The 133,036-nt window shown below is 50.7% G+C and overlaps 17 protein-coding genes and 1 pseudogene across 17 annotated transcripts; 8 read left to right on the top strand and 10 right to left on the bottom strand.

Moving 5' to 3' along the window:
* Window positions 1-3,212: 3,212 nt before the first annotated feature.
* LOC34620441 lies at window positions 3,213-9,036 on the bottom strand. The gene is made up of 12 exons (XM_026334376.1): window positions 8,541-9,036; window positions 8,047-8,480; window positions 7,594-7,974; window positions 6,687-7,359; window positions 6,362-6,450; window positions 5,971-6,080; window positions 5,164-5,263; window positions 4,654-4,820; window positions 4,160-4,280; window positions 3,680-4,022; window positions 3,517-3,643; window positions 3,213-3,261 (listed from the first exon to the last, which is right to left on the bottom strand). The coding sequence occupies exons 1-12, from the start codon at window positions 9,034-9,036 to the stop codon at window positions 3,213-3,215; spliced, it is 3,090 nt and encodes a 1,029-aa protein (XP_026190161.1).
* Window positions 9,037-15,622: 6,586 nt separating this feature from the next.
* LOC34620442 (long chain acyl-CoA synthetase 7, peroxisomal) lies at window positions 15,623-23,340 on the bottom strand. The gene is made up of 16 exons (XM_026334374.1): window positions 23,271-23,340; window positions 22,824-22,905; window positions 22,175-22,289; window positions 21,739-21,895; window positions 20,907-21,199; window positions 20,592-20,670; window positions 20,264-20,341; window positions 19,895-20,028; window positions 19,299-19,354; window positions 18,852-18,940; window positions 18,299-18,363; window positions 17,977-18,102; window positions 17,391-17,729; window positions 16,954-17,043; window positions 16,239-16,526; window positions 15,623-15,685 (listed from the first exon to the last, which is right to left on the bottom strand). The coding sequence occupies exons 1-16, from the start codon at window positions 23,338-23,340 to the stop codon at window positions 15,623-15,625; spliced, it is 2,124 nt and encodes a 707-aa protein (XP_026190159.1).
* A 9,867-nt stretch (window positions 23,341-33,207) lies between these two features.
* On the bottom strand, window positions 33,208-34,530 carry LOC34620443. The gene is made up of 3 exons (XM_022733694.2): window positions 34,275-34,530; window positions 33,870-33,935; window positions 33,208-33,608 (listed from the first exon to the last, which is right to left on the bottom strand). The coding sequence occupies exons 1-3, from the start codon at window positions 34,528-34,530 to the stop codon at window positions 33,208-33,210; spliced, it is 723 nt and encodes a 240-aa protein (XP_022588245.2).
* A 984-nt stretch (window positions 34,531-35,514) lies between these two features.
* Window positions 35,515-38,971, top strand: LOC34620444 (protein gar2). The gene is made up of 5 exons (XM_026334373.1): window positions 35,515-35,857; window positions 36,430-37,616; window positions 37,939-38,275; window positions 38,434-38,673; window positions 38,850-38,971. Exons 1-5 carry the CDS (start codon window positions 35,515-35,517, stop codon window positions 38,969-38,971), a joined length of 2,229 nt encoding a protein of 742 aa, XP_026190158.1.
* A 794-nt stretch (window positions 38,972-39,765) lies between these two features.
* LOC34620445 lies at window positions 39,766-41,679 on the bottom strand. Its single transcript, XM_022733696.1, has one exon. The coding sequence runs from the start codon at window positions 41,677-41,679 to the stop codon at window positions 39,766-39,768; it is 1,914 nt and encodes a 637-aa protein (XP_022588247.1).
* A 10,242-nt stretch (window positions 41,680-51,921) lies between these two features.
* LOC34623806 (BUD13 homolog) lies at window positions 51,922-55,228 on the bottom strand. The gene is made up of 7 exons (XM_026334372.1): window positions 54,096-55,228; window positions 53,677-53,770; window positions 53,255-53,299; window positions 52,986-53,077; window positions 52,583-52,728; window positions 52,209-52,318; window positions 51,922-51,984 (listed from the first exon to the last, which is right to left on the bottom strand). Exons 1-7 carry the CDS (start codon window positions 55,226-55,228, stop codon window positions 51,922-51,924), a joined length of 1,683 nt encoding a protein of 560 aa, XP_026190157.1.
* Window positions 55,229-55,884: 656 nt separating this feature from the next.
* Window positions 55,885-57,597, top strand: LOC34623807 (ATP-dependent zinc metalloprotease FtsH 3). Its single transcript, XM_026334371.1, has 3 exons — window positions 55,885-56,101; window positions 56,206-56,361; window positions 56,471-57,597. The coding sequence occupies exons 1-3, from the start codon at window positions 55,885-55,887 to the stop codon at window positions 57,595-57,597; spliced, it is 1,500 nt and encodes a 499-aa protein (XP_026190156.1).
* A 1,612-nt stretch (window positions 57,598-59,209) lies between these two features.
* On the bottom strand, window positions 59,210-60,484 carry LOC113146581 (annotated as a pseudogene).
* Window positions 60,485-67,938: 7,454 nt separating this feature from the next.
* Window positions 67,939-75,722, bottom strand: LOC34623928. Its single transcript, XM_022737031.2, has 17 exons — window positions 75,545-75,722; window positions 74,913-75,317; window positions 74,406-74,519; window positions 73,568-74,002; window positions 73,137-73,444; window positions 72,769-72,861; window positions 72,511-72,589; window positions 72,229-72,347; window positions 71,659-71,731; window positions 71,093-71,187; window positions 69,731-70,228; window positions 69,489-69,613; window positions 69,004-69,110; window positions 68,753-68,822; window positions 68,496-68,574; window positions 68,334-68,408; window positions 67,939-68,094 (listed from the first exon to the last, which is right to left on the bottom strand). The coding sequence occupies exons 1-17, from the start codon at window positions 75,720-75,722 to the stop codon at window positions 67,939-67,941; spliced, it is 3,009 nt and encodes a 1,002-aa protein (XP_022588816.2).
* A 147-nt stretch (window positions 75,723-75,869) lies between these two features.
* Window positions 75,870-78,975, top strand: LOC34623926 (nitric oxide synthase-interacting protein). The gene is made up of 9 exons (XM_026334382.1): window positions 75,870-75,939; window positions 76,093-76,202; window positions 76,691-76,822; window positions 76,971-77,033; window positions 77,219-77,271; window positions 77,612-77,710; window positions 78,208-78,289; window positions 78,682-78,778; window positions 78,920-78,975. Exons 1-9 carry the CDS (start codon window positions 75,870-75,872, stop codon window positions 78,973-78,975), a joined length of 762 nt encoding a protein of 253 aa, XP_026190167.1.
* Window positions 78,976-79,369: 394 nt separating this feature from the next.
* Window positions 79,370-85,037, bottom strand: LOC34623925. Its single transcript, XM_026334370.1, has 15 exons — window positions 84,908-85,037; window positions 84,504-84,739; window positions 83,729-84,038; window positions 83,348-83,486; window positions 82,900-83,047; window positions 82,563-82,769; window positions 82,298-82,402; window positions 81,911-82,138; window positions 81,513-81,788; window positions 81,157-81,255; window positions 80,966-81,039; window positions 80,591-80,780; window positions 80,210-80,347; window positions 79,595-80,000; window positions 79,370-79,434 (listed from the first exon to the last, which is right to left on the bottom strand). Exons 1-15 carry the CDS (start codon window positions 85,035-85,037, stop codon window positions 79,370-79,372), a joined length of 2,751 nt encoding a protein of 916 aa, XP_026190155.1.
* An 8,149-nt stretch (window positions 85,038-93,186) lies between these two features.
* Window positions 93,187-102,797, top strand: LOC34623924. Its single transcript, XM_026334369.1, has 18 exons — window positions 93,187-93,392; window positions 93,561-93,714; window positions 93,906-94,119; window positions 94,423-94,643; window positions 94,879-95,085; window positions 95,527-95,691; window positions 95,958-96,034; window positions 96,573-96,665; window positions 96,882-96,977; window positions 97,211-97,404; window positions 98,075-98,100; window positions 98,427-98,724; window positions 99,145-99,237; window positions 99,745-100,229; window positions 100,326-100,577; window positions 101,044-101,462; window positions 101,974-102,215; window positions 102,610-102,797. Exons 1-18 carry the CDS (start codon window positions 93,187-93,189, stop codon window positions 102,795-102,797), a joined length of 3,630 nt encoding a protein of 1,209 aa, XP_026190154.1.
* A 563-nt stretch (window positions 102,798-103,360) lies between these two features.
* Window positions 103,361-104,446, bottom strand: LOC34623923 (glutathione peroxidase homolog BsaA). Its single transcript, XM_026334381.1, has 3 exons — window positions 104,219-104,446; window positions 103,705-103,875; window positions 103,361-103,549 (listed from the first exon to the last, which is right to left on the bottom strand). Exons 1-3 carry the CDS (start codon window positions 104,444-104,446, stop codon window positions 103,361-103,363), a joined length of 588 nt encoding a protein of 195 aa, XP_026190166.1.
* A 493-nt stretch (window positions 104,447-104,939) lies between these two features.
* On the top strand, window positions 104,940-105,866 carry LOC34623922 (ADP,ATP carrier protein). The gene has a single exon (XM_022737025.1). It carries the CDS (start codon window positions 104,940-104,942, stop codon window positions 105,864-105,866), a length of 927 nt encoding a protein of 308 aa, XP_022588810.1.
* Window positions 105,867-110,724: 4,858 nt separating this feature from the next.
* LOC34623605 (origin recognition complex subunit 1) lies at window positions 110,725-114,271 on the top strand. The gene is made up of 14 exons (XM_026334367.1): window positions 110,725-110,737; window positions 110,782-110,848; window positions 111,087-111,160; window positions 111,600-111,682; window positions 111,780-112,018; window positions 112,183-112,352; window positions 112,634-112,727; window positions 112,858-112,932; window positions 113,025-113,064; window positions 113,153-113,194; window positions 113,309-113,382; window positions 113,452-113,641; window positions 113,818-114,003; window positions 114,212-114,271. The coding sequence occupies exons 1-14, from the start codon at window positions 110,725-110,727 to the stop codon at window positions 114,269-114,271; spliced, it is 1,407 nt and encodes a 468-aa protein (XP_026190152.1).
* Window positions 114,272-119,513: 5,242 nt separating this feature from the next.
* LOC113146580 (polyglutamine-repeat protein pqn-41-like) lies at window positions 119,514-124,229 on the top strand. The gene is made up of 6 exons (XM_026334366.1): window positions 119,514-119,676; window positions 120,772-120,875; window positions 121,248-121,843; window positions 122,444-123,098; window positions 123,156-123,845; window positions 124,050-124,229. The coding sequence occupies exons 1-6, from the start codon at window positions 119,514-119,516 to the stop codon at window positions 124,227-124,229; spliced, it is 2,388 nt and encodes a 795-aa protein (XP_026190151.1).
* A 2,208-nt stretch (window positions 124,230-126,437) lies between these two features.
* On the top strand, window positions 126,438-130,590 carry LOC34623606. The gene is made up of 6 exons (XM_026334365.1): window positions 126,438-127,494; window positions 128,372-128,631; window positions 128,897-129,071; window positions 129,256-129,360; window positions 129,529-129,692; window positions 129,913-130,590. Exons 1-6 carry the CDS (start codon window positions 126,438-126,440, stop codon window positions 130,588-130,590), a joined length of 2,439 nt encoding a protein of 812 aa, XP_026190150.1.
* Window positions 130,591-131,499: 909 nt separating this feature from the next.
* On the bottom strand, window positions 131,500-132,374 carry LOC34623607 (acetyl-coenzyme A transporter 1). Its single transcript, XM_026334364.1, has 4 exons — window positions 132,283-132,374; window positions 132,095-132,165; window positions 131,818-131,892; window positions 131,500-131,669 (listed from the first exon to the last, which is right to left on the bottom strand). The coding sequence occupies exons 1-4, from the start codon at window positions 132,372-132,374 to the stop codon at window positions 131,500-131,502; spliced, it is 408 nt and encodes a 135-aa protein (XP_026190149.1).
* Window positions 132,375-133,036: the final 662 nt, after the last annotated feature.

Here is a 133,036-nt window from a genome sequence, read left to right as displayed (position 1 = left end):
GCACAGAACCTTTTAAGGGCATGGAGTAGAGTAGACATGCATGACCAGAGGGATCAGTCGAAGTGAACTCGGTCCAGTAGGGTTCTAGATGTCAGCAACTCTCTAGGGTCTACAGCACTTCGTTCCCGTCAGTCAATTATAGAGCTGTTGCTATCGAAACTACTACTATGCAGCTGCAATGGGCTGCAGATTAAATAAGTGGGCCGTGCCGCATGTTAGCAATGGTGGCGTTCGGGGGGTAGTTTCCCACCAGTAGGGAGAGCTCAAATCAGGAGAGCCTCTATTATTTCTAGCTGCGAATACTGATACATGGAGTAGTACTAGCAGTAGATTAGATGCTATGCGTGGAAGCAGGTAATCTGACGGTGCCTTCTCGGAATGCCCCAGGGCTGTACCAAATATACTTTTCACTCATCGCTGTCTCTCTTTAAAACCAGGTGGTATAACAAGTATTCATGTAAGGGGCTATACAATACGAAACTGTGGTTTTTTAGCGTCCATAATGAGTCAGGTGGAGCTCTCGATAGCTGCTATTTTCGCACCCTGTGGCTCCCGTTCTCATTGTGGTGGCAACGTTGGCACACTTGATCCACGTGGCGAGAGTTTATTTCAAGCTTGCATTTTATTTAGCTCTTGTGGATGGAATTTCGGGCCCGAATTTCGGGCTTGAAGTGAATAAATCGGCAGCGACCAGTTCTAGTGTCAGTTGAGGCAATATTTTAGAATCAAAAGGGGGAGCACATCGATCATGCATCCTTAGGCCCTGTAAGTTTCACAGTGCTACCATGTCGAATTTAAAAAGCAATAAATCAATGTATTTTGCGAGTTGAAAGATATAAGCAAACTGTTTGGCAATGTTGGCTTCGTGCAATTGTTGTAACGTGCTGCCAACTGCAGGGAAACCATGGTGACTCCAACTGAGCAAGTTTCCGGCTGTTTGAAGGCCCTGATTATGCCGTAGGAATCAAAATTTTCAGAAATAATGTTTTGCACACTTCAAGAAAGGGCGAAGAAAGCAACAGCTACTCAAGCGCTGTTATCAGGCAGGAGACTGTCAGTGAACTAACTACAGGCGAACCACTGGTCCACCAGGGTCTCCGTGCACAGATGCATATCCACCCAACTAACGAGCAATCCTGCTTAACAGCCTACTATACATTGAAATACTTTATCCAGCGTACATATATACGGGATATATAGCCTAAAAGGGGCTTAGTGGCTATAAAGCTGGCAAGAAATTCTTCACCGAGCGCTGGACTGGATGGGCTAGCGGCTCCCTGGTAGACATGCTAGTATTTTTAGCCTTTAAAGCGCAGCCCTAAACACCATCTTTTGCAAAATTTAGTCCAAGCTTCTGCTTAATCCACTTTTGTGAAATGGGAGTGGTAATGCAGTGTTTCAGGATGCTGAAAGCGCCATTTAGTACGCAGTGCACAGACTTGCAGTAGATTCTACCAGAATTGGTGAATGCACTACGCAGATGAAAGAATTTTTTCTCCTTCGTGCTAATGGGCTGAGGCTGTAAGCGGTGCTCGTGGATAGGCACATGCAACGCTTCTTGCACAGTCTGTCGACCCTTTCTTGAAGGGTTGGGTGAGAAGCAAGTGACTATTGGTGTAAGGAGCAGCTTGAGTTAGTTGATGGGAAATTTAGAGAGATCTCTAACATAGCAGATCCAACTGGCCTCAATCCACTGTGCTCTACACATGCATAGGAAGGGGGACAGGAAGGGTGGGACTAGCATGCACTGTCGAGCCAAGGCACGCCATGCAGCTGCACTCAGTTAGCTAACTCACATGTATGCGCCAAAGATATGTTTTGTATATAGCTAGGGGTGATTCCAAATGAATAGAACGTGCCAACATCAGGATCGTGTGCTGAGCTGCTTTTGCGGGACAAGCCATGTGCTTTCCTTTATGCGTGAGCCAGGTTACTCAGTAACCATTGTCGATAGTGAATCGTGGCTTGAATTCTAATATCACAGTTGCCAAAGTAACAACATTACTTGCATAATTAATTTAGTTGCATAAAGAAAAAAACGATTAACATTTTAGCTCATGGACCAGAGTTATATTTTGGACGGACAAAAAACCCTCTGCTGTTGACATTAGATGTCGAACCTTTTCCCTTTTAAACGCTCCTATGTTGCCACGAGCATCTCTGATAGATGCAGTAAGTACCTCTGCACCTATGTGCTTACTCGAGCATATGTATCTACGTGATCGCGTTCCGTACCTCCATCCGTTACATTCGCTAGCCTTCCCTTCTACAGAAGAGGCAAACGGGCTTCTCTTGTGGAAGCATCGCCTGTTTATTTGGCTTTTACATTTTTACCACTTCCCTGCAGTAGATCATATCAATAAGCTGCCTACGTTACCTGAAATTGTTCTTCCAAGAATCAGGGCAGCGCTGCCCTCTAACAGGGACACGAGGCGCTTGACAAGCGAAATAACTACAACTCTGCTCCCGCAGATATTTCTGCCGTCGTTCCTCCAAATAAAATAAGCCACAGCCCGAACGGTACCGGTGCGGACTGCGGGCGCACCACCACAGGCGTACAGCACCGCGGTGGCCCCGTAGGTCCGGGGCAAGAAATAAATTGAACAGACCCACAAAGCCGATACGACAGAACTGCATTCCAGCAGCTCCTCCAACGTCATGCCTACACTAGCAAACAGGCATTGGGGGGATATCAGGGGTGATACGGTGGTGAAATTGTTGCATTTTGGGACTTCGATGATAAGAGAGCCACGCAGTCGCCACACTGTTTCTTCGCACCATCACATCTGCATATCCTTGCCAGCATAGGTCCACTGAACAAAGCGGAACTCTATGCCCCTTTGCGGTACCATAGTTGAGGAGGTGTGGAAACTGCAGTTAGCCTCTGCGGGGCAACATGCAGCACGGCTACTTTTGTGGGAAGCCGTAGCATCAGTGTGCTCTGCAGGGCTTCACGCGTTTTGTGTGGGTGCCGCTGTTTCCAGTACGGGAATCGTACACCCGGCCCACACAACGTGTCAACCAATATCTTTAACGTTCCTGCTCTTCTCATTCCCTTCAAGCAGCAGGGAAGTAGTGTAACTTAGACTAGGGACGATGGATCCTCCTCGTTGACCGACCCTAAAGCACGGGGGAAACCGAAAAACAGGCCCTCAGAGGGTCCATGTCTATCCAACATACAAGCTACTACCAGAAAGGTATGCAATACTGGACTAGAAGTTGTAGGGGTCGTCTGGAGATGCTGCTGCTTTGCCCCAGGTCCTGAGAGGGCACACATAAACGAGCAAATAGCGACATATCGGGCAAAGCTGGGAGCACTCAAGGCAGAGGGATTCACCAAGTAGCACCTAAATCCACCCACGTCCCTCTGCGTTTTGTATCTCGGCATCCCACTAGCGGCATCTTAACTTTATCTCTTTAGTTGCGCCGTAGTAACACAGAAAAGGATACAGAGATCAGGAAGATTAGACTCTGTAATTGACGAAAGTGCTATAAGTAAAACACCGTTCAACTTACCCCTGGAAGCGCTCGTCATATGTGAAACCTAGAAACAGTCCTTCTCCCTCATCGAGATCTGTGGGGTTGGAGCTACAGGGAGAATCGGGCCTCTCTTCGTCTGGAGGATCCACGGAATCTGCGAACTCTGCAGGCTTTGACGGGGCTGCCTTTGTAGCAGTACCAGTGGTAGTACCTTGTCCATCGGACGCAGGCTTCGCTCCTCTGTTACTGGTGTTACTGCTGCTGCTGCTGCTGCTACTGCTGCTGCTACTGCTGCTACTGCCACTGCTGTCGTGTGCGTTGGGTGTTCTTGAGTGCTGAGATCTGGAGGCATTGCCTTCCGCAGTTGCGGTTCCAAAGGCAGCGTCCGGTCCCTCCTCTTCCTCCGATAGCACTGGTTCCTTCTTGAGCTCCGGCGGAAAATATTTAGAGTCCTCATGCGAATGGAGACGCGGCTTGAAGGGAGGCTTCACCTTTTTGGCGTAGAGATCCTCCCAGTTGACAGACCGAAAGAATGGATGCATCTGCAAGAGGCAAACACGACAAACTCGAACGTATACCCGAGAAGAACGCTAAAGAAGAGCTCTCCTACCGTCATATCTGTTACATCCTTTAGTATCAGCTGCACGAATTGAGTAGGCTGAGGCTGTTGGACCCTCACCTTAATCTCCTCTGCATCTAACGGCCCGGCCCCCAATCGGTTGTTGGCGTCACGGTGCAGCAAACTTCTTAAGAGGTCCACCGCAACTGGAGACAGGTAAGCAGGGAAGTCCAATCCACCCCTGAAGCAGGACACAACACAACGCACTTCAGCTGGTTCTGCAAAATCTCAATGCCGCTTATTTATACAAACCAGTATTTCCTCTGACAGCCCCAGGGTTCCATGAAGCCCGGAGGGAGGATCCAGGGATCCTAGGGTAAAGTGATACACCCATTTTTGGCTGTCCCTCACTCTGAAACAGGATAAAAAGGGTCACTCATACTGCATGGAAAAGCCTGTATGCCATGTTCTTGCAGGAGGGACAGAAAAGTGTAAATAAGGCAAATCAAAGTGTCGAACTGCCAGGTGGCAGTAACCCAGCAGGCTTTGGAGCTACGATTTGTGTTGTACCCTAAGATACTGCTCAGGAAAAAGCACGAAAAAAAGAATCTCACCAAAGGATGTTGCTGAAGAGGGCCTGGCGGTCAGACGTATAGAACGGCGGGAGGCCAGTAAGCATCTCGTACAGCAGTGCCCCGAGGCTCCACCAGTCCGCCGCTTTCCCGTGGCCAACTTGACACAAAATTTCGGGAGCGATGTACTCGGGGGTCCCGCAGATGGACTGTAGCAGCATGCAAGCAAGTACTGCTACCAGCAAGGTGTATGAGGACACGCAAAGAACTATGGTGCAACATTACAGAGGGTTCAATCAACCCATGCGCAACTGATCGCTCGCATTGCAAGCAACTTACGTGTTGCACACCGAAAGCCACGGAAAAGAACAAAGACGCTGATCCCATGCAGCTTGCGCCTAGGTCTATCTAGCTGCTCCCCCCATGGTCCACAAGTTCATAGTGCACTAAACCAAAAACCCCGCCACTCTACCACCAGCCGTAACTACGCCAGTACGCCTTGACGCAGTAGCATTCCGCAAAAGGCTTGCAACAACGAGATCCATGTCGTACCCTAGCGCTATTGTTGTCGGCGATTCCGCTTTTGGAGAGGCCAAAGTCTGTGAGCCTCACATGGCCCTCGGCGTCAAGGAGGACGTTTTCTGGCTTTAGACTACAACACAAGAGAAAACAAGCGCACAGAATGCAAATACCACAACGATCGTACACTCTGAATGCACCTTTTAACAGGCTAAAGATGAAGCTGCTGTCCGCTGAGACAGGATTGCTATAGCAGGTCAAAAGGCGAGACCACTCTGAAGAAAACTGCACGAAAAGGCCGCAAAATGGACTTAAGCTGTAACCCCACAGTCTCTGCATGGACTTTAGCCTCGGGTCTTGAGCTACGATGGCATGCGCAAGGGACCGGGGGCGCAAGCCAGCTGCCTGGCATTTTGGGGGTCGGTAAAGAATCAGTGGGACTGTACTCTCTGTATATCACATTGTGCTTATGCAGGTGCTCGAGGGCCAACAGCAGTTCAGCCGTGTAGAAGCGGGCACGAGATTCCGAGAATTTTCTGTCTTTTTGCAAGTGGAAGAAGAGCTCGCCCCCCGGGCAGTATCTGTGCGGACGCCACATAGTAGTATAGTGAAGAAAATGAGACAGGAGAACAAATACACGAGGCAAGTTCGCATCTTGCAGACCCATGCTGGCGCATTAAGCAGAGGCGCCAACAGCAGTAGCCGAGAAGCAGTTAAGACAACTGTAGCGTTCTAGTACTATCAGGGGCCCTGCTGATGCTCGGCGGTGCACAGGAAATGCAGCAGAGACCAGGATAAGAAAGGCAAGGGAACGGCACGGATCGGGTCATATCAGCTGACTCCAAAACAAAGTATAGCTTCTTGGGTGTTTGAAAGGCAAAGTGCATCTGCACAATGAAAGGATGCGAGATGACCTCCAACACCGCCCGCTCCGTGCGCGTATGCTGCACCTGCAGTCGCAGTCACGCAACCGTGCAGACCCTAACCAGCTGTTTTCCGGAGAAGCAAAAGCAGCAGCGAAATCTCCCGCAGCAGCGAAATACGTTTGAGCATCTGAATCAGCAGATGCGGGAGCAGCAACCAGTTTTGAGGTCGGCTAGATGTGTAACTGCTGGTTACCCAGGTTCCACGCCAGTCAACCTATGCCAATAGAGGGTACCGACACTCTAAGTACCACACATGCTTCAACTGAAACTTGGATTCTTCTAAGGCTCTTTATGTCGGACCCCACCTGACTGCGGCGTAACAAGGAGCTCTTTAGGAGGACCTTAAGGGCATAAAGCTGGTGGTCTTGCTCGAACTTAACCAGCATTACCTTCCCTACGAAGCAAAAAGCACAAACCCTTGGCCCTAGAGGCTACAAACTCATACCTGCACGGCGACGTGCTCGTGAGACAACAAACGAAGTTCGCCACTGCTGCACAAACTGTGCTGCCCATCGCGAATTCCCTAAATATCCCATCCACTTGGTACCCTTCACCCTACCCCGCCGACCTCGGTGACTACAACGATCATGTTGCCCAAAACATTCGAGTTCAATCAAGGGGCAGATGTACCATAGGATCCCTTCCCAATGACGTGCAGCAGCAGGAAATCCTCGGGACCAACTTTTTTTCTCTCAACAAGGGGGGCCAAATAGGCCATATTCTTCGTGTACACGTAGCCCTCCTCTGGGAGCATGTGGCTGTTGGGGCTGCTCGTACTACGACTGCTGCTGCTCGCTTTGAGGCTCCTGCTTATCCTGCTTGAGTTGCCATCGCTACCACTGACACCACGCTTCCCCCTCTCGTCGCTGTTCCCCGCATTTGCAGCTTGAGTTGGGAATGCTGGTGCCGCTGATTCTCCGACATCCGACAACGCCCCCGGTCCTCCCTCACTGCTAACAAGTCCATGGCCGCTGGCGTGCGCGACAGAAGTCGCCAAAGCAGGCAAAGCCGTAGCAGCAGCAGGATCGCTCGTTGCGACTTCACCCCGTCCAGATGTAGAGCCATCCCCCGGCACCTGGTAGCGTGCTACAAGGGACTGCTGTTCCTCCTGAAGAGATCGGGGGCGGTGAGGCGGTCTTTGCAAGTTCCAACTGTTTGTGCCCCTTCGACGAGGCACTGCTCCTCCAACCTTTCGATGGCGTTGCTGCTGCTGAGCCGGCTGCGGCGATACCTCACACGAGGCGCTGTGCGCAGCAGTGGAGTCGCCACAGATAGTCACCGGGGTCACCTGTTCTGCTGTCAGCTCAGCATTCGGCGTGCCTGACTGAGCAAGCAGCGTTGCCTCGAACCCTGCCCCCGCTGCTGCATCGCATGGAGAAGCAGCAGCAGCAGGAGCAGACACGAAGGCATCTGATGGTGGCACTGGGATTGACTGCTCCTGCCACAGAGGTGAGGGGTCCTTGTGAGGGCCCACAGCACTGCCTCCCTGCGGCTCCAGCTGCGACAACTGTGGCTGCGGCTGCTGCTGACTGCGCTTAGGCTCCCGCTGATGGATTCTGCTTCGTCCAGTTGCCCTCTGTCTTCCCCTTTCCTGCCGCTGCTGCGGCAGCCCACCCGAACACTGCTGCTGGTCCTGCACCTGTCCCTGCTGCTGCTGGTGCTCCTGCAAATGCCTGTGTTGCTGCTGCTGCAGCGCATGATGCTGCTGCAGATGCTGGGGCTGCTGATGCAGATGCTGCACAGGCATGTAGGAATAAATGGGCATGTCTACAGAGGGGACTACAGCACAGTGCATTTGGTGTTGCCAGTGTAACCAGTGCGCGTGTTGCCACTGCCGCCACTGCTGTTGATGCTGCTGCTGTTGCCAGTGCTGACTTTGTTGCCACTGGTGCTGCCGCTGCAGTTCATGCTGCTTCTCCTGTTGCCAGGAATCCGAATACTGCGGTTGCCACTGAGACCACGTCTGCGGATGTGGCTGTCCTCCCCCTACGAATCCACAACGACTGCTGTGAGACGCTGGGGCGTCGAGTGCACCAACGTTGGCGGCGGCATTTAAGGCTGGCTGTGCAGCAGCAGGAGCTGCTGCTGTAGGGGGGAACCATTTTCCTTCCACATTTGTGTGGCTGTCTGCTACATGCCATGGTACTCTGTTGCAGTGACTACGGTCACTACTTGCAGGATCAGCAGCAACGGCGGCTCCTCCTGGATCAGCCACTGCATCCTTAGCACCAGCCGATTGTTGCGTGGGGCACTCCCTGGAGTTGCTGGCACTGGCTGCAGGCTTCTTCGGCTTCCCAGAGGCCCCAAGGGTATCGGCTGCCCCTCCATGCAGGCTTCCTTGTGCGCATGAAACCAAAGGGACCCCCATCATGGTGAGGTAGGGGTAGTCCAACGCCTGCTGCGCATAGTGGGGAGGCGAAGGGGCTATTAAAGCCTGGTGCAGCAGCTGTTGCTGTACCTGCTGTTGCTGCTGCTGAAACTCGCTTGCATGCGCATAATAAAGCTGCCGCATGGGCAGCAGTGACGCGGCCACTGGTCCCGTTGCATGCGTCGCAGCGAAGGGCGCTGAGGCTCCCCGAACTTGCAGGTAACAGCCAGGGGTTGCCTGGTAGGGGTACCCCACAAGGGGAGGCTGTAACTGCAGTGGCACTACGGGAGCTTCGGAAGGCCCAGGAGAAGACAGTGTCTGCGTGCGACCACTGCCACCCCCGCTAGCACCGTCCTGCGGGAAGGAATAGCCCTGGTATGAACGGTTGGGAAGGCCTTCTTCAAGAACGCCTGACAGCCCGTTCCCTCTGTTGGATCCAAGGTGCTGTGAGCTTGAATACGCAGGGTTACGCTGAGCTGACTGGGTGTATCGCCCCCCTAAGGTTTCAGACGCAGAGTGGGAAGCCTCTGGAGTCACTCCTGCTTCCTCTTGTTTAGGATTCCGTGGCGGGGGCTTTGAGGGACCTCCTCCAGAACGGGAGTCTGCTGGCATTGCAGAACTGGAGGGTGCAGCACTGAGCTGTTGCTGCTGGTTGCATCGCTGTTGGTACCGCGGCGGAGGGATTGGCGGATTCCTCGCTCTAGGATTCTGAGGCCGTTGATGCTGTTGATGCCTCGGATATTGCGCCTGAGGCTGCAGTTGGTGCCGGCAGCGATGCTCATGCTGTCCCAGTTGTCGCTGTTGGGGGAGGTTTCGCTGACCACGACGTCCACATCGAGCTTGCTGCGTTTTCACGTGCGGCTGCTGCTGAAACTCAGATTGCAGCAGCTGCTGTTGCGGCGGTGATTGTGGCTGCTGCTGCTGCAGCTGCTGAGGCGCTTCCTGTCTCTCTGCCCTCATCGCGGTTCTACGACTGGGATGGTGGTGCTGCAGCCTCGAGGGCCCCAAGGCCGCGGCTTAACACAGCACGTGTCGAATTCTTCCGTTAATGGATTGTTCCTGGTGCTTTTACTTTTGCATGGAGCTTTTTGGCCCGGAACAAGGAGACTGACCCTCTGAGAAGCCTGCAACAAGCCCTGGAGGTCTGCAGCCGGTACTTTGAAAAGCGTGGCGGCAGCAAGGCCCCCCAGCTGCAGCGATAGACTCGAAGACGCCAGGACCGTAGGGGTATGAAATTAGAGCATTCAGGAGGCCCCCCTGAAGGCTGGACGAGACAGCAGATACGGCGTTTGTCCCACCAGGCACGCGGGCCCACGCGGTTTAGTCTTCTGTTGGAACAGACAGGGCATGCCAAGAAGAAGTTGTGCAAGGAGAGAAATAACGGAAGGAAGAGAGAAAATGGAGTCGCCCAGAGGAGAGAGGCCCCAACCAGGAGCTCTGGCTAAACCGATCAGCGGAGCTGGTCGGCCGCGAGCCCACAGAGCTAACGGGGGCACATAAGAAAAAATTGAGTACACTGAAAAGAATTTGAAAGAAAGGGCGTAAATAATATAAGCAAGCTAAATAAGATATGAGGATCTATATTGCAAAATACGAGACAGTAACCGATGAGTGCGGGGCCCTCGCGTGAACGGCTCGCCTCATGCCTTCTGATGTATATCAGTAGAATGATCCGTTTATTTCTTCTCCTTCATTGTAAAACTCCAAGTGGAACAATATGCTCATTGTTAGTCCTCCTACGACTCTTCTCAGGCGAGCAGCGGAAGACAGTATCAGGTACAGCCCCCCCTCTGCTCTCCTCTCCGACCCCCAGGGCCTTAGGCCTATAGAAAGGCGCTTGAATGTAATCTGGTATATTTTAAAAGCTGCGTGAGCCTAAGAGCGTCTTATATCCGGGCAAAACACAGAATAGGGGTAAGAGCCTTTCTTGCCATTATCCCAACTAGTTCAGCCCTAGGGACCTCAGGCAGAAAGTACGAATACATGCGTTCACAGAAATATCGAAGGGCTTGTGCTCTCGTTCACAAAAGAAGCCGCAGAACCCCATCTTCATTCGTCACAACAACCATTAAAGAGGAACATAGATGGATTACCGAGTGTTTTATTTCTGTGTTGCTCGCTTCCCTTTTCTCACATGGCACGGTGTGCAGGTGGCTAGATTTTGTGACCCGTATAGAGACTGGTGCACTGTTTTCAAGAGTGTCGTAGCCACATACCGTGCGCCCTTGCCATGCTTCTAGCAACACAGGCGCAAAAAGAAGCGTGCGTCAGCAGTGTTCCAAGTAGGAATACATATCCTGGTTCTTTACTACTCAGTCTCTTTAGCGGTTTTTGTTTCCTCCTACCCCTGTTTAGATGCTCTGGCGATTTTCGTCACTCTTCTTTCCCTTTTTGCATTTATCCTTTGTGCTGCGCCTCATAGGAGGAGGAGGAGGGGGATGGCCAGAAAGTGGCAAGCGAGGCTACACATTAGCACTTTCTACAACACCAGTTATATTTAGCTGCAAGTCAGTAGAAAACTCACCAATCGGGTTGCCTGTATATCTTACCTATTTCAGAAATACTGTCAGTTTGATGCAAGAAAGTACAATGTCTGCGTGTTCCCTATATGCTGTGTGAAGCTAGCGGTGAACGCTTAGGGTTACTAGAGGGTTCAACAACGCGCACCCTAGCTGTCCCTCTTTACTCATGCCGAGAAATCTGAAGGGCGCAGGAAGGGTAAGGCCAAAATTCTTTCAAGAAGCACTCAGTAACTCCTTACTATGTTAGTAGTGAGTCTGCATTCAAATGTCTTCCGATGGCGACTTTACATGGAGCGTTATAGCTAAAAGCACCGCACGGTTCAAAATCACTTGTTCCCCCCTCACTCACTGGCTGTTGATGCAGTGCAGCATCAGGCGTTCTAGGTCTTCCTGCAACCGCTGTACATACTTGGCAATTTAAGGATTTGAAGTTTCTGAATGCCAGGGTGAACAATCTGTCTGCCGATGGAAGCTAATAGCGACAACTCTTGTTGAGTTGCCAGATGACGTCTTGCAAGCCAATGCGAAAGCAGCAACACCACAGCTTGTAAAGATGCATGAATTTTGGCCAGTGAAACTTTCATGGATGCCTTGATGAGGTTACACGGATCCGAAACAGATGGCGGCCGTATAAATGGTTAAATACTCAAGGAATTTGTGAGCAGGCTAAATGGGCACCACCTTTTTGCCTCGATATTGGCAAAAGAGATTGCTGCTTGCGGCGTGTTTATTGCAAAGAAATGTAGTTTTATCGTGTCGATATTCGTGTTAACGAACAATCTGCCTGCATGTATAACATCAGTTCCTGCCTTAATAAATGTCCTTGCTCATCGGTTAATGCCGAGATCAGCTGGAAAGCAAGCTCTGGTAGTAGTACGATGAGTTTAGCAGGGGGCTCTATCATTAAATGATTCACTGAGAAGTACAAGACTTTGGTCAGCAAAAATCACGATGCAAACAAGCAGGTGCTTCATCAGCAATTTATCTTAGGTGTACCGGAAATGTAATGTCAGGTAGCCGCAGGCAGGGCAGCGACTCAGCGATTAAAGAACCAACAAGCAACGATTCCACAAGTGCCGTGCAAGCTAGGAATTTTAGATTGTATAAGCACAAGCTCGGTGTTCTAGCCACAAGAAAGCGCCAAAGTGGGATGTGTGGCCAGTGTATGTTGGTCTGTGTCAACTGGCCCTAGCCTACAGTTTAATGATATTGAGGACGGCCTATTGCGGCTGCAGATACAGCGAGGAATTCATAATAATTGTACATTTCGATTTTGTTCCGTGTTGCTGTTTCGGGCAAATCACTCCATGTTCTTCGGGCCATTGTGATTTTCACACAATAGTGGAAAGCACTTACACTTCGTTTGGCGACCAGGAATGAGCCCCGCGGCAGAAAAGCATGCTCTTTCATGCCTAGATTGTCAGTAACTGAAGCCTCGTAGGTCCATTAACTGGCCTTTTGCAAATCCTTCCAGTTTTTGAAGAAGTTTGGACTAATTTGACCATGAACCTACTTGTTGGACTGCCTGAGGTCAATGGTCAGGATATCACTTACGTCTTTTTTAACAAACCCAAAATATATGTCATTTTTATCCCTCGCCCCAGCTCTGTCACGGCTCACGAAGTTGTTCAATTTTTCTTAGATCGTAGCTGGAAGCCTTACTGATTCCCCTGGAATATCATCACGCATGACAGTCTGAATTTTGTGATTGCGTTCTGGCGTGCCTTTATGGCCCTTCCACACGTTAATAACATTATCGCCATTGCGACGCACGCTGAAGCAGATGTAAACAGCGTACCACTCGCACTTTTCAGTAGTATTTGTCAATCTCTGGTCACAAAAACCGCATTGTTTGGCTAGTGTATGCTCTTTTGCTGAGTGTGTTTATAATACGGCAATGCAACTCTTCACCCCTTGCACTCCTGCCTCCCGGATCTTGGCTGAGGAGGCCCTCTCTGTTTCAGATATGGACCTATTGAGCCGGGGAGAGCAGCCACCTCCAGAAGTGGAGGGATTCAGAGGGTAGCTGTTCAACGCAGGCGAATCTACGCAAAAAGCTTAAAAGACACAAGCACGGAAATATGATTAGCGGGAGTCAGCTGCGTATCTCAGGGCTGACATTTTGGTTATGTTAAATAGCCAAAGTCTATGAGCGATACTAGAAGACGACCACTTCAAGAGGCTTGCGACCAGGTTGCTACAGTGACTCGCCATTCGCGTACGAATAAATGCCCCTCCATAATGTATCGATTTTTCTTAAACCGTAAATGCCAAGGCACTCTCAGTATTGGCTTCCTCATGAGCTTCAACTTAACTTGCCTATTCGCGAACTAAGCTGCGCCTGCAGGTGGCCCATGGGGAGGCGAGGGATCCACAGGGGGCCGCAATACTATCGGGTTCGTAGGAGTTTTGAGCGCTGATGAGATCCTAGACGGGAGCTTCTCATGAATTGAGGCAGGGAAATCTCAGTGGTTGAAAGAGGAGCACTTGTAGGCTACGTAGGCCGCATGAAAATGGGGGTCTGTCAGGTGCATTATTTCAGTCTCCATGAAAGGCATTTTTCGCGTCACTTAGTAAATGGACTGTTCCAGCTGATGTTCTGCCTCAAATAGCTACATCCATTTTTGGAAACTGCTTAATGCACTCCCGGTCAATACTGTGAAGGTCTCTGGATTAAGGTTCGATCTCATTCACTCCTAGGTGTGTTGCCTCCCCATTCGCCTTAGGCCTTTTCTTCAGGCTTTGGAGTGGACTGTGTGCATGCACCGGCTGTACTACCACGCAACAATTGATCTAAGAGATGCGCAGGCACTGGTGAGCTAGTTCTATTAGGATTTACTGTACGTCTTTTATTCGCTGTTTGTTTGTCGTAGCAGGAGGCTTACAAACTTCAGCGCATCGATGACAGCAAGCCATTGCAATGTTTTGGTCTTGTCGGCTAAGTCCCTCACTCGTTGTCGGCTACTGCGTCTGGCTGCCTTCCTGTCTTTTTCACTCTGGGCGGCAATGCACCCATGTTTTCGCCAAGTTTCATTATTTTTGCCTTTCTACTGGCCTGGCGAGTTGCAATTGTTCAGCAACTCTTCGGCCGTCCTCCACGCAGTTTGCCTCGACGGGCAGGAGCGGAACATGCGGCCGTGTGCCTTAAAATGAGGGAGATGTAGCACGCAAAGCTCATTCAAGCACTGTCTGCTACAGCAGTTCTAGTTGACTTGGAATTTGCGAAGATTTGATTAACTGTGTTGTCTGCTGTATCTTCTTTACCCCAGTGTGTTGGGGGGCTCGATAGAAGAAGACGCAATATTATGTGCATGTGCGCTAGATGCTCCGTGCTTCTAGCTGTCAATGCTCAGAGTGCTTGGCAGCTGAAGCTACGCACACCCAAGCTGGCCCGCTGCCCTCGTATCGGAAGGGCATAGGGGCGTGGCCACGGACCGGCGGTAGCCTTTTCGGTAAACACTCAATAACCTAGTAGGCCTGTTCTGTGTCAGGACTCAAGTGTCCCTATAACTTGACTTCGGTGCAGCGCTATACCTCCGATGCTTGTGCCGCACTATAGCAAGCTCACACCGGAGCAAAGAGGCTTAATTCATTTTTTGCAGTCCCACGGTCTGTTCCTCCGTATCCCGAGTATCAGGCCGTCCCTTCCCCCAGCGCAACAACGCATTCCAGAAATGGACTGCCGTGGATTTCCCTGTATGCGCCATACCAATAACCATTAAGTCACTGCAGCAGCGCCCAGACCGATCTTTCGTTCATCGCTCCGTTTTCAGTACTGGTGTACGTGCGTCATTGTCCATTGGCTTTCTTAGCTCTTAATGTATGCATTTCTACATGCTTCATAGGAATAGTACTTACAACCGCATTAAAATACCTACTTTTGCCCCTACTGCTGCGGGTTCAACGCCGCGTCCTATTGCAATGGCGTCAGTAGCTCCCTTTACTCTTGTTATTTTTTTAGCCCATGTCAAAAACCCTGGTCTACCCTGGCGCCATAGCCCTCTACACAACAGCTGTAGTGGCAAAACCTCATCGACGAGCATAGCTTGTGTGACAAGCATGCCTGTTCCTTCGTCCCTCCATCTAACTATCTACTGCCCGAGAATCGAGGGGCAGCGCCGCCACAGCGAACTGCACAAGTAGGCGGTGGCTTGCTTGTTTGCTAACGTCTTACCATGTACCAATGAGAAGCAATGGCCTTTTAGAACAACGCGCGCCAGGCAGCCAGTATTCACGCAGAAAATTGAAAATCAGCACAGGCAGAAACTGTTACAAAACGGACAGGCAAGGGCAGAGAGCCGTGTAAAAGGATTGCCACAGAAGGAGAAGCCGTAGACGAAAAAGCAGAAATTAAGGGGACTTACAGGATATCGCCTATTTAGGCATTAAAGGGAGAAGGGGTCAACAGCATTAGAGAAAGATAGATACTTTCATGAGGGACACAAAATTACCAAAACAGGGGGCCACGCGAGCTTGTTGATCTCTCAGCCACTTTCCCCTTGTTCCGCTTACTCCTTTAAGCCCCTCCCTCATTGCCTCCCTCTGTCCCTTCTACATGTAGGCATCTGTATGTCGTTCGCTCTCCCTTGCTACCGTTTTGTGTCTCATTCCGTCCTCGTTGCAGGCAAAGCTCTTCCTCTGTGCCCTCATTTCCACCAAATGCCTGCTACGCTTGTTTAAGACGACGGGTGTTCTTCATGGATCTTTGCGTACATTGCGGCGATTTCATCAGCAAATACCTACGACAAGGCAGCAAAGACACGAACATCAATCCGTTGAGACCACCCTCAGCCCAACAACGGGTTTGTGCGCAGTCCTATACACATGAACTCTATATATATGCAGCTTCTGAGACCACGCCATGCAGCAAGACCCGTTCGACAGACGAAAGCACATCAGGTGTGCTTGTACATGCGGATGAGTACTATGCATACAGCACGCATTCTCACAGCAGCTACTAACAACAGACGGGCAGCGCTGTTGTTAATCTGCGTGGAGGTCCCTACGCCATGTCAGGAAGTACAGAGGAAAACTGACACAACATCCTTAAAGCCCCCAGGGTCCCCATATGGAAAAATCATACGTTTGCTGAATTTTATGGAAGCACTAGGAAGGGGATTTCAGAGGATGAACCCAACTAACTCTGCGTATTCCCTGTCTGGCGCCCTGTGCTACCCCAGCAAATCTTAGTGGCAGGATAAACAAGAATGCAATAAAACAAGTCTTATGGTTAACGACGTTTATGCTGCACGAAGCAAGTTGTTGCAATCCGTGAATCCCCTGGGGTCGTACCTCCTTGGCATAGTGCCGTTTGAGCTTGAAGGTTGGCGTGAGGAGTCCATTCTCCACAGTGAACTGCTCCGCCCGTAGGTGGATTTTCCTGGCGAGCTCAAATCCCTTGAGACCCTGTTTCTTTCCCACCTGTTGCATGTCCTCATATATAGCCTGCTGCAGCTGGGAGTCCTGAATCAGCTCAGCGAAAGGCTGACAACCAGTGGATGCGGAGGAAGACCCCCGGGTTTCTGCCAGCCACTTCAGCGTCTGCCCCTGGTCCGGCACAACAATGGCTACAAGCGAGTTCTGCAGCGAAAACAGAGGTAACGAGAGAGTAGAGATGGCGAAACACGCAAGGGAACGTGAAACCCGTTGTCGAACCACTAAGGGGCTAGATATGACGAGAAGCGACATTTCTAAACTCTGAATACGGATAAGTACACATGAGAATTTTAACCTTCAGCATAATCAGAGTCGAAAGCAACAAACGTGCACGGAAGGAAACAAAAGGGAGGGAGCTTGGTGGCGCACAAAGCAAAGATACAATAACAGCCGTCTCGTAACCACTTAATGTCCTAGTTATATATTTATTTTGCTGTCCAGATGAACGGTCACAGCCAAGATACAGCATGAGCCTATATATATTGTATAAACATATGCACAAATACAGCCAAACGTGCTGTCGGGATGGGGTGACTAGAGGACCCGTTAGATTGGGGGCAGCGCTACGTACCTCTGAGGAGAACCCAAAAACAAAACACTGCTCAACAAATCGACTCTGCATGTACACCGCCTCTATTTTCTCAGGCGCCACGTACTCGCCCTACACCGAAATTCAGAAAAGCACAGATGGAATACACCCGCTGTTCACACACCCGACTACAGATGAAACCTGCAACCTCATCATGGACACGTAAAAATTAGTGTTTTTGCCTCCAAATGGAGAGAAGCGAAAAAGGCCAAAATCCATCAAAGGAGGTTGAAGAGAGAGATACAGCACAAAAAATACCAAGAGTCATCAGCCCCCAGAATTCTTCAGCTGTATATCTAGCGATCCCGAGCGTCCAGCCCGAGGGCTCTATGTGGTCATTGCTACACAGAGACCAACAAAACGCAACAAAACTTGATTGTACGCCGATGCACCATGTGGCCCTGAACTGTGAAACGTACCTGTGCAAGCTTGAATATGTTTTTCTTCCTATCGATTATCTGAATGCCACCATTTGGGAGTAGCGCGACAATGTCTCCAGTATGCAGCCACCCATCTTGGTCGATTGCTGCTGCTGTTTCTGTGGGATTTCGGAAGTATCCACTAGAGACAGTAGGACCCCTTACACAAAGCTCGCCCTTGGGGATAGGGTCCTTGATAGAATATTTCCCCATAGATTCGCTGACGTCAAGCAGGCAGAACTCCAAACATGGCAACACGCCACCTACTTGCCCAGGGTGCCTATCGTACACATTCCACGTCAAGAAGGATGCGCCCATCGTCTCTGTCATCCCATAACCCTGAAAAAAAGTTCGCACCCCATATACCCACCCTAAGTCAAAATTTTAAGGAACTCCACAGAATCAAATACATGTACATCGCTATGAAGCTACAACAGTGCCACTGCGCCCACGCAACCAGTCATATCTGCACCTATCTAAACAGACAGGCAGCAATTCATACACACATATACCAGCCAAATGACACAGAATGGCCTTCTCTGATTGCATTTACAGGTAGTGTAAGTGGAAAACTCCAGGCCCTAACCTCAACAATCCAGCAGCAGAAGAAGGCGCGCATCCTCTCCAGAATGTAGGGATCTAATGGGGCCGACCCCGTCAACATAATTCGGACTCTGCCCCCCATCAAGCCACGGAACTTGTCAAATACTATCTACAGGAAGAGAGACACAGCAGCTAGCAAAAGAAATGAAGTGCCATGAGACCAGAAGGGCGGACGCAGAGAAACAAGCCTCAACAGGACAAAAGGGGAAGCGGCAGCCACAAGTGGCAGCGAAGCGGAGGTGCGAGTGCTACCCTCAAGGCTCTACAAATGCCAAAAAATAGTCCCATTCGCTTGCACACCGTACCCTGTCCCATAATGCATGCTGAGGAACACCAGAAGAACGAAGCCGCCGGATCTTCGCTCCCAATGCTGCAGTGCAGACAATGCACATTCAGAGCCTTCGCTTTCAACAGGCAAATGGAAATACACGGATTCAGCTAATAGCAAAACCACGGGAAAGACGCACAGGTTGGTGGAAACACACGTAGAACGCATTAACAAGAAGGTTTAAATATACCCAGAGGAAAAGCGGAGTGACAGCAAGAGAAAGCAACACAGATGAGACGAGTCGCCAGAGTATTACAAGCAGAGCAAGGCGAAACAAAAGCACGCCACAGGGGGTAGAGACTTGCTCTCCGCTGCCTACAGGAAGGTGCACGATAGTAGGAGAAACAAGCTGAACGCCACCTAACGGTGCAAATGCACCACAAGTATGCCTTCAGGAAATCATGGTGGGCTGTGGGGGGCCTTGAGTGCAGAGGTGGCAGCCTAGGATGCATGCCGTGTGAAGATAAGGAAGATAAAGGGAAGCATGGGGGAAACAATAGAGTCAGATGAGCCACATCTATGAAAAGTACCCTGCTGGAAGAGCGAACGAGCAAGGAAGGATTTGCCCTGGAGACTGCTGATGACTCGGTCCTCGATGCGTTGAAACAGACGTGGGACGCTGCGAGGCAGCAGCGGGAAGAAGGAAAACCGATTGTCAACGTTATTCACATTAAGCCCCTGGACCGCGTGGCAGGGAGGGAAGGAGGCGGGTTGTCGTTATCACATGAAAAGCGTGAGAAGACAGAGGCGCATGCACCAAAATGAAGCCGTGAGACACGTTATGGGTCCAGCAGACGGATACGTCTTAAGCTCACAGATCAGCTTCAAAGGATGCAGAAATTCCTACCATCAGAGGTACAGCCAGTAATGAAACATGCTGCTCGTGGCTGTAAGAATGAGACGAGGCATGTACGCAGCAGGACCCCCAGAAACTAATGGAGACCACGTGGAAGCGGCACGCAGGCATGGAACCTCACCTGCAGAAGACTGTCGGCTTCAACACTTGCACGTCCTCCAGCAGTTTGTGGGTGTCCTGGAGAGCGCAGCAACAAGGATATCAGCGTTCGTACGGTTGATGCGGCGCCACTGTAGAGCTCTCATGCTGGCTGGAATGCAGTTACTGATCGGTCCAAAGCATCACTATGAGTAAAGCAATGCGGCCCCCGAAGCCCTCTGCTGTGTCTAGCCGTTAGCTTCGCCAAAGCCAGCCTCCTCTTAAAACAAGGCATCTTGTGAAAGAAGGAAGACTTCCGCGTCGCTAAATACTCAGCACCCAAGAAAGCCTATATCAGGCCTGAGAAGCACTGGAATGCAGGAAGGACGCCACGCGACGGCGACAGGCGAGGAATGAGGGAAAGGGGCAGACGCAGAGTCAGAGGACGTGCAGGTTGACCAGTAGATACACACGCAGACTCACAGGACAGAAAGCGAGCATACGGAGCGACAGCGGGCTAAGCTCACAGAGAAGTATACAAAAGGAAAAGAAGATGAACAGGCAGACAACCTACTCTTAGACTGACAAGCGTCGAGGCAGCAATCGATGCAAAGAAAGTGGGTTTGTAAGATAGCTTACTCCTGAGTAGAATCCGACTCTGCCTCCGTAGCTGAAAAAGAGATTTTCGCAGAATCGCTCGTAGACGTGGGCCAACGGCAAATATGAGATTAGGCAATCACTCGAGTCAAGGTAGAGGTTGCGCTCGCTCAGAGCTGCAGCATACAATACAAGCGACAGCACAGCACAAAAGAACAGAGCCAAAAGATGGGAAAGGGCTGTAAGGGGAAGGTAATCCCACCTCATTTTGCCGAGTTGTTTTTCCTGAAATAAAGTAAGCTGAATAGGCAGGGAATAGAGAATTCGAAAAGGATGGTGGAAGCGCGAAGGAATTCAGTTGACATCGAAAACGCAAAAGCAAAAAACTTGTGAGGAAACAGATAAACGCACGGCCTTCCACAGCAGTGGACACTGCAGCCACAAAGTTCCCGTGAGTCATCATGACGCCCTTGGGGTTGCCAGTAGTCCCTAGAGAAGAAGGCAAGCAAGGCAGCACAAAAAAACACATACCAACAAAACAAACGTGCGAGGAATCAAGTAAATGGGCGGGCAACGGCAATGGGACTTTCATGCAGCCACATCCAGGTAAGGGAACTGAAAATAAAGACAGGCTTTTGTGAAAACTACGGTGGTACAATTAAGTGCAGCAGAGATTCCTGAACTGTATGGTGCGCTGCGTTAAGAGCAAAGCTGTCAACAGGGCCTCAAGCACCGATACCTGAAGTGTAGCATATGGTGTGCAGCGACTCCATCGTGGGCTGCACGTCATCTGTCAGGGGAATCATGTTTTCCCTCCCCTAAACAAAGAAAAATAGAGAGTGGTACACAGAAGGACAGACAGGCACACTGAGAAGGGAGACATGGGTGGGCAGAGAGAGATACGCACAGGTCGATCGAGATTTACACAGAAACAGAGAAATAAGGACACGGAGTCCACGATGACAATAAATTACCATTCACATCCATGATTTTTTTGTAAGGCACATAAGCCGGAAACGGGTAGGAGATAGCGTGGAACATGCTGGGTACGTACCATTTCTAGAAGTTTATTCCATGGTAGCAATTGCAAATGGAGCGAGTTGGCGGTTTCTTTCTCAGTATCTGAGATGTCGTCTAGCGTGATGACGACCTTCACCGGAAGGGGTTCACGGGATCCGTCTTTGTTTGTTTCTTGTGATTGATGCTGCTGCAAGGCATCAAGCAACTTTGGAAGACAATTCCCGTCGCTGACAACGGTCTTCATTTGTGTCTCTGAAAGAATAAATTGCGTGCTGTGAGAGCCCAATGTGTCATACAAGGGCACCGCGGTGATGCCAAATGCATTGCCTACGAACATGAGCACGCAGATGTCACTCGGAAGAACGCAAAAGATAGTAGCGCAGTGGAGAGAACCAAAGAAAGTTTAGCTGCAAATATACATATAGATATGCATGTGCGCATGTGGCTTATGTGCGGTGATTGGGCTATCAAGTTAAGATACATTCACACAGCACCAGAAAAGCAGTCTAAGAGGATATAAGTGTGGCATCCCCACAAGCCCTGAGGCGGTAGAGAAAGACCCCGAGAACGTAGGCGAAAAGTGAGTGGTCTTTCATGCGTCTCAGTAGCTATAGGAATAGAGATTTGTAAAAGACATGTATCGGCTATACGATGAGGCGCATGCTTCTTCTCATGGATAAAAGCTGACACATGCGCACTTGTGATTGGGTGAAAGCACACCCGATATTGGACTATACGCAAAAGACGGCCGAGCCATACGGAAACAAAAAGAGAATTCGGAAAGGGGGAAGTTCGGAAGAATGAGGGCAAACAAGCACAAGGGGTGTAGCGTATGCAATAGAAGCAAGAAACAAGATACGGCTTACAGGCATGCTCCGTAATAATCCACTCTTCCCTGTTCTTGGCGAAGATGCCAATACATCGCAAACTTAAGGGGCTATCCGAGCCGCTATCGAAGCAACAAAGAGGCACCAGATCGCCGTTCAATAGGCCGCTACCAGCTTCCAAAGCCAGGCGTTCCACCTGAAGATACATTCCATGCAAAATGGGGTGCAAACCACAAACCCTTAAGCGAAAAGAGGTTGCAAAAGGCCTATAACTCGAAGCGCTAAGGGCACAATGAGCGGATACACGGACAGTACAGCTTCCGGGGAGGCTGCAGAGATAACGGCAAACTCCCAACTGCCATAGCGGCACGGAGCAGAGGCAATCAGAATAGCACAGAAGCGACAAAGCACATAGAGGGCAACCCAGGATAAACAGAAAGGAAAGAGCCTGGCTAAGGGAGCCAGAGAGACGAACCTCTCTATACGTCTTCCACACGTAAGCTCCCCTCTTCCCATCTGGTAGTCTCTGCCGAGTGCCCAAACATGGGCCTTCTGGCGCCTTTCCAACTCCCATCTGGAACAACTCCCACCTGCATTCACAAACAACTCAAAGGCTCAAGTGTAGAAACGTAGCAATGCGAGATGCGCGTCAAGTATTGAGGAGATGCAAAAATATTGCAGCTCCGAACTCATAGCCAGTAGTACCAAAGGCAAGCCTGGAAGCCCCCTCGACTACTCATTACTGCTGGATCTAATATGCTCTTGAACAGCAAACGCTAGCATATATCGGTCCCTAGGTCCTATAGGTAGACCGCGCCAACCAGCGTCCTCCTCGATAGAGAACAACAATTCAACGGCACCTATCCAAAGCTAGAAGCCCTGGCCTCGAAGCCGCGCTAAGGGCATTAGGATGAAAGAGAGAGTAGCAGCAGCAGTCCCTGATTTATGTTTCTGGTAGGTTATGATGCTCATTTACATGCAAGCCCGAGGTCTCTTATTTGGCAAGTGTACAGTAACAAGTGACGCTAATCCGTGAACAGGACAAGGATAGCTGTTTCTGCTGCTCCTCCGTGTTCTGCCTGTGCATGATGCTACAGATACCCCGGTATTTGTTCGTCACTTACGCATTTTTGACGGGATTGGACGAAAAATTGTCTGCCAAGCGGTCCGTACAAGAATAGTGGCGTCGCACTGCGGTGCGGTCAGCTGTACGAGCAACTCAATGCAACGGCAGTAACCGAAGATAGCAACACCTAAACCGACGAGGAGCCAATCTTGGCGGGCAATATAAAATGATGAGATGGGCAAACAGTAAACGTAGAGCTAGCTGGCTGAGGGCCGCTTTGTGAGCCCATGGGTGCGTAGGGGCCGAATACTCGCAAGGCCCGAAAGAAGCACCGCACATGCGATTCCCCAAGAGATCGAAACAACGCATAGACGGAAAGCTGCGATAGGGAGCCATGAAAAGAGGGGGAAGTAGAGGGTCTCAGAAACGTCGTGGTGATGGCATGCACAGACGAGTGCCCTCAAGACTCCTGTACATCCTCCCAAGCTTTTAAACTTGATCCTACCCGTTGCCTCTGATCCTGGGACAACAACAGAATACTGTATGTCATCAAAAGAAGAGACGGTAGCCCCCATCTCCGTCGCGCTTGCTTGTTCGGGATTCTGAGTGTCCTGCGGCGATATGTGAAGCTCAGAATACAACAGGTGCGACTCCTAAGGAGCTTAGTCAGAACGTATCCAGCTTTGGCGCGCGTTTTCCCTAGAGTTTCGTAGGGGGAAGACCAATGCCAACAATACCAGGCCCTTCTACGTTGTGCGTGCACAGCCGTTCCCCTGGGTGACTGTGCTGCTGAGCATCGAAAAGCAGCGCAAAGCAGGGGAAAGCAGGGGAAAGCAGGGGATACACAGGCGTATAAGAGACGGCGGAATTGCAAGTCAAGGGAAAAGCAGAAGAAACGGGGAAAAAGCTATGCCTGCACTAGCGTATAGCGGGCGGCCTATCTGAATTTACACCAGAAACAAAAGAGTGGTCCCACGCAAAGCAAGAGTGAGAGGAAGCATATGAAGACAAACCTGCATCATTCATAAGCCATAACTAGCAAATATCCCAAAGAAGGAATACTAGACAGACTGCACTCGCCCTCTATTTGGGGCTCCCTGTTCAAACACAGGTTGGGACTGTTTATTTCCGCTCTTCAGCTGTGTGTAGTCCCTCACACACTGTGTGTTACTCCATAATGCAAATGAACAGTGTTCAACTAATTTTATGCTTCCAACTTCTCCTTACCTGTGCAGCAGAAGCCAGCACATTCAGGGCGGGGGGGCCTTCCAGGGATGTGCTCGCTTCGTGGGCATGAGGAGCACGACAGACTGATGTAGCACATTTTGATCAACAGCATATTGCTACCCATTCGAATGAGAACAAATCATAACAATGGAGATGCTCTTGTTCGTGCATGAATCCGTGGGGGCGAGGCGTGCAGATTAACATGCAGTACCGACAAGAAAAATGCGGAAGGAAACGAGGCACAAATGCACCACCACGAAATTTGCTCACTTACAGCGAACTAGGTGTGTACGGTACAAGACAGATTTTAGGTGTGATGCCAACAGACACCCGACTGTACTACCAGAGTGCACCTTTCTTGGGTTTGGGGACTTCGGCTTCTGGCGTAGAGTTTTGTATGAGGAGTTCGTGGTTTTGTAGGCGTGGCTTTAACGGTAGCGCCCGCAGGCTGGTGCTGCATTTTAGCTTGTCACCCCTGTTCAAATTAGTGCGGGTAGCAGTTTGGCTCACTCCAAATTCATTACAAACTTGATACAAAGGTGGTGAGTCTGTGAGGAAATTAACGGCCTTTCCTTTCCCGCGTCCTTCAAGTTTCGCGACACGAACGAAGAGGGACAGCTAGGGTGCGCGCAGCTGCACCCCCTTAAAACTCACAGCTAGTTGAACATAGCAACTAATGCCAGGGCAGACAAAAATGCGTCTTAAATCTACTGAGCTAACAGTACTCTACATTAGGTAAGATATACGAACAGGCAAACCAATTGGTGAATTTTTCACTATTTCTCACCTGGGCACAACTAGTGTAGTGGAAAATGTTCAGGACTAGCTTAGTCCGCTACAGCCTCCGCTTCTGTTACAAGCACATACCCATGTGGTCTGCACCTGTGCGTCGATACCAAAACAATACACGACAAAGGGATATTCTTGCGTCACCGCCACCTCACATCGAGGCAGAAAAGCGAATAGCAGTGCGACTGCCAAAAATTCGGCATCAACTGATGAAGAGTAATCAGAGGGGGGAAACGTACAAATACTGGCCAGGAACTAATGAGGGACCGAGCAAACATAACCAAAATGATGCCTTGGCTCACTACCGTTAAAAATAGGGAGCCAGCAACGTTACACTTTGGACACCTTTCGCACACAAGCTTTATTCCACAAATTAAGTTAAAAAATGACCAATTGGTTTGCCTCTTCGTATATCTTATTCATTGCAGAGTACTGTTAGCTTAATAGAAGAAGGCGAAATGTGTGCGTGCGCCTTACTTTCTCTGTGCAGCTAGCTCTGACTGCAATGACGGTACAGCCAAGACCACCCTAGCTGTCCGCCTCCCCTGATGTCAGGAACTCTAAGGGGCGCAGGTAGGGAATAGCAGGAGTGCTTTTCGAGATATATAAATTACTCTTCATTAGGTTTGTACTGAGTCTGGAGTGATGTTTCTCCTTACAGAGACCTAAGATGGAGCTTTTCAGCCAACAGCACCGTATGGCTCGATGCAGTTTTTCCCCTCTCATCCACTGACTGAGGATGTAGCACATGTCAGGTTAACCTGGAACAGCTGTCTGGTTTTAACCGATTGACCCGGTGATTTAGTATTCTGCTTTTTCTTGGCAACATTCTGAAAGGGAAAAAGCACTTTGACGATGGAAGTTGACGATGAAGCCACACCTACTAGAGCGGCAGATGCCGGGCTGCAAAGCTGATGCAAGCGCAACAGTCGCATAGCTGGAAGAAGGGCACGACTTTCCATCCGGTAAAATGTTACGGACGCATCGCTGATGTCATGCAGACCAGAATAATCTGGCGGCCGTAAGGATGGGCAAGTACTTGAGGTACTCATCTGCGGGTTGGACACGTTCGTGGCTTTGTGCCCCTAGAACGAGGACTATTGATGAGTGCGGCATGCTTACTGAGGGAGAAGTACTTCACTGGAGGCTACCTTCGCATTAAAGTGGCCATTTACCTGCAGAAATCACTACAATAAGCCGAAATCACTACAGTTCAAGCCTTCAAAAACCAATGAGTCGTCGGTTGATGAGGAATTCAGGAGTTTAGCAGTGGAATCTCTGAATAGATGGATGTAACAAAAACTACGAAGCCTTGGGTTCTCAAGGCTGAATTTATAGCGTCAACAAACACCTGCTCGATCAGGTTTTTGTATTAGGTCTACCGGAAGTGTCACGTCAGGTGGCTGCAGGCAGGGCAGCCACTCAGCATTCAAAGAGCCAACCAGTGAGGCGTTCCCACATGTATTACTCGAGTATACAGAAGAAAGCAAATGCAACTCTTGCCTCCCTTGCAGACAAGAAAGAACCAACTATAGATTTAGAACCGTTTGCACGTCGGAGATCAGCCGATCGTCTCTAGCCTATAGTCTAATGTGAGCCAGAAGTGAAAGCTGAAGGGAAGCGTGGTCTTGAGCATCCTCAGACAGCTTCCCACGCAAGCACTTGATTGTGGGAAATAAGCCATGTAATCCAGAACTGCAAGCTCATGCAAAATACCGCAGAGCTTGTCCATTCGGACAGGGTCCAGCAGAAGCAGGCTGGTTGGTGAACACAGAATCTTCATCAGGGAACCACAAGCTCCTACGGAAACTACGACGCAATGAAGTGGGCTACAGAATAACGAAACGCAGTTAAATACCCACCACAGGAAAATCCCGTATTTTTCGAAGCTCACATTGTTGGTCAAGGACTACTGAAGCCACTTGACATTGGGTGCGGAGTGGATATGCTATCCGAGGAGACGATGCAGAAGCGCAGTCTACCCTTAAACTCGTTAGTGCAGTCCCCAAGATGCACGTTTACTGGCGGCCGGCAGAACGCAGGGAATGACAAGGCTTTGTCAGTATTTGTCCCTCTAAGTCAGAAATGGGCTGTATTAGCATGGTCCGTGACTTCTAGGTTGGAGCCGTGCACCAAGATGTAATGCAAGGTGTACCATAGATGACCCTAAAAAGCATGCATGTGGCCACAGCTGCAAGTTGTGGAGGTTGGTGTATCATGCAGCGCAAAAGTGAATCAGTGCCTGGACACCTCAAATACGCTGAGTTCTTCTATGGTAGCGGGCTTAAGTGGTCCTCAATCTAGGAGGGGCCGAATCTCTAGGCAAGCAGCCAACCATGCAGGAAGAGAGGGCGATTCCAATCATCCACGGCGCCTTAATGGCTCTGAAACTGTCTCGCTACTGAATGATTATACTAAGCACTTAGTCAAGGAACAGTAGGAATAAACAAAAATTAGTGAAGCGTCCGCGGAGGCGCTGAATAATGACAAGCTGCCAGGAGGCTGGCCACCTTCTGGTCGCTCAGCGCGGCGTATCGAGCTAATGCTTCTGAGCCCCCAACGTTCCGCGCTTTCGCAGGTCCAACAGCATGAAGACAAAATTGTTCAACAAGCAAGAACCCTGATAAAGCAGGAAAAAAATACAGGAATCAACCACTGACTTTGGGCAAAACTAGTGTTGGTGCTGACAAACAACGGAAGGTGGCGCATGTGCGTCAGTTTTACGCCCGTTGACAAGATCACTGTAAAGCATAATCTCGCGATGTCTAATATTGCAGAAATAGCTCACAAAGTGCACGGATGAATACTCTACTCGAAATGACGAAAGTTCGCATGTAGTCTTAAGAATCCTCATTCGCCCTGATGGCAGGCACAAAACGACTTTCCACATTTACACTCGCGAACTCCAGTCTACGTGGATGCTCTTTGGACTTGTTTGAGCTCCACTGCAACGGCGAGTTGCTCGGGACATTTGTGAGCGTATGAAGGATAAACGGATGGCTGCCATCATGGACGATGCCGTAGCCTTCACCCAAAATGTTCAAGGGCACCTAAAGCGTGGTCTTCCAGTATTGCAAGGCAAGCAGTAGTATATGAGGACACGCAAGTGTTTGTTTATGGTGAGCGCAGCTATGGGTTGAAGGCTACGGGTTTCAAGCGCAGAACTTCAATGAAATCGGGGGAAAAAATCACACCACTCACTGCGTTGTCTCTAGCTTCCCACCCATGCACAAGCGTTGCAAAGTTCTGTGGCCTTGCTTCTTGATAACAAAATTTTACCCCTCAAATCGCTATCATCTCTGCTCCTAATCTACCGGAAAACGCACATTCAATGATCCCCACAGATGGTACTGCTGCCCCACAAAGCGCATTAAGCGGCCACCTCATCGCTCCTCCCCTTTTCGCGTTGCCCGACTATGAGTCATTTCTTCCTAACAAGAAATGCTAGGGGCTCATAGTATTTTCTCCGAACAGGCTACAGCTTCTTCAAAACATCGAAAGATTGCTTGCGATACCAGAATCAAGCAACGGCATCCTAGCACGTCGAAGGAATTTTGCTGTGTTCCAAGGCGTGCACAATGCCGGCACCACTTACATCGCATCATTCTCTTGTCGAGGTCGACTATGAGTCTTTACTGGAGCTTATGAAGAGCACTCAAGACTTTAAAAATCCCCGAGTTGTACGCTGGCTTAAGTGCATCCTACAAACGACTTTACAGTGAATTATTATAGGTCGTCACAAGTGATAGCCCACGCGCTGTCGCAACTCCCCAGAGGTTCACTATCATGCAGTGCAACCGCCCTTGTCTACAAGGACTGAAAATGTCCACCAATACTGTTTAAATCTTATGCTTTAAATACCCACGCATCCGCTACCGTTGCTAGAATCGAGAATGGCAAAAGGACGAAGCGCTACCATGGTGAGAGTGGCCAGCGAGCACTTCGTTGCGTAGATCTTCCAGCTTCACTCCGCACCGCAGTTTCGCGGAAAACAGACGACCGTGTTTTTCCGGGTCATCGTGTGACTCACACCATTGTTGATTGCTCTTCAGTTCTTATGGGCGTCCGGGAACAATGTCCCACGGCAGTAAAAGGTTTCGATGTCGTACCCAAATTGACAGCAGCAGAAACCCCCCATTTCTCGTAAGCCCAGCTATTTGCAACTCCTTCCGCTCCCTGAAAAAATCTGGACTGATTTGACAATGGACATTACTGTTGGACTACCGGAGGCAAAGGGTCAGGATAGCATCCGCGGCGTTTTCCACAGGCTAGGAGAACATATCCATCTTCATCGTTTGCTCCAGCGTTGTTACGGCTAGCGAAGTCGCTCAGCTGTTTTTAGCATCACAGCCAAAAAATTTTCGGATTATTTCAGACCATTATTGCGGATAGGGGTCCGAAATCTGTAAATGCTTTCTGGCGTGCCTTTCTGGCCAGTCTACACGTTGACAACAGTATAATCGTTTTAAATTCTGAGGAAGAGGGATACAGCACACCACCCACATTTTTCTGCAGTATTTGTGACCGTTTGCTCACAAAAATCCAAATGCTGAAAAAGAGTTTATTCCTTCTACTAAGTGGGCTATCAATACAAAAAAACACTGGTAGACACGTTTCTTTCCCTGAAATCCTAGCATGGAGACCGCCTCTAACTCAAGCCTGGACCTCGTGGCCTAGGCTCAGCAGCGACCTGTAGCAGCGGAGTAATTCAGAGGGCAGCTGGATCGCGCACACAAAACATGCTCACAGCTCAAAATAGACAGGCATGGAATCATGATAAGCGGCAGTTGACCCTGTTTTTAGAGCCTGAATATTTGGCCTTTGTAGATGGACAGGCTATGCGAGATGCACTGGAAGGCATCTACACGAAGCTGTTCGAGGCCAGGTGGCCTGAGCCACTAGCCCTCCGCTCAAAAATCAATGTTCTTTCTTACTATGGAGGTACCACAGCACTATCAACATTGGTATCATAAATAACCTTCGACCACCTCAAGTTATTCGCCTAATAAGGCGCGCCTGCAATCGGCCCACGGGGGGACCGTACAGTGCTGGATTTTTAGACTTTTGAACGCGGGGGGAAATAGAAGACGGAGGGTTTTGGCAAAATAAAGTAGAGAAAATTAATCTCAGTGGCTGAGGTAGTAGCATTTGCGAGTTCCATAGACTGAAGGAAAAAATGGTGGGTCTGTTTGACGCACAACGCTACTCACCATGTAAGATATTATTAGCGTTACTTGGTGTTTGTCCTTTCCCAGCTCTTGCTCTGCCTGAAATATCTGCATACATCTATTGGTATTGCTTAGAGCGTTCTCAGTCAATACGTATTCTCTACATCCAGATTTATTCGCATTTATTCTCAGGTACGTTGTCTCTACCTTGGTTTTTATGCCTCTTTCAAGCTTTGGGCTTTGGAGTGGACTATGCTGCACGCACTGGCTGTTCTCCCACCCCACAATTGCTATAAGAGGTGCGGAGGCACTGGTGAACTAGTTTGTATTTTGGTATGCTCTCCGTGTTTTACTTGATTTTTTTTACTGTGGCAGGATGTCACATATTTCTAATTTTGCGCTTCATCTAAGGCCTCTGTATGGAATCACCTCACAGCAGACTCGACAAACTTAAAACTTTCTTGAGTGCCTTATAAAAAGAACTTCCAGTGTGTCCTGTCCGCGCCTCCCATAGTTTGCGACGGGTGGGAAAGGGGCAGCTAGTGCGCACGTAGTTGCACCCTTCAAGCACTCCCAGCATTCTCAGCTAGTTGACCATAGCAACTAGGGCATAAAGTATACGAATAAACCAGCCAAACAGCCAACTCCTCACTAATTTTACATTGAACTGGAATGATGGAGCAGAAGGTAATTATTGTAGCTTACCATGAAGATATACACCTAGGTGTTCAGTACCTGTCCGTCGAGACCAATTGCATGCAGAATAGCGGAGGATCTTCGCCATAACGCCACCCCCCAGGCAGGAAGCAAGACGAAACCAAACCAAAGCAACTGAACAAGCCCATGCCTGCATCAACGCCTAGAGTGAAATAGATGATGGGGAAGAGACGCGCAGTAGCCAACAACGAACGAGAGACCAAGCCAAGACGACAACGGTGGCGCATCAGCTCGCCATAATCGACATGCTGAAGTTTGTCTGTAGGTGATCTTGAACTTTTCGGGTGAAGGCTAAGGCGTCGTCCATGCTGGCAGCCATCCATTTATCCTTTCTACGCTCATTAAAGTCCCGAGCAACTTGCCGTTGCAGTGGAGCTCAAACATGTTTGAACAGCATTCAGGTCGACTGGAGTTCGCGAGTGCGAATGTGGAACCTCGTTTTGTGCCTGCCATCAGGACGAATGAGGGTTCCTGAGAGTGCATTCGAAACCTCGTCATGTCAAGACTATCGAGAATTTCTGTTTCGCAGCGACCTTGTCCATGGGCGTGAAGCTGATGCACGTGCGCCACCTTCCGTTCTTTTTCGGCATCAACACCAGTTTATGCCCGAAGTGGCTGATTGCTGTGATTTTCCTGCTTTGAAAGAGCACCTGATTGCAAATCAATTTGGTCTTCATGCTTTTTAACCTGCGAACGCGCGGATTATTGCTGGAAGCTCAAAAGAAAGTAGTTCAATACAGTGAACTGAAGAACAAACAGCTGTCCAGCTTGCTGCTAGTTGGTCGTCTTTTATGCAGCACTGCGTCTAAGGTCATTGCAAGGAAGCGTTTGAATTCAGACTAAATATGAACGGACGAGCTACGGTTTTGCCCTGCCTGCATCCTTTCTTAGAGTGCTTGTAGAGGACTGGGTTCAGCAAGGGTGCGCCTTTCTGACCCCACTGCACATTCATAACTATTTGCGCAAAAAATCTAGTGCACATCCATAACAACATTGATCCTTCTTGTATGGATTCAGCGCTACTCTGCAAAAAGCGGTATACGGACAGCAAAAGCAACCAGTCAAGTTTTCACCAGACCTTAAACGTATTTCACCAGTGTGATCGTAAGTGCCCACGTGCAGTTATCTCGTTGCAACTTTGGGCTAGCTGTGTGGTACTGCTCCTAGGTGTGGAGATCCACTACGAAAGGACTTGTAAAATACTTGATGTAACGCTTTATTTGCTCTTCACAGTAGTCTGGCCAGGATCCACTGCCCCCTTTCCCCAATCCTTCGTTCTTGTCTTCAACGTAGAAATACCTTGGTCAGGGCAGGAAAGGGACAATCGTGAGGGAGGCACCTTCTAAATGGGACAAGCCCATGCATGCGTGTGCAGCCGCAAACAATAGAACGCAGGAACATAGCCCAGCAGCCGTAAGTGATAGTGCGATATAATTTAGCAAAATAAACAACAGTCTGAGGTTAAGTAACACTCGGATTTGGGTGTATCGTTTTGATTGCATCATAATCAGTTGCCAGTACTGACAGCAGCTGTACGAACACCGTAACCAATTGCAATTTTATGTGCACAATGCAAGCAATGAACCTGCATAACAAAGGGGCTTCCAAATCAATTCAATTTTTGGGCACTTCGATGCCTATTGGCAACGTGTGGCCTTGCAGGAGAAGTCACTCTGCAACCCTCTGAGCGTGCATGTACTAAGCGATGTGGCATGGAATGCTTCAGATAACTGGGTGCTTTGCAGTTATCTTTCCAACTCCTCGAGCTCTCCACCATCTGTAGCTCAAACTGCAAGTAGACGAAGTACCCTTTAATCGCTACAAACAAATCCTCCCTAGCACGATTTCAACACGAGGGCTATTAAAGTAAACCTCCGCAACTCACTTCAGCCGTACGGTTTGATATTCCAAACCCTAACAGTGAGGCCCCAATTATGGTGAACTGGAAGTGAGCAAGGAGGACGAGGTAACCTCAGCGTGCTGCCAAGAAACGATGTGCGGACCTCCACCAGTACAGTTGTGAGACAAGACACCTTGGACCTTTACTGGCCAGACACTTTACTGGGTTTTGTCCTTACTTTATTATTTGTCAACCATCGTTGCATTCTCAGACGCAATACCAGCTACTTGAATCTCCACGCGATTGCTTGTTGGGCAGGTTGCACAGCACAGGTAGGACTACCGATTCACCGTTAAAAGCAAGCCTTTAACAAACGCCCTCACAAATTCGGGGCACTTGGTTGGCAGTTTTCGGTTACAGCAGTGTCGATGAGGCAAGCCCAACGGAGTGTAAGTATAAGTTTTGGCCCTTATGACCACAGGGTTTGACACTACACTGCACTACGCCACCAAGCGCCGGCGCTTAGCTGACTTGATGAGCCCACCTGGAGCCCGTATTAGCTTGGTTTACTCCCAAACTGCCTCAATCCCTATCTACCCGTTGAAGCATTATTAGCAGTCACAGTACACGCGGGAGAGGGGAGGTGCAATATATAAAACAAAAAACCGACCGAGACTATCAGGGGTAAAACAGGTCCTTCTTCACTCATCAACCTTCTTCTCGTGCTTCTTCTTGGGTGGAATCAGTATTAGTGATTCATCTGGCCCGAGCACGTTCTCATCGGAGGGTTTAAGCCCAGTCCTCGCTTCGAACTGCATGCGCGCTAGTCTAGCATTGTGCAGCTTCTGCTTCTTTTTGTTCTGGCGGCGCATAAGCCAAGAGATTAGGGCCAGGGACCCGCCTAGCAGAGCCGTTGTCCCTGCATGCTTCACCAGCTGAGCTGATGAAGGGTCTCGCACAACTCCGCCCATGTTTTCGTGTGCCTTGCCGTAGGCAGCGAGGCCGGCACTAGCAGCCGCACCCACAGCAGCCACAATGCCTAACCTTTCCCAACGTTCCTTGTGCTCCCCTGCGTTTATGAAATTTTCATACTCTTTCCGCCCTGTAAAGGCCAAGGGCAAAATACACATAACACACTGGGGTAATTCTTAAAGCGGGATTAGTATATGGCGAGATGTGAGGTGACTCAAAAGGTTTTCTGAGATCATCTTGTGGCTACGGCACTAGCTGACCGAGACAAATGGAGGGAAGCTGAGTGAAAACAGTTCAAAAAAGCTACCGTGAACCACTGTGGGTGGAAAGATACGCAGAAGTAGAGCTGCTACTAAGCGTCAACATAAGCCTGTGGCGTCAGGAAACGTACATAAAGCTGTGTCTTCAAGCTCTTGGGGAGTGAATTCTCGAGCCTCCTCTTCCTGTTGCTTCCTAACTGCAAGACAGGAAGCGGGACAAGGGATGATGGTCAAGGTATAGGCGATACAAAAAAGGGGGAGGGAGGCGTGGGACGACTAAGGAAACCTCGAATATATGGCCCGACATACAGATCAAACCGGCGAGCATAAAAGAATGTAGGTATGCGGTGCAACCCCCAACAGAAATACTCTCAGTTAAACTGCCTGATAGAAGGTACATTGCCGACGATGGAAAGAATGCCCTGCTTCATATAGGTGCAGATAGCGCTAAGCTGCATAAGCAGAACCTTCGATACTCCATAGTGTTCGGGAGATATACCACAGCCTAATATTGACAGGAGAAGTGGGTTCCTCACGCAGTGCTTTCTTATAATCCTTGCTGTCTTGCAACAGGTTTTCGATTTCACGGGTTAGCTTTTCGAACCGTTCCTTTTCCTTCTGAAGCTCCTCGGCACTCTTGGCTTGGTCTCGTTTAGCGGCTGCCTCATCCTTCGCTGCTATTGTTGCTGCTAGTCGTGCTGACTCCACTGCATGGTGCCCCAATTCCAAGCCGACGAGGCAGAAGCATCCACAAAGAACAAGCCAAGTCCATAGCCTCACGTAGGAACCCATTTTTTGTACTAAGACATGCAAGGAGCCAGTGCTTACGCGCGCAATGCCGCTGGATCGAGTCAACGTAGCCAGCTACCGTTAAGATGCAAAGCAGAGAGCCGTGCTTGCAAGCTTGCAAGCCACGCTCCCAGCTATTTCGTAGCACTTCTACGAAGGAGATGACGGAAAATGAGTCTCTGAGCTCCTATGAAGCAAAAATACAGCTCTCGAGAGCCCCATTCAACGAGACGGCTCGATTTGGTGCCTGCAGCAGCCAGGGAGAGCGTGCTCGAGAGCCTTAGTGAAAACGATCGGGGAAAAATGACAGTACAATCTGAGATCGAAAATGTATTATGAAGGAGAAAGTGATAGAAGATAATGTTATTTAGATCAGAAGTGGATCATTATAGAGATACTAATCTTAATGTAGAAAATTTTCTAGTGGATCCTTAATGCATAGCTGAGGCCAGCCCTCACGACGGATGGCCCACCCACCAGGAGGCAGCAAAGCACTGCTCCTTGGGTGCATACGAGCTACTGGGCTTGGCTTTGCTGTGCTGTGCCAAGCTCTAGTACCCCACAAGAAGGTATTCATTATTTGTTCGAGGATTCTTTGCTGGGCCTTCTCCTTCTTGTAATTTTGGGGCATCTGAATCTATTTGACGGATTCCGCACGCCTGCAAGGGCACCTTTGACGCAGTGCCCCACTTCGAAGACCTTCGGCGTATCTTCCCTTGAAACCAACCACAATGGCAGTGAGCCTTTTCCCTTAGAAACGACGCTCTGCTTCTAATTGTGTTTCTTCGGTAGCATGTAGGCTGTGGAGTGTATCGATGGAAGCATTAATGCGAGTGCTATGGTAGTGTGGGGCACGCGGGGGCACTCGTACGATTTCACATGCAGTCCAAAGAGAGAATGGCCTGTCAAGCGATCCGACGAGTTCGCTGTTATCGTAGGCCACAGAGGACGAACGGTATCGCCAACTAGCTGCGGAGCACTGCTCTTATGAAGGTTCCTTTTTGGTCTGTGGGTTTTCGTCCGTTGTGGAAATTGTTTCAGAAAGGAAAAGTCGCACAACCCGTTGTAAGTGACGATTCGCTTTCAAGCGAAGAGGAAGTTCAGCCGCGGAAGGCCTTTACACCAAAGAAGGCAGCTGTACAAAGCAAGAAACCAGGACCGGGAGCCGTGGAGTCGTCGGATGACAGCTCCGATGAAGACCAGCCAAGTGCCGCCGTTGTGAAGAAAGCAGTGGCAGCGAAAACAGGAAGTGCGGGGAAAAACGGAACAACGAAAGGGCAGTCAAGAACGCAGGAATCGTCAGACTCGAGCTCTTCTGAAGAGGAAATTCGTAAGTTGTTGCATTGCGTCACTTTGGTTCATGGCCAGTATCTTTTGTGTCTATATTGGTTGCAGCTATCCATTGTTAGGAGATTGATGCTTCTGGGGGAGTGCAAATAGCAAAGTATTTTGCATTACACGTGTACTACACGAATAATGTTTATAGAAGTGCCGAGGTGGCTTCACGATATCTGAAGGGCACTTTGACGTGTTTGTTATGATCGTGCTCATGCTCTATTTGTATGGTCTACCTTCATTGACAGCCGGGGCCCATTATCCTGCTTTGATGATTAAGTTTTTGCTACTATTGACCCTTACGGGGCTGACATTTATCCACCAAGATCTCTGAGCACCAGCGGTTCTTTTTCTTGAAAATCAGTGGTTTGCGCGTTTCATTGTCAAGTGGAAGGCAAGCATGTGCAGACGGAATATTATGACTCTCAGTCGTTAATTCTGAATGCCGTTCAGCATGGATGTTCTCGAGTGCTTCGATTGCGTTGCTGGGAACATGTTTCGATTGTTGCTTCCCCCCCCCCCCCCCATGACTTTGCAAGGTAGCTGCGATATCATTTTGACATGCAGCAGCCATGAAGAAGAAGGTTGGGACAGCAGCGAAGCCTTCTACGCCAGTGAAGACACAATCAGCTATTAGAAAGGATTCGGACTCTGAATCTTCGGAAGATGATGTGCCTACGAAAAAGGTTGTTGCTCGAGCGAAGATAGCCCCTGCTCAGAAGAAACCCGTTCCTCAAGATTCGAGCTCGGATGAGTCTTCAGACGAGGATGAACCCTCCAGGAAGCCGACACCTAAGGCAAAGGCTGCTCCTGCTAAAAAGAAGCCTGTTGCTCAAGACTCTTCTTCTGAGGAGTCCTCAGAAGACGAGCCTCCCGCCAAGGTTTCAGCAAAAGCTAAAGCTACACTGGCGCAGAAAAAGCCTGTCAAGCCTGAAGAGTCTTCTGAGTCTGACGATGACTCTTCCGACGATGCACCTCCACCTAGAAAGGCTCTGCCTGGAGCTAAGCCGGCTCCCCAAAAAAGGCCAGCGCCTCAGGATTCGGACTCTGATGAATCCTCTTCCGAAGCGGAGACTTCACACAAAAAGCCAATGCTCAAGGCAAAGGCAGCACCGCAGAGGAAAGGGGTGGCTCAAGACTCGGATACTGACGACTCTTCAGACGACGGTCCCCCGGCGAAGAAGGCTACGGCTAAGGCAAAGGCCGCACCTGCTCAGAAGAAATGCGCGCCTCAGGACTCTGATTCTGACGACTCATTAAGGGATCTTCCATCAAAAAAACCAGTGCCGAAGGCAAAGGCGACTCCCCAGAAAAAAGCCTCCAAGCCACAGGACTCCGACTCCGACGAGTCGTCGGAAGACGAGCCCCCAGCTAAGAAGGTGGCGGCGAAAGATAAGGCAACACCTCAGAAAAAGGTCATGACTCAAAACTCCGATTCCGATGAGTCGTCCTCTGAAGAGGAGGTGCTGGCTAAGAAAAGTGCAGCGAAGACGAAGGCAGCACCAACGAAGAAGCCTGTTGAGGACTCGGACTCCGACGAGTCCTCTGAAGAGGAAAAGCCAGCCAAGAAGCCGACCCAGAAGGCAAAAGTGCAGGCAGCAGCAATGGATATCGATGCGCCAGCTACTAAACGCAAACAGGATAGCCAGCTCCAGCAAGGCCCTAAGAAGAAACTACAGCTTAGCGACCAGTCCTCAGCAGCTCGCATGCGATGCGAGGTTTTTTGTGGGGGCCTCCCGTTCTCCGTAACCGAGGTCAGTGTGGAGCCGAAGCTTAGGCATGTGTATGCGTATCATTGCGTCGACTTTAGCAGGTTCCAGCGGGTCGCGCATCGTTGCACCCTGGGCAGCACACTGCGTCAACCCTCCTATACACCTGCTATATCGAATGGAGTCTGTTTGACCCTTGCTAGCCTAATAATGTGTTGGTAGGGGATAGGAGGCTTCTAAAGCTTTTTGGCTGGAGGCGTTGGACAGCTCTTGCACTCTACTGTGTATTCTTGCTCTTCGCACTTCTGCAGTGCTCTAACGTTCGATGAAAAGTGCATGCTGTTACGGTTTGATTCATTGGTCGCAGGATCAACTGAAGGAGCTGTTCGAGGCAGATTGTGGCCCGACCACACGCATAAAAATTCTGGAGGATAGAGGCATTGCATTTATCACTTTTGAGACTGAAGAAGGCGCGGCAAAGGCAGTGGAGTTCAACCAGACAGAGTACGAGGGACGTAACCTTCGCATTAATCTCTCAGCAGACAGACAACAGCAGGGCGATCGGAACCGCAATGAAGGAGGAAAGGGTGCCGCCACCCCCAGGGATGACCGCCCTAAGGCAGAGCCTTCAAACCAAATCGTCTTGAGAAATCTGAGCTTTGACACCACAGAGGAGACTATCCGCGAGGCGTTTGGCGAATGTGGTAAGGTGGAAAGTACACACATAGGCCCAACCATGAAGTCGTTACGAGACCAATGAGCCAGAGTGACGTGGTGCTGTGTCAGCATTGTTTTGCCCCCTTTGGATGCCATACATGCTGTGTGTCAGGCTATGGCAGTTGTTTTGTCTGTATGTCTTCAGGTGATATACATGCAGTGCGCATCCCTGTGTTTGAGGACAGCGGCAAGCCGCGTGGCCAGGCCTTCTTAGAGTTCGATTCAGTGGATTCCGCCACAAAGGCGCTAGAGTACAACAACACAGAGCTTGACGGCAGGACGATTTGGGTTGCATATGCATTGCCAAGAGGAGCTGGCGGAGACCGGGGTGGCAGAGGTGGACGTGGGGGCAGGGGTGGTGGTGGTGGAAGAGGCGGAGGGCGTGGTAAGCAGCCCTTTTAATTAGCTCTACTCCATTGAACATCTCGTCGAGTTTTAACTCATTTACGCGACTTAGCTCTCCCGCATTGTGCCGACTAGAACATTGGTGGATGTTCAATCTTCTCCGTTTCTTTCCGTGGAGGACCGATTGGTTCGTTTTTGTATGCAATGTTGTACTAGGTGGCGGCCGTGGTGGATTTCGCGGACGGGGAGGCGGTCCGCCCTCTTCTGCCAAGGCGGCGAACGCTGGCAATGTGCAGGAATTTCAAGGCAGGAAGACCACCTTCGAGGACAGCGACTGATTTGGACAGAGAAATTGACTAACACACACACACACAGTCACCAGATACATGTCTAAAGATTGCGTGTACTTCCTATCGATGTGCACGTGCTGCTTCCTCGTTAGCCCATGGCAGGCGGATGCTTCAGTTACTTCATCAGCTGTCTTGGGTGTTTACTTCGCCCATTGTCAGGGCTGATGCAAGTGACCGTGCAGCCAAACCTGGAAATTAACGGCACGGTTTCTTTTCCCGGTGCGTATTGCCAGCAAGCTGGAAGGCGTGCTGTCTCTGGAAAAGCATTGGTTTTCCCAATAATCGTGAACTGGTTAGGGGCTTCGTAGTGGTCATGTGTGCCCTTTGCCCCTCCCTGCCGCAGGCAGGTTATTGTATATTGTATTTCCCCCCCCCGACACCTTCGCCTTGCCACCGGCATAGTGATTCTTCAGGCACATTGCAGATTTTGTAAGCAACGGATTCACTTATGCTGTGCCCTCTCACATGCCATATGCAATTCTTGCAGCAGTACGAGGGACTACTCTAGGGAAGTGCCTGGGCCTAAAGCTGCGACGAAAAATTTTGGGGTCTTCTGGTTAGCTTCCGCGCCTCTTTATAGATTGCGTCTTTCGGTGCAACAGAGCTAACACGCTTTTGCAAGTGGTAAAGCGATGAAGTAAATCACTTTGAAGGCCCCTAGGATCAGACTTCGGCTGAGTCCTTTGAGTTCCTTCGTGTAGGGAGTGGTGCGTGCACATGGTGGGGCACGGCTGTAAAAAAAGTGATTCGATAAAGCTGCATCCTTCCATACCTTCTAGGCATCATCGCTTAATAGCCCCCCATTTAGGAGGTAGCGAGTCAACGCTTGGTGCAGCAACGAGAACCCCTGTTCTAAGCATTGGCCTGCAGTACTCCTTGTGAAAAAGAATGGCGCTGACGAGAAGTATAAACAGATGAAGGAAGGCAAGCAACGCCACAAAGAGCCAAACAAACATGAATTGAGGCTTGAAGGTGCAGAAGAAGGCAGCTTCCGCAAGTGCTCTGCTTGTCTGAGTCATCGGGTATAAGGAGTAGTTGCAAACCACCTGGAGCGTGGTGAACTGGAACATCATGGCGAAGAAGGACACTGCATTTACGAAGAAGAATACGAAATTCAGCACCATATTAGTGCAGGAAAGAAGGTTGGAGCGTAGGTATGCCATCCATACAGTGAACGCGCCGCACGCCATATTGCCAAACGCAAGGATGAAGCCCCCCCATTTTAAGGAAGCAAAGAACAACCCCTGTTGAATTATCATGGGAGCCTGGAGACCCTCGTCGTCCCCTGTGTCGTCCATCACCTCTAGCATCATCTGGTTGCTTTGGCCGCCAAACATGACTGTGAAACAAAGCAGGAAACCTCCGAACATGAACTTTATCGATCCCAGTGCCAGGAGAGTTGCCCAGAGTCGCGAGTAACGTTGAAACTGCAGTAACGCGGTGCTGCAAGCGCACAGGAGGGCCACTGCAATGCATGCCTGCGACATTCCCGTCTGGCGGCACATGTTACTGGAGACAGCCTCAACGGTGAAGCTATCTGATCTCAAGGCGGCGTTCACATCAAAGCTCGAGGTGTTGCAGAACTGTTGCGTAAAGAAGGCGGGGGGAATGAAAACCCCCACACACGCACTAACCCACACAGCGCAGCAGGTGGTAACCCGCACTTCCTCGAGATATGCTTTCCGTGTACCCTTAAGAAGGGCTTGACACGTGTAGTAGCAGTTGCCCGCCATGGGCACCAGCACAAGCACCAACCCCGCAACCAGGGAGCCCGTGATAGCCTCGTATGCCACAATCCCGGCACCGAAGCTTGGAAGTGCCCGCAACAAAATAGGGAAGGCCATGATGCCCCCACCCCCCACACAGTTGGACATATCGACGCAAGATACTGCCCGTCCCATCTGCCCGAGCGTGGTAAGCACTACCACTAGCAGCGCCAGCGAGCTGCCGATCCTTAGGGCCAGCACACAGAGAAAGAACCGCCACAAGACCGAACCAGGAGCGAGCCAAAGACGGCCCCTAGATCCAATTACGTCTTCCCCCATAATACTTTGTTCGGTCCACTTCTCCGTTCTCCTCTTCAAAATCCCCTCGCATGGTTGACCCCCCGTCGATTGCCTGCCGGGAGGCACCGTTGAGACTGATACTCTGAAGCTGCCTTTAGCAGCCGGTACCGGGGACTGTCCGCTCACTGGGTTGCCCTCAGGAGCCGATAGAGAGGAAGATGAGGGATTCCACAGTTTTTTCTCTTGCCGCTGCTCCTGTTGCTTCACGGAACAGACGGAGTTCCTTGGCTCGAAGGCCTCCCTCCCGTAATGCGACGCTTTAGATGACGGAGCATACTCCGCGTCCAGCTGCGATGAGCTAGCATCGGGAGCCCATTCAAGCTGAGGCTGAGGGTCGCGTTGCAGGGAAGATGTTGCAGGATTCACTGGAAAGACAGTAAGCTCAGCACTGTGACCAACTGAGGCCGAATTAGCTGTCCTGGGAGTTAAGCCAGGGGGCGTACCTGCCTCTTCGCCTCGATCAGTAACGGCCTGCCATTCAGGTGGTTGAGAGGCCTGGCTAGGCACAAGAGCAGAAGGCTCCGAAGGAGTCAAATCAAACTCCTGACTGGTGCTGCTGGAATCGCTGGTTAAATCCCCACTCCGGGGAACGGCATCATCTGATATTTCAATAGAAAACGAGCTGCTCATCTTCTAGCCAAACATGCCGACCTACCAATATTGCTGCGTTTGCTATGGTTCGTGGTGCTGCCGGTGACAGTCTTTCTCGCTGGTTATGCGCGCCAACACTACACTGCCAACGGGCCGATGCACGATCTGCTTCACTTCCACGAAACAAGCACTAAAAGTGCTATCACTTTTCGTAAGGTCTCCCAAATCAGAGCCACTGATGTGTTTTCTTTGCTTAGACCTTCCATGGGAGACTCTCCTGCTCAGTCTTGGAATGCAGCGGTCGTCGTCTCATTCCAGCACCGATTGCCCGAGGACGCCGAGCTTTCAAGTAGGGCAGCTAGCGTTACGCCTGTCTTGGACGAAAAGATAATGGAGGAACGGGGGAGGGGACCGAGGGAAGCGCAAAGCCTGCCCGTTATGCAAGCGTCAAAAATGGCCTTTCCGTGGATCGCTCAACGCTTCGGGAGGAAGTATGCGGCTAGGATGCGGAGGCTGCCAGAAGAAAGACCCCATTACTGGGGGGCAAGCACGAAGGATTCAAAGAGGCGTAGTGAGTAACACTCCGGGTTTGCTATTGCTGCAAAGGTACCATGGGAGGGTTTGCCTGAATACGCAGTGCTGCTCTTCAGGCGTACCGCGATGCCTCAGGCGTCACATAGGATTTTGCTTGTAATATGAGTAGCAAAACCCTGTAAGAAATGTAAGCAGAAGGGCTAAAGAGGTCTCCATTCGCATGTGTCCAGTTTCATCGAGGGCTACCCCGAGCGTGCGGCGGGAAAATAAACAGGGTGGGCAGTCTTGCAGCTCAGTTCGTCGTCCAAATGCGCAAAAAGCCCGCAAAAGTAATGTGATGAGTGGATTCACATTTCCACAGAAGGCCGGAACAAAGAGTAGTAGGCAGTATAGTTCCGTCGCTCGACTCAAAGTAATGAAGCGCGGGACGCCCCCTGTTGCTGCGCGTCTAGGTGTGCTCATGGGCCCTTTCCGGCCTCATGATGCATCTTGATAGTAATACCTTTTTGGCATATTATTCCTGTCATTGAACCCTTAGCTCATACAGCCAGACAATTGACGCCGGTGCCCGCATCCAACAGCTTTGGGACAGTTTCTGGCAAGCTGCTTGCCGCCAAACTCATCAACATTTTAATACTTTTTATTAACAACAACACTGATGCGCTTTACTTATATCATAGCCCCTGTACGATCCTGGTGAGCTTCCTCTTGTTTCACTTATTCGCAACTTGTTCATACGAACATACCTTGGGTGAACAACGATGCAGCTCGCGTTCCGGTTTCAAGTGTGCACCGTGCCGCACTACGTGTGCAGCTTAGGGCTATTAGCATTGTGTACTGTGCAGTTTCACAGTACAGAGTAGCGGCATTGTATAGAATTGCTGCCAGTTTGTTTCCACTTACAAAGTAACGCGCCATATAAGGTCTCCGTAGGGAAGCAATTCGCCCCAGACTTAATACAACCTTCACAGAAAGCTGCCGAGATTATACCAAAAGAACTTCCTCCTTCCTCCAACTACTTCTCTCAGAGTTCCGACATAAGTGGGGAGGAACAGCTCGGTGGGCGTAGATGCACCCTTCAAGAGCACTGCGAGCATGAATTCACAGCTAGTTGTACCTAGTGCCTAGCGCACACGAACACGAATTTTGTGTATTCTTGTATCAGTCCAGCAGTACTTTGGTATAAATAATATTGCCAACAGTCAAACCAATGAATAATTTATCTATTAATTCTTAGTGAAGCTCATGAATTTAGCGTAGCCCACTCCACCACTACACTCGCATTTCGAAGGACATGCCCTTGTGTCCCAAACCTGTCAACAGAAAGCAACCGCGTACAGGACAGTAAATGACTTTTCGCCTATTCGCCACTCACTACGCAGGCAGATCGGCGAAAATAGTGCAGACGAGGAATCCACAGGCTGCATCATGCGGGAAAGAACTCAGCAGGGAGACAGACACGCCTATTAGCCAACAACAAACAAGGGACTAAACCAACACAGCAGCGTTGATGCACTCGACCACTGTCATTGGAGTGTTGAAATGTGCTATCTTCTGCCATGACAAGGCAGAAAACAAGTAAATGTGTGAAGGGAGTCAAAGGGCGATCTCGTTCCCCAGTGCCTTCGTACCTCATAAAGTAATGTTCGCTTGCACCTTCACCCAGTGCATGCAGCATGCTCCACTCCACGGCCTAAAAAAATATAAGAAAGAATATGGAGACAGCATATCGAAGAATTACTGGGTATAAATCGGACTATAGAGAACACCTTAGCAGTCTTGGCCGGGTGCGCTTTGAGCAATATATGTAGATGCAGATAGCTATTTCAGGCATATAGTGACTCAGAATTACAAGTGACGCAAGAAATGCCTTACATGGCGACTACCGCTGTGAATCAAACAGGCCCGCCATTTTTTTCCTGCAGGCTACGAACCCCTCAACCACTGAGGCTAGCATTCCCTACCGCACTTCACTAGAGAATGCCATCTTGTATTGCCTCGCGTTTGAGTCTAGAATCAAGCACTTCTGTGGCTTCCTCTGGATCCTCCTCCTCCACATGAGCCACTTGCAGGCGCAATAAAGTTCATGAATAACTTGGGGAGGTTGAAGCTTCTTTAGAAAGCTAATTTTGATAGTTCTGTAGCATCTCCAACTTTAGAGAAATAGACACAGTAAAAACGGGCATCGATTCTTAAGCGGATTGCGAGTAGCTGTGGCCTCCTGGCCAAAAACATCTTCGTGTGATTGCCTTCTGGTGCATCTCGCATCATCTGGCAGAGCTTGCCGATTTACGGGGACCAAACCTCGAGGCTTGAAACACACGGTCAACTGCTGCTTATCATAGTTCCGTGCTTGTGTCTTTCGAGCTGTGCGTATACATCCGCGTGCACTTACCCTCTGAACCCCTCTGCTGATACAGGTAGCTGCTGACCCCCGACCATTGGGTCCAGGTTTGAAATGGAGGGGGGCTCCTCAATGTTCACCAGGGATGCAAGGACAAAAAAAACAGACGAGTGCATTGCTGCACCATAAATCAGCTCGGAATAGGGAGGAATTTAGCTTAAACGATTGAATTTTTGTTAGCAAAGAGTCTCAAGTACTGCAAAAGAGTATGGTTGGTGCGCTGTGTGTGTCCACCTGCCTCCGGGTAGTTCTCAGTGGTCACAGTACGGTCAATGTGTCTACGAGTCGTACACGCACGTCAGACCGCATTATACGTTTAGTATTCCCATCCGTAATGATATTCCTAGGTAATCATTGAAGCTTCCAGTCATAAGCTGAAAATAACTGAGACACTCTGTGGGCTGTGTGAGAACGGAGTAAGGGCTAACATAGATATCGTTTATGAGTCTATAATTAACGGTTTGGGTGCTGTGCTAACCCGTGACCGCAATCCAGCGGCACGGTCGATATTCACATCAACCCAGAGTCTTGGAGAGACCGAAAGGATCAGCAAATGGTTCGGTTCAGGATTTCGGGGTTTCACATGCTGACAATTCGGGCACAGTAGTAAAACTCTCTTCTCTCGTGGGGGTATTCTAGGCCGCCAAAATAGATGCCAGGGCTTTCAACTGTGTAGTAAGTCGCAATATGGCCAAGTGAGCATAATAATGTGTTTTGGGGGGAAAGAAAACACCGAGAAAGTTAATCTGCACAAGCCATGGAGTGCCGCCTGTGTTCACTGCTTTAGTAGGCCATCCTCAGCGTGTTAACGCTTCCTCCTTTCGCCCTTCCGGATTTCGGGAAGCGGATACATGAGTGTTAAAAGTTAAAGGATCATACATTGAGACATGGGCGGTAGCGGTACATAATAGTGAAGCACTGGGCCGAAGCGACAGTCCATCGGCTACCGAGTTGGTGATGCTCTTAGCTCACTTTTGTGGGAAACCTCATGGAAGAGAAAATTCCAGAGCAGAAACATTTTCAAGCATTATTGAAGTTCGTACAGCTCTCCGAAAAAGGTCTGGACGCCTATCTGAATACTGCTGGCATCTAGTTACGCCCTAACAGCACCACGCAGAGCTTCTTCGCCCTCATCAGACACCAGTGCCTGCTACCGGTGAGGCGATGAGCATACCTAGCAACCCCTTTAATGTTTTGGAGAGGCCGTGGTTAGTCGACAGAGAATAGCATCCACCATAGCGTCACTAGCATCTGCTGTTACGAAGAATGAAGGCTCATTTTCAGGCAGCCTGAATACCTTCGTAGCTCAAAGGAGATCTATAGGAGCCTTTGCTGCAGCTTCAGCTTCCTCTGTCCAGGTCATAGGCTGCCCTTTCTGAGGTAGGTGAAGTGATGAGCAGCGATCCTAGCAAACCCAAAAACCAAGCATTGTTAGTAAGATGCAAGGCGAAAAATCGTTGTAAGTAATGGTACAGGCACAGCCTTAATTGCATCAAAATGTTGCTAAATTCAGCTGAGTCCCTCCAGACGAAAAGGGGAATGCAGGTATATCTGTTTTCGTGCAAAGCCAAAACTTGCCTATATTCACGCAGCGCCGCTTGCCCCGCAACAGGTGGAACGCACGCCATACGTGCAGTAGGTGCTCCTGAAAGCCGAAGGCTAAGACGTCATTCATGTACACAGCCGTCCACCTCTTCTTTGTTGCTTCGTTGAAAGCCGTATTGGGATGTCGCTGCACCTGCAGTGAAGCGTTAACTAACGCAAACGGCATACAGGTATACTCGAAATCGCGAGTCCAGGTGTGGAACGCCGTTTTGTGCTTGTCATTTAGGATGATCAATGATTTGTGTAAAAGCGTGCGTCAAGTCGAATGCTGAGTAAATTATTGCTTCGCAAATCGACTTGCCAAATAGGGTCTTCAGGAGCCCTGCTTCAGGGCTAGCTTGTTCAGGAATTCACAGCTAAGCTGACGCACGTTCCCATCTTCCTTCCTCTTTCTGCATCAACACTTATTTGTGCCCAAAGGCACTGGTCGGTCCGTCCACTTTGCTTTTCGACAGATCATTCAGGTGCCGCTTGATTTCCTCTTGAGGCTTTGGCCAACTGGCTAATGTCTTTGCCAGAGCAATGGGGTGTTCAGGAGCATCAAGCGACCTCAAAGCATCAGCGACCAGCAGGTGTCTATCCTGCTGGCAGCTCGTCGTCATGTAGCAACTCCTCTAGCTCCTCCTTGATATATGCCTATTCCCAGTGTTTGTCTGCTAAAGATTCAGCTTACATCCCTAGTAAAGAGCCAGTTGCAAGGCCAGCACGACGGAATGCGCGCTCAAGCGCTTTACCTTACTGCATTGCTGAGCCGGCCCCATGAAGACTTGGCGGCAGCTTGTTCCGCTACCGACTCTACATAGCGCAACAAAAAAGAGCATGCTGACAGCAATCAGTTCCGAGTTGAAGTGACATTCACTTGCACTGGCCTTGCCAATCCTTGTGCTCTGAACCCCATCAGCACCAGCATTGAATCCTGGGGGCTGCGCTAACAAGCGAAGAAGCACATTGCACTTTTCCGCCACCTTCCCGGATAACAGAGCGACTTCACCTCCAATGTCAAGCGACGCCAGCAGTCCTCAAGCATCAAAGTAAGCTTGCTTCAGCGCTGGATTGACCTGCAGCGGGTCTGCAACTGCGACTCTCTCCGGTAATTCCCTTCACTGCCCCGCAGCCTGCGTGTAAGGCTTCCCCTCTCCCTGATCTGTTTTTATCGCTCATTGAGTGGCCTGCTTTTGTTAAACTTGGTCCGAATGTACACGTTCTTGGGCTTTCTCAAGGCGCTAGCAGTTCTAGAGTATGCTATTCAATCTGCCACAATGACTGCAAGAGCACTGCCGGGGAGTGCCTCGGAGCAGGGGTTAGCTCTGGCCTTGCTTCCTGTTTCACCTTCGATTGTAGGCTAGGGCCAATGACACAGCCCGACATCCCTAAATTCTAAGTGCTGACTTAGCTTTACACGTCAGCCGAAGACGTAGGAAGAATGCTCATCTGCTCCTGTACCGTCAAGTAATCGAATTGCGGAGGCCCCACCGGCCGATGTTACTAGCTAAGTCGCTGCCTATCCTGGCGCCACCTCACGCGACACTTCAGGTTATACTGAGGTAAGCTGCTGACAAGGCAGTTGTTCATCTACGCTATGAGTTTGCCTATCAAAACTTCATATTTCCCAGTACACCACTCTATTGATAGTGCCTCAGGCTTCTCAGTCTTCTCAAAGCTTGCTGTTGAGCTTATCCCGCCATTACTCGATGTGTCACTGCTCGTGTGAAGGCTTGATCTACTGTAGTCCCTGCTAGCAGATACCCCTCTCCTCAGGAACAAGGCCGTTACTGAAGTGTTCGTGCATCCAGTAAACACGTCACAAAGAGCACTCGTCTCTCTTTCTCAAAAGGTACGAACTAAGACACTTCCCCAACCGGCGGATGAAAGGTTTGAGTGACTGCCCATTCTTACGGCTATCATACTTTCCTGGTCGGCAAAAAGCTTACCAATGCATCACAAATGTTCGTGGGCAGACAAGGTGTTTTGCCAATGTAGAGCTATTGTGTTGATCATAGCTTGCAGGCCGCCCTCTCCCGCCCCAACCGGCCCTGCACCACCCTCAACTGCCATAGCATGCACGCTTCTTCTTTCCGCAATTTAAATGAAGAATGTCAGATTATTGAAGTGCTGAATGGATTGACTGAGGCCACACACTTACTGCATGGCAGTCTGACGTTACTCTGCATCCATAGCCAGTGATTGAGCAGGGCGAACACCTGGATTGAACCATGCGGTGCTACCACCTGTAGCGCTCAGCTAAGATCTGTGTGAGGGGAGCGTTGATTCTAGACTTCGCATAAATGGAGTAGAAAGTAGTGAAGTGTTTTTCGGAAGACCTCCCATTTTCCATTCTCCGCGACCACAGGGATTTCAATGCGAAGCGGTGCGCCACTACGGGTTCTCCTAGCTGTACCCTATATGGACCGTGAGCACAGCTAGCTATACATAGAATCTAGCGCACACGCACACAGTATCTCACCTTTTTGTTAAAAGAAACAACATTCTGCAATGAAAACTGTATACTTGCAGATTTATTAGTTTTTTACTTCTTAAAACCCCGTTAGTGAAATATAACTGGCGCAGTAGAAATTGGTTAACTTAACTTTAGCCCCTTGAATAGTAATTGTATTTACATAAGCTTTACTAACGAGTATAGTATGTAATTCGGCTCCTTGCAATTTGATCTTATCGCAGAGAGCTGTTAGCTAGGTAAGCGAAGATACAGAGGTGTGTACATGAGCAGTAGGTTTCCTTTACAACTAGATGTGAATGCTTGGGGTGCATAAAGGGTCAGCAAGGCCCATCTTAGCTGTCCCTTTTCCCTCATGTCTGGCACTTTGAGGGGCGCACGCAGGAAAGGCACGGAGCTCGTTTAATAAGCACTTTATTTCATTCTATTGGACTAACATTGAGTCTGTAAATAAGTGTCTCCCTGCGGAGACCTCAGATGAAGCGTTGAAGACACACATAACAATGCGTCTTTTAGTAGGGAGCTTACACTCTGTATTTATTTAGGTTTGCGAACAGTTTAGCGTTTCGATCCATTATTTGATAACTTCTAGTTATTAAACGCTAGTGTAATGGAAATTGCCCGAAATGTAGCTTAGCGCTGTACACTACGGAGTCCATTGATGGAACGTTTCAATTTGCTTAAATTGGATTGGGCTAACACGCAACTGCAACTAAGAGCATACACAACCAACTGCACCAACTAGCCAGTTCTACACCAACTCTGAATTCATCATAAGAAGTGTAGCATAAATGCCTAAATATACACTGGTTTGCTATGCGGTTGCACATTACAGATTAGTGCGCAGGCAGATAATCCTTATTGTTAAAAGCATGGATCTAACCATAAACTGCAAGAGAAAGACTGTAAGGGGAGCCACAGCAGTTCGTACACGCTTTAATAGTTTGTAGCCATGTATAATACGCACACTGTGGTGTAGCATAGCTTGGACCAGTACATCATACAGTGAACCCAATGAGGAACCGTAGAGTCCGAAGTTACTACGGGCAAGCAGAGAGTTCTTACTGTAAGGATAAGTGGTAGTCATCTGTAGAAGGCACTTCTTAATATTCACACCTATGGTCAAAATGTTTCTTACAGTTATTCAAGTTAGCGCTTACCATTGTTTCGGGCGTTGCCTCCATGCATGCACACTCTGTCCGTGAGGCATCTTACCGAAGACCGGACTCTAGCCTCGCGAATGGCTACGTTGATTCAAGTTTTGGCTTTTTATCTGTATATCAAGAATTGAGGGCCAAAACTAGCTAGACATACACCTATTTCAGTATCTGTTTGGCTGTTGTCAGCTACGCCTGCCCTGCGACCACCTGCACAGGCCAGTCCGCCGGTTTTTGTGTTTCATCCTTACACGCTGCTAGCCACTTGCTCCCCTTCCCTATGTGTAAGAGTGAGAAATTCAAAAGGCAGCTTCAAAATGCCGAATTCTTTTAGGGTAACGAGAGTGAATCGGATAGTGGCTCTCGGGTCCTTATCCGCCGTGCTCATCGTGTCTTCCTCGAGTGCCATCCGAACTCCAGTATTCAATTGGAGAGACCTACAGCCCAGCACATCCCCTGCAATCTCTCTTCAAGTACAGCGTGATATGAGCAATGCTCACGTTGAGCTGCCTACAGAATCCGCTCTTTCGCATCTTCAAGTCAAACTGCTGAGCGAAAAGGAGTCGGGGACTGAGGGGAAGGGGTCTGGGTCAGAGGCCAAAACGACAACCAATGCAGAAGAAGAAGATGGTAAAGAGTCCACTGCTGAATCTGAAACTGACAAATCAGAGGAAGAAGTGGGCAATGGCGGTGCGCACAGCCACGGAGGCGACCGCACATCAGAGGAAGAATCACAAGCTGAGCCGGCAGCGGCCGAAAAAAAATCGGATAAGCAATTTCACAGCCAGTCAGACAAAGAAGACTCTGAAAAGGTCACAAAGGAGGGCCACGGTCCTCACAATGCCTCTGATGAGGGCAACACGTCGCGTGTGGATGCACAGGAACTTCACCCTATGCCGCATGCTGCGACTGAGGGCAGCCACACCGGAAGCTCAGACGTAGCCCCAGGCAAAGGCTCTTCAACAGAGTATGCTGAGGTATCCCGTAGTGGGTTATCTCCGAATGGGTCTCGAGCCCATGGTGGAACAGCACACTCCACAGAGCGTGAACACCCACCGTACAGTCAACCAGACAGTGCATCAACGGGCGAAGGGCAAGCGGCAGAGGATCACGCAGGGGGTGCCCATGGGGGAGTGCCAGAACGAACTGGTCAAGCACCTTTTGAGCTATCCAAAAAAGGCACAGTTGAGGCCAGTGTACCAGTAGCGGCGCCACCATCAGATAAGTTTGTTCTGCAGCTCAACTTTAGGCCCTCAATGGTCATAGGGCGATCGGACGCAGACAGAGTGGAGAAGCATCTGGTAACAGAGAAAGATGGTACCACGTGGTTCCAAGTTGTCGGCCCTAAGGAACTAGCAGTCCTCAAAATAAAACCATTAGAAGGAGAAAGCCTTCTGAATGAGGTATCAGTCTCCAAGCAGGCCAGCTAAACCGGGACATGTGGGCATCCAGAGAATCCATGAATTGACCAAGCACGCGCGGACCCGAACACAAGTTTTGCCCTGTGGGTGCCCACAGGGAAGATGTTGCAAATACGCTTCATACAGGCAGCATTGTTTTTGCCATGAATGTTTTTTTACGGGGCAAGTGGCGCTGAAATTTGCAGTCCGAAATTCGTTATTGGGTGTGTAGACACCTGCGAAGTCGCAGGCATGATCCACAACTTGTTCTGCGGGGGACTGGGGTCGCCAAATTTTTACGTTGACTCTAAAACTAAAAATCTTCGTAAGCCACATTGTGCAACCCTCCGCAGTAAAATTTCAGAATGGCACATGGATAGTGGTATCCTCTTTTGGTGCCAAGCAATCTTGGCATCTCTACAACTACTTGATTTGCCACAGTGTATCATCTTTCGCCTACTGGAGAAGTACAGGCCTAATAAGCTTAGATAAAATGTAACGTACAGCTCGCCGGACAGCCACTTTGCAGAACCTCCCCGCAGCGAAGTCGTACGCGTGCAGGTCACTAGCCCATGGTGTGATGTATGATAATTTGTTAACGCATAGGGGATACAATGCCACCCGTTCTCAGTAAGTAAATTAATTGCCAAATCTCGGGGGAAAAGTGCTACCATAACGCGGGAAGGCCTGTCAAGTATCTGCTTAGCAAAAGAGCTCCCTGTTGAGCTACATGTCTGCAGTGTTGTTCATATGCGCCATCTCCGCTTCCCATTTACGCCTATTAATGGCCTGCAAGCACAAAAGTGCATCCCCCATTACCAGCTCACGAAATGAAAATCAGAAGCCCGTGTTCTTTTAATGAAGCCCCAGGGTAGTGGTGAACTGCTATGCTTTTAGTAGTCTGAGAAAAGCCTCTGGACAGCAGTGTATGTGGCACGTGAGCGCTCTAGATGAAAAATGAGAATGCCTGCTGACACTTTCGCAACTGTAGCTGTTGCTGCATTTTGTCTGACCTTAATATATTCCTCTTCGTAGCCGTTCCCGCGAACCACACCATCCCACCTATAACCCGGTTTGATGTTGAACCTATTTAGGGGAGCGTCATGAGGACAAGTTGGCTTCTCTGCAATTTCACGACCAGACAGATACCCGTAACTGCCCGGCTAGTGGCTGGGACAGTAAACCATATTGATGCAGGTCAAAAGAGGGCGCGGAAGAAAAGCGTGGACGGTAGAATAACGTACATCGCACTGGTTTCTTGAAAGAAAAAGACTTTCAGCAGCCCTAACGGAATGGCAAGTTAAGAAATATAACTACTGTTGAACAGTTAACGTAAAAAAGAGCAGCGCGAAGACTAGAAGGAAGCAAAACGATTTGTGTGATTCACTTGAGTTTCCCGCATCTTGTGTCTCTTCTTCCTGTTGCGTCTTTGCTCCTCGATTGGGCTGCTTGCTCGAAGAGGTCCCTCCCAAGGGGTCTGCCCATCTATCGCGGGATCTAAGATCCGCGTCGTATTCTTGATCGATTTCATACCTGGAAATATGGGACGAATAAAAGGCCAATGAGTAAGAAATCATGAACAAGGGCACACAAATATTAGGGAATAGATACACGGGCAGGGCCGAAGCAGCCCCTACCATCTGAAGAAGACGTGCCAAAAACAAGTGACGTATAAGGCTAGCAAACTATTGAACCTACAGCCTCTGACTATCAAATGATATAAGTTCTACAAAGCCATGTGATGCGTGTGAATAGGCATTGTCGTAAGGGTAGTAACGGGTTGTCCTTACCGTGCAAACGGTTGCTTGGCAAGCTTTTCCTCTTCTCTTTTTTTCAATTTGCTGTCTTCCTTCTGTTTCAGACCGGAGCCCCACTCTAATACCTACAAACCAAAAAAGGACCCAAGCAAAGAACCAGAGATAATAGCAGAGCTGTCCTGCGCCTGCAAGGCAACCCTCGCATCTGTATAGATGGGACCCAGTCCTGGAGAGCTCCGGCATAGAGAATAACGGCTTGGGAAAGGAATGGTCAGGGCCCTCTGTAGAGGCAGTTCACGTACCGGTGCAGGGCCCCTCTCCTTGCGTCTCTTCCTCCCCTTTGCTCCCTGCAGATAAGAAAAGGCAGAAACGGCAACTCAAGCTCATAAAAATTAGTGCACCACTATGGCGCGCAAACACAGCATCCAATCAACATGTTTACGCAAACGAAGTAAACGAACAAACAAGATATGCAACCGCATACAAGGGAGCACCGCCTCCACCCTCCGTAGGTACATGTGAAAACAGAGGGCTCGCAACTGGTCTTAAGAACTGCGCAACCTGGAGGTTTGTCTCTGGCCATCAAGTAGGACTCAAACTCCAAACACAAAACATGCAATGCTACGCATTGAGCCGCGGGCCCGGCATTCTACGATAGAAGAGAATAATGTAAGAACATATTTGGGATTTGAGCCTTGAAATTGCCGTTATTTTGGTTTGCGACCTCGAGAGTAAGCCATTCCTCTTCCGAGATGATGCGGCCCTCTGCGTCCCTAAACACAACTTGACTCGACTGTGATGCCACTTCTCCTCCACCCCTGCACAATAGACACCCCAAACGGAACAAGCCTACACTAAAGCCTAAGCCTCGAATCCGGGACTCTCTCTTGGCATTTTTATTTGAAAGCCCCAAGTGTTCCATGGCATCATACCCGATTACGAGAACTAACACGGACCCCTAATAAGGAAATCGTACAGTTAAACCTTCAAACCCAGACCTTGAACACTGCTCCATTAACTCTTTGCCCTGACCGATCAGCAAAGACCGAAACAGGAGACATCATTTCACAGCGTGACAGAACAAAAAAAATGAAGGCGTACCGTTGGGTTGCACTGCGGCTCGCGGATTCTTCTTGATGGCGCGTTGCAAAGTTATCTCTAGTTGATGTGTCTAAAGCCCCTGGATACCGCTCAGAGGAGCTCTCCGCAGGCAAAGGACTACGAGAGGCGAGAGTGGGCCTCCTAGGAGGAGACAAATCTCTTTCCCGTGGTCGCCGTGGGGGAGACAGATCCTCGTTTCTTCCCTTCCTCGGAGGGGAGAGGTCTTCTTCGTGTCGGTTACGAGGAGGAGACAGGTCCACACTTCCTCTCGTTTTGGGGGGAGATAAGTCTTTGTCCCTTGGTCGCCGTGGGGGAGACAGATCCTCGTTTCTTCCCTTCCTCGGAGGGGAGAGGTCTTCTTCGCGTCGGTTACACGAAAGGGACGGGTCCGTGCTTCTCGCCTTTTTCAGAAGAGACAAGCCTGTGTCCCTTGGTCCTCGCCGTGGGGGTGAGAGGTCCGCATTTTGTTCCCCCCTTGCAGGTGAGGAATCTGTATCTTGCGCCCTTTTCCTGAGTGACGGCGTGCACTTCTTACTTCCCATTGATTGTAGAGACAAATCCTGATGCGTACGTCTCGGATGAGACACAGCAGTATTTTCCTCTGATTCGTCTCTTCTATCCCCGTGAAGACTTGGGGTCGATGGCGGTCTTGCTGTCTCCAGCAGAGGACCTGTGACTGCAAAGGCCTCCTTCCATCTCTCATTCTGTTTAGGCTCTTCTGAATCTCGCCCAGGTGACTGTCTGAGATGCCGTACCGCCCTCTCGGCGTCCCCAGGGGACCGCGTGAAGCCTCCGGCTTTCCATGCATAGGAAGGTAACTCCTTCCCCTCTTCCTTGGCAATAAGCTCGGCAACTTTCTTCTTATCTGCCTCACTGAGAGCCAGCGTCTGCCCATCCTCACCAACAACCTTTACTTCCTCTTCGTCAGAATCGGGCAGTTCCTCTGCTTCAGAGTCCTTGAACAAAAACTTGTGGCCATCTGGCGCCCGCCTAAGCACCTGAAACAGGGCTTTCTTGCGGGACCTACTTTTTTGGAAGGTCCCCTGCTGACCTTCCGTGCGTAAATCCTCGTCATCACTACCTAGCTTCAGGCTCCCAGAACTAGGAGGATTCCGCGAACGTTGGGGGCCCTTGCTCTTTAGATACTTCTTCAGGTACTCCGACTTGCCCGTCATTGAGGTATTTGTCTACCAAAGAGGAGCCTTAGGTTGGGCAGACGGCGCAGATTGAGGTATTTCCTGTCAAACCATAGTGTTGCTACCTTGGGTCAGTGTGCACAGCCCGCATGCATCACGCACGGAAAGACAGCAAAGGTGAGCGACATCCAGAATCTAATTAAGTTACCTGTATTATACTTTGCACATATGTGATCTGCCCCTTTTTCGTTTAGCCCAATATCCAGTGTTACCTCTCCTTCTGCTTCTGCCCCTGCAAGCTCAGTGCACACAGCAGGGACCGCCAGTCCTGGCATTCCATTGCCTTCCGTTGTTTCTGTCTCGTAGTCTTCGGCTCTAGTGTACATTTTATTATAACGAAAGGGAGGCGAAAAACACGCAGCATTCTTCCTTTCTTGGCTTTTCTATCCCCTCATCCTTTCTCATGTCCCTCCGTCTTACTGTTTTCGCTGCATCGACTGACTGCTTCTTCTCTCTTCCTCAGTTCAATTATCTGTATTTTTTGGTGTGTTATACCTGCTGCTCTCCATCCAGCTCGCCCTCCGTAATTCCCTCGGGATCCAAGGCTGGGCCCCGACGGGGTAGGGTTTCGGGTACGGCAGGGTAAAAATAGTGTTCTAGGGCGAAGACTCTCTCTTCCTTTCGCCCTATTACAGATGGTACGCAGGCTATCCTCCGAAGGAAAATCGGGGCTATCCAGCCATGAGGACGCCTGTTGGACTTCCGAACAGAACACATGCAACAATGGTGAAAGCGTCTGCGCAGGAGACCAGCGAGAGGCGACCGGACGATCGCCTTGCTCTACTCAGGAAGACGTGTTCCAGTTGCCAGCTGAGGTTTCAGAGGCATCTGAGGGAGCCCCTGTGGAGCCACGCTTGTTACGGCTGAGGGATTTTTGCGTACGAGCGTTGCAGAATGCATTCGCATCCTTCTCCCGCATTTTACGGAGGATATTGGCGATCACAGCTTCCCTAAAGGCGACCCGATTCTTTCTGGACCACAAGCAGCTCAAGCTAGTGGGAATTGCTCTGCTGATACTGCTAGCTCTACGCCTGCGTCGCTACCGTCTTACCGATTGGAATTCCAGGCGCCGTTTGTGGTCTCCGAAGAAAGTGCCTGGAGCCCCCCTTTCAGTATTGGGTTCAAAATATCAGGGTCCCTCAAAGTCTCTTGATACCTCCTCCGCTGGTTCTCCAAGATCACTATTCACTTGGCCAGCAACCCGCCGAGCCTTCTCAGGAGTCCCAGAGATCTCCTTTTCTGAAGTGCTAGAGTTGGTATCGGCAGATGCAGTGGAAGAAGTGCATTACAGCTCTGGTTCTCGCTTGCTGTTGCTGCTGAAAGACAGAAGACAGTTTGCCTCCACATTAGTGCCGGGGGCAGATGCATCGTTCTTCAGAGCTGTAGCAGCGCGTGTCCCCAGATTTCGCTTTGTCAGAGCTGCCAGCGTCTCAGAAGCTGTTTCATTTGTTTTCCCTGTGGTTTTGCTTTGTCTCTGGTGGCGCATGCTGCGCTCCCTGATAGATTCCTCAAGGGGGAGCAAGGACACGGGGACAGACAGGGGCCTCGAGGTTTCTCCACCCCTCACTGCATTCTCAGATGTCGTGTCGCGTCAGAAGCATGAGTTGCTCGAGGTGGTGTCTCTGCTGAACGGAGAATGTCGATACGCAGCAATGGGGGCACGCTTGCCGAGGGGAGTGCTGCTGGTGGGCCCTTCCGGGACAGGCAAAACGTTACTGGCGAGGGCTGTCGCAGGGGAGGCGCGGGTTCCCTTTCTCTCTGCAGCAGCCTCCGAGTTTGTGGAGGTCTTTGTGGGACAAGGAGCTCGCAGGGTGAGGGAGGTGTTTCAGGCTGCGCGCCGCAGGGCTCCTTGTGTCTTGTTTATAGATGAGTTAGATGCCCTAGGGAACCGACTGAGCCCTTGGGGAACCCTTTCTGGGCACGAGGAGTATGTACAGACGGTGAATCAGTTTCTTATGGAAATGGACGGAGTATGTGGGGGCAGTCTTGGAGTTGTTGTTATTGGTGCCACCAACAGACTGGAAGCGATTGACCCTGCCCTGCTACGTTCTGGCCGATTTGATAGGCACATTCATCTGCAACTGCCTTCCGCCCAAGAGAGGCACGAAATACTTAAGCTGCATGCTAGGAGTAAGAAGCTCCGGCTGGTGCGGGAGGCTTGGGCTCATCTCCAGCTGGTGGGGGATGCAGCCGAGGGGCTGAGTGGTGCAGACCTCGAAAACCTCCTTAACGAGAGTATCTTTCGGGCTGTTCGGAGGGGAAGAGAGGCAGTAGACCCTCAGGCACTTGATGAGGCGTTACTTGCACTCTTGCAACGAGCAGAACGACAAAACATTCCTTGTTCCTAACATAAATATCTCCTGCATTTTCCTGTTGCATTGCGTGTTTCTTACTTGAGAATTCCCTATGTCGCTAAAGGAGCATACACGTTTACATCTGCACGCAATCTACCTATACATAATCGTGTTGTGAGTGCAAATACACCTATGCATTTTCATGCAATTGCATAGCATTTTTGTACATCCTATCTACCCATGTAAGGACACATAGGACGTTGAGTGCTGTTAGAGTACTAGGGAATACACACTAATGCCAGTGTCCTGGCATAGGGCATTAAATGACCGTAGGATAAGGAAGGGGACCGTGCCAATCTACCAGAATCGGGTAGAATCAGTATGCCCTAAAAGCAAAATTAGATCTTCATGTAGTGCTTTCCACTGTTTGAATAGACTTTAACCAGTTAGGGGGGGAGGGGGAGCTACATCATAAGAGGAATCTTCTGACGTAACCCCTTGCTTGTGAGGCTCCCTCCATGGTGTCTGCTGGAAGACGCTTAGCTCCTGACTCTCGCACAAACCATTGAAATTACGGTTGTCTGTCTTATGAACTTTCTTTCTCCCTCACTCGTGCCCTTCAAAGCTCCCCCTGGAGGGGAAACGATCCGTTGGCGTGCTTGTAAGTGGACCGTTCATGGACTTTGAGCATGCAAAGCTAGTTACACACAGCATCTAGCGCACACAGCATCTAGCGCACACAGCATCTAGCGCACACAGCACTGCAACATCTTGGTTCGAGCTAAGCCGATTGACAGCTCTTCACTAATTCGTATTTAAACATATCTAGTGCGCTAGCAAGTGGCTTCGTGTAGTTTAGCTCGCGACATCTTCCCTCCGCCATCGACCTATTTCAAACGCACCCCTGAATGTTGAATACCTCTCGCCTGTACCAACTGCGTGCAGGACGGCAGAAGAGCTCGTGACCCACCGTCCTTTCCCAGGCAGGTGGAAAGGCGAAAAAAACCAACCGTTTTTTTCCTGCGACACTTTCAAGTCTATGCTCACAAAATACCCGGTTCCATGGCTTGATCCTCTTTTGCTCGGTTTGCTACCACTTTAGTGATGCCTTCGATGCACTTCAGTGTAGAATCGCACGGCAGGAGACACCATGATTTTACGAAATACTGAAAACTCTTCGTAGAACACACTGAAAGATGATAGTTGGCCTGGGCTTTAAAACAACGCCTATCTAAATACTGCTGGCATCTAGTTACGCCCTAACAGCACCACGCAGAGCTTCTTTGCCCTCATCAGATACCAGTGCCTGCTACCGGTGAGGCGATGAGCATACCTAGCAACCCCTTTAATGTTTTGGAGAGGCCGTGATTAGTCGACAGAGAATAGCATCCACCATAGCGTCACTAGCATCTGCTGTTACGAAGAATGAAGGCTCATTTTCAGGCAGCCTGAATACCTTCGTAGCTCAAGGGAGATCTATAGGAGCCTTTGCTGCAGCTTCAGCTTCCTCTGTCCAGGTCATAGGCTGCCCTTTCTGAGGCAGGTGAAGTGATGAGCAGCGATCCTAGCAAACCCAAAAATCGAACTTTGTTAATAAGATGCAAGGCCAAAGAACATCGCTACTTCTATGTGGGTGAGTAACGGTGAAAGGACAGCCTTGAGTGCATCAAAATGTTGCTAAATTCGGCTGAAATCTTCCAGGCAAAAAACAATTTCGTACATGCGTCTCTTTTCGTGCAAAGCCAAAACTTGCCTATATTCACGCAGCGCCGCTTGCCCCGCAACAGGTGGAACGCACGCCATACGTGCAGTAGGTGCTCCTGAAAGCCGAAGGCTAAGACGTCATTCATGTACACAGCCGTCCACCTCTTCTTTGTTGCTTCGTTGAAAGCCGTATTGGGATGTCGCTGCACCTGCAGTGAAGCGTTAACTAACGCAAACGGCATACAGGTATACTCGAAATCGCGAGTCCAGGTGTGGAACGCCGTTTTGTGCTTGTCATTTAGGATGATCAATGATTTGTGTAAAAGCGTGCGTCAAGTCGAATGCTGAGTAAATTATTGCTTCGCAAATCGACTTGCCAAATAGGGTCTTCAGGAGCCCTGCTTCAGGGCTAGCTTGTTCAGGAATTCACAGCTAAGCTGACGCACGTTCCCATCTTCCTTCCTCTTTCTGCATCAACACTTATTTGTGCCCAAAGGCACTGGTCGGTCCGTCCACTTTGCTTTTCGACAGATCATTCAGGTGCCGCTTGATTTCCTCTTGAGGCTTTGGCCAACTGGCTAATGTCTTTGCCAGAGCAATGGGGTGTTCAGGAGCATCAAGCGACCTCAAAGCATCAGCGACCAGCAGGTGTCTATCCTGCTGGCAGCTCGTCGTCATGTAGCAACTCCTCTAGCTCCTCCTTGATATATGCCTATTCCCAGTGTTTGTCTGCTAAAGATTCAGCTTACATCCCTAGTAAAGAGCCAGTTGCAAGGCCAGCACGACGGAATGCGCGCTCAAGCGCTTTACCTTACTGCATTGCTGAGCCGGCCCCATGAAGACTTGGCGGCAGCTTGTTCCGCTACCGACTCTACATAGCGCAACAAAAAAGAGCATGCTGACAGCAATCAGTTCCGAGTTGAAGTGACATTCACTTGCACTGGCCTTGCCAATCCTTGTGCTCTGAACCCCATCAGCACCAGCATTGAATCCTGGGGGCTGCGCTAACAAGCGAAGAAGCACATTGCACTTTTCCGCCACCTTCCCGGATAACAGAGCGACTTCACCTCCAATGTCAAGCGACGCCAGCAGTCCTCAAGCATCAAAGTAAGCTTGCTTCAGCGCTGGATTGACCTGCAGCGGGTCTGCAACTGCGACTCTCTCCGGTAATTCCCTTCACTGCCCCGCAGCCTGCGTGTAAGGCTTCCCCTCTCCCTGATCTGTTTTTATCGCTCATTGAGTGGCCTGCTTTTGTTAAACTTGGTCCGAATGTACACGTTCTTGGGCTTTCTCAAGGCGCTAGCAGTTCTAGAGTATGCTATTCAATCTGCCACAATGACTGCAAGAGCACTGCCGGGGAGTGCCTCGGAGCAGGGGTTAGCTCTGGCCTTGCTTCCTGTTTCACCTTCGATTGTAGGCTAGGGCCAATGACACAGCCCGACATCCCTAAATTCTAAGTGCTGACTTAGCTTTACACGTCAGCCGAAGACGTAGGAAGAATGCTCATCTGCTCCTGTACCGTCAAGTAATCGAATTGCGGAGGCCCCACCGGCCGATGTTACTAGCTAAGTCGCTGCCTATCCTGGCGCCACCTCACGCGACACTTCAGGTTATACTGAGGTAAGCTGCTGACAAGGCAGTTGTTCATCTACGCTATGAGTTTGCCTATCAAAACTTCATATTTCCCAGTACACCACTCTATTGATAGTGCCTCAGGCTTCTCAGTCTTCTCAAAGCTTGCTGTTGAGCTTATCCCGCCATTACTCGATGTGTCACTGCTCGTGTGAAGGCTTGATCTACTGTAGTCCCTGCTAGCAGATACCCCTCTCCTCAGGAACAAGGCCGTTACTGAAGTGTTCGTGCATCCAGTAAACACGTCACAAAGAGCACTCGTCTCTCTTTCTCAAAAGGTACGAACTAAGACACTTCCCCAACCGGCGGATGAAAGGTTTGAGTGACTGCCCATTCTTACGGCTATCATACTTTCCTGGTCGGCAAAAAGCTTACCAATGCATCACAAATGTTCGTGGGCAGACAAGGTGTTTTGCCAATGTAGAGCTATTGTGTTGATCATAGCTTGCAGGCCGCCCTCTCCCGCCCCAACCGGCCCTGCACCACCCTCAACTGCCATAGCATGCACGCTTCTTCTTTCCGCAATTTAAATGAAGAATGTCAGATTATTGAAGTGCTGAATGGATTGACTGAGGCCACACACTTACTGCATGGCAGTCTGACGTTACTCTGCATCCATAGCCAGTGATTGAGCAGGGCGAACACCTGGATTGAACCATGCGGTGCTACCACTTGTAGCGCTCAGCTAAGATCTGTGTGAGGGGAGTGTTGATTCTAGACTTCGCATAAATGGAGTAGAAAGTAGTGAAGTGTTTTTCAGAAGACCTCCCATTTTCCATTCTCCGCGACCACAGGGATTTCAATGCGAAGCGGTGCGCCACTACGGGTTCTAGCTGTACCCTATATGGACCGTGAGCACAGCTAGCTATACATAGAATCTAGCGCACACGCACACAGTATCGCACCTTTTTGCTAAAAGAAACAACATTCTGCAATGAAAACTGTATACTTGCAGATTTATTAGTTTTTCACTTCTTAAAACCCCGTTAGTGAAATATAACTGGCGCAATAGAAAGTGGTTAAGTTTAGTCCCTTACATAAGGGTTATATTTACCTACGCTTTCATAACAATCTTTTAATTTGTCAAATGCCAAAGTATTACTCCTTAACATCACGGGAATTCTGGGCAGAAGTAGTACACGAAAGCAAAGGCGAGCTGCCTGATATGCGACAGGTAGTAAGAGGTTGAGCATACCAGGGCTGCCTTACGGCTTCCTTTTTGTATGAAGAAGCGAAGTACGGAAGTATGGGAGGCAATAGAAGCTCAAAAAGCCGCCGTGGGGTTCCTCGTCACTCGTATACTTTTTTCGTTTGATTTTATGCACTGCTACTTCTCGTTATGTTGCTTTGCGTAGCAAAGACTCTGGCTCAAAAAGATTTGCTATGCAGACGTTCCTGTTAGACCAGGTCAGTTGTATGTCTGACTCTGTGCTGCTTGATCCTGCTAATATGAACCAGTAGGAAGGCGAAGTAGAAGGTAAATTCCGTACGTTCGGCACAGTGATTGGGCATTTATTTGCCTTTTTGCAGTATTGCGACTTCCTGCAAGTGCTAAGAAGGCAAACGTCCCTTAATGTTCCATTCTCGTTTACTTCTGAATTGTTGGGCAGAAACGGATTCGTTTTTCATCGTCGATTGGCTCCAGAGAAGCCGAAAATATCATAAGGTGTTTTTAGCTGCATAGGCAAGTTAGCGGAGTCAAGCATCCAGGCTAACCTGCACGGGGCAACATTATTTAGGTTTTTCTTAAGATGCAACAGGTGAACAACCAATAACTAAACGCATGTCAGGTACCTCACACAAGAATTTTCGGAGGGCTTGCAACGCCATTACTCCGCGTGCATCGAAAGTGTTCGGACATACTTTGGTTAATTGCTGTTTCATTGGTTACCGTAAGCCAAGCTCTGAGTAACTAATAGAGTTGAATGCCTTATGTTGCTCAAGCCTAGAGCGGAAGGGATGAACTATTAAAGGAAGCTGTAAACGATACATTACTTGCTACAGGAGGGACCGGGAGCATCTGTCATATCGGCATCTTCGGTTGTGACTAGCATTACCATCCAATGCGGCTGTTCACAAATTTTTTGCATTTGTGCTTACACCCCATCTAGTGACAAAGTATGATGGAGTGATTCCAGCAATACAGCATGCAAAGTAGAAATGCCTCCGAGGATAGGCCCACAGGGATCAAAAGTACAAAGGCTGTATTCGATCATATGCAAAGAGACGACACTGTGTGTGCGCTGAAGTGACCAGACCCAGAGTCGCGCAAAAAAAGTTGTGGCAAACTGGTAGCAGAAAATTTCGAAAACCTGCCTATAGCCTGCATTTCAAGAACTTCTGGGCTTTAATTTCTATATACTTTGCAACGGAGTTTGTCTTCAAACGTGAACGTGCATTCTCGATCCTGGCGTCGCAGCTCCGCTGGCCCTCGAGGAACTGGATTGCGCCCCCCCGCGTTGTCTCGATTGCGGGATGCAAATTCCACCTAGCATGGACCCCCTGAGCAGACTTTGTATTTCATGTGCTTTTGTAATTTCTAGTAATTTGATCATCTAGCACAGCTGCTTTTTTTATTTTTGTGTCAATGGCACCATCTATCCCGGAACAAAGCGCCGTTAGTGTCTCCTACCCTGGGGTACTGCTAGAGCAAAACCAGTCCACTTTGGATGGGGAGAGGGCGGTACCACAAGGTCGAAAAACACTTCTATTTCTCCCTCCCATTTTGCTGGTGTCTTTAGCTGGAGCAGCGTTAACTTTTTGGATACTCCGTTGCTCATCTGGGATTGCCCGTGGACATAAAAACCTCACGTCTCGCCGGCTCTCTCAAAAAGTGGTCCATGGATTCTGTGATGATGTATGCAGCCAAAAAAACCTATGTCTTAGTTATTATGAGGCAATGATGCAGTCATAATTCAAGAAATGCGTGTTGCTAGGCTTTTGCTCTCGGCCGGGATTACCCACCGTTGCTCTTGCAGAAGATCTACTAATCGCAGTTATTGTATAAAAGTAGTGCACGAATTGAGCCGTGGTGACAGTGTTGAGAATACTTTCTTTATTGATCAAGCCTCTCATTGCTGGAATTCAATGCTGTTTGCCAGTAGCCGCTGCATTCACACTATGCACACAGTTTTTCGTTAAAACAACACTAATAGCACCATGTGTTACACAGACAACAATCCTCCATTCAGAGCCTCACGATAAGCCGTGGGCTGTTCTTATTTGTCTCATGCCAGCAGAGTGGCCTCATAAGCAAGGGCTCACTATATGTGGTGTCATATTAGACACGCCAAGGTGATTGTGGTGATGCCGCTTCGGTTGTTGACCCAAGAATTGGGTGTCCTGTGTGTCCGCAGTTAACTACGGAGAATATTGTAGAGGATGCCACCTTTAAATCCGTGCCTGACCTCGCAGCTTCTAAAGACCCTTTAGTAAGGCAAACTCATATACCTGTACAGTATGCCGCACACAGCCAGTGACGCTCAACTGATACAAAGTGCTACTTTTGTCGGAACGGTGGTTGGAGGCCTTGGGCCTGCTTCAGAGGTACCTCATCGGATAATGGAAGCACACAACTGGTCCACGTGACAGGGAAGATTTGTGGTAGCGTGGGATGGAAAGCTATCTGTTGTCTCCTGTATTCCCGCAGTACACTGTGGTGCACTCACGGTGATGGTAGGTCCAGGCAGCTCCATTGAATAGAACAAATGCAGATAAAAAGCGTACTGATGATGCAGGAGTAGCTTGTGCTTTGTATTTGCCGCGTAAGTTTTTGGCTTGCTCTGCAGAAGAGCAACGTACTACGTGAAACTGACTTTTCTAATTCAACAAAAGTGAGCTAACCCATTCCCATTTCCGCTTTTGTAAGTGCGCTTGTGTCCTGTAGCTTCTTTCTACGCGTACGGTCCATTTATAAGGCTAAGTGAGCTTGAATCATGAGCGTGAATTCAGCAGGTGGATAGAATTACTAAACCAGCACGTGATCCTTCGAAGAATAACATACACCTTTGGATATCGCCGATTCTCGTATCACATGACATACGAAAGTTGAGCAGTTGTGTGGCCGTCAACACAGGCGGTAACAACACCTCCAGATATTCTTTCACTTTCAGATGCCTAAGTGGTTGAGGCACTTCACACGCAAAGCGCAGTGCTAGGGAGCATGCGGACGCGTTTGATTGTTTCTGTATTGTGCAGTACTATATGATATTTGCTCCCCCTCAGCAAAACGATCCATCGCCTCGGACAGATCAAATGTTAGTCCAATCCAATGATCAAACGCTGCGAACAACGCCTGGAGTGCTAGCGAATACTAAAGATCAGCCAAGGTTGAAGTCTTTGTTAGTTCCAGCGATTGGCAGCCCATCAGGACACAATCTTCCGGATTCCACAAAAGATACTGAAAATGCGCACACAGCTCATCCAATACAGCAGTCCACGACCACGGTGGAGGCGTCACAAAAGACGGATAGCAGTGCTGGTGTGCAACTACGCCGAAATAATGGGCAGAGACCCCGCGCAAAGACACAATCCGCGACCGTTGCCGACGGATGGGAGGAACTGCAGGAAATGTTGAGGTCCCAATCTAACTTCGAAATGTGGGAACAAATTTTAGAACTAGTCAAACTCCAGAAAAGACTTTTTCCCCCACAGGAATTCAATGATATGATCAAAAAAATTACATCTTACTTTCCAAAGCAACCTTCTCCTGAAACAGGCGAGTCCTCTGATCCAGAATCTGATGGCGATACTCAACTGCAGAATGACGGCGATTCGCGGTCTGACCTAATCAAGCCCTGTGCTGAACTGTCAACAACAGACAGTGGCCTCTCAAACCACCTAAAGAAAGTACCGTCAATGGAGTCAATACTAGAAGAGAATACGGTACATCCTCAGACCAATGGCTCGGTGAGCACTATACTCAAGGTCACACGCATCTGCAATGTGAGCTGGAGCAAACCGGATTCTCGTTTCATATACCTCTGCAAACGCCTAACGGGCTCTAGGCGTGTGTGCACCCTTTCTATCGCAGAAAACGAGTGGCAACCTTAAGAATGGCATGCCCAGGATGTCCCGGCAAGAAGAGCCAACAGAAAATGCATTCAGTAACTCGGTATCAGGCTCTGCAGGCCAGAAAAGTCTGCATTCAACAGGGAACGCCGCAGGCCCTAGCAATAGCGAAGCCCAAAATGAATTACTGATGCAGTCACATCCCCAAGAGATGCAACGAGACCTTCACGGCAACGCTCTGGACGTCAGAAAGCAATCGCATGATGCTAACCATGGCCTTCGGGTTATAGTGAGGAGCAACAGCGAACCGTGTTTGTTATATCCAAGCCTGCACAACGAATCACCCTCAGCAGCAGATACTACTAACACTTCACCTCTATTGGAGCCTGCTAAATCCGTTACAAATGAATCTCCGACAGAAGTGCGAAGCCAAGCCCAAGGTGGACGACTGAAGTCTTCCCATACTCAAGGCAACCGAAGAACCTTTCATGGCCATGCGTCGGAGCCCACCGTGGAAAGCCATAGCCTTAGTCGCGAATCGACGAGTAGTACAAACCTACCAAAACAGCATAAGGGAAAGCGGGCAGCGAACAGAGTGGTCAAAACAGTTCGACAAGTTGTTTCCGGTGGGTTAAGCTGCTACGTGCCTTGTCGAATCGGAAAGTAGCCACGGGATCACAAATAATGCTTTTGAGTGAGAAGTACGTGAAAATTCCATCCGTACAGCAATGGATTAAAAATATCGTCGATTGTCTTTCCTGCGTTTCAACGTCCTTCAGGTGTTTCAGATAAGATGAGGGGGATGCTGACGATCCGAGGTTCAAAGCCGTTTAAGTCTATGTTATCGGTGCGTCCACAGGTGTCAGTGCTTACGACCCTGAGAATCAGCAGGCGACGACGTGATGCATCTAATCTATGCTGCACCACAGCGTTGGCTTCCTAGTAGTAGTGCTCACCATAGGAGGCCTCCCTGCTCAACCAATTTGCCCTTATGGAATGCATGTGAAGCAGTTTCTGCGCGAGTACATCATCAAAGCGGTTGTGCTGCGGAGTGTGCGGGGCTTTGGTACTGTGCAGAAAAGAAAAGGGGGGAGTAAAGATAAAGCTTCTGGCAGTGGAATTGCTGAGCAACGGAATGAATAATGACGTAAGCCTTCCTATGATGGAAGGCAATTGAAATCGACAAGCCATCAGTCTGACATTCATGATCACATGGGATACCTATTGCTAGCACTTTCCGGTTTATCTCCGACTTCAGTATGTAGCAATTATTTCCTTTTGTTCCCATGTGCTTTCACTATTTATCAAACTGCAGAGTAAGGGTCCACGGGGTCTGTACAGCGCAAAAAAGTGGAGGCGTGGCCTGATTGGAAGCTATCCGGCTTCCACCATGAGTTGCCTCCACTGTCTTTGCGATTTCCATGCACCCAGGCTCTGGGGGATGAAAAAGCGCTTAGTAGGGACCTTCCACGGTGATGTGCCCCGTTGGTAGGCAATGTATTCAAGCAGAACACGTTTGCTACCTATTGCGACATTTCGCACCACTCTTGACTGACCGATCCGTGTTCTGACTCGAAATAACGCAACCATTGAGACAGCCTGGCATGAACATAATTTTACGTGCGTGCCATGCGTCGCCCGCATTAATGAGTCGAAGTTTTGGGGCGCGCAAATTGTGCCCGAACCGAAAATGGGTGAAAGGTATTCGCCAGGGCCCCCAGTGAGACTTGAGATGCAATATTCATAAAAGTTAAAATGGCTAGAAGGTTTCGCTACCGCAAAATAAATTTATGGTAGGCTCTGCACATTAAGTAAGAACGACACTGGGCGTGCTCCACATCACACGCGCTAGCCATCGGACACCTTCGCCTTACCATTCAGGCTACTTTTCTAAAAGTTGTGTGATACGTTTTTTTTACCCAGAGGACTACATAATTGCTGTTAAACAAACTTAGACAATGTCCGCGGTGACTTTTACTCTCCACATTTATCGAGCCCAAAAGCCGTCTTCATGCCGTGTACATTTTGCTTGACTGCTACTATAACAGTCTAGAGCCCGTAAAAATGTGCAAGCTTTGGAGATGCTTTTGTCATCCGTCGAAATAATACTGCAGCGGCATCCGTTTCCCCCTTCTCTGCAAGCAACTGTGCTTTCATCCAAAGTGCGAACGCCTCCCTATCGGTTGGATGCGTGAATAATGGCTCCTGAGAGACATGCAGGACCAACAGTGGAGTAGCCATACTCCAAAGAAATTGTTTTCATGAAGACAAGGAGATGTTCAAAAGCGACCAAAGAAATACTCGCAAGAGAAGCATGCGCAACATGCGTACTCGCCGGTGCACTAATCCGAACTGCGAATTCGAGCATTTAGAATTCACCTTTAGCATCTGAATATTTCTAGATACTTATTTAGTGGGAACGAGAGTGCTGAGTCATTACTGACCTTTCGACGGTACATTACATCAGTCCGAATAATGTACTTGACGCTTGCACTCCCCACGGGTCTACCTTCATGCATCTGCAACACGCAACTCCAAGCAGGTGCAGCAATGGTAACCGCGCAAACTGAAATATTTTAAGCACGATAGTTAACGAGTATGCTTACCTGAGTGTGGTAGAAGAGCAAAGCATTGCCAATTTTAGGCTTGCATTCATACACCACACATTCGGCGTCGGCAGTGAACCTGAGAAATCCCCTCACTGGCACAAGGCAAGCGGAAAGCTTTGTAGTATTGCATCTCTCTGGCTAAGCTAAGAGCTCGTCCTCCCCATGGTCCTCAGTGTTTGTGTGTACACCTCAATCTCTTGTTTTGTTGCCTCAACCTCGGGTCCACCTTCCTACATTCGTGTTGTTTTTCTCACCTTCCTGCCTCATCTGTTTTGAGAGGCAATCCCTTCTGTTCTTCGCTCAGAATGACGGTCTCTCCACCCTCTGAAGAGTAGCAATCCACTCACGAGAACAAGCTTCTATACCCCGTCACCCCCCAAATTTTTTTTTGCTCACCAGGCATATATACGCTACGCCGTCGTCAGAGGTAGGCTGCCGTGGACCCTAGAGGAGTGACACCTTCAAGGGTTTACGAGAGATTGTGTACAGGGGGCTAAGATTTTACTCTCTGGAGTATTCAGGTATATAACCATGGGCCACAGAGAGCGGCTGTTGAAGTCTCGGATAGTACAGCCGTCGGTGTGCGGCCCGAAGTTCTCCCCACTTGTATACCTACCCACACACCCTTAAACAGCGAACCATATAATTTCTTGGTCAGTCCTCATGCCGCTGTAAATAGCGTGGAGTTTCCAAGTCGCGGCTTGCCTTTCCGTCATTCCCCTGCAAGAGCTTAGTTCTATCAAGTGTGCAACTCCGTGCCCAATGCTCTCTAGCCTTCTTCCCAGGACTTTATTGAATAACCCTTTAACCGCGAGCTGTATAGGATATGGCTACTAGTTTCAATGGCAAGCCTCTGCTCTAAAAAGTCTCGATTTGAAGCGCCTCTCGTAAACATTCCCTGTTGCACACATTGCTCTCTCGCGTCCACAAGCTGCAGCTGCCAGTCCTTGCGAGCTTGAATCCATGCGACAAATAGTTTGTTTAAAGTACCTTGCGAAGAGAAAAGTGCTGTTCACTCCGCAGGCCTCCCACGTTCCATCTAAGTCCCGCTCAAACCTCTCCGGGTCGTCGTCAGAGAAACAGACTTCTTGCACCACACAACCCCGCACGCGTTGCTGCAGGAAACATCACAAACAAAGACAGATAAATTCCGAGATTGAATTAAGGCGTTCAGATCGCACAGTGCGAATCGCTCTTGATGACTGCTTGGCTCGCGAGATCAAAGGGCTCACCCACAGGAGGTCTGCGAGATCTGGATGTTCCACCTCAAGGGTATAGGCGGATCGATAGCTGTGATTTGCCCTCGCAGCCACGTGACTCCTGCTAATGCTGCCAGTACTGCTGGCAGCGTGAGCTTCTTCGGCCCAGTACTCAAAGCCTTGACACTCTGCCGCCTGCACAAGTCTTTCGCATTCGCCAGTGGACAGAACACCCTGAATGGTAAAACAATCTCGCACTCCTTCGATGTCCTTTCGCTGTTGTCTTTCCATGTCTAGGATTTCTCGTTCTCTGTCATCTAAAACCTTCGAGAGAGGCATTATAGTAGGGCCCCAAGCTACCGCCTTGTCCACCACGTGCTGAAGGCGAGGAGGCTCCCGCGGAGTTTTGTCCTTTCTTGTGACCACCCGAAACCGCAGGGCTTCCTCTGCTGCATCTTCTTCTCCAGAAGTATTATCAAGTCCTTCGTTTGTACGAGGTGAGAATGGAAGGGGCTCCATAGCATAACGGCGCTACAGAGAAAACGGAGAAGCTATACGAAGACAAGGTGCCTACAGGTAAGAAGGAGGGGGGAATAAAACATAAGGGTCTGGGTACACAGAAAATCAATCTGGTAACCCCGGAAATTGGTCAGATAAGCAATGCCTCAGATCAGGTATGTTCTCAGACTGCTTAAGTTTTACACCGCTTTGACACTTGAGAGCGAAACGGCCGCCTAGAAAATTGAATGCTGACCACCTCTAGTGCATTTTATCATTACAATTTTGTACGAACAGCTAGTAAATTGATCATTGAACCAGAAGCCGATGGGGCGACAGCCCCCTGGGGCCCCACAATGTTCTCCAATCCGTACCAGGCCACTAAAAAATTGGTCCGAAGCAATTAATCTGCCATTTATGTAATGCACTCCCAGTTGTATGCTTCTTCTTTCGTAACAGCCCTGGTTAGGTTTTCTCGGCGCTAACATCGAGAGAAAGGCTCCTTCGATTACCACACATGGCTCTCTTGTGTCGTTATCTAGAATGCCGCTCTATTCCAAAATATGGCTTGCAAGAGTTGATAAGTTTGTAGAAGATATTAAAGCATGGTGGATAAATCCTAAACCCGCCTGCAACAGGTGCAACACGGGGGGACCTGACCTACAACCCAAAACGCTTGCGTGTACTAACGTCTGTTCACGCCGATTCTGCTTAATCTGTCTTCTTCCCTTCCGCCGTTGAGGACGATGGACGGTCTCCGTAAATAAACAGCAGTGCGAATACCAGCGTTGCTGAGCAGGGAAGGAAATTATCACGCACAAGCAAGCCAGGCGTTGTAACCATTGAGACAAATCTTAGTTTTCCAGCTCAATAACCCGACCCCTAGAGCTTACCTACAAGCACCATGATTATTATGAAGTAGTAGAAACTTCCACTGGGGTGAAGCCATTCAATGGCATCTGTTCTTCGCGTCCTTAAGGGAGCCAGCGAGTCTGCAGCAACCCAAACCCACCTCCACAAGGCACGCCACTGAGGAAGTAAACTACCTTGTCTTTGCTTAAACACTGTTACATCGGTTCGAAGCATATAGCGTTCTATGCATTCAGATTGAATGAGAGAATACAAAACGCTCGACAAGACATAGACATTCACTTCGCAGTGGTCTAGTGCTCGTCCACATTCCAACTTATACACGACTCTGTATGGAGATCAGCTGATGCGGGTAGACACATATACATGGCCACAATAAAAGCTCCATCACATGCATGTGATTGGTAACGGGACAAAATAGAGGCAGCGCCATATGGGGTATCCGCCACAAGTCCTGGTAGTGAAGATCGTGTGCTGGGCAGTGTATTACCGGTCCATAATTGTGCCTTCTGTTGGTATTTAAATTCGTGGGACTGGTCAAATTATCTCTAGGGATGGTTACAGCGGGTTTCACTCCATATGAGTTCACTCACGCAATAATAAAGAGCTGTATCCGAGCCTGGCATGTCGAAGAACAAGCTTCAGGATCCCCGCACGGTCTGGCGCCTGCACGATATAAAACGCACGTATATGGCTGACCCCACCGAATTTTAAAGAGTACTCCAGGTCTGCTTGTCCAACGACGTTCTGATGTAAGGAGCACTCAGATCTGAGTAAATCGTTCCCTGAGAAACTTCTGCGGCTTCCTTTCCTGCTGTCACAGCTCCTTTAGTTTCTTGCTGATCCCACATCTGCGTCTCTGCTACTTCTGTGCAGCCTGGACAAAAGATCGAAGAGTGTCCAGTACGCGTGCTTCCTTCCCACGAAAGTACTCGGCTTGACATTGCTTTTTACAATGGTATGTTTGAGTTTAACTTTCTATGCGTCTTTTCCTCATAGCCTTTTGTTCGCTTCTCCACATGGTGTATGTGAAACGCTCTAGTGTCTGCGCTATAGAATGCTGATTAGCCCTGAAGGTGCGCTCTGCATTAGCTAGCCGTGGTAATATCCTCCCCCCAGCCCCATTAGTCTTTAGTGCCTTATCCGCAGTGTTTGAACAATACCATAAACTCGGCGAAAAACGTCGGGCCATCGTTTTGCCTCTTCAGGAAAAGACGAAGCAGAGGGTCCCCCAGGAGATATTCAAGTTGAACGTCTTTGCCCTCGTACGGTTTCCACACGCCTAAAAGCACACACCTCAAATTATGGCCTAGATTGAATGCGGTAATCACAGCATGTGAGAAAAGGTTTAGTAAGCACATAAAAATATGGAGGCATAAAGACAGGCAAAGAAGGCGCAGTAATACAAGTTGCATTGGATGCCATCCTGCGGAGACAGGTCTTGCCTTGATGAAGCTCATGGAGGTCCAATGAAAAACGTAGGCGATCTGTTATCGTGTACAGACGCCTGTTTTCACCAGAAACCTGCAGGGCGAAAGCAGCAGCACAGCTTCAAACATTACGACTCATCGAAGCACCTACGCAGCCAGCATCACCACCAGTAGAAGCACTGGCACCCAGGTCGTTTCACTGTAGAGAACCTCTCCTCGGCTAAAGACCCAGCCAGATACAGCAGTACGATCAACCCCGCAGTAGTATCGGACCAGATGGTGCTTGAGGTTGGACCAGCGAAGAACTCCACGCCTGTTAAGGGCCCAGGCTACTGATTCCGTGCAGAAACGCTTGTTTGCAACCCCCTGACGCAGAAAAGACAGATGTACATGACAGAGCGTGTAACTTTACTCATTGTAGCTATCCCAGCAGTAAGCGGTACAACGATGCAACAGCACCCCTCTCTCTCTGGAGCCGGCTTATACTTGCAATCCTACGGTGCATCCACGGGGAAGCGGGCACCACAATCCAGCACCGCATCGAAATTTGCAGGTGATTTGCATCCTAAAATAGCAACAAACGGGGCACCACCAGAACCAAAGGGAGGGAGCATCAGCACGCAGCAACATCACTGGCTGACGAATTCATTTCCTGAAAAAGAGATGGACTGGACGGAGGTGAAAGCGTGGCTGCAGGCCTCCGGCCCACTAAGAAGGAGCACCCTGTTGTTGTTCCTGGTTTGGAGAGCTGACGCAAGGGCAGCCCTTCTGCTGCTGCTCTCGTTGCTGTTTCTGCGATTCGTGGTTTCACCCTGCGCAAACGCTGTTGCAGGAGCCAGCAGCAAAGGAAACGCCTGGGGAGGGAGCTGCTCTTTTGAGCAGTGCTGGTCACCACAGCCGACTTGCAGTGCCCCTAAGTGATATCCTCCGCTGTACAGCAACAGCTCATCTGCGCAAGACAGGCACCACAGCCAGCGATAAAATCAGGACGAGGGTCGTGTGTGCAGAAGCAGCACGAAACAGGGTATACGCGTGGGCAGCAGCAACCACAGGGTTCCTCAATTTATCCTACCCTCGGCAAGGGGAGTAACCACATGAGGATGACCTTTCAACAAGTCCCTTGCAGCAAAAACTGTCCCCTGCTGTTGCTGCTGCTCCTTCTTGAGTGCGTGGTCAAAGGAAACTGCGTTGAACAGGTCTGCAACGGGCTGCTGTAAAAAGGATGGCGCAAGTTCAGTAGTTCCAAAGATAGCAGCAGCAAGTTGTAGCAAAGGTGGGGGCGCATGGGGGCCTAAGAGCAGCAGCAGCGAACGGCTTTTTTCCAAGGGAGAGTAATACTGTTGTTGCTGATGCAACTGTTCCTGCTTCTGGGGGTCGTCCTGCCCAAGCCGCTGGAGCTGCTGCTGCTCCTGCTGCAGCTGGTGCCAATCGTGAGCAGATCCTTGTGATTCTTCGCCTCCCGAGTCTAACCACTCGAGAATGTCTGTAGGCGTTTCATCTGGGATTTCTGAAAGAGATATACATCAGTGGGCTTAGTGAGGCGAAAAGGGATGTGCAGGTGCTTCAACGCGACGCATGACACTACAAACAGAACTGGCTGCGGCTCGCAGCAGCAGAAAAATAGCACAGAACTGAAGAAACGGTAACTCAAAAAGGTCACAGAGAGACAGGTAGGCAGAGGAGAGCAAAGTCGGTGAAGCCATATGAAGCAAGCGCGCAAGCGGGTGCCGTTCCGGAGTGCCGAGGATACAGCAAACGACAAAAGCAATATATGGATATGCAAGCTTAGGCATAGCAATGTAGGAATCGAATTGAATCCGAAGAAGCATAGGAACACTGCACAATAGCGACCGGAGTGCTGTTCTTAGGGAAGCGGGGAGACGGGGATATACAGGCGGTGCAGGACTGACGGATTTTTTCGGACTGCGAAATGATGAGGATGAAATTAAAGATACTTTCTCCATAGGCAAAGAGCTGCGGTCGGGATGAGAGGGGCAGCGGCGTGATCTCGATACCCTCACTGCCTGCATACCCCACAGGTAGTTGACAACCACTGCAGTGCAACGAGAAAGACGACTAAGAGACCCCCAAAAGGAACCCATATAATGAGAGAAAAGTACATCGATTTTTTTGACGCAGTAGAGTCTCAAGCGCTGAAAAGAAAGCCTCTTATGAGACACTGGAGAAGACACAAATACTGGCACAGGCACAGCCAAGAACCACAGCAACCGGAGATGGGAAAACAATGCGCGGCATGCATGCAGTGGTACAGGACGATTAGAAGAGAACGCCAGAAACAGAGCAGGTCATGGGGGTGAAGTAATAGAGGGAAACAGGGTGCGCTTAAGAGATTAGTGCTGGCTGGACGGCATAAATGGGAGAGACACCGGCGCGCACAGCCATCAGATGCGAATCACCTTCGATATACGCTAACAGATCAGGAAATTTCTCCTTGAATAAGGTCAGACACTCTTCCGCCGCTTGCCCCCCTGTAGTTGTTTTCAGAGGAAAGTCGTGAAGTAACAATAACCGAGGCACATCAAATTGATGTGTCTTGCTCGAAAAATAAGGCACCGATGGAGAATCGATGTTCTCAGAGGGGATAGGAACGGGCGCAGCTGCCCCTGGGGTGTACACACAGACCAGTGATAACAGGAATACAAGTCCTAAATGACACGAACTACCACGACCACTGCAGGTAAAACATAAGGGAGTTCCCCAATTACGGGTAGGGCCTCGCCTCCTCACGAAGAGGCCCATTGCCTCTCTGCGTCTGGAGATTGGGCAGTCTGATTGGCGCACACACAAGGGAGATGCGAGCCCTAAATGAAAAGATCCACATACAGTGAGTTGGACCTTAGAAAAAGCGGCACCAAGCCCCAGTGTATGTACACTTGGGCGCCTTTTCCGCAAGAGTTGAGATGTAATAACGAAATGCACTAGATAATCTACGCGAAGACGTAAACAGAAGTCAACACGCGGTGGGAACCCAAGACACCGGGAGTAGGCCCCATCCCACAGGGAGGGGGGCCCTCTGGTTCTCACATGCCAATTGGGGCTTTGGGAAGGAGGGAACGAAAAGTTCGATACAAAGCTTCCAAAACACGATATGCAAGACCTTTGCGGGTGATGGGGTGTTTAGTTTGTAATATTTCTGGTTTGCTGTGCTTTTTGACGGCATGGCTGGCGCATGCCTCAATCCTGTCGGGCAACTGTATTTCTGACATCGCCCTTTAGGTCTGGCGCTCCTAAGGTGGATATTGAATGTTAGGCCGCTCAGGCTTAGCTGCACCGACAATAGGCCAGAGGGCTCGTCTCTCTTTCTCCTAGATTCTCCGCCTGCTGTGGTGTGACTACACTCTTTAAAGGCGGCAATGGCCCGCCACAGCAAGAATGCGACTTCTGCGCCCTTCTATTCGTATCATGAGCGCAAAAAGATTCGCGGTGAGTCTCTAGGACTGATGGTTTCAGTGTGTGTGAACCCCATTGGCTCGTTGCCGCAGTGCATAGGTAATGGCAACAGCACACGGCCGTTGCTGTGATGCTTCTCTATTGCTTCCTGTTGTTCTTTTTGCTGTTATTTCGGGTTTTACGCAGCTCTGGGCGTTGGAACGCTGAAAGAGAGGCTTGACACGCGGGCATGCCGTCGCTTTGAGTGTTGCTGGCTTTGTCTAAGCCCTGCAAGGATGCCTCTGGCAACGCCTCAGGTAGTGTGCTGCCCTTTGGGTTTCTCCTTGCTCTCTCCGATAAACCTGCTTAGACAAACGTTTTTCTGAGCTGGCGCAACCCTCTGGGGTTCATTAAAGCTGAACATTTATGTATCTGGTTTCTGCGGCAGGGTCTGCTCTTTTGCAAAGAATGTCTCTTTCTGAACTTCGAGTCCCAGAAGAAGAAATTAGAAAAGGAACGAAAGGCGTGGCAGGCGCTACAGTCACACAAACAGCAGGTGCGATCATCTTTTCCTTTGTGGCGTCGGTCGATCTATGAGACGGAGTTTTCATCTCCTTCGTGGATACGGTCATGAAAACACTTGGCTACGTTTAGCTGAAAAACGCAACGATATAAGATTCCGCGTCCTGTTTGAGCAGATGCCTTGAAAGATGCATTTCCGCGGGATTCACTATATTTGCAGTGCTCTATATGCATTCGTTCGCTATGTTGCGTATATGCAGTCGAATTTCCTGTTTTGTCTTAGGAAGCAGCAGCAGCTGCCGAAGCAAAAGCCACAGAAGCACAGCGGGCGTTTTTGGAGACAGAGGCATCCCTGAGTCTGGACACATCGGCTGCAGCCGCTCCAAACATGACCCCGCAGAATGCGGAAGAATTTGTCAGCGAACCCTTGAACCTGTGGTCTGTATGGTGTTGGCACTATTTCGCTAGGGAGGGGGGCTGGCGTGCAAGGTTCATGGCATCCGGGAATATTGCAGCTTTGTGTGTTGTACGGTATAGGATGTGGATTTGGGATTTGTGCGCAGCGAGAGACACTCATAGAGCCACTTATCACCTCGAAGGAAGAAGCAAGAGCAAAGAACTTTTGGGTAAGAATTATGGCGAGGGGTAAAAATCTCGGGCGTCAGTTACTTCTCTGGAAATCTGGAACTGAAGGATTCCCATGGGCCTCTGAGGCAGCGTGTACATTCTTTGCTGATGTAGTCGTAGCGAATGCGCAGGGAATCTCTCTCACGGCTTTTTGACCTCTGAATTTGTTGTTGGTTGCGTACAGGTGCCAGAGAATACTCCAGATGAACCGGAAGCAAAGATCCAGGAACCCCAGAAGTGCGCCTTGCATTGCAAATTTCGTGTTTGTATTATCTTATCCACGCTGTATTTTTCCGTGGTACAGTTTCCTCCCCAAATATCCCTAGGAAAGCGAACGTGTGGTTCGTGGTTTACACGCCAAGCGGCGCATTGTTCGAATGCCCGACTTCGTCCTTTTTTATCTGTTAGAGGCGCTGTCTTCGCTCCTGCATCTGCAATCGCAGCTTACTTCTTACTTTTTGTGTGTACAGCAAGCGTCCTTCTAACTGTACTCCGGATGGCAATGGTGGCATTGCGGTTTCTTCCGGTTGCTGCCAGTGGATTGTTTTCTTCTTCGGCTTGTTTTTTTGTTCTGCAGAGGTCTTTGTTGCCCCATCACGGGGGCCTCATTGCGCATTAAGCAGCTCGTCAAGGTGAAACCGAACCTTTCATCTAGGGACGACACGGAAACAACGCGGTAAGAGTTTGTTACCGACGGTTCCCACTGTTTTGGAGCAGCCCGCATTGTGGACTTCACTTTTGATGAATTGTGCGTATACTGAAGGATATACCTGCTTCTGCTGAGAACTCTACCGATCTGTCGATTGGTGCAAAACTGTATGCTCCCAGTGCCCCGCACTGGGGGGTCCCTGGGAAGGGAAATCAGGAAGTTCTTGCAAACATAGCAAGCCCCAGAAGTGGCACGCCTGGCGACAGAAATAGGATTAAACTGTCGAGGAACTCACTAGCTGCACAGAATGTCTTCTCAAATGTTCTCACGCTACTTCCGAGGCCTTCTTCGTGTCTCAGTGGCTGCCTTTTTGGTTGGGCACTAGGTGGAAGAATGTCTCTTCCTCTCTTTAGTGTCTAGGAGGGATGACTTCAAAGGACTGTGCATGCATGCCTGTGTGAGTGGCAATTGCTCCATGTGTACTTTTTCCCACTGTGATATATATTTTCTGTTTTGTGCTGCAGGTGGCTGTGCGCGCTCAGCGGGAGGGAGATTTCCCATCAGAAAGCGGCGGTAGTGAAGTCCACGGGCCAAGTCATTCTTCTTGTATGTCTTAGTGTGCTTGATTTCGTATAGCGCTTCGTCTGTGTGTTTATTTGTGTCGTTCTTAAACATTTGGTGCGTTTCGAACTGCGCTGTGAGGATCGTATCGGGTCGGTACGTCAGCATGGCCCGCTGTACATACGAGGCTTTTTCGATGGCTGCTGGTCATTTAGCGTGTTGTGGCTCTGCTAAAGCGCAACTTGTTTCTGCCGGGATAGCCAAGTACCCTGAAACATGTGCATAGCAAGAATCCGGATCGTACAGACGGGCTGTCCACCGCGCGCCTTCGCAGGCCGCGTTGAGCGGCATTTTCAATATGCCTATCAACAAGAATACTTTTGCGCTCATCTTCCCGAGGGAGTTTTTGCGCGAATTGCGGGGGGCTGCGTGCACAGGAATATTTGGAGAAATTGGTCTTCGGTAAAAAGGGAGCTCTTACCTCGGGAATTATTGAGAAGAAGGACACTGTAACCCTCGTTTCCGGAGGCACAGGTACGCCATTTGCAGGAGTAGCAGTGAAGCAGCAGCACTTGGAAATGCAGCTTCGGCAGCGCTCCCGACCACGGAAGAAAGAGGGGCCACATCAGGAGTGGCACTAGGAAGGGTGCTATGTCTGTTGCGCTGTCTCGACAGGTTTCAGTGCACACAACAAGGTTGAAGTCTCTGTGGCGAGGCCGAACGTGCAGTAATGCCTTTGTTTTGCCTATGTATTTACTGTGTTGTCCGCCTCACGCTGCCCTTTCCCCCCTTGTGTGCTCGTCTCTCCACATTGACTGGGGGGGTGAAAGGGATGTGGTGGCTTCCCTGCCAAGGCACCTGAACTTGCTGTGCTGCGGCGAGAGGTTTGTGCAGCACTATTTTTCGTTTTCTATGTGAGTAATACTACAGTAGAGCGCCTTGCAATATTTATGCAGTTCGTTTGGCAAGCAGTGTGGGAGGGAACACGGCTCCAGCTGTTGCACAGGACGGAACAGGCTTGCGTTGTAGCCTATAAGTGCAAAGGAATGTTTCTGTGGCGACCCTATTGCACTGGCTGTCAGCAGAAACCATGGCCAAGGTAGTACACTTGCGGTGACCACATGCCTAGCCGGAGGCATGCGGCACATGCGCAGCCGCGGGCTGGGAAGCAACACACCTAGCTGCAAGGCCTCTTTGCCATATAGGACCGCCGCGGGATGGGGAAAACGCTGTAGACAGGCTAAAACGCTAGTTGAAAGAAGCTCGCCGTATCTGTTCTAAGGGGCACAACTTGACGATAAAAATCTCCCCATGCCTTCCATGGTGGCCTAAAGGCTCACTAAGGCTCACTGCTCGTGAGAACACTGCACCCCCCTCCGCTTGACGCGCAGAAACGCGTCACTGAGGGGCCCACAGGGGCCCCGGGCTGCGGCTGACTACCAAATAGTGTGACGGGTGCTGGGGGGCCTTTGTAGCCGCGGGTCTCTGGAGGCGTTGCACGAATGCACGGATCCTCGCAATTTGTGAGACTGCTGGCTTTCGCTGCTGTTGCAAGGGTGCTCGAGTCACCAGCACTTCGGGAAACGACAGGATAACTGTTGCTGCTGTTGCTACTGGGGTTCACATTGGATCGGAAGAAGGCCTTCAGTGAGCTGATGTGCACCAGTTTCCTCACAGGGCTGCCCTTCCCATTGATACTGCTCGTCCTGCTGCTGACGTTCGATTTGTTTTGATCTGACTGAACGGTGGGCTGTGCCTGCACGAGCAGCCGGCCCCACAGGGTAATAGCAGTGAAAAAGCCACGGATTTCACATTCTAGAAGGAGCTCTAGGGAGTGGCTCGTGCACGCTTTGGGGCAATAAAAGCCAGCAAGAGGCAGCAGAAATTTCCAAAATGATGCATCTGTACTGTGCGAGCATACTGAGAGCTGGACAAGCGGTGGATAACTCGGGAGTGTTTGCACACCTGAACGTTGCTGCTGGACGCAACCGCGTAAGCCACCACGGTGTCCTTTACCATCTGCAGCTTCTTTTTAAACGCATCAATGTCTTCGTGCCGCCGCTGCTCCGCAGCAGCTAACTCGACTTTAGCGTGCACGAGATCCTGTCGCAGCGCCCCAATTCAAAAGGCCCCAAGAGCGTCATCACGGTGCTTTCAGCGCGAGAAGGTTTACAGAAAACATGCAGGGGACACACCAGAATGCTTCGCAGCTGCAGAGTCAATAAGCGTGAAACACCTCTTGCATCAGCTCGCGTAACCTGCATGACTGGAAGACGCATACGAAGCTGAATGGAAAAAGAAGGCAAAGCATGCAGTGGATGCATCCCACGAGCGAATTACACCAACCTTCTCAAGTTCTTCTATACGCCTCGATTTTGCTGCTAGCTCTTGTTCATGATGCCGCTGCTGCTCCTGTTGCTGTTGTTGCCACTCCCGTTGCTGCTGCAGGAGGAGCTGGTGCTGCTGCTGTGCACAAGACCACGCAGCCTGGGTAGGCAGCCGCTGCAGGGTCTCCTCCTGACACCGAATCTTCTCCCTTTAGCAGTCACAGGCACATGAAGGGTCGCACGAGTATCTACAAAGAGAACTCAAGCGGGATACAAGTTGTGCACCATCATGGGATGCCAGGATTTCTCATGCAGCACGTGCAAAAGAGCTAGTTACAACCTTCTAGTACACCCACTGCTGCATTGGTTGCTGCAGCAGGTGCTTCTACTGTACCTGAGCGCTTCTGCTTCATCTCTGTAGCTGTTTAGCTTCTGCAGCGCCTGCTGATGCAGTGTTTGCGTCTGTCCCTACGCACAAAAAGTCACAAGCACGGTCACACCTATCTAATTTCAAATCTGCCGTTGTCATTGATACTCCGAGTGCCGGTGCTACTGTTTGGCGTCTTTTTCAGCTGTGCAATCGACCTGTTTGTGCTGCATCTCTTGAAGGGCCTTTGTAAGGTCGGCGATCGTTTGATCTTTGGATGCGCGCAAGGCCTCCCTTGTCTCTCCTGCCTCGACAACCTGCAAATGCAGACCGAATACGCAAGACAGGAGAGGCAAGGTAGGTATTCAAATGCTTTTTCAAAATATGGCTGCAGTGATCCAATGCAAGACTGCCCTGCCAAGAAAGAAAATTCATGAATCGCGAACTATGATGCAGCAGCACGAAATAAAAGCGGATCCGCTTTTATTTCGTGCTGTTGGTCGGTATGGCTCTTATTTTGATTCTTCTGCTTTTCTCTGTTGTTTTTAATTGCAGACACAATCCGAAACGCTACCTGCCGCTGTAACGAGGCGATCTGATTTTGGAGAGCTGTTGCTTGCTCGGAACCTTCATTGTCGTGTTGCATCGGCTGTTGCTGCTGCAGCTGCTGCAGGAGTCGTAGCTCTTTCAACGCTGCATCTCGTTCCTTTCGCTCTTCCGATAGCTTGTTGTGGAGCTGCTGGTTCTCCATGTTTTGTTGTTCGATCTGCTGCAATAACAGCACTACCTTGTCCTGCTGCATCAGCTGTGACTGCTGTTGCTGGTGGTGCTGCGCGTCTTCCACCTCTTTCTGCAGCATATCAACAGCATCCCAGAGCATAATTTCCATCACGCAGCCTTGTACCGAAGTAGAGGGGCGGCTGCAACTACATGCCAGCCACATGTGAAGAGGCAGCAGCAACCTGGGCATACCTTGTACGTGTTCGCAAGGAGCTGCATCCCGTCTTTCTCTGCCTGGACCTGCAACATCAGCTGTTGCTGCTGATCGTACTTCTGCTGCAATTCCTGCAGCCGTAACTGGAGCTCGCAGTTTTGCTGTTCATGATGCTGAAGCTGCTGCTTCGCCGCCTGCAACTGCTGCTGCAATTCAGCAGTTGCTGAAGAGTCAGCCTTTTCCTTTTCTTGCTGTAACTGCTCAGCCTGCAGATGCAGTACCAAGCCAGCACAAAAAGAGCGACGGCCACAGCAGCATGAGCCTGAGAGCGTTGAATCTTTACGCGCCGTATGTTGACTGGAGCGGCAGCAGAACTTGTACTGCCCGTGTGTACTGCCGCCAGTGTTGCTGATGTTGCGACTTACGGTAGCAAGTTGCTGCTCTTGTGCTGCAGCCAGAGCCGTGTGCAGCTCGTCGATTTGCGCGAAAAGCTGCGCTAACTGCGGAGCTGCTGCTTGCCTGTCTTCTGCCTGAAACTCCAAGCAAGCCAAGGGTGTGGGTGCAACTAAGTAACCTTGTTTCACGTCTCATGGACGCTGGTGCATCTAGGACTGCTGCTTCCGTCACTGTTCAAGAGCACGCATGTGACTTTGTTCTAAAACACAAAGTTGGCTTTTGCGTTTGGCTCACTTCCATCAGGGCTACTTGGCGTTGGAGGCTCGCTATCAATTCATCTTTACGGCGCAGCTCCGCCCTCTGCTGGAGATCCTCCTGCACCAGCTGCCGCTGCTGCTGCTGCTGCTGTTGCTCCTGCTGCTGCTCTTGCAGGGGCCAGCGCTGGCTCTCGGCTGGAGACACCTCGATGGGAGTCGTTGGAGTGCCCGTGGAAGTCACTTCCTGCGAGAAAAGCCCTACTCCGCACACGATAGCCTGTAGCAACAGCAGCAGCACAAAAAAGGCAGCCGACATACGGCATGCACAGCTGTTGCGCGTGCTCACTTGTAGTCCTTTCGTTTGCCCTTCCTGCGTATTCAGTGGGATGCCGGCTTCTACTGTCGCCTTCTGCCCGTTCTGCTGCTGCCCGAACGTCTGGTTCAGTGCAGTAGACGTCTCCGAAGAAGAAGGCAGCGTGGCCGTCTGAGGCACGCATAACACCAAGGGCTGGCTTGTTACTCCTGCTGCAGGTGTTGACACGGAGGCGCTTGCTGCTTTTGCTGTTTTTACCGGCGAGTGGAGCACTTCTGCGGGAAAACACACCACGCGGATGCCCCGAACACTGCACGGCTCGCTTCGGGGAGTGTATACACACAACACACAACGTACGACGTTCTAGCCCAGAGGTCAGGAAGCAGCAGTATCAGCAAGAAGTTGCTTGGATGGCAAGGACAGAGAGGCACCAAAAACAGCAGAGGCGCTCGTGAGCGCGAAAGGAGAAGCGGCACCACAGGGGTGGCGAATTATTGCCGCAGATGCGCCTTGCGAAGGCTGATTGGAGACTTTGAATGTGCTTCAGCAGAAGGGGACGCTTGCCTTTGGTGCCTTGGGCCGGAGAAAGCCGAGAATTCAGCGGGGGAGAAACAAGGACCGAGCACATGGACAAGCAGTCGTCTTCATCTGTATAAGCAAAGAGCAAAAAGAGGCGCTTCAGTGGCACGCCACACATGCAGGCAGGCAGGCAGGCAGGCAGCCAGCCAGCCACACAGGAATTTCACACTGCACAAAGTGCAGAGCCAGCGGAACAATTCGTGCATCGGTCGGCGAGTGCGCTGCTGATGCTGCGACAGCCCCAACGGGAAGCAGAAGAGCACCAGCGTCTGCATGTTTCTGCCCCCTCAAGGCGCAAGGGCGTGTTTCACCTGCCACATTTGCCTCGAGCTTGGTGCAAGAAAAAGACATTGTGAGGCTGCCCTTCGCCTTCGTTAGGGGCAGATGCACCCTTTGCGTCCCTGCCTTTTGTGCGGCAACAAGGCCCGCTAAGTCAAAAACAGCTTCTGCCACAACAGCTCCAGCCTCTCGAGCATCTACTCCTGCCTCGGGGGATACAATGACGGAGCCAGAGGCGGAAGGATCGCGCGGCAACACCGAGGCCAAAGACGTGGACGGTGAGGGGCGCACGCGAGACAGAAGACGTCCCCCAAGCCGGCGTTGCCTCGACAATTCGATAACCTATAGACAGAGTGTGGTGTGGGAGCATTACACACCTATAGAGAGGCAGGTCCAGAGACATCCTGGGAAGCTACATCGGGTGCGCTCTTCGCAGAAGACGTGTGCAGCTCGCTCTGTACCAGTGCCCCGCAACCCTTCTATATGCAGCTAAGACTGGCACGCGCGGAAGCCTAGAGAGCTAGCGACTACAACAGCCAAATCGAACGAAAGGCAAAAGATACGGGGGGGAAAAGAAAGAAGTAGGAGACAGCGCGGAGACACGGATGCAGGGAGGCCCCGCGGGGGAGCGTCGCACATCGAACGATTTTAATGTGCAGCTCGGAAAGGGCAGGCATATTATGCACGAATCTTCATCGTGTCAGGCGGAAGAGAGCAAGGCGGGAGAGAGCAATGACTCAATGGGTTCAGGGCGTCGATAGGGTGGCGTTTCTTTTTACTTTAGAGTGCGCACCAGCGTCTTCCCACCTGCAGCTTTGCTTCCTTTGGTTGAAAGGCGTCCGGATCAGATGAAGCGACTATTGCATCGTCGGCATTAGCAGCAGCATCTGGCTGCTGTTTGTTCCTCTTGCGAGTGAGTCCGCCCTGGGTGCTGCTCTTGGGCTTGAAGAGCGTTGCGTTGCAATGCAGCGGAATGTGGAGACTCAGCTCGTTATCGCCCTTCGCTGCCTCGATCGCAGCAGATCCACGCACCCGACGGGGGCCTGTGCAGAGACGCTCACACTCACAAGACTACGAGCGATCTCCACTGCCAGTGCAGCCATGCGTCTTTTTTCGGGCGTAGATGTTTCTGCCAATTTGGCGGCGGCGCAATACTTGCAGTACACTCGACCCCAAAAGCCGAGCGAAGCGTGAAACTGAGCTATGAATACCTCGAGAGAGGTCCAGAACGATGGTAGCTGGTTCATCGAGGTGTATCTTGAGGGACTCGATAGACAGAGAAAAGGAGTATTTGGTCGCGGCCTCCCTCAAGTGGCGCACAGCACGCAGCATGCGAGACATGCTGGCTAAAATTTCTTCTTCACGATCCCCTCTGATCCTTGTGTATTGCTCTCTGCCAGAGAGTCGTATGAAGAGGATGCTTCTTCAAGCGCTGGATCGCCTCCACAGCGAGGTCACTGGCTCTGCTACGTCCATGACAGATTCCGCAGCCCTGCTGCATCCACGCAGCCTTTTAGCTCTCGCGCCTTCTCATACAAATGGACGCAGAGGAGGAAAGAGCGGCAACAAGGACCTATCTTTTCACGTTTAGTCCCGCGTGAACGGCAAACGGAAGTGTGGCTGAAGCTACTCCTTAATTCCAGATTGTGGAGGTCCAGGCTCATCGATCTTGAAGCTGCCTTCCATCCCCTGCCACGTACAAATCAATGCAAAGAGTGCTCAGCCAGGCTGATAAGGCCCTTTGCCCCCCCGATACCTCGTTCCGCGTATACCTGCCTGGGGTGCTCGTGTGCCCCCTGCGTCGGGATTTCCTGAAGTTTCGTGTCCCAGACAGAGGCGGGAAAGCAACGAAGCTTCATTAAAAGGCGAGGCAAAGCCGCTTCCCTAATTCTGAATGACCTAAATTTGTGAGAGCAAAAAGGAGAGCCCCCAGAGAAGAGCGCACATGATAGCCAAGTGGGACCTGAAGGCTCCAGAGAGTTTGCGGCGTACAGTAGTTTCTCTTCGTTTTTAATGATGAGAAGGCTCTATAGCATGAAGCTGAGAAATATCTGTGCTATGTAAATGATGTAAACAAGGGGAGATATAAATTCGGTCGGTTACTGCTGTGCTAGTGAGGCGTGGTCGGCCGTCAGTCATAAAAATTGAAGTCGGTTACCATATTTCTTCATTCAGTGCCTTTATCAAAGAAAACTATGGGAAGCATGTGATGTGCAGCGTTTTCTGGGCAGCTAAGCACTATAACCTCCTGGTTTCCCCATATTCCCTCCTATTGGTCCACCTCGCGCCAGTTCGCAGTACACCCGGCGACGACTGTCTGCTGGCTCAACCTACCGAGCAAATATGTCTGAGGGTACGCAAAACGTTTTCTTATTAGTTTCAGCTTGTTTATATTGAGATCTTCTGGATGTGGACTTTGCAGTGCTTGGGAGTCTCTGGGGCCAGTCTAGTAACCAGTCCCTGGTGTTTCCTTTGCGAATGCGGATCTTAACAGAAATCACGGTACGGCGGTGTCTAATCCGTAGCGCATATCAAATAAGCCAATTTGTCTTGGTCTGTGCTGGTACGCCTGAGAATTGGGTGAGCCATGATTTCTTCGGCAACTTAGTGCAAGCGCTCGTGATTTGAAGTCTTCAATTTTTACTGCAGGGAGCCTAGAAGTGCATACAGTTTAATACGCACCATAGAGCTTCCATGAGGAAAGGCGTAGCCCAATTACCGATAGAAAACTTAATAGGAAACTCCTAAGTGTTCCTCGCAAGTGCTTCCTCGGCTCGCTGCTCTTCCCCCACAAGATTCCAGTTTTGAGGAGGAAGGACGCCTGTGGCACCCCATATATGCAGCGAGCACAACCACATTTAAACGCTTCCAAATACTCTGGCTATATATATATATATATTCGTGAAGATCAATAAAACAATCCTCCACATGCTTTGCTGTTTCGTATACCCTCTCCGCTTCCGATTCTATAAACTCGAAACAAGAAGACGCATTGTGCTGTCTACGTATGGCCTAGGCGACTAGCTGTGAGTTTGTGGGCAGAGCGCTAAGAGGAAGTAGCTATGAGCATTGTTGCTGCCAGTCTCCCTTCATGCTGAGGATTTTTAGGGGCCCGGGCATGTGAAGGCGAGATTGGTATTGAGAAACGCTTGATAACTTTGACTATGCGTGCATTGCATCTGGAGTTAAGTGCCGCTTGAGAGCTTTTATAAAGCATTACAGCTGGCAGGTTCGTTTGCTTCGATCCAGCTGTTCTCCGCGAATCCAATGGCTGAGGATGCACGGGAATGTATGGCTTTCCTACAAGAGGCTGTGGCTTCTGTAGAAATTTTTCTAGCTCCCTAATCTGATTGCTTGACGCCAGGCTTCAAGAATAGTCTTTTGTCGGTGGAAGTTGAAGGTGTTACAACTGAATGGGATGCCAGAGGCTGCCCTGCGAGCCGATGCGGACGCAGTTGATCCACAGCTGGTAGAGACGCATTATTCGCTAGCCAATGAAGCGTTCATGGATTTTTTGGCTATCCTGCCCAGAAAACTATGAAATACTTCTGGAAGGACAAGTGCTGAAAGAGTTCATCATCCACTTGGAGAGTTATCTCGCTTTGTTCTCCTAGATCAACAGAAATAAGTGCTCCATTATGCATGTTTATTGAGAAGTAAAGCGTGCTAATGGTGGCCCCCTTTCGGCAGAAGAATTCGTGTACCTGCAAAGATTTTTACAGATCGAGCCTATACTCAACAGCAAGTTTAATAGAATTGAGAATATTGAAGCAGGAAAGTTTATCAGCAAATAAGTATGTCGGGAATATGAAACTCTGCTTTGCAAAAGCCACAACATAGCTGCTTAATTAGTGGTCCATCTTAGCTCTGTCATTTCAGGTGGTCACAGGATGGGCAGCGACTTCGCGAGTAGACAAAGGAGTGGTGAAGGTTCCACAATGATGGACTACTCAAGGGTCCAGGAATCAACGCGAGCAAATTCAAAGTGTTTGGCTGAAGCAAGAAGCCAAATCAGAATTCAATATGCCCGGGCTGTGCTAAATTGGCTTAGCCTCACTGGCGAAGGGGAAAGTAAAATATCAGGGGAAATACCCGTTTTCATGCAGCGCTAGACAACCTCCCAACACCGCTCTTGCTTCTGTTAGGATAAACTGGGTCACGTTAACTGGAACTACAAGCAAATACAGAACTGGCAAGAAATTGGATCACGGGAATTCTTCAAGCAAAAGCAGACTGCTGGGCTAGCAAATGAGGCGCATCAGAGAACCGAAAAGTCCGCCACGCAAACCGCGGGGTAGTGGAGGCAACCGAGACAGAGAAGAGGATCAAGCTGAAGTTGAAGTTTCTCAACAGGTTGATTTCGCACCCACGCACACTTACATTCATTGTCAAGAAATACTGGCGCTACTTGATGCTGGATGTATCATCCGAGGCGGTGGTTTAGTAGTGTAATCTACTGTTTCGATCATTATCGCAGTCTCGAAGGCTCAGCTGTGCTGACGGGTATCAGGATCCAGTGACCGGCAAAGCTACAGCAAGTGGATGCCACTACAAATTTGAATTGGGTCCTGTTAAAATAGCCTATAAGTTCTGTGTTGGACGCATGCACTATGATTCTGGTATAATTCTAGGTAAGCCACCGCTAATCCAATGGAGCTGCTGTGAGGGCACAGCTGCGCACTCCTGAGGTCAGTGTTTAGGGAGGTACTAGAAAGAGCAACTCTTGGTTTCCTTAGTGAGGTGCCTTCCACCAATGGTGAGTGGTGTAGAATCGATGCTTTATAAGGTGAGACAGAGCCGATGTGCAAGCGGCTCGGCAGCGCAGCAAGAGCCGGCGGTTTTGCAGATGCATACTGACTCCCTGGCTGTTGCAATATAGTTCGTTAGTAGAGAATTTGACCGACCTTTCGGCTGGGGAATAGCATGAATGCACAAAGATCAAAAGGGGTCTCGCGGATGTGATGAATAGTGACGAGCTGCCAGCAGGCTGGACACCTGATGGTCGTAAAACGTACCGTATTGGACTAATCGCTAGCTCAGGCCCAAGCTGCTTCCTATAATGTCAGAAATCCAAACTTCGTAGAAAGTCAACTAAGCAACTGGTAGAAAGTTTGTTAAAAATGGCAGTGTGCAGGAGCACATTAGCACTGTTAGGCGTCGTCCGAGGATAGTGTCTTGCAAGCGGAAAGCGAAGCGTGTGTGTTTTCCTTAAGCCCATGAACAAGACCACTGATAAACAAATGTTCCCGATGCCCCACGCTGACTAATTTCCTGACGAACTACACGAATTCAAGGTTTAGTCAACATTTGACTTCGCAGATGCCCTCTTACAATTCCCTACACATCCTGATGCCCGGCACAAAATACTTTGGAAGGCCGAGTACACCTGTTTGCACTAAGAATTCAAGTGATTCGATGAATGACAGCTCGCTGGTTCTACATGGACAAAGTCTCATTCTCCAGCGCTCGAGAGTAGCTACAGCACCAAAGTTACGCGCCTGAGCCGTTCTGGGCCAAGCAGTGGTCTGTACAGGCAGTCCATTGTTGTTATCCCATGAAAACAAGACATGCGAAAACTGAGCCAGACCCAGCAAAAATAGGTCCCAAAGGGGGCGATAGGATTTTCTATGCCCTAGCATATTTCTAACAAAATTCCATTCGTGAAACCCCTCGGATTGCTACTCCTTTAACGAACCCACCTAAGAAAACGCAGCCTGGGACTTAGACAGAGGATGCTGAGGCTGCAACACGGACTCTTCTCAAGTCCGGTACTCTCACTGATCGTGTCTGAGTGTCACGACTTCCGAAAAACCGACGCCAGTAGTGAAGCAGTCGCGTTATTCTCTCTAAGATTTCTGCGAAGCACAAAATCATGGGCAAGGGGTTCTATGCAGTGTGTTGAAAAAATGCCAGCACTTTTTGTACGGATGTTAGCTTACTTTCCTAACAACACATAATTTATAATGCACCTAATAAAGAGTTTTGAGAACTTTGTCAATACTTAGAGCTGTTCGCTGGCTCGGGCGCCTCCTCAAGTAGGACTCTACAGTGAAGTACACTGGAAGACGATTTTTGCAGAGCACATGATCATATCCTTCTACGCCATCGCAAAGCTTTACTAAACAATGGAAAAGCTATTATGATTTGTCTGGTGACCTGGGATGGATTCCGCGGGTGAAGAGCGAAGGTCAAAATGTCAGCAGCTGAAGCCGCACATTGCTCCTGAAAACCTGGTGCCTTGCAGGGCCATTTCAGTCCTTGGACTGCTGAAGGTCGAGGGTCCGGATGGTTGCTGTGGAGTTGTTGATTTTGGAGATAATGCTCACGTATCTTCTCCTCCAGCTCTGTGCGACTCAGCAAGTGACTCATTTTTAAACTCATGTATGGATGCTTCACGAATTCCCCAAGTGAATCATTCCTTGAGGCAGGGACTCGAAGCTCGTGTGCATATTGACGATAATATGACAAGTGTGGACCACCCTAAAGCAGCTGGACAGGTGCAGTACACCAACTGCACACTGCGCGTTATGTGGGACTCTGTGCTCACACTTGTGCGATTTCTTGGTTTGTTGTTCTTGCTTGTACTGACTACGTTCATAATACAAGACAATCACCTATCTGTTGTCTCCCGCATTGTCGGTCGACAATGAGGGGCCCCCTCCGTTCCCGGCTTGGACGTGGTGGCTTGGTTCAGCAGCCACTATTACCAGCTGAATGACTTAGGGAACTGCTGTCTAGTGCACCCCACTGTACGCTCAAAGCTCAGAAAGGACAAATACAGGAACATCGAAAGCAGCGGTCGGTTGTGCATCATGAGCCTAATGATGCGGTTCCTGTTGATCGTCAGGCCTCGCGAGGTCAGCCCAAAGATGACCAAACGGCGCTTGCGGCCAGGTGGCGAGTACCTTTTGCCAGCCTCACACAAATCATGGCTCCTTACGCTTACGATTTTCCTACATCGCAAGTGTTACATAACTATCAATGTGAGCTTCTTGAAGAAGCTTCAAAGATCCTCAAATTATTTGCGGAATTCCCCACACAGGCAAGTGACCCGTTTCGAGAGGGAGGGTTCAGAGGTAGCTGAAATTGTGCCGGATTTATGGATTATCGTACACCGAGCACATGCTAGACGAGAGCTTCTAGTGGCATGGGCTAGGTAACGCCAACCTGAGCTTTTTAGAGAGGAGTAGCCACGGGCTTCGTTTTCTGAGGGAGACTTAGCAGTGCTTTTGTGTTCACAACGCCACGCGCTGTGGACGGCATTCCTCGTGATAACTGTCCTATCCCAGGGTGTGCTCTACCCGAATAGCTCTTGTCATTTATACGCATTGTGTGACAAGTAACCAATAAGATATTCTTAACAATGTTACTGGGTGGGCAAAAATTCTGTCTCTACATTCTTTCTTTTGCCCCCCCTCGGTCTCTGAAATCGACTTTGATGTATGCACCAGCTGTACTGGAGTGCGCATGTAGCTCAATGAGGCGCGAAGGCATCGCTGAAGTAGTGCGTAATTCGATTCCCTTTACTTATTTTACTTGTTTTCTGTTTGCTTATAGAAGGAAACTCTCACTTTCCAGCGCTTTGATGACTGCGAGCCAGCGCGCCCCTGCGGTCTTTCTTGTGTAATCACTCATTTTTCGCTTACTAGTGTGCTGTTCTCTCTTCCCACCCAATTAAAGTGAGCGGCTGATGCACACCTCTGCTGTTCTAATTTGCACTATTTTCTTGTTCCTGCCTGCATGAGTGTGTCGATAGGGTAGAACCCTTCTGCTGTCCGGCATGTATTCGGTCTTGGCGCACAGGTAGGGAACAATAGGACGCGTTTTTTTATCTGCAACGGAAAGATCTAGCAGGCTAAGCTACACCTGAGCATTTCCAAATACAGTAGTTACGATAAGCAAAAACTTCGAAAGCACTGACTAATTGGTTTAACTGTTCGTGTATCTTACCAATCACGACATAAGTTCCTTTCCGCCCCAGAAGAAGCAATGCTGTGTGCGTCTCCGCAAGGTGCTGTGTGCGTCTAGCAGCGATTGCTCGGAGTGTTTCGAGGGTGCAGCTGCACAACGCTAGCTCTCCCTCTCTTTTCTAATCTACCGAACTTTGAGGGGCACAGGAATGGGAAGACGAGAGTCGGCCTCACAAACACTCAATAGCTCTAAAAGCTTGCATCGAGTCCGTTGTTTCGTGTCTCCCTAAGAATACTTCAGATGAGCCGTTCCACGCTGCATGTAGCGAGCAAGCAACAACACTGACCCCCATTCTATTGATATAAATCTACTCTGCAACAAATATACATATATATATGAAGATCATTATTGAACATTTAGCTCTTTATTAATTCTTTGTGAAATATAGCTAGTGTAGTAGAAAGTGCCTAAGCCTAGCAGAGCCAACTACAGGGAGGCTAAAACGAATAGATAAACCAGTCTTGCAAGAGAATGGCTACTATGTGCACAGCATGCATGAAATAATACTGTTAAGGGAGCACTAGCGAGCACCGCATGGCGATAACATTGTTTTATTGGGCAATACATACCATAGCACTCACTGGACCGCCTACACTTTCTCCAGTGTAGTTTTAACGCGGGGACAATAGCTCTGCAACTATAATGAACCTGCTTTCAGGTGTACAAATACTATCTTACGCCAACCAAAGGGGTCCTTTGAGTGTATGCTAGTACTCCTAAATGAGACTGGTTTCCACGCCGAGAACTTTGCTTGCACCATTTTATGCCATGAATTGAGCCGCCGAAGAGATGCGATGGTCCTACTCACACGCATAGTGGTACGGCTGTGATTACTGGCTTAGCGATCAAGGTTCTAAGTCAAGTTTTTTTCCTCCTTTAAAACATTGCTCATCGCTAGAGGAGTTCGTCAGCTCACAGCGTCCCTCGATTTGGGTACCTCCAGCGTTTCGCATAGTCAATATCCAAGGAACTCTACCACCATTCCAGTCCACAATAACGAAATCTCCTTAAAACGCATCTTAAGGATATTTAACGCACTGATCTGGTAGGCAGTGTGTCCATGATTGTGGAGACTGCCACAGCCCCGTGACCCCTCAATCGCCTGTCTTGCCAGCTTCTACTTTAAGGCTTTGCCCGTGCATTGGAACCTTACGTCCAGCACTAATCCATGACTCTGATTCCTACTCCCTCAGCGCGCAGCGGTATGTGCAAGCTCGAGTCGTTCCCCTATCCATCGAGCAAAAACGCCGCGCGTCTTACACGACTAGGGCATTGCGTCACCGAAAACTCAGAGCCCTACCCTGGAAATCCTGGCCTTTGAAGCCGACACATCATTCCACCATTTGCAGTCTATATATATGTATGTATGCGAGTATCCGGAGCACCCATGCAAAGCCGCAAGGCCGGTGGGGGACTGACCTCCGAGACTCTCTAGCTCCTCAGCTCATGTAACCCTCCACTCTTCACCAAATTGAACCACTCCACTCTTGGAGATACTCATTCTGGCCAAAAGGTGCCTATGGATGCCTCCATTGGGGAATACGCCTCCAGGGACCCCAGGAGGCGCCCTCCTGACATCCAAATCGAGAAGCACTATGTATTTAGTACTTCCCTCCAGAATTTGCAGCTCGAGGGGCCCCTCATTCCTGGGAGCGACCCTCCTTGCAGCCACTGCCGCAGCAAGCGGCTCAAGTGCATCTGCGATGCTGTGCAGCTAGTCGGCAAGTACGTGTTCTCGAGCAGCAGCCTTGCAGCAGGCACACCCGATGAGCACCCACCCAGCAGCGAGCCCAGCAGTATGGCTCGCTTGCAAGTCACAGCAACAGCAAGTGGCTGCGCTTCCATGTTCGTAGTCTCAACGTGCAGAGCTTCTCCTGTGTGTGCCCTTTCCAGCACCCCCGCATACGAGACCCCCGAGCTGGGCGAAGTCAGTAGACGGCTGGAGCGGAGTCGCGAGGCGCTGTCGGATATCCCCATAGACGAGTGGAAAAGGCACACAGCCAAGACAGACGTCTTCAAGAAGGTGATTCCGACAATCAAGCAAAAAGTAAGGCCATCATGCTCCTACTGCCCGGCACGCGCGCCGCACGTGCATCCACGCGTGTTCGGGTCCTGCGCGGAAGGGCTCCTGCTTCTTGTGCTCGTGCGAATCGGCGTATCTTCTTGCCACTTTCCCTCTCCTCTGCCGCCACCACATGGCTCTTTTCGGCAGACCCCACTCGCACACACGTTGCACAGGTCTTAGACAAGGATGGACACTGTCCCGAACTCTTGATTAACTCCTGGACGAAGCTGTACGAGGTGTTGACTAAGACGCCGATCCTTAAGCGCAGACTGAAGCACTTGCAACAACTGGAGCCGAAGCAACCCCGTGTGCTCAAGAGCATTCACCTCTGTGAATGCCCGGGGGGCTTTGTCGCCGCCACTAACCATTTCATCAAGACTGAAGCCAGTGCGAAAAAAACAGCGCTAGCGTCACGGAGTGGCTATCACAGAGGGATGCTGAAGGAGCCAGTCCTGCTTCTGGTGCTTCTGCTGTAGCATGCGCATATGCTTTTTTCGGAGCATGGGGGTGGTGCCGTCGTAGAGGCCGCATCCTGCCCCGCCGTGTGCGGGCTTCTACGCATCTGTCCTTTGTTTTTGCCGTGATCTGCTGCTTCCACTGCCGAGCTTCCTTCGGGCTCTCTGCCCGTGTGGCCTTCTTTCTTCCACTGCCTCACGTGTGTGTGTATGTGTGTGTCTGCATGCGCTCCAGAAGGCGTGCTTTTCTCCTGGCGTGCTGCTTCCCTGAATCCATACTTTGAGGGCTGCAACCCGCTGGAGGCTCTGGATGACGACGGCCTCTACAGGCACACAGAGAGGCGCTGGATCACCAGTCCTGATGGAAGCGGAGATCTCAGGAGCAAAGAGAGCATAGAATTTCTCTGGAAACAGCTCACCCGACAAACGCAGAATGGGGTCCCACCGTTCGGGCTGGTGAGATATGCACATTTAGGGGGGCTCATGGTGGAGAGTTCCAGACTTGAAAATTTAGTGGCTACAGTGTAAGGGGCTAAGCAGTGCGTTTCGATGTATAATACACCAAAATGCCTGTGGCTTTCATTGCCTAGCAGCTCAATTTGCACGCTGGTATCGAGGAGCCATTGTCTACGCTCGAGGGCGCATGGGCTTTACCCACTGCGGCTTGTTACCTTGTGAGTTGGAGATGCAGGCCGACTTGGTGACGGCGGATGGCTCCTTCGACGTACAGCACGACCCTGCGCGGCAGGAAGAGCTGGTAGCTCCCCTCATATACGCGGAATTGGTGGCAATCCTCGGACTGCTGCAGATCCAAGGCTCAGCCGTCCTTAAGGCATACGCCCTTCACTCGCACCACTCCGTCTCCCTCCTTGCCATACTCAGCATGTGCTTCACGCAGGTAAAACGGGGTCTCTCCGTGTTTGGGCAGCAGCTCCTGCGATTTCGTAGGTAGCAGACACCACGGGGGGCATGTGCACTAGGCGTATGCGTTTACCCCAAGTGTATCGACGCACTAGGTCACCCCTAGAGGCATCCGTCTTGGACGTCTCTGGACGGTGTTTCTGCATCTGTAGATATGCATAGGGGCACTAGTGTACGGTGCGCGATGCATGTGTGAAGAAAAGGCTTCACGTGTTGCAACAATCACACACTGTTCGTATTCGACAGGCATCGCAGAAACGCCACAGGCTTAAGCTGCGGCATAAGAAATCCTCTATGTGCTATCTCGAACTTTTCTTTGTGCCTCTGCAGCCTTAGCAAAGCTCTTTTGAGCTAATGTTGGTGCCTCGCACATACTTGCTTTCGCCTTTGCTGGCTTGTGTGGTGTTGCTGTCTGCAGGTCGCCGTGGTAAAGCCACAAATGAGCCGTTCAGGCAACAGCGAAGTGTATTTGCTGGGCCTCGGCTTTCGTGGGATCCGATCCCCATTGCTAAGGGCGCTTTCAAGCGCTGTGGATGGATTTACACAAGACATGGCTACCATTCCTAGGGAATGGCTTCCCGATGTGGGCCTTCGGTGCTGCTTTGTATTCTTCCTTTCCCTAGAGCAGTGTGTCTCGGCTCTATCTGCTTATGCCCCTTTGTCTCTGACTGGTTCACGTTGCCACGCTCGGAGATCGTGTAGCTTGTTCCCGCTATCCTGGGATATTTTCCTGCACGCGCACGCTCCTTTCTACAAATTCCTTGGACTTGGTAGTTTTTGGTCATTATTTTGCTGCGGCAAGCTCAAAGAGTAAAGGGGATTGGGCACTACTGCTTGTGTTTGTTGCAGGAATTTGTGGCGGAATGCAGAAAATGTGCAGAATTCTTCACGCAGCTCCAGGCCGAGCACCTCGAGGTCTCCCTCCAGTAAGTTCCGCACAAACGCACGATGAATGCTTTGGCTTTGAAGGGATATGCCTTGTACCCTTGATAGATTACATAAATAACTCATTTTTTTCTTAATGCGCCTGTGCTTGTAGGGGGTGCAGATATGTAGACTTAGGACCTTTTCTGGAATGAATACTTTTGTGCTGTATGACTCCTACGCGCACGACCTTGCTTTTCTGTCTTCTCGCATCTAGTCGTGCACATTAGCGGGCATCTGTTGCATGTAGTTGCATTTATGTGTGCATCAGCCTACAAATAAACCTTGACATGTTCTCTAATCTCCAGCAATATTTCCCAGTATAGTATGCACCTTGTTGACGTATGGAAAGGGACACACACACAGACATACACCTGCGCATACACGTGCCCATGCATACACGGCTACCCATACATGCATTCATACACACGCGGAAGCAGCACATAGAAAGCGCTGCAACTCCAGGACCAAAGCGGTCTCTCGTGATCTTCTCTTGGCGTCAAGTATTCTGTCGATTTTGCCCGCTGTGGCTCACTTCAGGAAGTTTAAGGCTCTCAGCTCTCACGAACTGTGGCAGCTGTCCTTGGAGAAGGAACAATTAGCCGACGAGTTCATCAGTTCCAATAACCTCCTGTAAGCTCCAGACCCGGTGACTTCAACCCATCTAATACGGATTCTCCGGGTTTGCCCCTGCACGCGCTGTACTGACCCATGGAATTCAACCGACCATGACTCGCACCTCCAATGCCTTTGCTTATTTACTTCCTATGCCCGCTACTATTCACCCCTGCAGCCTACTGCATGAGCAGTTCCACACAAGACTATAGACTTTGGGGCTTTTTGTTTTAGGCCAATTCGCTTTGAGGACCGACTAGTGCCAGACAGCGACTTCGTGAGAGACTGGGAAGCCCACGGCTTTACCAATTCTACTAGAAGAGGCAGCAGGCAAGCCTCCAGAATTTCCCGTACTTCGGTCGCTCATGCTGCTGCTGCAGCCGTTTCTGGAAGCTGTTATCGGTTTTGTTGCAGATTGCATCGCCTAATGCTGCGGCGCTGCGAGATCGTTCTTCGAAGCGCTAGCTGTAGCAGCAGATCTTAATGAAATGCAGCGAAGAAAATTTCGCGAATACATCTGCTTTTCCCCAGGAACATGTGAGATCGCCGCTGCGTGTTCTCAGGGAGAGAGTGCAGGGTGTGTTGGCCGACAGAATCAGGTTTCGCGAAGTGTATACGCGCCTGCAGTCTCACAGGGAGGAGAAATGGCTGCATCACGGGGGCTGCAGCAGAGCCCTTTGCCTTTTGACCTCTCAAGCAGGCATCGATGCATTGTTGCAACGTGCGCAAGCCTCGTTAGAAGATGCGGATGATACAGGTGAGGTGCTTTGTGCGACCGTGGCTGGCACTGTCGTTTTGCTGCGGTGCGTCTCTGTGGTGTGTCTCAGCCTGATTTTCCTCCCGCTTTTGGTGATGTGTTGTTCCTCAGGATTCAATGACAAAAAGAGAAAGCGAAGTGAGCGGAGAGCAACTCATTTTAGAGCCACTCCTGGTGTAGGCTCAGTGCATGTTTAAGATTAGAAGTCGGATGGTTTGTGGGTTCACTCAGCTAGACGTTATTCGGCTTCGATGACAGGATCCTTTTTGTTTCTGAGCACTCTGCCTTTACAGCAATTCTCAGTGGCTGGGTTTTACTATTGTGGCCCAAAGATAATATGGGCTGCACGGTATGGAGCTCAGTGAGTGAATCTTAAGGCAAAAATGCACAAGTGCGCACGTTTGCGCGCGTATGTGTATGCGTGTGTTGTGGGTGGCTCGCAAATTGTTGCTGAGCAGGCCCAAGTGCCAATGACGAACAGTTGCCCACTAAGGTCTCCATTCGCGACTTCTTTTCTGTTGACGGTTAGGAATTGAACCTCATGCATCAAGCCTCTGGGTTTAACGGCTAGCTTAAAGTTGTATCTAAGGGGCTATCGTTCGTGGGAACGAGCATTCAGCTTGCAAAGTATTACATGTATACACACCTGGGCTTCTGTTGGTTTGTGCAGGTGAAGGGGATAACGGCGAGTCATCTGTGAGCACGTCCGTGCTCGATTACGTACGTATCTGATTTGGTAGCGTGTTGCGTATTTCCTGTGAAGTTCTGGAGAACCAGAAAAAATGAATGATCATGCAACACTAGCAGCAGAACCAACCTCAGCTAGCTGCATGAGCAAATGCAGCAGTAGGCGATTCTGCACGAATTCGTTGCGTCTCCCTCTTTCGTGCTTCCTGCTCTCCGACGTTCCCTGCCCCCATGTGTTGTACGTATCCTCCCGAGGTCTTTAGAGTACAGCAAGACACCAGTATGCGCCTTGTACGACGTTATATGCCCTCTGTGGCTGTGCGTGTCTTCCCCAGCCTAAGGAAGGCGAGTCTATGTGGTTATGCCTTTATCCGGAGGACTGCCAGCAGCAGCAGCAGCAGCAGCAGCCGCAGCCAGAAGCTCAGGACATGGCTTCTTTTTTCACAAATTTCACGGCACGTGCACGCCAGTGCTGGAATCAGCAACGGCCGCAGCAGCAGTCTCAGCAGGTGCCGTCAGCATCAGTGCCATCTCCTGCTGCAGTTGCGTGGAGAGAAGAAATGCTGCAGGGGCTGCGGAAGGCGGAGTACAACGCGAGGCCTTCCTGCTGGCTGACACTCTTGAGGCCTCTGGGTAAGCAAATGAAATACAAATAGCTCTCTCATTTGCAGCGTCTTGTGCTGCTACTGCTGCTGTTTCTGGCGACCGAGGTACATAAAGCGAAACTGTAGTGAAGGGGGTCAGTCTTCCTTTGGTTGGCAACAGGGGAGGTGGGCCTCCTGCAGACAGTGCGTGCTACACCGATTCGTTTTGCCTGAACGTCGTTCTCAAGGATTCGCGCATATGCGTACCGCTGTAGTCGCGTTGCATAGTTAGATAAGATCCAATATTGAATCTGCATGTGTAACAATGGCCTCTTCTAATTGAACCTGTGTTTCCATCGTCGAACCCGAGGGGTCTTTTGTCGTCGAACGAAGAGCCACTGGTGTGGCTTTGTGGTGGATAAAGCATTGTCGAGGTGCGGGTGTGCGGGTGTCGCTTTTTCTTATTCAGCGCCTTACCGGGTACAGATGAGTCGTTTTGCGGATGACCGCCTTTTAGCAATTGTCGGGGAGCTGCGCCACCAACTTCCTTTCCTTTTCCCACGTGCGTACGAGTAATGTTTTCGGTGCACGGTCTACGTTTAGGAGTCAAAGCCTCCTTGAGTGTGTTTTGAGCTCGTCATGCATTTTCGCTTTTCGTTGTATTGCAAGGACTTCTCTGACCTTTGCTGCTGCAGCCTGAACTGTGCAGTGTGTCTCTTTCTTCCTGTGCTCGCTCCTCCCCGCATGCCTCCAAAGCCCGCTGTCCCCACCCTCTATCTCAAGCTTTCTGTTCTTTTTTGGCTCTTCTGTGGTTTACTGCCTTCGCGCTCTGCATGTACACAAACATTGACTCCTTTTTATCTGAGGGTCTTGCTCCATCCAGCCTATTCGGAGATTTGTCCTTGCTTTGAGCTCACCAATTAAATAGCCCTTTCTGTTTTCTTCAAGCCATTAGCATCTATCCCCATGTACTACTGGCAGTTGCTTGATCTGCTTGCATTTGGCCTTTTCATTACCCCACTTTATCGCGGTTCGCTCTTTTACTGAATTCGTTGGTTGCTGAGTGCAGACTCCACCCCGGATTTCCTCCTGCTTGAAGGCCGCCCCTCCGCTGTCGGCGAGAGGCTGGGGGAAGAGGAGCTGCCTCCTCCTAGTAGCATCGATTTGTTGTTGGCACTGAAGCAGCTTGAAATGCCTGCTGGTGCACCCGGCCCTGTGGCGTCCTCATCTGGCGCGAGCCATATAGAGGGGCCTCTAGGAGAAACCTCGGAGAAGGAGCTCGCAGGAATCTGGAGGAAACAGTACCCCGTCTGCGTAGAAATCAGCAGCTGGAGTGCCCCTTTGGCTCTCCCAGTGCAGCTCATGCTGAGGCGATATGGTTGTAGCTGCTTTGTCGTCATAACCCCGTCGAAGCAGCTTCAGCACCAAGAGCAGCAGCTCACGCGGGAAGTGCTTGAAGGAGCTACTCCCCGATCAGCCCCTGTATTAGGTGTTCAGGAGGTCGATATCCTCGCTGCCTTTGCAGAAGCGGAAACCAGCGACTATTTTAAACGGGTAGGAGCGTACGATATGCACTGTAGGATGCAGGTGTACAGAATTAGGCTACGTGATTTAATGCCTGCGGGGCGAGGGCTTGTGTTTTGTTTACAGCAAATGCAGCAGGTGGTTCTCCCGAGCTTACCGGCCCGAGGTGCGCCCTTAGTATCGCTCGACATAACTGGTGTGCAACACTGGCGGAGAGAAGAGATTAGCGAGGGTGGAACAGAGCGGGGAGAGAGCGTTGGAGCAAAGGGGAGTGAAGGAGAAAGATCGAGACATAGAGGCGTTGTGGCTGCGGTGCACGAGGAGATGGCTCAAGCCGAGATGGAGGCCTCCCTAATTCTCTTGGGGCAGATCATACAGGTCTGTAATATCCCGCCTCAGCTTCTGTATCTTTCAGCCTCTTACGCTACAGTCCGTGTCCTCGGGGTTTTCTCGTTTCTTCTGTCCGCGCGTCTTTTCTGGATCGCCGCTGGCGTGTACACTTCCGCATGGCCCTCAACGCACATCTTTCCTCTGCTGTTTCTTGTTTTCTCTTGAATAAGAATTGATTCGCTTCGTGTAACTTGCGCTTAATTTCTCTGCCAATCTGTCTCTGCTCTACTTGTATTATTGACTAGTCCTCTTGTGTTCCTCGTGCTGCCTAGCTACCTGGAGTCATTTCCCCTTCTCAACCACATATCACCATGCTGTTAACTTATACCGTATCTCCATTATCTGCTCTTCTTCACCCTTTTGTAGCTCTATTTTTCTTATTTGTATTGATCTCAATGTCGACAGCGAGCACAACAGTTTTTTTTTTCAATATGATGCTTCATTTGTGTCTTAGGGCCTACTGGTGCTATCTCCTGAGGGCAACATTGTGTTGCGCCTGCACAGCTGTTACACCCGTTATACTGCATCTTTGCTAATGCTGCTGGCTATCTGTTTTACTTCGAGCTGTCTTTACAAACCCCCGTCTGTTCCCTCTTGGTCCTCCGACGCCTTCTTCCTCGGCAAGGGAAAGAGGCAGGAGGAGTCTACGCAGGTACTGCAGCTCCTTTTTACCGCCTGGGGGATTTTAGTTGCAAAACATAAGTCTGAAAGCGTCTCACTCCTTAGTGCAGAGACAGCCAGGCTGGGTGGTTTCAAGCGGGGCATCTCCACGACTACGGCTGCTGCAACCATCAACTGCGGGGGGCTTTCAGCTCACTGGGTTCTACAGCAGTGCATTAAGGCCAAACTCTTTACCAATTTAGTTTCCAACAAGTACGTTGAGCCCAAAGTGTAGCTCATATGTCCTTTTATGCGGAAGATGCGCAGGAGAGTGGAGCGGAATACACAGATTCAGGGCAACACATCATGTACCGCTGCATAGACTCCAGGATGCATATAAGTGTTGAAGTACAAAGCTATATCAGTATACCATCGCATATATGTGGGCGACTGCCAGTATCCCGTAATATCTGTACGCCTCTGCCAATGTACTACATATGTACGGCCGTGTCACAGGACTCCTCATGCGCTGTATACGGAAATCCATTTTTTGTCAGAGTCCTATGCATGTATATGCACATCTGGATTCTTGTCGTTAGAGCTACCCGCACGTGACTATATCTAAGTGACTCCCAATGTTTCTGTCAACCTCTACATTGGTGTGCGTAGCTATTAGTGCCTTATATACTCGCACAGAACTATGCCAATAGAACTAGAAATCCAGCAGAAATGCAGGTAGTTGCATTCATATGGAAGCAAGCACCCTACGATGTGTATGCCTCAGGTGGATCCTTTTGTTCAATAATCGCCTCCTCCGACAGCAACTGAAGGATTTAAGCGAGCGCACAGAGCTGGTGTCTTTAGCGTGTCGGGCTGCAGGAGTTGCCCTCGCAGCTGCTAAAACTGCCCCTGGAAGTAACCCACCAGTAAAGGCTCGAGTTGCAGCCGGAGCTACTTTAAAATGCTTGAATCAACAGGAGAGACGAAAGAAAGTGGCATTGTTTCTGCGAGCCCAAGGCATCCTAGGTGAGCACTTGGGGGCTAGGCGTGCTGACTTCCATATATGCGCATTCGTCCTCCCTTTTTCGTGTACTGGCCGATATTGAAGGCAGCATGCATGATTTTGCGCGTGCTTTATGAGGAATTTTAATTCCTTTCAAGCCAGTCTTCGTGTTGGTGTCATTTAGGCCACGGCCCCTGCGGTACACTGGGTAACATTTCTACCTTCGAAAATACGTGCCCTTTTCTTTATTCCCCCTGTGGTCTTCGCGCCTCAACGCAGACGCCTCTGGTCTATATGTACATACGTGCTCACATGCATGCGGATATATATCCTGCCTACATCAATGTAACCGCGTGCGTACACGTAGGGGTCTCGTCACACACACGCGCACTTTGACCCTTTCTTGTCTTTACACAGATTTGGTTCTGCGAAAGGATTCACCCTATCACCAGTCCCTCTCTGCTTCGGAGGCGCGGGAAGACACGGCTAAAGATGATGAATGGGGAGGCCAGCTCTTCGATTCGGTCGAGGTCCTTGCGCTACTCGCTGGGGCACAGCCGACTCTTAGTGCACAAGCAACAGAAGAGATTTGGAGGGAAGCCTGAAAGTGTTGCCTTTGTCGTCACAGTAGTTGCTAGTGTTCCTGCTGCAGCAGCCACCGCGCCCTTCAATGGAGCGGCTGGCATTGCATCAGCAATGTTTTGATGTGCAGCATGTTAAAGCATTACATTTGCAACTGCGAAAAGATTTGATGGTGGGAGATGGAATGGCGTTCGCAAAATGTTTTCTTCCAGTGGTGTGCCGATGAAGCTTGCACGAGTGGTACACTTATTCGCACTCAAAAAAGAGCACAAACTCGGGTTCGATCTGAAAGCCGCTACACCGAACTCTTTCTGCGCTGCAAGGCGGCGGAAGAGCATAGAGAGAACACGCTCTTCGAAAATAATGCGCTCATCGCGCGAGAAAATGGTACGTAAGGTCCTCCGGTGTATACACTCTACAGCGGATCACGTGCCACAGCTGCAGCAGAAGGTAGAACTCACTATAACAACAAAAAACTGTTACAATGGCAACAAATGCCACACGGCTAGAGTGGCAAGATGAGGTATCGTTGCTTTTCCGATGTCAACCTGTGGAACACATTTTCTGGCGGTTTTATTGAAGGATCTCACTCTAATATTCCGGCTTCATTTCGTTTTTTCCCCCTGAGCTCCCCTTTTAAAAGCTTTTCTATGTCTGCAGACAGAGCGGATGGCGGAATGCGGGGACTGTAATACTTGAACACGCGGCCTTCCCTGTCCAGCAGAAACTTGCCAAAGTTCCAACCCACTGGCTTCAGCTCCCCCTTGCTGTACATCTGCAGTCAAATCATCACGCACCGGTAACACAGTGCAAGAAACTGAACCCCCGAGTTTCATGCACGGCGCACGTACACGGATTACATTATGGTTCTCTCTCTTGACCCTAAAACCAATGATCATCCTAATGTCAACTCGTATATTGCAGCCGTACTTCTTCAGAGTGTAGCTTGCAGTACTGAAATATAGGGTTTGCATTCGGTCCGTTGACTTCTGTAAGTTCAAATAATGGGAAGTTGATATCGAATTTCTTGTAAGCCTGACACATTAGCGCGGGATCTCTCTCTTCTTGTTCTTTGAACTGAGTCGTCGGAAGGGCCAGAACCTGCCATACGAACATCCGCCCAACAAGCACAGACAATGCGGCAATGCAAAAGGCAAGCTTCTTTCCAACTGTCGACTCTGTTAGATGCAGTCAATGCCTAGAAGCGGAATAGCCAGGATTATGGAGGAGCCAGCAAGCGCCCACTGGTGTACATGGGCTCTGCAGAAGCTCCCTGCACACCACTGATTTGAGGCACACAACCGCAGCCCTTGCCGTTACTAAAGCGCCATGAAAAACATACGCATGTGTCACAAGACAAAGAATTTGAACCTTTTCTTTGCCCGCTCAATGGGCGCTTAAGTGAGCCTACAATTTGAACAACTGGGATTTCGCGAAAGCGTACCTCGAAACCCTGGGGTCCATACTTTTCTTTGAGTTCCCGGAACTCTTTAAGGTGTTGCTGCGTAAAGCCACATTTGGTTGCCGAGTTTGTGATCAACATTACCTGCCCCTTGAACTCTGCCATTTGTCTATAGTTCCCTTCGACATCCTTTGCGCCGAGGCTAAAGAAGTCTTGAGAAAGAAGTGCAGCAGGCACAGCGCCGCTTTTCCAAGCCGAAAAAAGCCACATTCTGGCCAGGCCCTAGAGATAGAAATACAGCAGGCAAAGAGGGCGCGGCTTACTAGAGGCCGCAACGAACAGATAAAAAAGAAAGGCGACGGTGGAATATCGTAATTCCGCTGGCGGTATGAAACAGTGAATGAGAGACGGGGAAAAACAGACTGCGCTCGGAAGGCCTGCACAGAAATCATCCGGCAAAGCCCCTAGCCCTATCAGCAGGTGGGGAAAGGGGCAACGATCTGCCATGCGCCCTTCTCGGTGCAGCCTCCTCTGACTGGTTCTCTCTCTTCTGCAGAGGATTAGAGTCTAGGGCTAGTTCTTCGTGGCTAGGGTTTGCTCTTTGTGGGCCTTGTTCCATATTTCTTCACCCCATCCCTGAACGAAGCGAGTGTTCCCTTCGGCCGCCTCCCCACAGCACGGCATCACCAACGACGTAAAAACTTCTGCGCGCTCAATTTCAGAGGAGGTTCACTTCTTTCTTGCAGCTCAAATCTTGAACAAAATGGCGACTAAGGAGAAGAAGGGGCAGGACAATGCCCTCATGGACGCCGCGAAGAACTTCATGGCGGGGGGTGTCTCGGCGGGTGTGTCTAAGACCATTGTCGCCCCCATTGAGCGAGTCAAGATGTTGATTCAAACCCAAGACTCTATCCCTGACATCAAGGAGGGGCGCATGCCGCGCTATACCGGCATCACTAACTGCTTTCTCCGGGTATCCAGAGAGCAGGGCATGGTCTCCCTATGGAGGGGCAACCTTGCCAATGTCATCCGGTACTTCCCAACCCAAGCTTTCAACTTCACTTTCAAGGACACTTTTAGGAGGATGTTCCCGAAGTACGACCAGAATAAAGAGTTCGGCAAATTCTTCCTGACCAACGTTGCCTCGGGAGGCCTTGCGGGGGCTGCCTCCCTTACTGTGGTGTATCCTCTAGACTTCGCTAGGACCCGTCTGGCTTCTGACGTAGGAAAAGGAAATGCGCGAGAGTTTACTGGGATGGGCGACTGCCTCAAGAAGATATGTGCTCGCACCGGCTTCTTCTCGCTCTACCAGGGATTCGGCGTCTCTGTTCAGGGTATTATTGTATATCGTGGTGCGTATTTCGGCTTATTTGACACTGCCAAGGCTATGCTTTTCGGGGATGGCAAACCGAATCTATTTTTCAAGTGGGTGGTGGCACAGAGCGTAACTGCAGCAGCAGGCGTTGTGTCTTACCCCTTCGACACCGTGAGGAGGCGAATGATGATGATGGCTGGTCGCAAATCCGCGGAAGAACTGCAGTACACTGGCACTCTGGATTGCTGGCGCAAAATCGCCCAACAGGAAGGCTCACGCGGCTTCTTCAAGGGGGCCTGGGCTAACGTTCTCAGGGGTGCTGGGGCTGCTCTGGTCCTGGTCTTTTACGACGAATTCCAGAGGTTGCTCATGTAAGCAGCCTGCCCTGCTCGTATCAGCCTCCACTTACCCAAACATTGGCGCCAAGCTATTCCACGCCTAGCGGTCTGTTCTGAAACCCACATGGAAGTCACCTGCCCACCGAGGCCGCACGGTTTCAACCACAGCGCAGGGATAACTGCTTTTTCGTTCAAAAAGAAGGGCAACTTGGATTTGCGCGCCAAACTACCTATTGTCCTGGAACATTTATCAAGCAGATGCTGCTGTAAATATATGCTCTTAAGTAGAGTAGTCAGTTCGCAGTATTGCTGAATACCACCATGTTGCCTCCGTTGACTTTGGCTCCTTTAATGGTGCACTTGTTCAAGTAATGGGTAGCGCTAAAACAGTAGTGTCGTAAATGCAGAGGGGCGAATGCTTTGAGCATTTTCACCCTTCGGTGATGGTTCGTGTCTATTACTGGCACGAAGCCTCCGCCACTTTGAGAGGTGCGGCGGCGAAGAAAGTGAACGACAGCAATAGAGGGCTCAACAGGGTTCGGGGGACACGGGCATATCGAGGTGTACTATTGTACAAACGGGTTTGCGTGGGGCACACTGTTATGGAGGCTTCCAAAGCACGTTGTGTTGAGGTCTGGCCGCGAACGGTGGATTCCTTTAGCGCCCCTACCGGTAAACATCGACAGGGAATGCAAAATTCCTCCCAGAGGGGAACCTAGTAAGAGTTGGAGACCATTCATGCTTTATAATTGTCGCATGGATGGATTGCGAAATTCGCATAGGAGCTATAGAAAGCGGGATGGAGCGCATTCTCATAATTTCGTTTGCTGTGTATTGCCCCGCAACCCGTTCTTCCCTTTCTCCCGGTGAGAAGCGCGTTCAGACTGAATGAGTTGATGTTGGCGACGTGCCCGCATGTATTCAAACTCGAAGAAATGTGCGAAAGGCAAAAATTACTTGGAGCTTTTCGGTTTAATCCGCGCTTACTGCTACAGGCCATCTATTGCAACGTGATTCCTCTAGCATCTAGAAGTTCGTAGCCCAAGTTAAGCAGGGTGCGGGAAAGAGATGGGAGGAAAGAGAAATGCCAATGGTTGTTCTAAAAAGGGTTTGAAAAAAGGTAGATGTGAAAAGAGGTAGAGAAAGCCCCCATTATGCCCCTAACTCGGAGTCCTTGGTCGTAGTACGCTGTCTTCTACCAAAGTCGCCACTGCTGTGCATGAGAGCGAGCTTGCACATTACAGTCAACAGCCATAATAGACAGACAAAGACACGGAAGAGAGAGGTAGAGGGGAAACTCGGTTTTTGTAGGGCACTGCTAGTTAGTTGGATTTAATTGAATCGGGTGGTACCCGCGGCTGAACCGACGCATTTTGGTGCTCTCTGTGGAAGGCCTCGGCCCCGCCAGCAAAATACGAAGCACCCAGTTGATGCCATGTGCACTTCGTCCTAAGCTTTTCTTCTCAGCGCAGATACAGTGAAGTGCTACGGCTGAGGTCTGTAGGAAACATGCAGGTAACAACGACCAGCCCCATGGGGGCCCCCCTATCCCCATAAGCATACCCAATCAGCAAAGAGAACCACTGATGAATTATCCTAAAAACACTTTCAATATTCAATGTTCGCTTTTGAAATGCCTTCTAGCCCTCAGTACAAGATAAGGGTATTGCATTTACCCTAGCCTCCGCACGTCCCGCCTCCTCCAGTGACCCCCCCGTGTGTAACGGGCCCTCTCTTCGCCCCCTCTTCTCAGATACACTCCTTTACTGACTCTACCACACCTCTAGAGCTGTATTTACCCCATCTTCGGATCTCGCCCTTCCGAACCGCTCGCCCGGCGGAGAAGGACGCAAGTCTTCCCCGCGGTTCAACAGTAAAGCTTCACAGTTCGGGGCCAAAGAATGGGGCGTTTATCAGTTTGGGAACTCGCCAAAGCGTTGGGGGAGGTGTCACACTGAATGCTCAGAGCTTGCAGAATATTGATGTTCATCGCGTTGGGGGAGGTGTCACACTGAATGCTCAGAGCTTGCAGAATATTGATGTTCATCGCGTTGGGGGAGGTGTCACACTGAATGCTCACAGTGTGCAGAATATTGATGTTCATCGCGTTGGGGGAGGTGTCACACTGAATGCTCAGAGCTTGCAGAATATTGATGTTCATCGCGTTGGGGGAGGTGTCACACTGAATGCTCACAGTGTGCAAAATATTGATTTTCATAGCACTGGGCTTCCTTGCAAGGCAAGGCACTCGCGAGGATGATCAGAGGCCGAGGCTGCGGTCGGGGCGGAGGTCGTTCATCAGCGTCGACTAATGGCTCTGCACCTCATAAAAGAAGAAGCCCCCGTTTTCTTGATGTCGAATCTGACAAAGAGAAGTCTCTCCCGCCACAGGTGTGCGCCGTTTTTTTCAAGACGGGCTGCATGCCGCCCAATTGCGCGCAGGCTCTCCTTTCTGGCTCGCGAGTTGCATGTCGCTCTGCTTGACTGCCTAGCCGCAGAGCTGCTGGCACCACTGCGGGGCTCAGGGTGCAAGCTCTCCCCCCACCTAGACACATCCCGCTACCTCGGTGTGGAGCAGGCAACAGAGCCACCAAGCCGCAAGCGTCCAGCCTGCTTGACGGGCTGGCGAAGTGCTCTTTCCCATGTCTTGTCCTCCTTTGCCTTCAGAAGCGCCGCAACGCGAAAGAAGGGGAGGCCGAGACATCCAACTCCCAGTCGCGCTTCAGCAGCAACAGCAGGAAAGACAGCCCCAAGCGCTCAGCCTGGCGTCGAAAAACATGCAACACTCGTGATGGCCAGTATGTCCGTACAGAGGCCGCTCGAAGGGATGCCTTGCAGGCTCACGAAGAGGAGGAAGACGATGAGGAAGCTGTACGAAGAGAGGCGATTGGCTTCGCGGCGCTGCATGAGGGCTTTGTCTTTTACCGCACATACACCACAACCGAGCTCATTGACTCCGGGACGAAGCAGCGCGGCAGGAAGACGCAATTCAAGGTCGGAGACTTCGTGGACCTAATGGTCGCAAGAGAAAAATCCAAGAGTCAAAACATTCTCTACCGATTCGGTAAGGCCCTGTGACTCTTCCTCCTGCACCCGCTGCAATGCCCTATAATGTGAAAACTTTCCGACAGATTCCCTGCCGAACGATCCCAGAGCCACAGCACGACGCTGAGGCGGCTCAAAGAGGCTTTCTCTTTTCTGCCGCTGTTGTCTAGGGCTATCGGGAAGCGCTTTAAGAAGCTTTCACCAACGCCTCTACTGCCATTCAGCGCATGTAATGAGATAAATATATATATATGTATATTTTTTCCATGTCTCTGTCATGTCGATGTTTTATATTTGCTTGCTCGCATGAGAACGATGTGATATTTTGCTGCTTCCTGCACCGTTGTGTTTTGCGCCCTCCAGCTCAAATCATGGCCATTTTCCAGGTACGAAGCTGCGGGCATGCCAGCAGTCGCTGCCGTTGGTCTTGCGCGTTGAGCAGATGTTGCGGAAGAAGGCGTGACAACGACATGAGCTATGCGCGCATCCATCTGTCCTGCAGAAAGAGCCGTCAGATTTCGCTATTCCCGACGCCAGCAAGGCGTCCACCTTCAGTTCATCTTCGCTAGAGGGCTCAGTAGCGGTCAAGGGGCGGCGTAGACAGAGCCAGAATGGCAGGAACGCCCCTGTACACCCCATCAAGCTCGAAGTTCGATGGGTGTACGACGCACAAGATCTTCAGCAGATGGGAGTCTCTACAGCGAGGACGCCTCCACTCGAGCCACACGAATATGCCGAGTCCGATAAGGTCTGTCGCAACGGGTGTCGCAGCGTGTGTGTGTGTGTGTGTGTGTGTATGTGTGTGCTACTGCTGTTACTGCTGCTTTTACTGCAGCTTCTCTCGAGACTTCAGTGACTTGCATTGTCTTCTTCATCTTCTCTGTCCTCTTTTCCAGAGACGATATCTGCACGGTCGTTTGCTCGCCTCGGTGTCGCTGCTGAAAAAGCCGCTACTTCCGTCACAAATGGCCTAAGGCCGTATGACCGAGAGGCGGAGCATTCTTGTGCTTTTTCGCTTTGTAGCAGAGGCCTTTTATCAGCGCCTCTGACTGTGGCTTCTGTTTTTTGACTGCCTACCCCAGGCAACATCTAGCTCCCAGCATCTATAAACCTCCCCCCCTTCTTTCCCTTCCTTCAAGCTCATCTCACTCAGGGTGCAGCATTCTAGGTTGCTGTCCGTCGGTTTTCGCTGCAGTGTGAAGAGGTGCCCGCGGAGTGGCTCGACGAAGAGGCTTTGGTTGTGCAGTCGGAGAGTGACTTTTTGAAGGAGAAGCAGAGAAGAGCAGCTCTAGAGAGAGAGGAGGAGGAACACCAAGAGTACTTCCCCCCTCTATGCTTCCTCACCCGTTTTTACTGCAGCAGAACGAACATCGTCATGCCCCTAGAAGCAGTCGGAGACGACAGGGAAAAGGTGAGGGCCATGCGTTCCCTTGTAGCAGCTGCTGCTGCCGCTTTCTTGCCATTGCTCCTGCCTCCGCGTGTGCAGCAACCGGGAGGCATACAGCAGAGCTGCCCACGCTGATCTTCCCGATTCCACTGCGCTGCAGCCATACCACAATCTGAAAATAGCAGGGCCGCTGCTGTATATCCCCGCAGATCTGCGTTGCCGGCTGTGGTTCTTCCCCTCTCGTGCTGCAGCTGCTGCTAAACTGCAGCAAATACCACCAAGTCTACGTTCACGGAGGGGGGGAAGACGGCGGATCCTTGGACGCGGGTCGTACGTTATCAGACTTTTTGTGGGGTTGGATGCTGCCGCGGCTGCACCTTAGAAATCTATTTTTTCAGCCCGCATGCACTAGAAAACACTCCCTGTGCTCTTCGGCCTAAGTACCAGCACTCCTGAGGTCTCTATGAACTATGGCCGTAAGACTTGGGAGTCCTCTTACTGACAAATGTTTATTCCGCAGTGACTCCCGTGCAACGTGCTATTCGTCGTCTGCAACTCGACAGCGTTCCCGCCACCCTCCCTTGCAGGTGCTTAATCACTCCCTCGAATTTTCCAGCACCAGCAAGGCCTGGGCCTGAGTCTCGCTGCCTCAGTCTCGCTGCCTCAGTCTCGCTGCCTCAGTCTGTCTCGACTGCTGCTGCTTTTTCCGAGATCCAGCCTGCGGTCTTTGAGACGGTGTTGTGGCAGCGACGAAACGCAAACAGTCAAGTGCTGTGGGGCTAGGGCTTCGGATTGTACGGCTTTTTGGATGCGTGCTGTATGCAGAATGGCTGAATTTCAAAAGGTGCGACAGACCATCCTTACCGGGATCAAGCAGCAACAAGGCGGCGAACTCCTCTGTATGTACAGCGCTTCTGCCACTTTTTAGCGCTCTCCCCTTCCGCTTTGTCTGCCTTTCAAAGCACGGGGTTTGCTTGTCTTCGTGCATATGGCTGCGGCATGTACCTCCGGCACACAGTCATGGCGCAACTGTGCGCCTCCAGTTGCCTGCACGGTCCTTAAGGATTTTAACCCTGCGTTGTCAACAACACTGCTGCCTGGGCCTTAAAGTGCTCCAATGCTGCAAGAGCTCGCTTTCCACCAGGAATGGAGCTGAAGCGAGAGGAGAAAGTTCTCTACTGTGACCGCCTAGCGCGCACTTATGTACTTGTATATTCTATGTGCACCCATATGTGTTCGCATGGAAGGCAAATCGAACGCTACTCCACATTTACCCATGAGCGAACCCGTACTACAATGAACCTTGTGTTGCGTGTGATGAAAAATGCCGTCATTCAGACATCAGTGGCCTTCCCGGAACGGGCAAGACGGCAACTGTTCAAAGCGTCCTGCGCTCACTTCAGCGCGACGTCCAGAAGCAAGTGAGGTTCATCTAGCGAAATCCTGCACCTCTCTAGTGAGTAGGTAGCTGGGGTATGAGGTCTCGGATGTGTCTGTGTGCTGCTGCGTTCTATCTAGGTTATTCCGCCATTCACTTGCATCGAGCTCAACGCTATGCGGCTGCAGCATCCCGACATGGTGTTTGTGGCTCTCTATAAGCAGCTGTTTGGCTGCAAGCCTCACAGTACCCAGCACGCGTTCGCGGAACTGGACAGAACGTTCACTGGGGAGGCACATTCAGAGGCACGGGGGCAGTGGGACGACTTTCGCAAGAGGCGACTAAAGGCCTCCAAGACACGCAATGACAAGCTGCCAATGTACGCTCCACTAAGTTTCTTTAAGGGTGTAGCGTATGAGGCTCCTTGCCCTGCTTGTTTCGTAGCAGTCGCTCGCGATAGGTGTAAGAGGCTTTGGGGTTCTTTTCTTTGCACCAAAGGTTCATGCTGTGAGGCACAGGTGGCACGGTGTATGTACGTCTCAGCGTCCTGGTAGTAGATGAAGTGGACTGTCTGGTGAGCGTGAAGCAACGGGTGCTATACACTTTGTTTGACTGGCCGTTCTGTCCGGCGTCCCGGCTGGTATTAATTGCCATCGCGAACACCATCGACCTTCCGGAAAAGATTCTGAACTCAAGATGCGCCTCGAGGATCGGTGAGGCGTTCGTATTCACCAATCTGCCCACTACTAGGGAAGGACACAGCCAACCAGCAGCTACGCGGCGTGTGAATTCCAGGCTGGCCTTGCTAAATGCTGGCAAACCGAGTCGCTGGGAACCGGCTTATGCTCACCAAAGCGACTGAGCTCTCTACCGAACTCTCCTGTTGCGCAGTCAGAGAGCGGCCGGCGTGTGGATTTTCTGCCTGTTGGGGTAGCTAGAAACGGAAAGCATGCTTTGGCAAAGCCTGGGAAAATGAACTTTTCCGGTGTCTCAGGCTTTGGACGGTTGACTTTCAACCCGTATACCAGCGAACAAATCGAGGGAATCATCGTTGAGCGGTTGCAGGACTGTAGAGACCTCTTCGCTGAGTACGCATCACACTGAAACTGTCGTATCATGGGGACCATAAGCTTCATAGTTGAAATCGAAGGGCCATTCAGGCGCATACCCTTGTGCAGCCCTAAATGGCAGTGGCTGCTTGCTTGGGTGTACGTACAGTGCTGCGATTAAGGTGTGCGCCCGGAAGATCGCCAACTTTTATGGAGACATTCGTCGTGCCTTGCAGGTCCTCAGGTACTTCCAAAACTGAATCTAAAAGTTCAAATCATATCACAGAAAGCGAGGTCATGAGTACGGTATCCTGCGTTGCATCTGCGCATCCGCAGGCGAGCTTTGGAGTCGTTGCCGAGTGGCAGGAAAATTCACGTATGTACCGACTCCCCAACACAGTCCCATTCAGAAGCAAAATAGAGTGTAGCGGTCAAGGCACTATCCTTGGTGCGTGTGCGAGCAGCCTGCGGACATCAACAGCGCAGCCAACGACCTATTTGACTCGGTAATTTCTAGCTGTAATTGTGCATCTCCCGATGTGGCACTGGCACACTGCTGAGGAAGCTCAGGCCTGGATGCGTCCAGTGTAAAGTGTGCAAACGATGTTTATGTGCTGCAGCCACTGAAAGACTCGATATCATGCCTCCCCCGAGGAATGAAGTACGACGAAGCCTCCCCCCTTGCAAGACTTGGGTTTAGAGATGTGGAATTTCTAAGCGGGTTTAGTTGAGGGTCGTGGTGGAGTGAGTTTTTGAGTTTCAGGTTGCTGCTGTACTGCTTACTGAGGCAACAGAGGCACTTGGACTGCGGAGTGCCTCTTCGATCGCTCGTCGCTGCTTACCAAACCCTTTTAGATGTAGGCAAGGGGAGTCTCACGGGGGCTGACCAGCTGCCTGCAGGGGAAAACCGCCATATAGTGGACTTTGAAGACATCAAGGCGATGCTCGACAGCGTAAGCTGTGCACACCTCACTGCCTGACTGCACTTGGCAATCGAGGAATACAAAAGTGCCCGTTCAGCTGAAGCAGGCTTTTTATAAGGAGCAATTGCAAAACACCAGGGGCTGTGCAGGACGCGTACGTTCTCGCTGTTTCGTTGCGGTGTCTGTGCCTTGTGGATGACATACAGCTTGCCGGCATGCGTGTGATCGAGGTGTACCTACACCTACCCCGAATCGATACGCAGTCACCGGCGGCGACGGCAGACAAGAAAAACAGGCCGACTGTGCATACCGCTGGTGGAATTAAGGCTCTTTTAGTGGATCCCATTATCGACGAGGCAGGCGGAGACACTGAAGTGGCAATCATTGCGCCGGCAAGTACTGCTGCTTCGAGGACTGCAGTTGACTCGGTTCGCAGTTGCCATCGCCACTATATCTATTTTGCAGCGGCGAAACGCCGGAAGGATGATGTTGTCAATTCTGAGCAACGAAACTCTTGCTTCTGCGGGTACAGCCGCTATGTGTTGCAGCACGGTTCATCGTCCATCATGATCCTGTAGTCTGCGATTGATGCGTTCGCAGGTTGATGAGTTAGTCTCGGTGTTCCTAAGAGACGAAGATCTCGAGGGGCTGCCGCTCTAGAGTCGCGCCACCCTCTCTGCACCAGCTATTGCTGTTTGCTGCAACAATAGCGCATGCAGCAGGACGAGACTTTAGAACTTTGATTGGGACTGCTTTTACATGTGCTAAGGCGCACGTGGCCCCTCAGTGTATGATTCAATGTGTGGAGGCAAGTACGCTGATGGGAGTAGAAAAGGAAAGGATGGAGTTTTAGTCATGGTCTATGTAACAATGGCTTCGCAGTGTCACGGCCAGACTGATTTTACACCTCAACGTGGATATAACTTTCCTCTGTTTCATCACTTTGCCTCACTGAATGGCACATATGACGCTGAGAGTGAATTCTTCCCTCTCCTATACTTGGCCACCTGAAGTCCAGCGGGCTTTTTTCCAAGCACATCTGGAGCACAGACTGCCCCTTTGATCCAGAGTGGAGCTAAATAATCTAGCCCTCTTAGCCTAGTTGGACAGCCCTTCTGCATCAAGTTCTCCTCCGTCTTCGTGCGGGCACATTTCTGCGGATTGCTACGTTTTCTGGAACGCCTCAGCATGAGCCATATTCACTGGACCCGCAAATGCTTGTCGTCGTCTGCTTTCCCAGTGTAGAGCATAGAGAGGTGCGTCACAGTCTCATGTAAAACACAAGCCAAAAAATCACATGCCTCAATACCGATACGTAAGTCACAAAGGGCAAGAGACGTATGCCTGAAGGTTGATCAGCAGAGCGGCAGGGGGAAACGAGTGTGGATGAGGCATATGCGCACAAACGCAGTGTACGCATCATCATCTTTCGTCGTAGTGTAAACCCTATAACGAATAGCAGCAAAGCAGCGAGTTCACTGCACCAAATAGCCATGTACTTGCGGCAACTAGCAGCAGTGTGGCAGGGAGATTGACCAAATACATACGCACCAACGAGAGCTGGGGGACACCTGCATCAGAGAGCTGAAGTACGCACATGAGAGGGCTAGAGAGTATCATCAAGGCGGCAGATATGAGCAGCAGAGCGAATCGCATCCCCTAGCTTAGGTCCACCTAAAGTAGCACGACTCTTGTTTACAACATTTCCAGCACACCAGCTGTTGCTGCGCCTGATGCCCTTGCAGTAGCAAGTTGTTTTGCTCAGTTAGGGGGGCCTCCGTTGATGCATCGCTCCTGCGCTGCGCTCCTGGAGCTGAGGTCCTTTAGAGTCCTTTGCTCTTTGCCCACCGGTCCGCTGGTCATCGGGATTTGTCCAAGGTAGCTCCAGCTACAGAAGCTGCTGTACTGGTATCACTACTGAGCGCGCCTGAGATTTTGAAAGCTGAACTAGAAAAGCATTTAGGGTATGCGAGTCACGTAATACTGTGGTTGCTCTTTCGACCGCGAAGTTACCACTCCTCATGCTTCACTACACTTGCATGCTCTGCTTAACTGGGTTCCAAAAAAATGCTTGGTCTACCTTCAGCTGAAAGGTGGATACCACCGGTATGCATCTGAGCACAGCAAGAAAGAGGGACAGGTAGCATTAAGAGAGAAAGGTTTTTCCGGCCAGCAGAGTTCTTAACGTTAGGAGACGACAATCGACGCCATGGGGACAAACCTTCGTTTCACCTATTGTACCAGCTAGGACAAGAAGCGAGATGCACTATGCAAAACTGTTGGCCGGCTCACGCTATTCTCGTGCATGAGCAGCGAGATGCAGCGAACTTGTACGGCAACATATGGGCACAGCACTGTGAGAGGCTGTGACTTTCTGAAAACGACTTGGTTAGCGGCACTTCAGGATCTGGCAATTAGCGCTAAACATGGGATGGTCATTGGAGGCTGTATCAAAGCCATTGTTTGTGAGAGCTCTAGAGTGAGGATTATGGGACTGCCTCAACATGAGAAATCCCACGTGTTATCGCACTGCAACTTGGAGTGTCGCTTGAGAAGGTCTGCAAATATTCACTTCGATGAGTTCTATTATTCAACGAGACTAAAACATTTGGAAATGCAGCGACTCAAGGAGGTCTAGGTTCCTGCTTCTTTAGAGGAGCGCTGTATCTTTATTGGAATCCATAGAGGTGTGTTTGAATCTTAAGCTTCATAGACAGATCGTATGAGCGGGCCACAGCGTCTGTGATGGTGCTCTGAGTCTGTAGCAAGAATGTCTGGGTCCCTTCCTCGCTTGATTGCCTCTCGTCCTATGTGCAAAGGGCAAAGCTACAGAGCGACACTCTCTACTACACTAGTTATAACTAGCTAAGACTTAGTGAAGAAATGAGCAGACGGTTTGTCTGTCTTAATGACTTAATTTTAAAGAGGAGTGTTTGCTCGATGTAGGAAGACGCAGCGTTGTAAACATCTGCGTTTGAGGTTGTGCGCAACTAGCTGTAAGACTTCGAAGTCTGTAGTTGTACAGCAACGCTTAGCATAGCTGTCCCTGTCCCCTCAAGTGTGGTAGAAGAAGGATGAACTATTTCCAGAACCATTCTCTAGTCTCTGATGCTTGTATTGTGTCCCGATGTGCCGGTCTCTGTTCGGATCCCTTTGGGTGGAACGCTACACTTTGTACCACCACGTGGTTCGATTGCGTTATTAGGTATTCATTGATTGCTGTGGAGGCACTCAGGTAGCAGGTTTGCACACAACAGCTGTCTGTTCTTGGAGAGTTGCTGTTAGGTCCGTAATCGGATATTCTCTGGCGGAAGTCCGAAAGTAGCTATCTGGCGATAAAGGTTGCAGATGCCACAACACTTATTGGAGCGGTAGAGATCAGCCTGCAAGCTGATGTGAACATAGTAGCGGCAAAGCTGGTACACAGCATCGTTTGTTAGCAGACACAGTGTGTATGGCCTGGCCGATGAGATTATTCCACCAAAAAAGTATAATGGGCGCACGGATGGGTAACTACACGAAGGCCCCATCAGCCGGATGGATATGCACCTCGCTTCGCAACCCCAGATGAAGAGAAAAGAATGCTGCTTCTGGCATACTCAATAAAAGGCGAAGCGCCCAATTGATGGCTCTATTTGTGCAGGAGAATCCGACTGTATGCAGGAATCACAACATTTCCAACCACTATGCAATACCTTATTGTGGTTATGGCGGCGAACAGCTCAAGAGCAGGCCTCGGGAGGTAAAAATGCATAAGCAAGGAAATATGTAACATCGGTCTGTTGAAAAATACGAAAACTTGGGTCGCAAAAGCCACAAGGCAGACCGACAGCAGCTTCAACGAGGTATTATCTCATGTCCACCCGAAGTGTCACGTCAGGTGGTCGCACAATGGACAGCAGCCCATCATGTAGATAGCTGACTGGTGTTGATAAATGTTTTGAGGTTCCATGAACAAAGAGCGCAGCGCCTCAGCTTCAAGCCCTTGAACAAGAGAACTCGAGAGTAGAAGCTTCCAATGCCTCATATTGGCCAATCACGCGCAACTTTAGCGTGCCTGAGAAGAAACCGCCAGGTCACGGTTTAGAGCCAATGGATGCTGGGACTGTGCCAACCGGCTCTAGCTAACAATGGAAGGTAAACGAGAAAAGGGCGCTACAGGTAGCTCATGCTTCTAGGCAGTCGCTCACAGTCCCCCAACAGCGCGCCTGCTTGTATTGTGGGAACTGGGGTCATATAATTTGGCGTTGAAACTGCATGCAAAGAGGTATGGAACTGGAACAACTAAGCCGGTCTAGCGGAAATAGCCTGCTTGGCGTCCGAAATATGCGCATCAGGGAGAGGGCAGGTCCCTCGTGCGGGCTGCGGTGCAGTGAAGATGGCCACAGATAATCGAGCCGCAGTTGAGTATCCACCACGGGTCAATTTTGCGTTGATGCAAGTTCACATCAGTGGTGTTCAGAATTGTTAGCGTTGCTGAGAAACGAGTATACCTCTCTGGAGACCAGACGACTGTTGCAGGCAAACGAGACATCTCAGTACATCCAAAGCCAATGAATGGGCAGGAAACCCCTGCATCAAAGCCCAATATGCTACAAGCTGTAGCGTTTCGACGTTTGGTTGAGTGTCTACGTACGGAGACACCTAGCCAGGAATTTGATAATGAGTGCATTCAACAGGAGTTCCCCTATTCCTCTGCCGGCGCCCCTCAGATGCCCCACATTATGGAAGCGAGACAGCTGAGCTGCACATTGCTGCCCCCTCTAAGTGCTGTCAGGATTCGCAGCTAGTTGCATGTTGCATATAGCGAACACGCCCGTATCACTGCTTCTCCTTGTATGCCGCGAACGCTGTTCTGCGGGGGATAAGATATGCAAAGAGCAAAAGCAGCTGTATAGCTCTTCGCAAATTTCTGAGCAATACAAATATTGTAGTGGACAGTGCCTCTAGGAAAGGCTTGTCCCGCTACCTTACCGAGACCGTACATACGCATCAACTTAGTGAGTTGGCTACTGCAGCGGTAAACCCACTAGCAGCGTCAACTTTGGCAGCAATAGCAACGACTAACGGCGCCAGGAGACAACATGAGCAGCTAAAAGAGGTACGCAGGCCAGCGTTGTTGTTGCAGAAGCAGAGCGAACGTTGGTGGGGTACAACACCGCTACCGTCAACACCAGCAACATGGGTATTGGTAGCAACAGCAGCAAGAGGAAGAAACAGTTATTCTGCATGCATGACACTGCGCCCCGTGCCAAGACTTCGCATGGAAAGGCGGTAATGGCTGCCGCTATTGCAGCCGCTGCTGTTGTGCTACGCCTGTGCCGCTTCCGCAGGAAGCTCCCACTGGCATTGCGGCTGCTGCATCGGCTCCAGTTGAGAGGTATTTCGTCTTTTGTTAATAACTTCGTACTGAAGGCTATGTAGCAGCAGTTTCGTCGTTCGTATTTCTGGTGGTGTGGTGCGTCGACGGTGTGCCAGCGACGCGCGTCCTTTTCTCATCCGAAGTCCGATGTAGCACTAGCAAAGCCACCACGTTTTTAATGCCTTTTGTTGCCGCTTGGCTTTTTACTGCGCCATGAGCACTGGACTCAAGCCTGCGTAGCGGTTTCCCTGTATTCCCACTGCCATCGTACTCCCGAAGCTTGATGGCAGGCGCGCTGCTGCGGCTGCTCCTTGTCTATTGTGAGCGCAGTTTCACCGCGCACTCCTGCAACTGCTCTTCCAGGAGGTCTTCGTGCGACAGCCGCTTCAGCTGGGCAGTCGATCGCCGCGCAGTGATGAGCCATCGCTCCTAGCCTCTTCCCGAGGAGCAGCGGCGCAGAGCACACAGCAGCAGCACGCGCAGAAACGCAGCAGCCATGCCTTCAACTGCATCATGCAGTTTCGCATTTCCTCCAGCCCCATGGCCTCCATGAAGCCAGGTGGACGGCGAGCGCCAGAGGCAACGAGTAGCGCAGCACCAGCCTCCGCAGCAATCGTACGGGGGGGAGGAGAAGACGCCAGTCCTTCCACTGAAGACAGCAGCTCGACGGCGAGCATGCCCATAGTTGCCGCCGATTTCTCCAGTTGGGGAAATAAAAAGCCTCCGCTTGCCTCCTTGCTGCTGCAGGGGGGGGGGCCACTCTGTAGCCAGGAGGTCGAACTTGCAGCCGCCTTGGGAATGCATGCACCGACCCCTTCCCCCCTCCCCCTGCCACTGACGCATGCCTTCTGGAGTCAGGGATTTGTTGACAGGCAGCAGCAACAGCTGCTGCAGGAACACATGCAGCAACAGCTCCAAGAGAAGCCGCTGGTGTACCAGACCGCTGCACAGTGCATTAGCAACAGCAGCAGCTCCTCCTGTATCAGCAGCAACGGCGACACTTGCGGTACCAGGGGGGTTGTAGCAAGGAAATTCGCAGCAGCAGCACTGACAGAAGCATTGCCAGGTGACACTTCTATTGCTGCTGCAACGATGCAGCCTCCCTTGGTCGCCATAGATTTTCCTGCGTCCGGCGCAACAGCAACAGCAGCAACAGCAACAGCAGCTACAGCAACAGCAGCTACAGCAACAGCAGCTACAGCAACAGCAGCAGCCACCCCATTGCCAGCACCCCCCGTGCTACCCCTTAACCTGCAGCATATTTTTGCGTGTATGTCCTCTCATCAGCAGCAGCAAGGGGTGTTTTCGACCCTTCTACAACAGCACTTACAGCAGCAGCAGGCTGCTCCTCTTGGCTGCGCAAGTGCTAACTCCTCAGGAGGCTTGAAGTATCAGCAGCAGGTTGCGTTTGCAAGTATTCCAGCGAGCAGTGCTAGTTGCAACGGCCTTCTCGAGGCAGAGCAGGAGATGCAGCAGCAGCAGCAGCGGCAGGAGCAAGCAAAGCCCCTGCCGTCTTTCCTCTCCTCCTTGCTCTCGGAAGGGGCATGTCAGCAGCTGCAGCAGCCGGCTGTAGCAGCCGCAATCGAGGGCAGTAGAAACAGAGGCGGCCATGGCATCGCTCTTGCTGCTCCTCCTGGCTTGTGGACGGGCGGATGCTCCCAGCAGCAGGCTGCAGCTGCGCACAAGCTGCAGCAGCTGCTGCAAACGCAGGAAAGCTGCGGCGCAAGCAGCAACGGCAGCAGCAGAAGCGCAAGGTGCAGCGCCGATTCTTCGACGCCTCCCCCTCTCCCGCCCCTAGCGGCTCATGTCTACGCAGGCGGAGATTTCGATACCCCTGCGCTGGCTGCAGCCGCAGCAGAAGACGCTGCTGACTCTCAGACAGCGCCAACAACGGCAACAATGGCTACACCAACAGCAACAATTGCAGAAGACGCAGGCGCTGTCGGCTGCGTTGTCGACGGGAGCCAACAGTCCAGCCAGCGGGAAGCAGCGTCAACTGCTGCTCCCTTGCCGATAGGAAGCAGAAAGCGTCCATGCCGCCGTCCGACTGCTTCTTCTAGCATTGCGCAGATAGTACCCCTGGAGCAGCAGGCAGAGTCTGCGGGAGCCTCGCTAGCTGTGGCAGCAGCAGCAGATGCGACGACCTCGGAAACCTCCTTGCAGCAGCAAGCGCAGCAACTGCAGCAAGCGCAGCAACTGCAGCAAGCGCAGCAACTGCAGCAAGCGCAGCAGCAAGAGGGTTCCCTGGAAGGACCTCCTGAAGTATCCGACCAGCAGCAGTCTCTGCCGCAGTTGCCTCAGCAACAGCGACTGGGAGTGAGTTTTTACAGTGGTCGTCAAGCCTGGGTAGCCGAAATCAAGAGCAAAGGACGCCGACGTTTTCGAGTATTCTCTGCAGCAAAGTATGGCTTTGCGGCGGCTCAGCTGCTAGCGCTGCAGCAGCGGCAGCAGTGGGAGGCAGCGAAGGAAACAGGTGTCTTGGAGGAGCAGTTGGAGCGAAGCAGCAGCAGCCGCTGCTGTCCAGTCCAGTCTGGAGTGAAGGGAGTGTACTACGATCGCGCTCGCAAGGGTTGGCGCGTGGTGTTGACGAGCAAGAATAGGCAGAGGTCTCGCTTCTTCTTGTCGGCGAAGTTTGGTAGCGAAGAGGCTAAGCGATTGGCCATCCAGTGCAGACACCTCTGGCTGCAGCAAATCAGCAGCGGCAGAGAAGGAGACGTCTTCAAGAACGCCAGGTCTGTATCTACACCCAAGCACAGACTGTCGGCTGCCTCTGTTCTCCAATCCGCAGCATCTCTGGAGGAAGTTGCGGCGCGAGATGAGGCAGAGAGCGCAGCTACATCCAACGAGGAGGCCGCTTTGTCCTTCGCAATGCAGCAACAGCAGCAAGAGCAAGAGCAACAAGAGCAGCAGCAGCAAGAGCAAGAGCAACAAGAGCAGCAGCAGCAGCAAGAGCAACAAGAGCAGCAGCAGCAGCAAGAGCAACAAGAGCAGCAGCAGCAGCAAGAGCAACAAGAGCAGCAGCAGCAGCAAGAGCAGGCAGCCAGTCCGAGGGTTCTACCGCTGCAGCTACAAAAGGCATCAAGTGGTGTTGCACTGCGTTTCTTGCCGCAGACGGTCCCAGCAGCAGAAAGTAGAAGAAGAGGAGCTGAGGGTGACGTCAACGCCGAAGGAGGGAAGCTTCAGAGGCAGCAGCAGCTGCTGCTGCAGCACGAGGGTGTCGCATCGGGGTGCTCTGCAGCTACAGTAGGCCTTTCTGACAGACTGCATGTCCTATTGAAGGATTCATACATCCAGCAGCAGCTAAAACAAAGCGAGGGAAGCGCTTCAAGTGCTGCTGGTGATGGTGCACAAGACGAAAACAGAAGGCAGGATCAGTCACCAGCGCAGCAGCAAGGTGCAGTGAGCTCCCTAGCTTCAGCGGCTGCAGCATTGCAGCAGCAGCAGGTGCCTGGGGAGTATGTGGATGCCAGCGTCTCCGCAGTCTCTCCACGATGCGCAGCAGGTACAGCAGCCCCTCGTGTACCAGCAGGATTATTGGCTTGCAGCGTAGGTAAGCGCCGGAAATTACGCCAGCAGCAACGCGCGTCAGCTGTCATGGCGTCTTTTTCAGCAGCAACTTCCAACCCCGACCCTGAAGCAAACACGGCAACAGCGGCCGCAGCAATAGGCGCATGCGATGTGCGTGGCGTGTATCACGATATACGAAACAGTGCATGGGCTGCTACGATTGGCTTCAACGGCAAGACGCTTAAGCGCAGCTTTGCAGTGGGGAAGCACGGCTTTTCGGCTGCGCTGAAGCTCGCCATACAGGCCAGGAAGAAGTTGGAGACTTTACGTGCACGCTGCAATAGAGGTAGAGGCGACGGCGAAGCCTGCAACAGCAGCAGGGTGCAGATTGGACAGCAGGCTGTAGAGGCGGCTGGGGTGAACCAGCACCAATCACAAACGTCAACTTCTTCTTGTTTAGCTGGTGAGAAGGACGCAGTTTCCACTATGCAGCAGCAATTGCAGCAGCAGCAACTGCAGCAGCAGCTACAACAGCAGCAGCTACAACAGCAGCAGCTACAACAGCAGCTCGTACTTCAGCAGGCAGCTACAACAGCGGCAGCAGCCGCAGCAGTTGCTGCGGGGGGAAACGACGGCTTGTGCATTTCGGGGTCGGATGAGCAGCAGCTGCAGCAGCAGCATCGTATGGCTAGGGATTTATCGTGTGCCGCGTCTGTAACGAGTTTTTCAGTAGCAGCATCTGGAGCCGTTGCCGCAGCAGGAGGTGCAGGCAGTTCGGAAGTACCCAGTAGCACCAGCATGAGCATTCCAGGTGTTTCTCTTCATGCAGGACCAGGAGCAACAAGGGCAGGAGCGAAGAATTTAATTTCGACTTTTCTCCCACTGCCCCCGTGTGGTAACCTAGAGACCGCTGGAAGCAGCAGCAACAGGGCGAACAGTGGCAGCTGCAACGCGTTGCTGGAAGGGCGATTTGGACTGAAGTCCACTGTGGCAGAGGCTTTGACAGTGCTTCTGCACCAAAGCGACTTGCAAAGGGCCATGCTGGGAAGCTCGAAGTTTCAGTGCACACAGCAGGAGCTGCTGCGGCAGCCCTTTTTGCTTCGTGAACAACAGTTGCTACTTCAGCAATTTCAGCTTCAGCAGCAGCAGCAGCTAATGGATGGGCAGCTCAAGGACGAACAACAAGCGACAGTTCTTAGAGCAGCGGCAGCTGCCGCTGCCGCAGTAGGCCTTCCAGGTATCACGACCACCCACTTGACAGATTCTAATGCTGCTGTAGATGCCGTCACTGCTCTGCTGGTGCGCCCCTGCCCCCCCACAGTGGGTAAGCAGGAGGAGTTCAGAGATGCAGGAGGAGAGGCAGCCGCAGGATCAGAGGCCTCTGCGGCAGCAGCCCTTGATACGCGCGAACGAGCACCGGCAACAGCATGGGGACACGAATGCGCCTTGGTAAATTAAGATGCAGCAGATGCTCGAAAAACTGGGGTTGACTCGTGCCCAGAAGGGGCAGCACTTGCTTCTGCTGAAGCACACACACCCCTCACACACACACACACATTGCTGCTGTAGGCGGAGCAGCGCTACCCATTGGATAAACGGATGCCTGCCCCTCGTAGCTTAGTCCCAGTTGCATCAGTAACAAATAGCGGTCGCGAGTTTACAGCAGCAAAAGCAGCAACGGATTATGGGAATACACGTAGAACATGCCCACGACAGCCCAACCAGTTCTTCTGCATAGATCCTGCGTGAAACCTGAATACCCTAGTGGCCCCTTGAACGCATCTACGTGTGTTTTTGTGCTCGCTTATGCATATTCATAGGCGTTTTCACCTGTGTGTGTATCTATTGACTTCCTGTATCTCATGATACATACCATTTCACACGCGTAGGTACTTGTACATGTGACCCTGCGCGTGCATACGTATTCACATACGTATCTATGTATACGTATACGCACATGAAGATATGCATATATGAGCATCCGTGCCGGCATGTATGCTGCTGCGGCTATTTTTTTCACCCACGCACTGCCACGTTACCGTCGTGGCGAGGTCCTTAGGCTGTACGGGACGCTGGAGTTATGACGCTCGCTGTATGTGTGTGCAGCTTTGCACGGTCATGCATATGTATATGGAGATATGTACAGGGGTTCGCACTTCCCTTGATAGTTCTATCCTTTTTCTGTTCAGTGCGTGTTGAAGGTATCTAGTTTTTGCTCTTGGGTGGGTGTCCGTACCCCTCATCATTGGCGTGGCCAGACCGTTTTAAAGCAATCTGTATTCAGCGAGTCAAACGCAAGCTTCCTGGACATTTCAGGGCCTTATTTTACGTCGTGGTGTCTGTAGCCTGGTTAGCAATAGGCAAATGCGTTTAGATCCCGCGACCTGTGGTCAGCTTCCTATTCTCTCACTGGCCATACTACCTAGCTACTAACTCTATGCGCTACCAGTGATGGAGCAGTTTGTAGTAACACTGAATACAATCAGGATGGGCAGCGTCTACGAGTTGTAGTGGCACCGGAACAAGTTCGGGTTGTAGCTATAAATGCCACATGGAGGGGCGTAAATAGAGTAATATGAAATAACGCATGGGATACAGACTACCATCATGAGCTGGAGAACACAATTAGCAGCGACGCATAATGCCACAGAGGTGGAAAGCATGAGAATATCCAGGTGATGTGCATTGGGGAGGAGGTACGGCAAATTTTCAGAGCAAGAGCTGGCTGTTGAAGAAGGAAGGGCAGTACAGGACGGCAAGATGGGAGGCGAACAGCGTCTGAGGGAGAACAACAACAGAAGATGAGCGGAATATGGCGGCATTAAACTATGCAATGCTACGAACTGTAACTCCATCTAAGGTCTCCTTGAACATTCACTGAACTCCCTACACCTCAACACACACTTCATGAAAGTTATCCAAGGAATTTCACGAAAACTTCCTCCTCCTTCTGTTCGCGCCCCTCAGAGTTTCTACATAAGGCGAGAGGGACTGCTAAGCTGCGCGTAGCTGGACCCTTCAAGGATCCTGATCATTCACATATACTTGTTAGAGCGTGCGCGCAGAACTCTGCATCTGTTTGTATCGGGCTGACAGTATTCTGCATTCAAACGATATATGCACGATTTAAGCCGATTAGATAATTCTTAACTAGTTCTAAGCCAATATAAGTAGTGTATTAGAATATGCCAAAGTGTATAGATGTCAGCATCAACGCACACTGTGGCCCGCTTTTGAGGCAATGATCACAGCACAGTAATTCTTAACTTTCGCTCTATTAACACTCCACAGGAGTGTGCAATGTGTTCAGCATGTAAGTAGAAATGCCAGCACCCGTGGCATGGATCTCTCCAGGGTGTACACATTGGGGTCGTAAGTGGGATCAACACCTAAAGATGTGGCGACAGCAGAAATGCTCGACAAAACAAGCGAAAGGGTAAAAAATCTTTTGTGTGAACACTACACTGCAAAATTCTGGGGTTTCTGGATGCTCAGGATCAGGGTGTAGGCCTACGGTTCAGGGCTATGGGCAGCATTGCCAGGGGGGTGGGCTGTGCTCCTTGTACAAAACTGCTGCTCAGCTGTATACAGAGCTCGCAAAAATGAACTGAAATGCAGAATTTGAACTTACTGCCTAGCTCAGATGGCTTAGGGTCTACAGTCTTGGTCAGAGAGTGTATCGCCTCGGCAGTTTGTAGGTCTCGGGGGCTTTGAGAGAGTTTTGACTCGTTGCGTTAGTCCTTGGTCTGTTGTTTGCTTCTTCTTTGCTCCCAAGCAGCCTTTGCGGTCATACGACTGCAGGCTGCAGCGGTTGTAGCAACAGGTATTGGCAGCGTCAGCTGCTGCATCGCCTATTACCACAGGGGGCCACTAATTTTGGTCTACACAGCGCCTTACACGATCTGTGCTGTTGCAAGAGCAGCTGATGACCCAAGATCTTGGTTCCACCGTGGAACTATGACGTCTACGTCAGAAGAGGCTGCATCCACACAAGCAGCCTCGAACAGAGCGCCTTCCTTACCTGCGAGAGAAGAAAGCAACAGTTTCAGCCGCAGAGGTAGCCTGCGCACCAGCGAATGGAGGTCTCCCATGCACGTTCGACGGGCACAGCTGCAGAGGATCCTCCAGGAGATCCTTGGAAGCGACAACGGCAGCAGCAGCCGGCCCGATACTGCCGTGGACCCCCCTGCCCCTGGGGTGTCTCTCCAGCTGACCGCGCCTTTGACACCTGGATGTGCATCAGCTCTGGGATTCTCAGGAGCCTTGAGAAAGGAAGAGGCAGCAGCAGCAGAGGCGCCTCCCGGCGTCTCTCTTCCTGCTTCTTATGCAACTGCAGGAACCCACGGTCCCGATAGACGCAATCTTTGTCTAGCACTTAGGAGGGATGTCAGCATGAGCAGCAGCAGTGACAGTGACGTATCGCGCTCGGCTTCCTCCCCCAGCTTATCGTCTTGCTGGACTCTACGCCTGCCAGTCGCTGCGCCTTCGGACTTAGATGCCTCAGCAGCACTAGAACTAGCGGCACCCGCCGTGGGAGGTTGGATACTGCATCATCATCAGCAGCAGCAGCATGCAGCCGAGCCATGTGTTCGCGCGTCAGTGGACAGGGTGGATGAGGCTGGGGATGACGAACGCGAGTACCGGGGCCCTGTGAAACACCGGCACCGCGAGGAGCTGCGGAATTTCTTGGGAGATTTCTGCCAGCAAGAGATCCAGCGAAGCTGGCTGCCTTTTCAGGTGTACAGACTCGAAGTAACCATGTACATTTGTGTGACGTGGGGAATCGTACTGCTCGCCCTGGGCATCGCGCTGCTGATCTTCGCCTTAGATGCCACAGAAGTCGTTATCGAGTACAACAACAGCACTCCAGAGGGTGACGTCGTGCCATTCAATGTTCAAAAACGCCTCAACCCCCCAGTGTATGTGTACTACCGCATACAGGGGTTTTATGCAAACTATAGGCCATACGTAAAGGATGGGCCTCCGCAAGTCAGCTCAAGCTACAAGTGCGACGGTAGGTGTCGCTAACGCCTCCAGCATGCCCGCCTGTGTATGTACTCCGCGAAATCGAGTCGTCTCTGTGCAAGGGGAAGGAGAGTGCTGCTGTCGACTGTCGTACGGATCTTGTGATCGTGGGACCTGCTCCTTGTTACGGCGCTATGACCACGCATCTTCCTTGCGTTATCCTGCTGCATGGCTGGTTTTGTGACTGTCCGATTGCAGAAAAGTCTTCTGCCGATGCATCCTCTGGCACCCGCTGTATACATGAGTTATCATCCCTCGTCTTCTCTTCTTCTGCCTGCATCCGTTCCGCTGTCTGTACGCAAGGTTTCCGCCGCGCACCAGTTTGTTCACGGATGGGGCCGTGTCTGTGTGTGTGTGTGTGTGTGTGTGTGTGTGTCTGTGTGTCTGTGTGTCTGTGTCTGTGGGTGTCTTTCTGTGCAATTGCTCTTTTATTTTCGTCTCTCCATGCCTGCCTTCCTCACATTTCGTGCTGGTTGCATTTTTTGCATGCCTCTTGAACTCGCGTTGCCGCGAGGGTCAGTTTGTGCCCCTCTTGAGTAGTGGGACGTGCGTCCTTTACCTCGAGAGGAAGAGGGGGAAATTTTTTTTCTTTGGAGTTGACGTTGCGATCTGAGAAGGCAGAGGAGGCGCAAAGCAGCGCCATGAGGGGTGCCAGTCCTGCACGATTTCGTGACACATGGGGTAGCTGAGGCGCTCCAAGGCGCTGCAAGCCACGGGTGTGCGTCTGTACGGCCCAAGTTGTTGCACAGGCCTTGCATGCTTTCCCCTTTGTGCGTGGCATTTTTCTCCTTCGCCCCTTCCTTCTCGTACAGGGCGCTTCATGGGGAGCACACTTGTCTCTGTGTGCAAGACGCTGTATTTTGCAGTCATCCGGACTCGAGAAGAGGCCCTCGCGCTTCGTTTAGTAGGCGGGGTGCAGACACTGCCTCGCTTGGAATTTGCTGCTGAGTCTGGACTGCCCATGAGAACGTCAGCCACTGAGGAGGCTTTTCCATGCGGAGCTCAGTCTGTCGCTCTCTTCAACGACGACTTGGAGCTTAAGAAGCAGAAGGGGGGAGGCCCCGTCACCACTCTGAGCCTGAACACCAACGATGTGCCCTATAAGTGGGATTTTTTGCAATTTATGGTGGGCAGCTTCTGCACACCACTGCTGAAAAAAAACAAAGTTCCTAGACAGACCGCCCCGTGCGCCTGAGGCGAGGAGCTCTCCTCGCCGCGCATTCACCAGCCCACAGAATGTGCAGAGTACAACATCAAACAGTGGCTTAGAGGTGCGCAGGCGTGCCGCTGGACGGCTGCAGCGGCTTTCCTGCTGTATGGCCAGCGGAGCGAAACGCTTTCAAGGGTGTTTGTGCGTCGAGCGCTTGCGTGTTTGTGCCGCTGCCTGCCAGGTGAAGAAATCCTCCTGGACTGAAAGTGGTCTGGAGCCTTGGATTTTACCCTCAGACCCCAAGTTTAGGGTGTGGTTGCATCCTCCAGTGACGCCTGATTTCCAGAAACTCTATGGGATCATCACGGAGGCGCTAGTTCCCAATGTGCAGTACTACGCAGTCCTCTCGCAAAACAGTAATTTTAAGCCCTAAAAAGTCCTCTTAATGTCAGGGTGCTGGTTTGAGGCACCTTTTTCAAGTCTGAGGCGTGGCATTTTTTTCTCGCCACGCCTTTCAGGCTAGAGGGAGCTTCCAGAAGAAAACAGTGGCGGGTTGAGGACGCGTTGCTGGACGCTCTGCTGTCTTCTTGCACGCTGCAGAGTGGCCTGCTGGGGAGTGGGGAGCGAAGAAGGCATTCGTCATTGCGTCGTTGACTCCAATGGGGGGGCCTAACATGCCGCTCGCCCTCTTCACCATAGTAACCGGTGGGAGGGGAGGGACACTCCATAAACCACCGACCTCAACACACTGCCGAGATAGCTTTTTCTGGCACGCGGCTTGACGGCGATGCCTGCACCAGCGGGGGCCCCAGTATGCTGCGTCTAGCGTTGCCTCCCTTTTTGCACCGTTCGCTGTGGGGTGGCATTTTGCAGGAATCTTGTGCATCCTGCTGGTCGTGCTGCTGTGGGTTATGAAAAAGATGAAGGTCAGATTTGTTAGCTCCACAGGTGAGAAGCTCTCTGAGTTTTGGGGTGCGCGACCGAGGCGTGCGGAGACGAGTAGTAGTCGTCGCAGTCGTCGTCCTCATCGTCACAAAGCGCTTCACACATGTTTTTTTTCTGTATTCCCCGTTGGTTGTGTCTTGCGAGCGCTCCTTCGAGCCGAACACATGTAGATCAGGTTCGCGTTATTTTATTTGCTTGCGCATGCGCGCGTGCGCGGTGCAGCGCGTGGAGTGGACTTGCAAATGGGGCTTACTGCTGCTGCAGGTGAGTCTAGACTTCACGGTTGCGTATTTTTATGCATGTTCACATAAGGCTTGCCCGAGGCCTCTTAACCGTGCAGTTGTCGTCGTCGGCTGCTGCCGCTGCTGCTGCGACCACGATCACCATCCGCACCCCTTTTGTCGTGCGCTTTCCTTTGGATGGGGAAGCATTGCTGTCTGCGTGAGTGTTGCTGCAGTTGCAGAAGCGCCTGCTTCCTCCTTAGCGGCCAGTGGAGGCGCGATGGTGTCCAGTCGGCAGAAGGGAGCGGCGCTCAACAACGGGGGTAACTCCGCGAGTGGCATGGTGGAACAGAACGCCATCGACGCCGTGCGAATGAAACGGCTTCTCCCCCTGCTGCCCGCTTCTCCCGCCTGTCTGTGCCCCGCACATTGCAGGCTGCTAGATGACGGCTCATGGGATATCCTGAGAGGCTACACGCCAGCAGCAGCTGCTGCTGCTCGTGCCAGCTCTGCTGCAGGGGCAGCAGCAGCAGAGCGTCCGCCTTTGGGGCGCTCGGAGGAAGTGGACGAAGAAGAAGAAGAGGAAGAAAGAGAGGGGGAGGGAGAGGATGACGACGGAGCCAGCGAAGCAACAGACGAGGACTACCAAGAGCGAAAACGAGCCTATCTCTCTTCATTCCGCGAAGTCTCGCAGGATACCTACGGAGACAAACCAGAAGGGGGTTCCTCCGTTGGGCAGCTGGAGGATCCGCCGAACAAAGCCCTCTAGGGCGCTACTTTTTACATTCGTTTTGGCCACGCCTTTATTTACCGTCGTCGCTATATACATAGGGGTGTGTCTCCGTTGGAGAGAGAGGGGTCGTGGAGAAAGTATCCTAGCATTCTTCAGCACCTGGCGTGCCTTTATGAGCAGTTTGTGGCAATGGTTCAAGTGCGTTCACCTTCCTCCGTGGATGCACATACGTGCACTCTGTATGGCATTTATGCACTGCGCGCGGGCCTACGTGTTCGCATGATGGACGAACATGGGGCATGTTTGCGTGTCACTGGAGCGTTCCTCGTTCGTCTCTTCGCACGGATAGGCATGGAGTCATGTATCTTCTTCCCCCCAACTCGCATGTCTTCTAGGCACACATTACCGTGGACCCCCGCGCGTGAGCAGCACGACGTGTTGAAGCCTCCCACGCACGGTGGCGGTAGGGGTGTCCACAGACACCTGTTGATAGCGACGATGCATGCATGCATGCGCACGCGCTTTTATGTCACTTGCATTCCTCGTTTCTGGATCGGAGAATCACGGACACCTTAGTCTGACTCCACGGCGCCACCACTGAAACTTTAGAGACCCATCAATAGGAGCATCCGAACCAACGAGCTAACCAGCCGGCTCCCTCAGGAACAACATTATTACTCAAATGCTTGCTAAGAAAAGAAGCTCAACTAGTGTAGCTAGCTAGCTAGCCCTTTGCCGGGAAGCTTGCTTACAAAAAGGCAGCTCGTTACACTCGGGTGGCTAAGCCCCTGATGAAGCGAACTACCGGAAAAAAGCACACAGCGGAGGGAAGCCAGTCGGCCCTAAAACTAAGTCTTGAGATGAGGCCTTATAGACCAGCAGCAAAGCTGGCTAGCACTCGAGGGGTGGTGCCGGGGGTGGGTGACCCCCCGACACCATCGTAAGTCACTCTTCCTTCTTTGTTTCTGCCGCTGCCTTTCCCTCGCGTTCGCATGTTGTCATTTCTACTGCAGATTCAGCAGTGGGAGGCGGCGAGAGGGTGACACGCCAACAACGCAAAGGGATATCCTGCAGCCGTCGCACTCGAGGCCAGAAGACAGCCGTCCAGCACAAGCCTGCAGCACCCGGCGAAAGAACCCACACAGAGTAAAATCTCTAGCTCCTGATGCTATTTAGCACCTTTTCCACATAAGATACAGTCGAGGACGACCATCTTTCGCTACAAGATAATTTCCTAAAGTGCAAAAAATGACGCAGGCGCACCGAGGATGACGCAGGCAGCCACTTGGACGAAGTACCCATCCAAAACCACTGGGCATGTTGCTCCAGCGAGAGATACTGAAACCAACAGAAAAACAGAGAAAATATTGCAAACGATTCTCACACATACATATATATATATATATACAGATATCTATATATATATATATGTCACCCCAGTCGCAATACGTGCTCGCAGAACGAACAATTGGTGCAGAGTGAATACCAGTGCTTCAGCATCTCTGGCCCCCCCGAGACAGCGCGTGCCAAGAGAACATACAGTCAATTCCAGTGCAGTCCTTGATGGATAGCGAGTCCATTAGCCATAGACTCACAGCACGCGGCCACTGCATCGCACCGAAACTCGCAATGCAGAAGCCCCCTATTCAAGTTTTCCGAAGTCTACTCTAGTAGTAGAAACGGCTTTCCGGTGAGCAGCGCGCCTGTGTCTTAAGCCAAGGCGAGAGAGCTACCTGCGAGCCGATGTTCGACATGGTGTTGAGGAACGTCATATAAGATCCCCCAATTCGCGGGTCAGAGACTCTGGCGAAGAATGCCATCTGCAAGAGTGCCCCACCTCACACGGCATGAACGCGCGCACACAGATAGCTCGGAGGCAGGAGGCGCAGCCAGCTGGCTATCTAAGGGCACGCTGCTGCATCACCCCTAGCAACAAGGAAGCTTCAAAACAGCCCATCTGCCTGAAGAGCTAGCTGCCTGCCTGCCTGCCTATCTGCAGCAGGAAGGAAGGGGGGACGAGACGGGTAGGAGAGGCCTTTGCAGAGCGACTCTTGAAGGCCCTTCCTGTTTCACGGGGATCAAGCCAGCTGACTGAACGTGTTGAGAAAGGGCGCTCAACCCACGCACCATCGAGACAAACACTATGTCAGAGCAGACGTTGTAAACCGTTGTGATGAGAAAGAGGCCTATGTAAAACAAAGTCGCGTTTTCCCCAGTGTACAACACTGGCGTCGCAGCAACGGCGGCTGCAGCAGAGGCAAACACACACAAAAAACAGTGACAACAGCAGCGGTCACGAAAACAACTGGAGGGGTAGAGACAGCCGGAGAGCCATACTCGATCCCCCCTCCCCGCACGGCGAAGGGAACGCCTTTTGACAAGGCGCGTGAGGGGCAGAAACAGAAGCGGACATATATATATATATATATATATATATAGAGCAAGTCGAATTAAAGAGACCTGCTGGAAAAATACAGACAGA

This window comes from Cyclospora cayetanensis, unplaced genomic scaffold (assembly GCF_002999335.1).
Source record: "Cyclospora cayetanensis isolate NF1_C8 unplaced genomic scaffold, CcayRef3 CcayRef3_contig_40, whole genome shotgun sequence".
Lineage (NCBI taxonomy): Eukaryota > Apicomplexa > Conoidasida > Eucoccidiorida > Eimeriidae > Cyclospora > Cyclospora cayetanensis.
Note: the sequence above shows the minus strand (reverse complement) of the source record. Positions and strands in the feature narration are given on the sequence as shown.

What these genes read in the sequence shown, in the direction of transcription:
- LOC34620441 (XM_026334376.1), bottom strand. Translation starts at nt 9,036, where the DNA reads ATGCCAGCAGACTCCCGTTCTGGAGGAGGTCCCTCAAAGCCCCCGCCA. An exon ending in CATTGGGAAGGGATCCTATG is followed by an intron (nt 6,451 to 6,686) that starts GTACATCTGCCC and finishes TTTGCTTCGTAG; the next exon opens with GGAAGGTAATGCTGGTTAAG. An exon ending in CCTTGTTACGCCGCAGTCAG is followed by an intron (nt 6,081 to 6,361) that starts GTGGGGTCCGAC and finishes CTGCGACTGCAG; the next exon opens with GTGCAGCATACGCGCACGGA.
- LOC34620442 (XM_026334374.1), bottom strand. Translation starts at nt 23,340, where the DNA reads ATGGGGGCTACCGTCTCTTCTTTTGATGACATACAGTATTCTGTTGTT. An exon ending in AAGCCGACAGTCTTCTGCAG is followed by an intron (nt 18,941 to 19,298) that starts GTGAGGTTCCAT and finishes GCTGCCTCGCAG; the next exon opens with CGTCCCACGTCTGTTTCAAC. An exon ending in ACATATTCAAGCTTGCACAG is followed by an intron (nt 17,044 to 17,390) that starts GTACGTTTCACA and finishes ATTTCGGTGTAG; the next exon opens with GGCGAGTACGTGGCGCCTGA.
- LOC34620443 (XM_022733694.2), bottom strand. Translation starts at nt 34,530, where the DNA reads ATGGGTTCCTACGTGAGGCTATGGACTTGGCTTGTTCTTTGTGGATGC. An exon ending in GGATTATAAGAAAGCACTGC is followed by an intron (nt 33,936 to 34,274) that starts GTGAGGAACCCA and finishes CCTGTCTTGCAG; the next exon opens with TTAGGAAGCAACAGGAAGAG. An exon ending in GCTTGAAGACACAGCTTTAT is followed by an intron (nt 33,609 to 33,869) that starts GTACGTTTCCTG and finishes TGGCCTTTACAG; the next exon opens with GGCGGAAAGAGTATGAAAAT.
- LOC34620444 (XM_026334373.1), top strand. Translation starts at nt 35,515, where the DNA reads ATGAAGGTTCCTTTTTGGTCTGTGGGTTTTCGTCCGTTGTGGAAATTG. An exon ending in CTCTTCTGAAGAGGAAATTC is followed by an intron (nt 35,858 to 36,429) that starts GTAAGTTGTTGC and finishes TTTGACATGCAG; the next exon opens with CAGCCATGAAGAAGAAGGTT. An exon ending in CGAGGCGTTTGGCGAATGTG is followed by an intron (nt 38,276 to 38,433) that starts GTAAGGTGGAAA and finishes GTATGTCTTCAG; the next exon opens with GTGATATACATGCAGTGCGC.
- LOC34620445 (XM_022733696.1), bottom strand. Translation starts at nt 41,679, where the DNA reads ATGAGCAGCTCGTTTTCTATTGAAATATCAGATGATGCCGTTCCCCGG.
- LOC34623806 (XM_026334372.1), bottom strand. Translation starts at nt 55,228, where the DNA reads ATGACGGGCAAGTCGGAGTACCTGAAGAAGTATCTAAAGAGCAAGGGC. An exon ending in ACTAGAGATAACTTTGCAAC is followed by an intron (nt 53,771 to 54,095) that starts GCGCCATCAAGA and finishes TCTATTGTGCAG; the next exon opens with GGGTGGAGGAGAAGTGGCAT. An exon ending in GCCAAGCAACCGTTTGCACG is followed by an intron (nt 52,729 to 52,985) that starts GTAAGGACAACC and finishes CCATATTTCCAG; the next exon opens with GTATGAAATCGATCAAGAAT.
- LOC34623807 (XM_026334371.1), top strand. Translation starts at nt 55,885, where the DNA reads ATGGTACGCAGGCTATCCTCCGAAGGAAAATCGGGGCTATCCAGCCAT. An exon ending in GGGAGCCCCTGTGGAGCCAC is followed by an intron (nt 56,102 to 56,205) that starts GCTTGTTACGGC and finishes GCTTCCCTAAAG; the next exon opens with GCGACCCGATTCTTTCTGGA. An exon ending in TGCCTGGAGCCCCCCTTTCA is followed by an intron (nt 56,362 to 56,470) that starts GTATTGGGTTCA and finishes CCTTCTCAGGAG; the next exon opens with TCCCAGAGATCTCCTTTTCT.
- LOC34623928 (XM_022737031.2), bottom strand. Translation starts at nt 75,722, where the DNA reads ATGTCAGAAATACAGTTGCCCGACAGGATTGAGGCATGCGCCAGCCAT. An exon ending in CCTTCCCAAAGCCCCAATTG is followed by an intron (nt 75,318 to 75,544) that starts GCATGTGAGAAC and finishes CTTTTCATTTAG; the next exon opens with GGCTCGCATCTCCCTTGTGT. An exon ending in CCAACCTCAAGCACCATCTG is followed by an intron (nt 72,590 to 72,768) that starts GTCCGATACTAC and finishes TTCGCCCTGCAG; the next exon opens with GTTTCTGGTGAAAACAGGCG.
- LOC34623926 (XM_026334382.1), top strand. Translation starts at nt 75,870, where the DNA reads ATGGCCCGCCACAGCAAGAATGCGACTTCTGCGCCCTTCTATTCGTAT. An exon ending in TGCCTCTGGCAACGCCTCAG is followed by an intron (nt 76,203 to 76,690) that starts GTAGTGTGCTGC and finishes GTTTTGTCTTAG; the next exon opens with GAAGCAGCAGCAGCTGCCGA. An exon ending in AAGATCCAGGAACCCCAGAA is followed by an intron (nt 77,272 to 77,611) that starts GTGCGCCTTGCA and finishes TTTGTTCTGCAG; the next exon opens with AGGTCTTTGTTGCCCCATCA.
- LOC34623925 (XM_026334370.1), bottom strand. Translation starts at nt 85,037, where the DNA reads ATGTCTCGCATGCTGCGTGCTGTGCGCCACTTGAGGGAGGCCGCGACC. An exon ending in CGTTCTGGACCTCTCTCGAG is followed by an intron (nt 84,740 to 84,907) that starts GTATTCATAGCT and finishes GTCTCTGCACAG; the next exon opens with GCCCCCGTCGGGTGCGTGGA. An exon ending in AAGAGCAGCAACTTGCTACC is followed by an intron (nt 82,139 to 82,297) that starts GTAAGTCGCAAC and finishes CTGCATCTGCAG; the next exon opens with GCTGAGCAGTTACAGCAAGA.
- LOC34623924 (XM_026334369.1), top strand. Translation starts at nt 93,187, where the DNA reads ATGGATGCCTCCATTGGGGAATACGCCTCCAGGGACCCCAGGAGGCGC. An exon ending in GACACTCTTGAGGCCTCTGG is followed by an intron (nt 98,725 to 99,144) that starts GTAAGCAAATGA and finishes TTTCTTATTCAG; the next exon opens with CGCCTTACCGGGTACAGATG. An exon ending in TCTTGGGGCAGATCATACAG is followed by an intron (nt 100,578 to 101,043) that starts GTCTGTAATATC and finishes TTTGTGTCTTAG; the next exon opens with GGCCTACTGGTGCTATCTCC.
- LOC34623923 (XM_026334381.1), bottom strand. Translation starts at nt 104,446, where the DNA reads ATGTGGCTTTTTTCGGCTTGGAAAAGCGGCGCTGTGCCTGCTGCACTT. An exon ending in ATGGACCCCAGGGTTTCGAG is followed by an intron (nt 103,876 to 104,218) that starts GTACGCTTTCGC and finishes TTCGTATGGCAG; the next exon opens with GTTCTGGCCCTTCCGACGAC. An exon ending in GCAAGCTACACTCTGAAGAA is followed by an intron (nt 103,550 to 103,704) that starts GTACGGCTGCAA and finishes ATTTGACTGCAG; the next exon opens with ATGTACAGCAAGGGGGAGCT.
- LOC34623922 (XM_022737025.1), top strand. Translation starts at nt 104,940, where the DNA reads ATGGCGACTAAGGAGAAGAAGGGGCAGGACAATGCCCTCATGGACGCC.
- LOC34623605 (XM_026334367.1), top strand. An exon ending in CGTGCCTTGCAGGTCCTCAG is followed by an intron (nt 112,933 to 113,024) that starts GTACTTCCAAAA and finishes GCGCATCCGCAG; the next exon opens with GCGAGCTTTGGAGTCGTTGC. An exon ending in CCAACGACCTATTTGACTCG is followed by an intron (nt 113,195 to 113,308) that starts GTAATTTCTAGC and finishes TATGTGCTGCAG; the next exon opens with CCACTGAAAGACTCGATATC.
- LOC113146580 (XM_026334366.1), top strand. Translation starts at nt 119,514, where the DNA reads ATGGCCTCCATGAAGCCAGGTGGACGGCGAGCGCCAGAGGCAACGAGT. An exon ending in AGTTGCCGCCGATTTCTCCA is followed by an intron (nt 119,677 to 120,771) that starts GTTGGGGAAATA and finishes TCCCGCCCCTAG; the next exon opens with CGGCTCATGTCTACGCAGGC. An exon ending in CAGCAGCCGCAGCAGTTGCT is followed by an intron (nt 123,099 to 123,155) that starts GCGGGGGGAAAC and finishes CAGCTGCAGCAG; the next exon opens with CAGCATCGTATGGCTAGGGA.
- LOC34623606 (XM_026334365.1), top strand. Translation starts at nt 126,438, where the DNA reads ATGACGTCTACGTCAGAAGAGGCTGCATCCACACAAGCAGCCTCGAAC. An exon ending in CTCAAGCTACAAGTGCGACG is followed by an intron (nt 127,495 to 128,371) that starts GTAGGTGTCGCT and finishes TGTATTTTGCAG; the next exon opens with TCATCCGGACTCGAGAAGAG. An exon ending in CCTCTTCACCATAGTAACCG is followed by an intron (nt 129,361 to 129,528) that starts GTGGGAGGGGAG and finishes GGCATTTTGCAG; the next exon opens with GAATCTTGTGCATCCTGCTG.
- LOC34623607 (XM_026334364.1), bottom strand. Translation starts at nt 132,374, where the DNA reads ATGGCATTCTTCGCCAGAGTCTCTGACCCGCGAATTGGGGGATCTTAT. An exon ending in GGACTGCACTGGAATTGACT is followed by an intron (nt 131,893 to 132,094) that starts GTATGTTCTCTT and finishes TGTTGGTTTCAG; the next exon opens with TATCTCTCGCTGGAGCAACA. An exon ending in GGCTGCCTGCGTCATCCTCG is followed by an intron (nt 131,670 to 131,817) that starts GTGCGCCTGCGT and finishes CGGGTGCTGCAG; the next exon opens with GCTTGTGCTGGACGGCTGTC.